General features: G+C 42.6%; 1 protein-coding gene and 1 long non-coding RNA gene across 8 annotated transcripts; one reads left to right on the forward strand and one right to left on the reverse strand.

Moving 5' to 3' along the window:
• The first annotated feature begins 9,309 nt into the window (after positions 1-9,309).
• Positions 9,310-109,639, forward strand: KCTD1 (potassium channel tetramerization domain containing 1). 7 transcript variants are annotated; one of them, XM_021551601.3, is made up of 5 exons: positions 9,310-9,354; positions 75,512-75,690; positions 102,343-102,487; positions 104,758-105,063; positions 107,884-109,639. In XM_021551601.3, exons 2-5 carry the CDS (start codon positions 75,527-75,529, stop codon positions 108,040-108,042), a joined length of 774 nt encoding a protein of 257 aa, XP_021407276.2. In that variant the 5' UTR covers positions 9,310-9,354; positions 75,512-75,526; the 3' UTR covers positions 108,043-109,639. The 7 variants fall into 7 exon arrangements, with proteins under 7 accessions (XP_021407276.2, XP_021407273.2, XP_021407271.2 ...); XM_021551598.2 differs by lacking the exon at positions 9,310-9,354 and adding an exon at positions 9,454-9,477; XM_021551596.3 differs by lacking the exon at positions 9,310-9,354 and adding an exon at positions 41,365-41,609.
• On the reverse strand, positions 37,666-43,112 carry LOC110482385 (uncharacterized). Its single transcript, XR_002467412.3, has 3 exons — positions 43,093-43,112; positions 39,754-39,808; positions 37,666-38,113 (listed from the first exon to the last, which is right to left on the reverse strand). It is a non-coding gene; the product is annotated as an uncharacterized LOC110482385 (long non-coding RNA).
• Positions 109,640-136,646: the final 27,007 nt, after the last annotated feature.

The following is a 136,646-nucleotide window of genomic DNA, read 5'->3' on the forward strand; positions in this document are numbered from 1 at the left end:
AATGAGAAGTACAAACCTGGGGTATTTAAATATATAGGAACTTTACTATTGACTCCAGTTTGACAAGGAGTACAGCTGACATGAAAATTATTTTTTCTCGGGAAATACAAGCCCCTGAAGTACCAAGTAACTGTCAAAAAAATCCAGAAGGGTGGTATATGGTACACATCTATTTGTATGTTCCTCATTCCCAGAAGTGCTGTGATTCCCAGCATTCATTACAAGGAAGTTTGCAACTTAAATCTTTCACTTAATAAAGTTTTGCAACTATGTTAGTTAAGAACACTAAAAGCACATACATAAAAATAAATCTCGCAGCTGTATAGCTTAGACCATAGAGGAAAGTTGTTGTATTAACTTTACTTGAGAAATAGATTGTGCCTTTGTGATCTTACAACATCATTTCTCCCTGAAATCCGGCAAGCACGTAAATTCCTTTCACAAACAGAAGTCATCCACACCAAAATACTATAGTTAAGATGATTTATTTGGATTGGATTTTCTTCAAACTTTTGACAAGATCCTTTACCAAAAAAATCATGTAAAAGCTACAAGTAGAAAAGTAGTGTTGTTCTCTGTTGTAAAAAGCAAACTGGGAGACAGGAACTCCTGAGTGCTCATTGTATTTTCTTTGATCTATATGCCCTGTTCATAATACCCCTGACACTTATTCCTTCTATAGCTTTGGGCAAGTCATATAATCTCTCTGCCTCCTTTTCCTATCTTGAGGGTTACTGCATGGATTAGTTAGTCAATGTTTGCAAAGCACCTGAAAGAGTATTCACTGGATTCTCTCAGGGAAGCAGGGACATTCAGCTTCTTGGGAAGTCATGACCAATAAACTCTAAGGCATGCTACAGAAAATGAAAGCCAGAAGAAAAATGAACCCTGTTTTGACACAGACTCCACCTATTTCGTTCAACTTATACCTGAAAAAGGCTGCACACACCAACTCCCTTTAATACAGCTGGACACACCTGTATTGCTCCTGTGTTGGCTGCACACACCAACTCCTTTTCCACAGCTATTAAAGAGCCCCAGGACCTGCCCAGGTCCTTCGGATTTTGGGTGTAGCTGCTGTGGAGAAAGAAGGACAATGAAGTGCTCCCAAAGGGGACACCAAAACCTCCCTCAAAGAGTGTTTGCACTAGCGAGCTGGCAGAGGAAAAGAAACAGTGAGTGAGTGACACTTGCTGGTACTCATTTTCTCATGCCATTGAAGAGGACTGTGAGAAGCCTGAGAGGAACTGAAAAACATTGGTGTATCCTCAGTCTGGGGATGACTGATGATCAAATGAAATTTATCTTGGATGACTATAAGGGAATAAACATTGGCAGGGTTTTCTCTGTGACCTCATAGCTTTTACTTTGATTTAAGTTTGGCTTTAATTTACTGCACAGTCACAGCCAGTACATTTTCATGTCTGTCTGTATGATAGAATAGAGAAATAACTGAGGATGACTCCTAGGCATCTGTGTGGGTTTCACTGACTACTGAGTTTAAAAGGCAAATTGAAAACAAAAGCTAAGAGAGAAATCAAAAGGACAATACTACAGCCAAGCCATTGATAAGTGGCAGCAAATCACCAGGCAAAGCCAAAGGAATATTTTCTCAGCATTTGTAATCCTTCCTGATCATTTTGGGATATGCTTTTCTCTGTTGGCTGATGTCATAAAAGAGAAGGCTGCTGCATTAGCAACATTTTCTCCTGCAGAAGAGAAGTTCAGAACACAGAGGGATAAGCCACCTTTGGCAGTGTAGGTGCATCTGCAGTAAGTTGTTTTTCACTTTGGAGTAGCTCTCAGTGCACACAGGTAGTGTAATTGCAGGCAGAGGAGAAGGCAATCAGCTGCCTTGGCGCAAGCCCTTCTTTCCTTGCACCAGCAACAATGCCAACTACATCAAGCCACTGACTCCTTGCCAGCACTGTTTGCTTTTATATCTGTCAGGGGAGTGTTCCTAGCATAGATGTCACCTTGGCAGCAATGCTTTCCTGCTGATGTGCTCTTACATTTGAGATGCCTCTTTTGTGCCACCTTCCTTGAATTGTCTCTGGATTTATATGTGGTGATTATCACGTCCTTTCCTTTTTAGGAGCTCCCCTTTCCTGTGTACTCTCCATGGTTCTGTTGCTCACCCAAAGGCTGAAGACTAGAAGAAATACCACAAAAAAACCCAGAGCAGTCCAGCAGGGACTTCTCTCAACATCTGTCTTCTGCTGGTCTGGATGGAGGAAGGTTGCCTGGAGGTATGTATGGCAGTATTGCCTTTGCATAGTACAACAATTTTCATTGACTGTGGCATGAGAGGAAGAGTTTTGCCAGATGGACATTTTTCCCTAGCAGACATTTTCAGCCTCTGCCTTAGGAAATGTGACTGTGTTTATTTTCACAGGCAGTCAACTAAAATCCTCTTTAACTTGTAGGTCTCTTCATGTCCCTCTAGCAGCTGTGATAGGACCAGCAGGGCATGGATTAAAATATTGATGAGCTTCCGGTAAAGCCACTGGTTTTGACCAAGAAATTAACAAACATGGATTGTGATGAGGCCACAAGGCTCATATCCCTGATGGCTATCATTACCCAAAAAAGTACTGCTGTCTATCACCACCTACTATATACATTTTTCTTATATAAAAATAGGCACTGAGACATTAATAAAACATGAAAATTACCTTTATAACTGCAGCTGGGATATACATGGAACCAAGAAAGAGACACACCATACCTTAACATCTAAGCAACTTCTCCCCTTTGCATAACTCATCCATCAAATATGGCCAGAGTAGCCTAGGTCCTGTAATTCCCTGCAAACCCAGAAAATTACAGTGATATAAAATCAGTATGTGAAAAACTGTTGCTTTTCAGGAAGTGGCTGGGAGAAAAATATTATTGATTTAAAAGTGGATTTCTCCAAATTATTTGAAACAAAAAAGTTCCACTTCTTTCCACAGATTCCTGTTTCTACAAAGAACAGATGCTAGCAACATCAGTTTTTCAAAGTTCATGTATAATGTTGAAGGCATAACATAATTTCTGCCACACATAAATATAATACAAATCATAACATGTTTTTGTTTTGGAAAGGGATTGTTTCAGACACTTGGTACTTCTTTAGCAGAAGGGTAGTGAGTATCTCCTTCAAATATCCTTTTGACACATACACTTACTCTACAATGATTCTAGAAAACTAGTCTGGTTCCAAAATCTGCAGGTCACTCCTAAGGAGAAGTATTTCTAAGTCTGAAGACTTGGAATACACTGTTCTTGAAGGGTGGATGAAGCAACAGCCCTGTTTATATTCTGTGATCTGCCCCTTTCTTTATCCAGATCCTTGAAAACCCCAGATCATAACACCCACTCCCAAACTTTGGGCTATTCAAAACACAGATACAAATCCAGGTTTCACCGCCTGAGTTTCTCTTGCAACTGTATTGTGTATCACTCTGAAATATTTCTTCAGTTCAGTAGGATGGTATCTTGGGTAGAAATTCATACTTCAAATAATGATCTCAATGTATTTCCATATTATGCTGAATCACACATTTTCTGAAGGAGAGTGTTTAGAAATATATCTCTTTGAAAGAGAATGCTGTAACACCAATGTCAATTTCCTTTCTGAAATCTCAAGGTACACTTGAGTAACACTTCTCAGAATGGTAGTTTTAATGTTAAAAATCCATGAGGGAAGGTTGTTGGTGTGTTTTATTATTTAACAACACCAAATACCTCTGCTCATTGTGTCTGTGTATATAGGTGTGCTCAGGGAATCATTTTTATAGGTAGGAATGCGGAGAGATTCTGACACCCAAAGGATGCACAAAGAGATACACTAACATAAATTCCTATGGTGCCCTGAAGGTACTTCCATTGTATTATAGGGCTTCTCATGAACAGTTCTGGCCCAGGCAATAGGACCACAAAGTAAAACTGAGTGTTTCTGGACTAGATAAACTGAGAATGAGGCAGATTATACTAACTGTAGAAACCACGTTTTCTGTTATAGGCTATTGAAATATGAAAAAGCAAAACAAGTTAATCAAATGCTTATTTTTCTCCTTACCAATTTCCCTTCTCCCCCAACATACACACACATACCCACAAAAGCACATTTTACCCACTTTTCCTCAGTGTAGTCTTTAATTAGAATGAGTTGAGCAGTAAAATTGGAACGATCTTAGAGCAATTTGTACAATCTCATGAGATACATTATCAGTTATGCCCTGAATTCTGCACAGTCTCTCTGAACAGTGAGACCATCTGAAGCTCCTTCCATATTCAACCCTGCTGTATCTCACATGATCCAGCCCAGAAAAGCTTACAGTAACTGTATGAGTGCATTAATCCTTTTGCAAAGTGTATTGACTAATGTGAAAAAAACATCTGGCTTGCAGTGAGGGGGTAGGGGTTTCTAATGTGCATTGGGAACATCCAGTCAAAGACAACAACAGGAGCAGAGGTGAACTCTGACTTGCCTCTGCCCTCACAAGTTCTTTAGAGTGGGTCCTTTCTCACCTATTTTGCAGCAGAGAAAGGTTTTCTGTACAGAAATGTCCGAAAGCAGGAAATAAAGCATGGTGCTATCCTCTTGTGCCCCCCAGAAAGCTTTTGCAATCACCAAGCAAGCAGAGGAGCTGCTTCTCAGGGGAAAGAACAACTGGGGAGGAAAAAGAAATGCAAAGAACAGGAGAGAAATGCAGAGAATTTCCCAAAGTTAATTGCATATGCACATAGGAAGCAATGACACCAGGGTTCACAATTTCAAAACTACGTGCTCAAAGGCAATACTCTAACCTTTTTAACCTATCCACAAGTGTCGTGATTTGCTAGAGGTTTAACATCTCTAGCCTCCATTGCTGCAGAGGGATTTAGAAGTGCTGAAGGCTTCCAAAAGACACTCACAAAAGCCCCCAAAACCTGAAGAGAGGCTTTCTGTGAAACTACTCTGTGATCCCTTGATTACCCATCCAGGCTGTAAGATTATCCATGGCTTCATAAAGGAGCAAGAAACTCCCAGGAGAGTTTTGTACACTCCTTCTGTAAAAAATTATGTTTCTGGAGAAGGGAGTTCACTCTGGTAGTTTTCATACCAATGATAAAATGACACAAATGAGCTTCATGTCCCATTCTAGTGATGCTATTTCACCTTAAAACAGCGACTCAGTAAGTCTGGTGTTACCCTCTGAAGCAGACAACTGAAGTACCTTGCAGTACAAGAGATTTTGGTGCTGGGATGCAGAGAGAGACATCACCCCCTCTTACAGTGACTGGCAGGCAGAACTGTCGTACCTGGTCATGACATGAAGCCAGAGCTAAGGGATCCACAAGGAAATCCACCACTCTTGTTTCTGTATGGATTTGCATTGCTTAACACAGGGACAACCACATAACCAGGAAGTGTAGTGGGATGTAGAAGTAGTTTTGTTCAACTTTGTCTGGTTTAAGCAGCAGCAAAAGGACTTAAGTGCAAGCAGTACAAAAGGACTATGTAGAAATATGGTAGAAGCACTTGCTGCTGCTCAAGTTCAGTTCCCTTCCTATAGAAGATCCAATACCCTGTTATTCTCACAAATGCAGAAGGGATGTTGTCGCTTAGGCTATTCACTGTTTGGTAGAGTTCACACTGTTCAATCCATTTCACAGCTAAATAACAAAATCTATTTCTTCAAACACTGCATCAAAATTTTTCTGGTAATAAAGAAAAAGATACATTATTTTTAACACTCCTTGGCAAAAACCAATCTGGAAAAACTGTGTTTATAAATCTCCCCCATTCAAATACAATGTAAAATCATTTCTGTTTTTCTCAAAGCAAGAGACACTAACAAAATATTTAGTGCAGGCAACTGTTGCTAGCTTTACATTTCCACACTAAGCTCCTCTTCTCAGTACTTTTGAAACAAGACTGCAACACACATGGAGTCCATGAACCGCAGGAAGGAGCTTTTAAGAAAAGGTCAAGCTGACAAGAGGGCCTTCCAGAGAAGAGCCAATGTACTGGTTTCCATACAAAATTATAGCTAAATCAGAAACAATGCCCTTTAGCAAGTGGACACATATGATCTGCAGCCGTTGGAAAACTTGCCTGTTCAAAAGCTGCTATTTTCCAAACTGTTAACATTGACAATGATACGGAAAAACTACTGTAGTTTTCCAGAGGCTAATTATGAACAGGTGATGATTTGAGGAAAAATTCAGAAGTCAAACATTGAGCTCAGTTTGAGCTCATTAAGGTTGCTATTCAGCATCAGTAAAATATTCATAATGCACAAACATGTTGTAGTTTTTATAAACCTGTTTAAAAAAAGATAACTCCAAGTAAAATGGAACAGAATTTGGTTTAATGTGATCTCCTTTGTATGCAAATTACCTCCCAGCAGTTAATAAGGTAAACACTGCTATCTTATTTAGATATATGTGGCAACCTGTATGGGTTATATTTACATCTTATGAACATTACCAATGTCAAAATACATCCCTAGATCAGAGTTTGGCCCCATCAGTTGTAAACTCAGGCCTGAGTTTAGACAGTGAAGGCTGAGGATGCTGCAAACTGTGAGAAGAAAGAATAACCAGAGCCAGGGTCTCTCTCCTCTTCTGGGGACTTACTATGGAAACGTTTAATTTGCATGTGAAAAGAGATGCAGATAGTACTTCAGTGATAGTACTTTAGTGAAGCAGTTAATGTCGACTTCTTTGAGTAAATCTCCATTTTATTCATGTGCCTTTATATTTTGTATCCCTGTGTAGAGGAAAGAACCAGGTTATAGTACCATCTTGATGTGATAGTGGACAAACTGAGGCAGCAATATCTACCCCAAAGGGCTTCCAGCTGCCCCTGTGGGCATTTACCCAATCCCACTTCAGCCCATGATTTTCTGTCTTGGAGAAGAAAGTTTTATTAAATGAGCCTCCTTAAGGTAAAAAATAATATGATTTTTTACTTCATGAGAAAATATACCTTTTCTTATCTAGTGCTGACATCATTTGATAAACTCCTTGCTGCAGGTAAAATAACTGTACAAGGATATTTTTCATATTTTTAAAGGATGCCATATTGGTATTTTTCTTCCCCTTTCACTATAATAACCATTTGCTAGCTTGAAATTAAAGTTTATTCCTTTACTGATGATTTCTCTCTGTATTATGCAGGTCGCTAATGAGTGCCAGGATGCTGGCATGGCTTTATTTATTTATTAGAAAGAGAAGAGCAGTGAAGCATTTAAAAGCCGCATACACAGGCTATAAAAATTATTTTATGTTGACACATTGTAAAACAGAAATAAAGTTAGGTCACGACACAGGTGTACTGGACTTTATGTAAGGTTTTATTTCATCCGGATGGAAAACTGAAATTTTTCTTTACTGTGAACTGACAAACCATGAGAACCTTTAAATTGTTGAACCAGCTTTAAGTACTTTAAAATCACTGTGCTCAAGCTGCATAACATTAGTAAGGGTTGCAATGATCCTGTTTCATACAAACCCAGTTGGGGAAGGCGCATATGGCTGAGGGGAGTTTTTCCTCTTGTGCGCTACTAGTTTTTGGAAGAATATTAAAAATAGAATTTGAAGATGAAGCCACGTTTCTCGGAGCACTTAAGTGTGTGATTACTCTAGCTTTTCCTTTTAATTTCTGTCAGCCATTCCTGGTTAATTAACCTATTTGTTCTTGTTACAACAGAATGACAAAGCATTCCCAAATGGTGCGAGATTCCTACATGAGAAGTCCTACCATGTTATTAGGTTTATCACTTAAAGAAAAGAGGAAAACCCAAAAGAATGTGTTAGGTTGGATGTGTTTTTAAGCAAGATAATTAGTCATTCCTTAGGCTGCAGCAGCAGCCGTAGGAAAAAAAGGCGGTTGTTATATTTTGCATTACTTTCTCTAAAATACTAAAAACATACCATAAAAAGCTAATTGCAGATATTCTCTGGACAATCTGGTTCTACTCAGGGGCTTTTCTGGGCAGTTTTGGCCTCATAGCCTGGTCTTTCTCCTAAGAAATGTCAGTAAAGTCCCTGAATTAATGGACTGTGAAGTGCTTAGAAACATACCGTTTCACAAAAGTATACAGCGAGGATGTGACACTAATGGGAGGTGACCCGTGGGTTTATGACAAAATAGTCCACTCTAACAGGAACAACAACAAATTAATACAGCTTCTGTGCACAGAAGCCTTGAACAAAGCAATACACAGTGGCGTGGGAGGCAAAGAAAGGTGGAATAAGGGAAAAGTGACCAAGAATAAGATTTGTAAATTATTTGTCTATTCACGGTTTTGTTATCTTCAGGAGAAGGCAGCTGCTAACTGCAGGGTAAAGAAAATTAAAAAGGCAAGGCTCCATTGTAATTGAGTAATTGGAGAAGGAAAGTTAGCAGCATTTGGAAAGATGTCACACGAACCTAAGTGGTAAATTCCGGGATTTGCTTACACGGATTTGTTTTATTTTAATTTTGCTGCTTAAAAAAAATAAATATAGATAGACACATATAGAAAAATCTTAAAAATGCAGTGCAACTCCTTCAATCTTTTTGCAATTCTGCATGGTTGAACATTTGAAATGAGTTTGTGTATCACCCTCAGGCATTGATTCAGACTTGACTGGGGCAAAGCAGACTCCATGTGCTTATTTTTATACACGTCATTTGGGAAGTTATATAGCCAAGGGAACAGAAAATGTGTTGCTCCACTGCCAAATTATCCCATATCCCTCGATCAAAACGGGAGGTGATCCTAATCAACAAGTTGTGCGACCTTAGTGAAATGGCAATGTCAGGTCAACTCTGGAAAGTGAAGAGACAGAGCTAAATACAAATAAAAAGAAAGAGAGCGACAGAAAGGAAGAAAGAAACAACCAACAATCCTTATAATTATCATCATCTGCTGCTTTTCCCTCTTCTGGCAAAGAAACACTCCATCCATTTGCAGAAATCGCCCGCGGAAACGTTACATCAAAACTAATCACAACGATTAAAATCAGCTTTTCTGTGCAAGAGGAGAGTAAAAAGCAAGTTGTAGGCTGGAATGAGACTGTTTTTTCCACCAAAAAAAATCCGAAAAAATACACACGCGATATATATATATCTCTTTCTATATGCACGTTTCGAAGGAGATCAATTTTATGCCCGTGTGATCAGTTAATTTAATTTAACTTTTATTTCGGAGATTGATTCAGACTGGAGGTAGAGACATGAGCTAATTGTATCCTGATCCTTGCCTTGAGGGGTTTCAAAGCCCTGGAGCAACTATTCTCTGTATTTTGCTCTGTCTACCTTAGCCAAGCTATTGCATTTCTCTCTGGTGTAGCGAGGAGAGCAGACCGCTGCCGGGAGAGAGAAATATCGGAAGTGTGAGTTGGGGGGAGAAAGGGGAGAAAGAAGGGGGGAAGGAAAAAAAAAAAAAAAAAAGGAAGGAAGGGGGAAAAAAAAAAAAAAAAAAAGAGAGGCAGACTTTGGCGGCTCCGATGTTCCAGGTAAGGGCTGCTCGGGATTGTTGTTGTTTCAGCGCAGGGTGCGGAGGGACTCGGGCGCCTCTCGCTTCCACGCATGTGCCGGGCGCTCGCACCCCGCGCGGGGACGCGGCGCGGCCGCCTCGCCCGCCGCGCTCCCCGCGCAACCCGCGCCCCCGCGCAGCGCCGCGGGGAGGCGGCGGGCAGCGCGGCGAGCGGGGAAGGAGGGAAGGAGGGAAGGAGGGAGGGGGCCGGGCGAGGGGCGCCTCCTTTCCCCGCCGCTGCGATGGGGGGATTCGGGCGGCGGTGTGTGCGGGGCGGGCGGGGGGGATGTGTTTAATTTAAACGTGTTTCCGCGCTGGGGCTGCGCGCCTGGCATTGTTCTCCGCCGGGCTGCAGGAGGGGGCCGCCATTGTGTGTGTGTCTGTGCGGGAGCGGAGGCACCTTCCCCCGTGCCCGCGCCCCCTCCGGAGCCCCCCGCGGCGCCCTTTGTTGCCGGGGCGGCGGAGGGAGGGAAGGGGGCCCCGCCTCCGCGCCAGGACCGCGGGTGCCCCCCGCGACCGGCAGCGCTGCCCCGTCCCCTGTGCCCGACGCCGGCCCGGATGAGGGAGCCGGGTCCGCCGGCCTTTTAAAAAAAAAAAAAAAAAAAAAAAAGAGAGAGAGAGAGAGAGAGAGAAAGAAGAAAGCGAGGCACCCGCCGCCTGTTTCCAATCAGCGCGGTACAAGTTTATGTGAGCGTGCCCCGCGGGCACCGAGCGTGCTCGGACTGTTCGGGAGAATTAAAGATGGGCGAAACGCTTCCCTCTCCTGGGCGGCGGGGGCTGCCGAGGAGCGCGGCTGCTCCCCGGCCGGCAGGGAAGGGAAGGGAAGGGAAGGGAAGGGAAGGGAAGGGAAGGGAAGGGAAGGGAAGGGAAGGGAAGGGAAGGGAAGGGAAGGGAAGGGGCCGCACCGCTCGGTGCCCGCAGGCAGCGCCCGGTGCCCGGGGGCGCGGTGCGGCTGCTGGCTCCCGTAATTGTTGTTCCCGGTCACGAGCCTGGAGGAAAGGCCGGGCCTGGAACGCAACTTTCCAGCTTCAGCTGCCCCCGAACTCCCGGGGGCAGCCGGGGGCCGTGCAAGGGGGCTGGGCGCTGCGGGCGTGGGGAGTGGGGAAACTCCGGGGTGACCGGGGAAGTTGGGTCCTTGCGCACGCCGAGTCCGGCGGGTTAAAAAAAAAAAAAAGAAATTAAAAAGAAAAAAAAATTTTAAAAAAAGGTGTCAGTTTAATAGTTGCGGGCGGGGCTCGGCAGCGCCCGCGGAAGGATGCAGGCCCCGCGGGTCGGAGGCACTTGGCGAAACTTCCCTTTGCCTATTCAAAATGACTGCGGTGATTTTGGTGTATTAATTGCGCCCGAAGCGCAACACAAAATGTTCTAGCACACGCTAGAGGTCCCTCTCAGAGCTGTCAGACGTTAGCGTGTTTTCAGGTTGGGTTGTTCTTCATTATTTATTTTTCCCCCGCTTTAACTGTTTGAACAAAACTGGCTGTCCCTTCAAATGCAAGCACAGCGAGCGTTGTTCAAATAAGGGCGAAGAAAGCTTTGCGACTTTATTGTTTGTGCCCTGGTTGTTTGGGCCTCAGTTCATAAACTGCGCTCTTGAAAAAATGTATGTAAACGGCATTAATTTCGTGCAGTGATTTATGAGTTTTGTTTGAAATAGCCTCACCGTTTGTTGTTGGGGCCAATTCCAACTTTTGTGCTCCGTTTTCTGTTTTCTCATGTGAATCCTGCCATGGAACTAAACAGCGTAAAACTTGAATAAGGATGCCAGGCAATGGCTTGTGGTTTTTAAAAGAGAAACATGCAAGCAAGCAAAAAGCCAAGTATTAAGATTATAAAGAGTCAATAAAGATGATTGAGGCGACTAAAAATCATTGATCCCAAGAAATTTCCATATCCAGACTGTGTTAGAGAACTAATTAGTCCCCCCAGTCTTCATGTATTACAACAATATTATCACCGTTTTACGGATGGAGAAACTGAGAAATAAAAAGAAGGTCACTGACTTGCCTGAAGCCATATAACAAATAAAAGATAGATCTGGAATCAGCTAGGACAGATTTAGATCTCTTGCTGATTTGCACTGCTGTAACCATTGATTTCAGTGGAGTTCTTCTGGATTTAAGTCAAGTTTGGACCTTATGTGTTCCCCTGTCCCTAAGAAACACTGACTTAATGCAAATTCCATTTTGACCATGAGAGAATTAGATGCAAGATTTTAGGGAGAGTATTTGGTGTACATCCACTCTTTGAAAGACAAATTACTGTGAAACTTTAGACTCAGCTGGCTTTTGAGTATTCTTATTTTTTCCCCCGTTACAATGTCATTTGTCACCTCAGCATAGTTCCCTAGTTGGGTTTTGATATTGCAGGTTTTTTAATGAATGATTTTCTCATGTCCAGTGCAGATTTTTTTACTGGATTCTGAAAAACATTTCTTAGATATCTTAGAATAGATATCTCAGAATGAAAGCTTCAGTTTTATGTTGGAACACCCTAAGATTTTGTGTGAGGAAAACTTCCATTCATTGCAGATTTCACTCAGGCAGAAATGAAAAATTGCATGAACACTGTATGTGAAAACAGCCAGGCTTTCCCCTGCATAGTGGAAAGGCTGCATGTAGACTTGCACACATAGGCTCTTTATTGGATTATGGTAAGTTTATGTATGGAGAAAATGCGATGTGAAGGGAAATATTCACTGATCATAACAAATGTTTGTACATTATTCAAAGTGGGGTCTCTCACAATTAACAAAATACCAAATCTGCCAGTCACAGTCAGATAGCATTTCACATGAGCTTAACTGGGAAGGAATAATAATTTCTGCTTTCTGTGTTCCAACTACTTTAGAAATATTTTCAGGATACCATAAAGCAGACACAGATGTACAGATTGCGGTTGTGGTGCTTTACTCTTCATTTATTAATGTATGCTGGTATATACAAACTTTCTCCACTAAAGCACAATATAAAGTTCCTGCTTTCATGTCATCAGATGAATTTAGGAAGATGCTGGTACTTCAGGGAGCTGACATTCCCTCAGTGTTGCTGACATCGCTGCAGTGAGGGTCTGACCTGACATCTTCATGTGTGTGGAAGCAGGCATAGATTTTGGATGTAATTAAGGCTATCCCACCCCATCCCCCTGCTCCAGTTTGAGCTTATATGTCTGAAATAGACAGCATTGAGTTGGGAATTAGCTCCACAGAGTGCATATGGTTTGTTTAAGAACTTGTACTGGCTCCCTGACTGGGCAGAGTTTTAAATGCCAGAGCTTCAGCCTCCTTTCTCATGTTCTGTGCAGTAAACTACTGTGCCTCGCTTGCAGTGCATGTTCAACTCTTCTACCAGAGGAAAAATAATGTTGATCAGAAACAAGTTTTAGCGGGGATGCCTGCTGTTACTTATTTTGGATCCTTTTACACTGTTGCAGTGGAGCCAAGTTGGATCTCCTTCCAGGAAATGAATTTAGTTAGTTGTTGGGTTTTTTTCTGACAGAAACATAATTCTTACTCTAAATGGAATCTTTTCTGTTGGTCTGTGTTGCATTTATGTTTTCTTTTTACAGCCAGGATAAAATTAATCTCTGGTATAGTGCCATTAACTTCTGTGTTGTTTCACAAAGCATTAATTTGTTTTTCTGTGTTAAAATACAGATTTCTGTTTTCCCACTTTCCACAGAACACATTTTTTTAAGAAAGAAGTTTAATTTTAGGAGACAAATATAAAATGTACATCTTCATTTTTATTTTGCCCACCTTTAATACTTGTGCTTGCAGAGATCTTTTTCTACTTCTATGGTAAATTAGGTTGAGTATGTATGTTTGGAGAATGTCTAGGCAGGAGAAGGGAGTAGCTACTATCTTCCTGGCTGATAATACCTTAAAAAAAATCTAGAAGTGAAAGCCATTAGCACATTCCATACTGATGATGAATGCTGTAGCTCTAATAATCTTGGGTTTTCTAATGTGCATTTTAATAATGCTCTTAATGCAGAAATCAAATGAACAGCATCCCATCTCCAAATGAGCCGAAGCTGATGCTGTAGAAAGTTCAGTTGTAATCCCGTGTTTATGAAGTGAATGGCTCACCTGATAACCTCTTGCTGATAGCTCCTCATCTGGCTGCCTTCCCCCACTGGCGGTGGAAGCCACGGTTTGATGTGGTTGGCAGGTTTGTGCAGACGCGGCTTTGCAGGTGTTTTGTACGCAGCCGAAGACTCCGGGTGAGGGATACAAAGTTTAGGAGTGCTTGCTGGGGCAAAAAATAACTCATCCTGACAAGTTATTTAGTGGCTTTTACTCGACTGGTCTTCTTTGCCCAGTGCACTCATGGATAAATAACAGCTTTTTAAAAAACCCAAAACTGAAAAAAATGCTTCTGAACAACAGGGTTCCTAAAAAATGATAGGAAAAGGAGCTCTGTCTCACACAGGTTAATGGCTCTTTCTGCTTTACATCCATGGTTGTTCCCCCTCAGCCAGCATTTATGACTCAGTTCTGCCTCAAACCTCAGGTTCAGGATAGGCATCTATGGGTTTGCCCTTATTTTCCCTGGCATAGTTCAGGACGATTTGCAGGACAGAGCCACAGGCATGTGCACCCCACTTCTGACTCTGTGATTGTGGTTGCCTCTAACAGGCTGGTGTGAGAACAAAACTGCTGTACTAGGCTTTGTCAGACCTCACCTGTCAGCTTTCAGTTCTCACAGGTGATCTCTGAAGCCACATCAAGATTGGATCAGGCAGAAGTCATGGGAGGTTGTCTAAGGCAAAATATCTCCAGACATGAGGAAATGTTAGTATTTCTACATAAGTCGCGGGTGAAACTTAATCTACAGCACAGTGTGCATCTCCAAGCGTTCGTCTTTGAGGAAGGTGAGCTTAAGCTGGAACCACAGCTAGAAGGCTGACTGGGGAATGGACAGTCTGGCTTTTGAAAGGAGATTAGAAGAGGCTTGAATGTCCTTTTTAGCAATGTGTAGTCTGCAAAGTGATATGAAAATTCTCTATCAAGTCACACAGGCAGTGAATCCCAGAGAGGAGAGAAGTAGCTATTCAAGTTAAATTACAATAAACATGGATATAAATTGGGCCTGTTTAGGCAATAGTTTCCCAGAACATTTTCAGATGCATTATCTAGAAGATACAGCATTTAAAGTGAGACCTTAAATTTGGTAATACTCTGTTTTGTGCATGCCTTTAAAACCTGGGCTACTTGGAGAATATTTCCAAAAAGGTACCTCTGTGACCTTAGTGTGACCAATAGGCTATGATTAACTAAGTTTGTTTCATCAACATTTCTGTCAGTGGATAAAATAAAGAATATACACATTTATATATATGTGTGTGTTTATATGTAGATATGTGTGTCAACAATCAATTTCCATACCCAAAAACCACTATTTATTTTTAATGTTCCTTAGATAGAAATTTGAAAAACGCCAACTGATGGAATCAGTTTTTAAAACACAGAATTTTTCACTGAAAAAAATATCTATTTTTATATTCAGTGGAAATTTTGCACAAGTTTTGTCAATGGGAGGAATTTCTGATTTGCTCTTCACATAGGATCCTTAGTTTATTTTCCAGCTGCAAAACTATTTCTCTTTCTACAGTTCTTAATTTTTTTCCAAGTTAGGCATTTAATGCTTACAATTTTCCTATGATTTATTTAGTGGCATTCACTTTATTTTCAACACATTCTATAAGGAGAGGGAGATTCAGCAAAGAAACATGAACAAAGAACCCTTTTTTCTTTTCCTCACTTCCTTACAAACTTAACTTAAACACCCTCTCGATCATCCAGTCACCCAGTCAACTTTCAGCGCGCTAATTTGCTTCCATGCCCAGTCTGTAAATCCTGGTGGGGCAGGACCATCTCCCCTCCTGCAGCAGAGCGCTGCAGGTTTTCAACAATTAATAACATCTCCTGCCATCAGTATTGCCAGGAGAGCAGGGAGAAGAGAGGGGAGGAGCGGCAGGCGTTGAGTGGAACTCCGAATAATTGTTGGAAACCAAAGGATCCAGAGGCTGCCGAAGCAGCTGAACGTTTTCTTCCTAAGAGCACTTTGCCTTAAAACAGCTTTATTTCCCTCCGCGAAGTGCACTTGGCGGCGGCATTAGGTGGAAGAGACGCGTCGCGCAGCTTCCAAAGGGAGTACAGGTCCATCAGCACGATCGCAGAGCTGTCAAGGGAAGGAGGGAGCAGCGCCCTGTTCACCAGGACCCAGGGAACGGAATGGGATGAAATGGGGGTCTCTACCTAAAATACCGATGCGAGTCTCCCCGGGATGTTTTCTAAACAAGGCAAGACTCACCTAGAGGTTTAGTTAAGTTGCCCTGAGAGGTTGATGGGCCATCCGTTTTGCAGTGTTGAATAATTCACAGATCGTTATCATTTCTGTAGCCCATTATGTACCCATTACACCGAATCTTTTCCAAACACTAAAGAGAGATAATCCATGCGCTAAGGACCACTCACACAAGGTAAACAGACATTCCCGGCTTGCCAGTAACAGGCAGGTTTGACACCATTCATCTACAGCAGCAGCCTGTTCTGCTCTAAGTGGGATGGCAGCAAAGGGGTTTTGCAGGCTTAACATCTGTACAGGAGAGGGCCTATAGTGATGTCAGGGCAGCTGTCCCAGCTGATGGCTGTAGGTGAAGGCATGGAGACCATCACAGGAGAAAATGAGAAAAGGGCTGACTAAATGCGCAGAGTACAATTTACACCCTGGTTACAAAGGGGACTCACAGATGCAAGGAAGTTAGGGAGAGCCTTGAAGACTGGCGAAAGTCCAACGGAGGAATTCAGAGTCAAAAGAGAGAGCTGGGGCAGGTAGAACTCCAGCCTGTGTTGACAAAAAAAAAAGGCCAGTGGGTTTATTCTAGGCATTCAAGAGAATGCCAAGAGAATTCACCTGGTCACTGACGAGATCCAGGTGAAATCTCACATGGATCTGCAGCTTGGTTCTGGAGAAGGGGGAAAGAAGCAGTAGAGTTCAAGGATGGCTGCAGATGTGAGCTGAGAGACAAAATGAGAGAGTGCAACCTTCCATATCCTCCAGCTGTTCCTTACAGTAGCCTCTGTGGTACAAAAATAGCTTGGAATTCCTGGAGGCAAAATGAAGACGTGATTTTTGCTATTAGCAGAAAACTGAATTTCTAAGGCTGGCAATGCTTTTTCAAGGAAGAGACTTCCTGAGAACCCAGTAGACAGGAGTGTTCCTGTTTGGGAAGAATTCTGGTCAGCAATAAAACTGTTAGCTCTTTCTCAGGGAGAGAGGTGGATCTTTCAGGGAAAACTGTGGCTTTGAAGAAGCATTTTCTTTAACTCAAAAATTGGCATTTATTATTGGCTGCATACAGTCTTTCCTTTTTTCCTAGTCTTCCTCAAGTATTTGCATCAATGTCCTGCAACTGAGAGTTCCACAGGTTGCTGAGACATAAACTGTAGAGCGATATCCTTATTCATTTATAAGCTAATGGCTTTTTTAATTCCATTAGGTGCTCTCTTGTTTTATGAAGGGCATCTGATTTCTCCTTCACACCATTCATTATTTTATATACCTCAATTCCATCATCTTTTACTGTTTTCCTTTCTAAATGAAATAGTTCTGGTTTTAATCTTTTTGTTTAGAAATACCCCCACACATCTCTAATCTTTTTTGTTGCCTTTGGCTACCTAGTGTAGCTATCTATCACTCCCATCTTGCTTCTCACTGGATCTTTTAAAGCTAGTTCCAAAGTCATCAGTGTGAAAGAGACTGAAGGATGGTATTGTGGTCAAAGTATATTACCGAGACTCAAAAGTTCTTCTTCCAGATCTCCTGCCCTATGACCTTAAACTAATCACTTGGCTTCGGAATTTCAGTTTCCCTTTTAGTTCCAGAGAATACAATGGGGAAGTCTCAAGCAAAATATTTTAAGTGTTTCTCCATGTCTATATGGAAATTATTCTAGATGCTTAGCCATATTAAATAGAGTGGTTTTGATTGTTTTTCCACAAAGCAGCTGCATGTGTATTGAAATTTGTAACTTCTCCCTAACTTTGTATGGTGCTTGACTGTTTCCTATTTGTTACACTCCTCTGATATTAGGTCCAAACATATTCAATTAAGCAATTTCTTTTTTGTTATTTTATAGTGAGCTTCATATGGAAAGTATGAGTTGCTAGCGATTTGGACCAACAGACATATGACTTCCATATATCCTTGGGGATTTAGAAAGTCAGCACAGTCCTGATGAAAGTAAAAAAACAGGATCAAATTCTGACTTTTTACATGTAGGACATAGCCTGTTCCTGGGAGACACAAGGTACCCCTAACTCCCACTCATACTTCCCACATGTGGGATCTAGACCAAGGTATTGCTGGCTTGCCTCCAGTCTACACAAACTAATTATCCACAACCTGTCAAGGCTCTTACAAGGAGCATAAGACTCACCCATCTGGTTCCCTCCTCTGACGTTTACAGCAGGGCCTGGCTGTTGCATATTTTTAGCACCTCTATCACTCTCCGAAAGCCCACGTCAGGTCTGGGGCACCTTATTGCCTGGGTGTGTAATTTGGTGCCTGATTTCTGGCACACAGGAGCCAGGAGCACTGTGGATGAGTGTACATTGCTGTCACAGCCCAAACTCCATTGAATTTCCCAGGCACACACCTTCCCAAGTGTCATCGCTCGCTGCAAAAAGGTCATGTGTCAGGCAGTGGGAGGAGAGATCTATGAGTTGTCTGAACTAGAGAACCTTTATTTTAAAATCTTCTTGTGCCACAAAAGATGCTGGAAAAACACGCTTTGATAGGATGCTATTCCAGCAGAATTACAAAAGCAACTTGCTTAGGTATTTGTAGCATAAAGCTAAGGAAAACTACTTTGTTATTTACACTGCATTTTTGGCTGCTTGTTTTCCCCCTATCCCATAGCTCTTTTTTTTTTTTTTTTTTTTTTGCCTTGATATCTCTCTTTCCCTTTCTAAACAGCTCCTGCTTTCATGACCCCCCAGACACCACTGTCTGATCCTTCCGCTGGAGCTCAAGCCTCTGTACATATTCCTGTGCAAGCCCCAGGAAATTTGGTGTTCTTGTGGCCTCTGTGAAAAGAGGCCAACCTTGGAAGACTCCTGATAACCCCATTCAGGTCAATAGGCTTGTTTGTGTGATTAAGGATAAGACATAAGGATGCTCAGGGGTGTTGAGACATCAAGAATATTTGCAGCTTTAAAAAAGTAAAAGGGTAGTTTGGATTTTAGTGGGGTTTGGAGTGCTTTGTTTCCCTTATGCCTTATAGCTGGCATTTTGTCATAGCCTTCTGCTCACTAGCATTCCCAGGACACATGAACATGCTGAAAAAAAAAAAAAACTTCCGTGAGAAGTCAGTGAGCTTCATTAAATTTTCAAAGTTTAGAGCTGTGATCCTCTTTGCCCCTCTCTATGGGTGGCTGGCCCTGCCAGATTCTGATTGCTTATGTGAACATTTGATAAATCTCACTGTGGACTACATTTGCTCTTTCACCCAAACAGTCATCACACACATTTTCCTAACACTTTAAAATTATGCCTGCCAAACATTTTCTGATGTTAAGTTAAAAGCCATCTATTACTGAAGTGATTTTTCAGCCCTTGTGGGCATGTTTTTCTTTCTTTTCTTTTTTCTTGTGTAGTTCAGATAGTTTCAAGCTCTTTTAAACAGGCTGCCAAGGGTCAGTTTCAAAAAAAAAATTCTTATTTCATTTTCTCCTAAAAAGTATGGTGGTGCTATTCTTTTCTTCTATGCAACTCATTTCAAAGCTGAATTCCATTGAATGTAATGTTGTGTTACTGCCATGGTCACAGAGAACTTAACATAAAGCTGGAGATTGCTGCTTTATTCTCTGTAAAGGTGTCAGTCTTGCACTTACATCAGGAAGGAGACTTTTCCCATTGACTTCAGCCAAATAAGCCCCATCCCACCATGCTGAAGTCAATGACACTTTTTCCAAAGTCGATGTCACTCTCTCTGAAGTGGCCTCCACTGTGTGCAGTGACATTAATGCCCTGCTCTGCTCCTGAGACATCCAAACTGGTGATGTGGCTCGAAGGGTGCACAGCTCCCACTGGCTGCCATGCTCACCCGCAGTGATGGGAACTGGGATGGACCTGGATCCAGCTCATCCAGACTTGGAGCACTCCCAGGTTCCTCAGTCTAAGCTGGACCTGTGCAGATTTCATTGCATCTTTACAGTCCTGTGATCTGGTGTCATTCACAGCCAGGCTCTATGTGCAAACCATTTGTTCACATGCAGAGCTTTGCCTGACCTTCCCTAATTTTTACTTCCTGTACAGATCATATTCCTCCTGTCAGTGTGGGAGTAGAAAGCAAGATGTCACTTCTTTCCTCCCTTTCCTCCCCTTCTCAGTGCTCTGGGCATTTTCCTTTAAATGCCTCTATTATTCCTCTGGGTTCCAGAGCTGTGCATGGTTTTTGAAACTGATTAAAGCAGTTTGTCCTACCATGGCAGAGAGATGCTAAAACAAAGCATGTGTGTCTCTTGGTCTTAAACCAGGATTTTTCTTACTCTTTTCCCCCAGTTGCTTGTTTAGCAATCATGGTTAAAGAGGATCATAGTGTAAAAAACCCAGAGCAACTCTTACCTTTCCAGAGACCACCAGCCTGATGACACAACCAGCTTTTTTTCCAATAGCCTGCTAGTGTCCTTGAACTCACTAAAGCCTGCTCTAGCATAAAATGGTCTGACCTGAATTTATCATTTCCCTTCAAAGCGCCTTGGCAGGACCTTTATTGGAAATCGTATTTGTTGCTTGTTTGTGTCACAACTGCACTTCATGCAGTTTCTGGAAGTGTAGAGACTTGGGTCTGGGCCAGTCCTAAATACAGAAGCTAATACACAATTACGCCCCCACTCTGGTGAAACACAAGAAATACAAAACATTGTATAAAGCCTCCTGGGGTGCAGATAGAAGCCTAATAACAATATCACACCTAAACTGCACTGTAATTAAAATATAATCCTTTAAATTTCTTGCATTTGGATAGAAGTGCAGAGAAGAGTCAGAAGTGGAGGCATTGCAATCTTTACCCTCAACATGGAACTACTTAAGCTTACCATAATTGCATCACAGAAGGTATGCATACCCTGAAACCAAAAAGGAAGCAGGAAGGATAGAAAAAACAAACACAGCATGATGAACCAAACAGGTAACCTTCAGGAAAAGGAAATCTAGCCCTGGCTAACCCAAAAGACAGGAACGTAAACTGGCAAGGGAAAATGAAACACGGGGAAACAGGAGTACTGAGAGAATATTTCAAATGCAAAGAGACACATTTCTACAAACAAACCAGAAATTAAAATATCTAAAACAGAATTAGTGAATTTGCTGGATTAAAGGGGCAGCTAAAAATGACAAGATACAATTATAGGCACTACATGATATCCTCCCATCAGTCTTTACCATTTAAAAATGCAGTCAGTCTCTAGATAGCCTATTTAATTACTGTAGATGGGTGCCTGTCAAACACTGAGGTATCAGAAAAGAAACTGCAGGATTGACATGCTAAAGTAACAAACCTCCCAGAGCAGATGGCATCAATCAAGACTGATAGCTGTTAACAAAATCATGTAAGTTTCCCTTAAAAATAGGCTATTCTGCTATACCAAAGCAATGGAATATTGCATGTATTTTACTTTAAAATCAAGATCATCTCAACCAAATGGAAAAGGAAGAAATGTTGAAATATAAGTTGGCAAACGAAAAATCTGCTTAATGCTAAGCATGGCTGATCCAGTAATAGTGAAACACACCTTTTATAATTTCCTAAAAAAATCTTGAAGATCTTAGTGATTATGCAGAACCATTAAATATAAAGTTTTAAGGAAATTTCAGAAAGTCTTTGATAGTTTATCCCAGAAGATGTTGCTAAGAAAATCTAATTCATGAAGTGAGATGTGAAATTCTGCCCTAGATCTGTTTTACAAAACAAAGGAAGTGTTGCAGGAATGAAAAATGAAGGGTTAGCAAGGAAGGCAGTAGAATACTTTGATGAATTATCAGGGACATATAAACATAACAACATTGGGAAAATTATCTGGCCCCTTGGTCATCCAGGGTAAGATGACTCTGAAAAAATATGGGGACTCAAATAAACTGAGTTGAGGAGGAAAGTGACATTAATTTTATTGCTTTGCCAACATCGAAAGCACCAAATACAAGAGGAAATATTTTGTGTTCTCTGAAAACACTCTCAGGTTATGAAAAAACCTCTTAAACCCTCATATTTTCTTTGTTATGTTAGATCAGAGCAGGAGTGGAAGGGGCAGACTGGTGCTCAGTCACCTGAAGGCAGAACTGGAGAGGCTCCAGGCAGCACCAGAACCTGGAGAGCAGTGAGAGGGACTCCCTTAATGCAGCCAGGCTCTGGACCCAAAATGCACCAAAAGAACTGGTTTATTAAGAGAGGAGATAGAGCATATCATAAAAGTAAATTATACAGTAAATGCAGTTGGGAAAATTAATTCAATCTTTAATTTTGCTCTGCCACAAATTTTTTGTGTAGCAGTGTTAGTTTGTTAAAAAAAGCCCAGTGTTATTCCTGGAAGACTCAACTTTTCTAAATTCTTGGCTAGAACTGGCTGCAGCATCACTCCTGCCTATTTCCATGTTTATTTTCTTGCCTTTGCGTACTGAACCAGTCAGGGCAATGGTCTCACAAAGATCAGAAATGCAAAAGGAAACATAAAGCCAGAAAGTCTAAAGCTGATAAGAGGAATTATATTTTGATACTAAATGGAAACTCCCTGGTGCAGGATGGACAAGATGACCTTTAATGGTCCATTCCAACTCAAACTATTCTATGATTTGAAGATTCGGCAACTGATAGCAAATATCATTCAGCTCAGCATGGATTGGCACAGTGAGGTTCACCTGGGGTTGGTCCTTAGGAGAGAGATAGAAGAGAAGACTGTACAAAAATGGGACTTAGTGCCTTACAACAAAGCTGTGTTCCATTTTTTTCCTGTAAAAATTACTAAATTTTGTAATCCTAAGGTTCCTTTCACTTCTCTTGTGCATTTTTCTTCCCTTACTCCTGCAGTGATCATGTTCCGCTGCCAAAAGTGTTCCATTTGTTATGAGTTATTTGAAATTTTGTCAGTCCTGGAGTGGGAAAGAAAGAAATGGAGAGATGCTTGAATAAAGAGAAATCCTCATTTATAGAAATGAATAGGACATGATTAAAGAAGTGAATAAGTTCCTTTCATCTCACACCAAATACAGTATTTGTGGGATGTCAGGATTATGAATTTCTTGAGAATGACTGAAGTTCAAAATACTCCTATCTGTAATTTTGCAGCTAGTGGCACTTCAGGGTCCAGGAGTCACCAGAGGAAATTAGAGAGAAGGAAATAATTTGGAGAAGAAACTTATGACTCAAATCACAGTAGAGAAATGGAATTTAGTTCCAACATACAGTACATGCTTCAGTCTGCAAGCTAAGAAATAATCATATGAAAGCTCTCTGCCTAACCTGATCTACAAATAAAATCCATTTAATTCCTCCACCTTTCCCTGGCAAAGAGTAACATTACAGGTGAAATGGTAGATACCTTCAGGGTGATACTACAAACACTGATTTTTTTTATTATCTAAAACAAATCAAACAAACAAACAAACAAAGACTTGCATTTTGTTCCTCTTAATCAGTGTCCCCAGTGAATGCTTCTCATGTTCTCTGAGTATTTTAGAAGAAATTACATTTGAAAGCCCAGGATTTTACTTTTGTTTTTTATGACAGGACTGATAATCTTAGGTGCAAAAGAGGCTCCTAGGCTATCACCTCTTGCTGTGTGTGCAGGAGAAGGGGAAGGAGGAAAGTGAAAAGCCACATTGCACAGCTTTCTGTTCACAAGCACAGACTGTGTCATCTCCACAGCTCGGTGCACATCTTTATGTATATTCTGGGATTAATGAATATGGCATTCATATCTGCCAGTCACAAAATAGCAATTTGCAAGCTGCTCCGAGCATCCCTGCCTGTGCCAGGGTTTCATGGAGGTGGTCAGAGCCTCACAGGATTAGACACGCTGGACAAAAATTACTATATTTAGCTATGCATAGGGAATTCCCCTGATTCCTTGGTTATCTAGTACATTTGCAACTAGATGTTCTATTGAAGGCATTTTCAAGTGTTATTGATAACTTCTTCAATCCATAAACTGATCACAGAGCAGGGTAAAACTCACTGCTAATTGAAAGCACAACTACATCCCAGTAGACTGGCAAACAGAACAGCAGGAGTCACTGTCCTAAGGCAAAGAAATGTATACCAAGGTCTGTCCAGAAGTTGAAAAAGAGCAGGTAGGACATTCCTTAGTCACTCACAGGGAAGGACATGGTTGCTCGGTGCACCAGGCATTTTGTGAATGGTGGGAAGATTATGAGCAGACAGTTAAACAAGGAGATGTATTTTTGTGCTCTGTTCTGCGTGAAATGAGAGAAACAAGTTCCCAAAAGACACAGAGAGTCAGCCATAGAAGTTGTGGATTTGTTTTCACTGTGCTCAGATCCTTTCTTTTGCTATGAGCAGATGACAGCAAAGTCATTGTAAAAATGATGATTATTTGAATAGAAAAACCACAAATTAATATAATGGTAGTAATTATATTGGCCACCTATACTGTTGCATTTTTTTATCAGCAGATTTCAAAGTCTATAAAAAAGAGGTGTTTTACTTTGGATGCATTTTCCAGAGAGGGAAACTGCTGCACAAAAAAAAATGGAGTGACCTATCCAAATTCAGCCAGGAGGCAATTGGCTGAGTCAGGAGTAGAAACCAGAGTGCCAGCCGAATGGGGAAGGCATTCTAAAACAAATAGAACCAAGCAGAAATGGGAACAATGTCCCCACATTTCAGCAGTGAGAAGTGCCAGCTACATTATTCACCATTTCTTTAAAATATTAGCACACACCTTTTTTTTTTCTTTTGTTTCTTTCTTTCTTTTTTTTTTTTTTTCTTTTAAGATGAGTTTTTAATTAATTACTGAACTGCCTCTGCCATTCCTCTACAGAATGAAAACAAGCATTTAAGCAAGTCTCTCCTGTCAGCCCCACCCAACACCTACTCAGTTACAACAGATGGATGAGTGCCACAGACCAGATGTCAAAATGATCCCAAATTTGATGCTGCATGAGAAACTGTAGCATGCTGCAGAAGAGAACCGCTCCCACAGTAATATTCTTGAAATGCCAGGTTGCACTGATCCCTGTTAGAGGTGATGTGCACAGAACCCAGACAGCAAAGGCTGTAGTTGCTGCCACAGCCTCCTGAAGTCTTTTCATCTCTTTTAGTAGCCTTGCCTAAATTTTGTTGTCTTTTAAAAAGTGGGAAGGTTTGTTGGAAAAGGATATAGAATTACCTGGCTAGAGTCCAAGAGGGATGAGATGAGTGTCTCTTCTCCTTGGAACAGCTTTGGTTGCACCTGCTTTTGTAGTGTCTAGTAAACAGGGCTGCTTATGATGCTCCTTTCTGCCCTTTGACATCAGCCTTGCAGGACAGGTGATCTCTGAGACACTTAAAGTCTTCTCCTTGAAAATTAAGAGATTCAGGTGTGGTGTGGACAGGGATGTGTATATGTGAAGAAGGTATGAAGCTTTGACATTTACATAGGTGCTAGCTTCATTCAAATGTTGTATCCATTGACTGCTTTAAGCCTGAAGCAGTGTAGCCTGCTGGGAAAACCTGGGAGCCTTGAGGTTGGATGGATGGCCCAGAGTTACTGGGCGTAGCAAGGAAATTGGTCACCGTCTGTGTCTGTAGCATGGCATGATGGCCTGGGCCAGGAGAGCTCCCCTGGAACTGTGGAGCATCTGTAGCTGTTACAGAAGAGTTCAGATGAACTCCAGACATGCCTTTGCAAGCCTAGTTTGGCTACTCCCAGAGCAACAACCCTTGCAAACAAAAACTTGTACAGTGGGACTGGCACACTCATCCCAGAGCTCTGCCATAGTCTCAGCAGTTCAGACAGGAAATGTGTACAAAACAGCTGTCTTACAAGAAAAGGTCTGTCAAAACTGAAGTTTTTTGCTGACATTTTTCAGTTTTGATTAAATCATGAAGGGCAAAGCATTCCTGGTTAAACTGGGTGGACAAATGATTTAAAAGTACCAAAAGTCTGCTGATTTGAGCAGCTATATAGGAGAGCCTAGACACCTGGAACCTGTATGAGACAGAGGTCCACCCTTCAGACCTGAGAATGGTTTTCCTTTTGTCCTAATGGGGATTTTAAACCTCAAAATTGCTATATATATTGCGAGATATATATATATTGCGAGATATATACTTATTTTTGTTACACTGTCCCTATGCTGAAAAAAGTATTTTGGATACAGGAAAGGGAGTCCAGGGAGATCATGTATGACACTGTTTTACTAATTTTAATTTTCAACCTCTGAATGTCTCTCTTTTTCAGAGTATTTAGCATTTTACAGCATTCTGCCCTAGTTGCATGTAATGAGCACTTAGCTTTTTCACAAATGAGATTTCAAGTCATTACAGTCAGACTACCACAGCAAAAAAATAAGGGGCTTTTCGTGCCCACTTTGTTTGGTTTAAGTTACTAGTCCAGTATCCTAACACAGAAACTTTGCAGCAGAGCCAGGGATATAATCAAAGGATGTATCTTCAGCTCCAGGCAAATCTGAGACAAACTGTCGGACTGCAGATGCCTATTCAATGAGTCGCATCCATCCTGGGCACTGAATGAGGCAAAGGCCCTGTAGAAAAAGGAGGATGTGATTAGATCATTAAGTGCAAAAGAAAATGTGGCAGTAGGAGAAGCAACATAGCTATGTTTGGTTTAAGCTAATTAGTGGAGAAATAGATTTATTTTAGCTGTGGCTGTATGGAAGGCTCTAGTGTTGGGTAACTTGTATTAATGTCACACCTCTAGTTTGCTAAGCAAACTTACCATATTCTCTTTGGTGTCCACAAATTCTCAGCAGCATAAGAGAGCCAGGATCCCTTTTCAGATCAAAGCTTAATCATGTTTCTGCTGCCTTATCCATTCTCTTTATTTTCAGCACATGCGTGGGATCACACAAGGCAGGCATGGCCTGAAATATCAAGGCACTACATGCAAAATGGTGGCTGATTCTTGTCAGCAGAGTCAGGAATTCAACACGTTTTTAATATTCTGTAAGATCTTTGTTTTCCAGCTCTAAAGAATAGAATCTATTCCAAAATCCCTACAGTGTCTCTGTGTATCCCTACGTTTTTGAGAAACCCTGATATTATGTCCGTAAGGCACAAGGAGGTAACCCATGTTAATCATTAACCGACTCCAGAACAATAACATGTGAGTGCAAGTTCTTTGTGGATATTGGACCTCATTACTGTGTTCCTATTGGAGCAGTGACCTCACCATTTTGGCTTGTGTTGCATCAACACCATCTAACACTGTAGCAATGGAGGTACCAGAGGGCTATATACATGGTTATTGAATTCTGTGTGCTTTAGTAGAGGTTTTTTATGTCACATAATTTTGTAAGACAAAATTTTGCAGCTCTGATTCCCAAGATGGAAAGCAGCTTCTGTGATCTAACCAAGATCAAGGAGGTGATGCCCACTTGTATCTTCACATCAATGCAACTGTACTAACAGTGATGAGATTCTTTAGTACAATTGTTGGTCAAAATAAAATGAAAAGTTCCCCATTAATCAGTCATGTTATTAAAATTGTCAACAGACAGGTCCTGATATAGTAAAAGAAGCCTAGTAACGGAGGGCAGGACGGGACATGGGAGACCTAGAGTTTTCTAGTTGAATATTTTGTACTAGTTGGTTAGCAGATCACAAACTTATTGGAATAAAAATTTTCTTTGTGACAATTATGTTTGATAAAGTGTTGGAGAGAACAAAGAGTAGTAAAGAAGAGCACCAAGCAACACATCAACTCTGTAGGTAATGATGATACACATTGAAAGAGGAGTCAGAGAAGAAGGGATGGTCTGAAAAAGAAAGGAGGAAGAAAAGACAATGAAAATGTGAGGTGTAAGAGAGCAATTGAGAGAGTTACTTGACAGCTGAAAAGTGCCAAATATGTGTCTGGACTGCTCTGAGTTCCCAGTGAAGCCCCCAAGTAAGAGTGCAAATCAGAGTTTGAAATGAATGCACCATGAATGCACTTCCCACCCCATAGTCTGTTGCCACAGCCAGTTATCTACCCTTCATCATCCAACATCCCTTCAGGAACCCTCACAAAAGGCAAAGGGAAGGAGCATCTGAGGCCATGGTTTCTGTGGCTCAGAAGACTGATTTCTTTTCATTTAAGGATTAATGTTTTCACAGTTCTAAGGATGACTGCTCAAATGTTCTTAATCATGTGTGTGCTTGCCTGATGGGAAATGTGCAAAAACATTTGGGGACTGTGGCATTGGTACATGGCGAATGGCCATTAACAGAACAAACTCTGCCTCTGGCAAATTATCTTTGCCCAGAATTCTAGAGGGGTTTTTGTATTGGTGGTGGGGGTGGTAGTAGGTTTATTTTAAAGTGAATATATGTGATGAAATAAAGGAAATTGAGGTTATAATTGCAAAAGTTTTGTGATTATAGAGTCCTTCTTCCCTGATGTGTGCACTTATTTTTCAGTTCTGCTTTCCCGCTTCTGTTTGCCTAGGCATTGGCCTGCATCCTTTCATGTGTATTGCCTCTAATGTCTGACTCATTATGGCAACAAAAATGTTGATGCCAGACCCAGAAGCAGTACTTAAAAACCTGCTATTCTCTCTCCTTCAAGCTCAAAGCTAACCTAGTTTGTGGCAAATGAATGAAATGCGATCATTTGGCACCTTGTCCATGCATCAGTTTGGAAACATAGGACCTTTCTCTTCTGCCTTGTGTCTTTTTCTATTTGACCAGACTGCTATAAAGACCAGTAACTCTAGGCTGTGGAGTTGAATGATTGGAAAATAAATAACTGGTTTAGTGCATTCTCTCTTGTGTTGCCAAGCCTCTCCTCTCACCTCCTGGTATGTTTCCCATTGTCTCACATACAGTATTAAAGAGATTCCTGGATTTAAAAGGGGAAAACCAATCACCATTTATGTTTGGGATGAAGGCTACTTAGCCTTTATGTTTGAGGTGGAGGATAAATGGATAAGGCAGTAAGAGAAGGGAAAGGTAGAACAGGACTTAAAAATTATTGTAGTCTGAAAACTCAAACCCAGAAGTTAAGTGACTACTCCCAGTCACACTGTTTAAAAAATAATCCAGGTTTCATCTCTTTCTTCACGCTTTGTTTTGGAGCATCATGTTGTCATGAATACTAGAGATTAGCAATACTAGAGATTACCCAAACACCAGCAAGGACACGTGGCTGAAAGCAGAGAGATTCCCCCACATATGGCTAGGGACACCAGTCCTGGCAGGACTGCAGTGCTTGGTGCCACCTTGAGTAAAGCATCACAATTTTTGGGCACCATGTGCCAAGATGAGGAGCTGGAACCTCCTGAGGAGGCAGGCAGGGTTATAGAAAAATTAAGAAACTTGGAGAAAGAGGGGTAAAATAATTCTGTCTTTCCCACAGATATTACTGCTGTTTGTTCAGCTGTTTGTGTGGGCTCATAGGAGCAAGAGAGCAGCCAGGGATTCTCCCAGAGAAGTGTGGGAAGTCATCTATCATGAGATGTAATCACAGTGTAATCACTCAGAGAGGAAAGGGTTTTTCTTTTCTCCTGCTTTGAAGCTGACAGCTGTGCAGTGGGGCTTTTTCCTCCTGTTTTCCACAGGATTGCAAAAGAGAAGAGATAAATCAGAAGGAGGAGATTGTATGTTCAATGTAGCTTCACATACCAGTTCAGTGTATTTTCTGCACCACTTTTCCCTGTCTTTCATCTTTCCAATCTCTCCTAGCAGAAACATAGCAGACAGTTAAGGCAGATGTGTAATCTGTAATTCTGCTCATTCCCAAAGGAAGAACAGGTGGTGAAGGAAAGGGTATGGAAGAAAGTATGACATGATTTGGAGAGAGCAGAGGATGAATGAGGAGGGGAACCACTGCCCAAGCTGGGACTGATGTGTTGCATTTCAGTTCAGTTACCTGGGTATGGTGCACAAGGAAGAAGGGGAAAACTGAGGAGAATAAGAAAGAAGAGTCCCAGGTCAAGGATAATTATCAGCCAGATTTACCAGCTCAAGACTGCACTGTTGACAGTGGCATCAAAATTAAATTACTACTTTCTTTCAACTGGAGTGAAAAAAAAAAATAAACTATTACATTTTGTACCCCTTTGAGAGTTGTAAAAATGGCAAATGATAGAACCCTTGGTGTACCTTAAAACACAATTTTTTGTTCATTTTCAGCCACCTTTGGGGCAAAGTGGTCCTGTCTGATGAAAGTAACTGCAAGATATGTGCTGCTTGGCACCACTGTTTGGAGTCTTAACAGGTATCCCAGGAGAAACCCTCTCTTGCCTCTGCAGGCACAGAAAATTTACTTAGGCTTCAACTGTGACTGCAGGAGTTTGTCTTCAGAGAAGGTTGCTAGAGGTTTTGAACAGAGCTGACCTAAGGTTCTAGCAACATAGAAGCTGCTGAGGGCAGATTGCCTTGAGGAACAAATCAGCTCTGGTCCCAAGTCTACATCATCTGTGTCAGAGCCCTAGAAAATGAGACTTGCTCCTGCTGCTGCCTTCACCAAGGCAGAGTCACTGCTGGGAGGGAAAAGAGGCAAATCTTGCCTCCTGTCAGCAGCAGGATGAAGGAAATATGTTTCTGCAGCATCCTTTTATGTCTCTGTTACATGTGTCCCCTCCCTTTTCTGTGTCAAATATGTTCTTGCCCTGAACCTTGTCCACTACTGCCCTTCACTAGGACAAGAGTTCAAATTTAGTTGTGTTGCTGAGAATAATTCACCTGTTTGTTTTGGATATAGAGCTCACGAATATGCCTGCATGTGCCAAAGGAACATAAATGGATTAGGGCTACAGGAATGCTCCTACAGTGACTCTTTCTATTCACTAGGTCTGCTGATGGGAAGAGCTGCAGGTAACCAGACGACATCTTCCTCTCTTAAATCTTCTTCTCAGCAAAATTTAGGAGACTTGTAGACAGTTTGGCAATAGGATGACTTTAGAGCTATTAAGGTTTGGCTAACTGCCAACAAACTTTAGGCACACAGGGATTGTTAGAGAAAAGTACAACCTAACTGGCAGTAATTTCAGAACTATTTAATGTTCTTTTGTAGTACAACTCCAGCCCCCCACCTTTTCCTGTTCACTGTTGTTCCATCTTGGTTAACCCAGCTCAGGTTATATCTCAAATCTGGGATATACTTGGGCTGGGTATATGATAACCCAGTATCAAATCTCTGATACAGCAGTAGTAGTGGTTCAAAAGGAGCAAGACAGGATGCTAGTAGAGGAAAGAGACATGTGTTTGGTCTGGATTTCTGTGGGGTTTGGTTGGGATTTTTCTTGGCAGGGGGAGGTCTTTACTCAAGAGGAATGTCCATGGTGAAATTTTACTTCTCTGTGATATGACTTTTAAGTTATAATGGGTCAGACTGGTTGTCATGAATCCAAGAAGAGTTCCCCTCAAGACTACTAATTTTGCTAATGTGGTGGTAGATTTTCTAGAGTTCTTGCTCTCTGTTAGAAAATCTTCATGACCCTGAGCTCTGTATCAACATTAAGGTCTCATATATATCATTAGGGCACAGCAGCAGTCTTGGCATCCTTGCAGTTTACTGAGAATGCCCTTTAAAAATGTAATAGTTAGTTGAATGATGGTTGATTTCACAGAGCAAGGGGACTTCCTATTTCTTCCATGAGGAAACCAAGCCAAATATGTGATTCAGATTATTCTACTGGAAAGTTTTTAGCTCTTGTGCCCAGATTACTAATATTTTCCCCCAAGGTGTATGCATTTTGCAGCGAGCACAAACAGAGTGGCATGGATCACCAGAAGCTCTCAGATGACTGCAAACAGCTGAGACAGAATTCTCTTTTCCCCAGTCTATTTGCTAAGCCTTATTCTGTTGGCAGATTCAACAGAGTCGACCCAGGCAGTGTCAGCCCAGAACAGAAGGATGTTCTTCATGACTGCATGCAAAGAGACAGGTGCAACCAGTGGTCTTAGATTCTCTTTGTTTGCTTTTGGAGTGTTTCTTGAAGTACTTTGCAGGATTAGGTAATAGGTGCTTTATAGCAATAGGTAATTTTCACATGATAAAATTTGGTCTTCATTATCCAGCCAAGTGCCTTCAAAATGGTAATGCCAATACAATAAAATCCCTGCCCATTTCTGCATACTGTTCTGTGATTTGGCAACATTTTACATACACTTGAAAGATACACTCTTTTAGCACTGTGTAAAACAGTTGTGTCATCAAAGCCAGAAGTTTTATTAACTGTTTCTGATTGTTTCCTTATTTATATTAGTCGGTTTTCAGCTGAAGTGGTTTTTTTTTGCTTTGGTTTATTTTTGTATTCCAATTGAAGTTGTAGAACATTTCACAACATTTCCTGTTTGTTTCATGTCCTTTCTGCAAAGCAGAAGAAATTGAGACAAATTATTCTCTCTCTGAGGTTAAAATGAAGGATAGATTTTTCATACAGGCAAGTGATAGCTTGCCTGCTGCCTATTAAAATAATAATTTATGCATAGAACTTTGAGAAACTACTACTGTAGGGCCAATATTTGCCACCTTTCATTAAAAATGTATTATTACTGCTGTATTGTATGGAGGAGTCTTGTCTAATACAAATAGCACAGTACTTATGTTCAAATTATGCTGGAAAATGTTGCTTTATTTCTCTGAAGCTTTTAAATAATGAAAACTTTTCTTATTTCAAAATTGTTCTGTTGATCAGCAGACAAAACTCTATAAACTTTCAGATATTACTCCACTAATTTAACCAAAAGTACTGAAAAAGTAATGGACTTATGTATATTTGTTGTTTTATCAACAGTCACCCAGCTCTAGAGAAAGCTTAAGAGATGGTGCAGTCCTCCAGAGAGCATGAACAAAATCAGAATTCAGCACCCTATACCTCAGGTGGGCTTTTGAGCAGCACAGAGAAGGGAGGTAGTGGCATTCATCCATGGTACTAGGGAGAAGCTTCGTGAAAGCTCAGAGTTCATGGACAGAAAGTATAAATAAATGAAGATCTGGCAAAATTCCCCAACGTGGAGGCAGTTTGTAGCTTCTCTGTGTGTCTGGTACTACTGCAGACAGCTGGAGTTCTCAACAAGACTTCCTAGAATAGTACCAGGCTTCTTGGACTTCATGGAGCTTAAGAGCCAGGCAGACAGGTACCCCTGCAAGGGTCAAACTCATTCTGTTGAGCAGCCAAAAGGCCTCTGGGTTTCTATCCTCCATACAACAAAATTTCAGCAACCCCAGTAAGTGAAAATAATTATAAAAGTCCAGGGTGGACAGGCTGGCCCATGAACATCCCACCACCACATGCTTCTGGCATGATATAGCTTCAGAATCATTTTCCTGTATGAGTTTGGATGTGATCAAAGCCAGGAAGCAAAGCAGGCAGGTTCAAACAGATTTCCTGTCTGTGGATGCTAATTAGTACTGCTGACCTCAGTAGGACATCAGGATTTTTCTATTTTTTTTTTTTTTTCTAGTTTCTAGTCTAATTTTTCAGCTGATGTGGGGTTCTCTCTACCCATCCTTAATCAGCCTAGGTGGTGAAACTTGTGGCCAAACTGGAATTCAGTAGACAAAATCCTATTTGGAATCTGACAAACTCATTTGAAGCAATGGGTTAACAAAATTAATCTACAACTTCCTTTGAAATACAGTGCCTGCCCCCCAAATATTAAAAATTGTTCCAGATCCATTTAGCTTTACAAACAAAGCTCCTATAATTCTGCCTCTACACTTTAGATATGACTGACATTCCTAAGTACTTAAACTCCACTACTTTCGGATTGAATAAAACTACTTCTTAGAGAATATTATTAAATATTTTAGTGTAAGCCAAGCCCCATATATCTTGCTGGACAAAATAAAAGCTTGAAAATTTGGGAACTCCAGTAAAAATAGAGGAACTAAGATGATTAAATGCTCTGTCTGGAGTTGTTCAGAGCAATTCAAGGGTAACAGCTGAAAATACAGTGAAATGGTAAGAGATTTTGGTAAAGTATCCAGAAAGTCACATCTAGCTGGTCTTAAGGAAAAGAAAAATGTGGTACAGAAAATGTAAACCATAGAAAGAATGTATTTCCCTTCCCTCTACTACAGTGTGCCAGAAAGACGGAAGGTCAGCTGTTCAGAAGAACACTGTGTTCACTAACTCTAATTTAATTATCTACATAAGCAGCCATGTTTGCAAATGGCTAAGGACCAAGCAGCTCCCATGGAAACTGTATCAGGTGCAAGCCTGTTTAAAAGTACAGCTGGCTTAAATAGCTATACAACCATTTTTGAGTGCAGAGACCTTCTGATAATCAGAACAAAAAAGTTCTTGGTTCTGAGAACTCAAAGAAATCTGGGTATGAATTTCTTGAAATAGTTCTTTGTGATTCTCTGACTCTTCTAAACATATTGCCAAAGAGGTAGCAAAAATGGCTTGTGTGTAGGATTTGGATGGTGATTTTTTGATTAAGAAATTGTGTGAGGCAAAGAAGTCAGTAATTTAGAGACTTTTCCAGAAAACCAATTCAAGTTATCAGCTCAGTTCTCAGAGGCAATTTTATCTGGGAAGTCCCAGGAGTTCCAACCACTAGCGTTCAGATTAAAATCTTAATCATATCTTAAAATTACAGGGATTTCTTCTTCCTAAAATTGCAAAACTGTGGTTCGCCTCCTGATTTCCAACTATTTACGGAGAAGTAATTCAAGCTTTCAAAGTTGTCTGCCAAAGAATAATTTTAAACCTCTCAGTTCCAGCATATGGAGGAGGAAACTCCAACCAAGTATCGTGAGGCTCTGAGATTTGGCAACATCAAGATGCTACTGTTGAGGCCAAATACATAGGAATGGCCTTGAAAGAAAGATGCTATTATCTCTGACCAGCTCTTCAAACTCTCCATCTTCCAAGAAACTCTCAATTGGAATAGGATGCTGGGCTGTTTGCAAAGAGATTAAATTGTTCACAGCTGCTTGGGAATTAACAAACTTCCTCCTCTTTACGGTAGAACACAGCGTATTTCTGAGCCAGGTGGAGGATACAGTGTGAGGTTCTTGTAGGACCTGGAGTTGGCACAAAGAACAACATTTTCAAGTCTGCACATATATCTGAGTTACCAGGGCTCAATAATAATTTTCTGGCAGATTAGTCCTGCCCTACAGCAGGTTTCTATGATCACTAAAGCCAGAATGAAAGCAATGGGTCTGGATTTCACACTTTATATCCTTCTACACTGAAGCTTTGATTTAAAACACTGTTTTATTTTTTTTTCTTTTGACACTGATCTGCAAGAACAAGTGTGACAATTCACAGGTAAACATCAGAGTAAACTGAAGGAACAGGTTCATAACAGACCAAGTGACACACTCATAACTTGAAGAAAATTACTCAGAATAACTTGATAAACCTTTGCCAAGATTGATAAGGGAGAGTTCAAGCACTGCAAATTGCAAATGTGACCTTGTTTTGTCCAAGGCAAATGAAGAGCTTGTAATTTTTCTCTTGCTTATTTTAACAATGCTTGTTTCTACTAAAAGCATGGTCTTTACTAGCAAATAACCACCTGCTTGTTGTTGTATAATTCATGAATGTGCAAAGTCTTGGCTCTATGATTTTTTAGATTATTTTAATTTATTTAGTGATACTTTTGTTCTGTAAAAAGAAATTGAGTTTTAGCCTTGATCTTCAAATAAGAAAACTTTGATTCAAGCCCAGCTTAAACTTTCATAGATAGAAAAAGCAAGGCTATTCAAAGCACAGTACAATTCAGGGCTGGACAAAAAAGCTTTGCAGTTAAGCATTCTCAACAGTTACAGAAGTGGTTTGTTGGGGTGTTTTAAATGCCAAACTCTTACAAAATACTGATGCTTACCAGATGCTAGAAGGTATTTTTCATCTGTTTTATTACCTGATGATGGAAAAGGAGAGGTGCATCCAATATAGCCTTTTTCACTAAACTCTATAAATTTTCTTTTTGTTTTCTCTGAATCATTTCAGGCTTTCCACTTTTCCAGGCTTTACTCTCTATAACTTAAAATGCAGCAAAATGCAGGTGCAAACTGCAAAGAGACCTGAAAGGTCCTCTATGGCCTCTGGCTTTAAACCTCAAATAAAAGTCCTGACAGTATCCTGAGGCTTTTCCCCCAGTTTCATTTGAAGACAGATACAGTAAAGACATTTAGTTCATGAGAGTGGTTTTGCATAAAGGACTTCCTTATTTTTTAATATTCTGCCATATTTTCTAGCATTTTTTTTCTCGGTATGAATTAAACCACGCTGATAAAGGAGGTGATGGGGTCTGGCAGTAAACATTACAATGCTTTTTTTTATCCCAGCATTCTCCTTTCATGTGACCTATGAATTTATTCCCTTCTACTTGAATGCTGCTTTACAAGTTTGTGTAACTTAAAATTCAACAGCAACAGAAAGGTGGGTCTGGGTGACGGCCTAGAGAAGGTCTCTGACACTGTTTAACAGTGTGTTTACACCCTCTGTGGGCTTCCTTTGAACTCACACAATTCTAAAGTTGCTTAAATTGGGTTTGTGTCAACCCAGCTGAGATAACTCAATTGAGAAGAGAAAATCCAAGAAGACAGACCATTGGTACTGGGGTTTTTGCTACATAAATACCTGAAAGGGAATTTCCAAATTCATGATGACACAGACATAATACTGCTGGAAAAGGGGAATAATCAGTTTAATTCAGTCACTAAATCAAAACAGAAGTATATTGACAGTGAATTCATGGTATAAAGAGGCTTTAAAGCCACCAGTCAATGGTCAAAAGATTCTCTTTTCCATGCTGGGCTGCAGGCCAGCTGTCCTGTCCCTTGAGGACCCCATGCTCTGAGAAAAGCCTGGTATGGGTAAGTTGCATGGGGTGTTAAGCTCTACCTCTGGCTCTGTGCGGGAATCAGTGTTCAGCACACCTCATGGCAACACAGAAACTTTGGGTCATGCAATGGGGATGGTAAAAGGAACCAAGATAAAATCCATATGCTACAGAAACAAGTTGGAAAGTGCACTTCTTCAGAGTCTCATGTTATTACATTCTTGTTTGGATTCAGGCTTTGTTTTTGGTGGTTTGTTGGTTTTTTGGGTTTTTTTGGGTTTGTTTTGTTTTGTTTTGTTTTGTTTTGTTTTTTGTTTGGTTTTTTTCCCCCCTTTTTTCTTAAAGGAATATTTTAGTAGTTTTCTTAGCCAGACCTTGTTATCATATAAACCATTGTCCCTTCCTGCATTTCTAGACTTCATCCAGCCCAGTGTGACTTCCAGCCGGAACTCATGGTTCAAAATAAACTTTTACTTGAGGATTATGATCACAAAATAGGATTTCAAGAACTCCATATCCAATAGAGCATAAAGTTATGCTCTATTACATAGTGCTTAAAACACTGTATGAAGTAAAAACTTGTACTTAGATCTACAATGCCCGCAAGCTTTCTGGTTTCAAAGGGATCTTTCTCTTTGGAACTCCCTTTCTTGAGTTACTGGCTTGATCCCTCTAAATTTCCCTCACCTGCACGTAGAATGTATGGACTCAGTTGAGAAGGAATAAAAACTAACCAATTATCAGCCTGGATAGAAAGAGCTCTTTCTGCCTCCATGGAGAGCAAACTTTGTGCCACTAACACACCAGGTTGCTTGGTGTCAGTAATTCATAGAAATGATCAGACAACCACGAGAGCAACTTTAACCAGCTACCACTGTGCCACAATTTGTTTCAAGCGCCCTCAACACCAGAGAAGCAAAGACAAACACAAACTGAAATACAGCTAAATAAAAGCATTAATATATCTCCTGGCAACTTACCTCCAGCACATTTTAAGAGACCCTTAAAACCTTTATGCAGCACAATGCAATTTATTACTTGCCTCTCTCCAAGCTGTCTGACAACATGGCTCTTCCATATTTTTGGAAGCAAAAGTGCTCCAGCTGCTTGACACTGAAAATAAAGGTGATTTGCAAATCTTGCCTTTTAGTTTGCCGAGCGCTGAATGTGTGCATTCGTACAAAGATAATGGCTTGGGTTTTCTCTGGTTTATTTTGAAAACAAAGCAATTGGGAAACAAATTGTGGCCTCAGTAGCAGAAATATTGCTTTTGTAAAAGGATTAAAAAAAAAAAAGCAAGCAGTGAGAGGGTAATGGCAAATACCTGCAGGGGGGGAAAAATAAAATAGGAGCATACTGGGGAAATAGGCTTTCAATTGGCATCGGGGAGCTTCAAAAGGGGGCTGGCTTGATGCTGCCTTCACCTTTCACAAGGTTTGGTTGGTAGCTGGTGCTTTGATATGCACAACTACTACTAGCATTTCATAATATGACAATCTAAGAGGTGAAATAGCTTTTGTATTTTAAAATCCATTAAGAACAGCTGTAACTTAGTGCTGATGGATACATCCTCACTTTACTAAATCAATGTCTCCTTTGTTGAGTTATATGAAGCTGTTTCATTGCCACGCAGATGGGAAATGCTAAAAAAAAAAAAAAGAAAAAAGAAAAAATTAAAATAAAGGAGATATAAAATCTGTTATAGCACACTACATGTTAGCATTAGCTATCCCTAGTATGAAGAAGTAATGAAACAACTAGAAATATCATATACAAAAATAAAAGAGTAAAAGAAAAACAGAATTAGCATTTGAAGTGACAGTTCTGAAATGCTAAAAAAGCTTATCTCAAAACTGCATGTTTCTGGGTGGGAGAAGGATTTCTAGGACATGCTTTTTCCCTAAGTGAATTTTCCAAGAGTCCCAAGTGTTATTTGCCTTCTAGTTCTGTAGTGTCAATATGGATTTCTCATACCAATTTCCACATAGCCTGCCCCTACAGTGAAAACATCTTGTGTTTAGAAAACATATTACAACATTTAAAGAAAATGTTTCTTGTATTTAAACTAACAGTAAAAGTGTATGTGGAGAAAAAGCTATTTTCCTTTAAAAATGCCTGGTGGCCAGCATTAGGGTTAACCCACAAGTTTGTTTTAAGGAGTGTTTTTAAAATAAACTTTTTCTAGATGCCTAGACAGGATCCTAAGAAGCAAACAGATGCATTGTTTTTTCTTTGCTTGTTGGCTTTTGGGGTATTCCAGTTTAGTTCCTCGTAAAGCCTCATGATGAAACACCTACCAAGACTCACCAAAGCACAAAGGTTTAGGTGGCTGCAATGAAATAACCACTTATAGAGGCTACAGAAGAAGTAGATTTTGTTAGTCTGAAGGAGAATTGGGCTGTGGAGAGCTTCAGCACAATAGCCAATTGTCAAAGAACACAGCTCTAGCAAGCTCTCTGCTTGCCAGGAGCACGGCCAGGGGCAAGAGCAGCTTAAAAAAGAAGTGAAGAAAGACCTGAAACTATTTGCTAATGTGGTAACAAGCACTACCTTTATTATAAACCAACTGACTCATGGAGGAGGTTGTTCTGGTTTTTAAACGGGCATGCTCATTCTGAGGTATATGAACTGATCTGCAAGTACTCCTAAGGATAATCCTTAGTGAGGCCAGTCCATTATTAGTGTTCTGTGGGTATCACATCTTCTTTACTGACAGCAGTAATAAAATGTATTCTCCAAGTGTGGACAGGACCTATTTGATAATCAGCCTCGAACCTTGAGTCCTAGAGGAGAATGTAGAATGCTGTCTCTGCCAGCACAGAGCTCTCAGCAGGATAAACCTCTGATTAGTGACGTGGAGGGTGGAGTGGATGTAAGTTTAATGTTATATGCCAGCTCACATTAGACAACCTTGTGCAACTCAGTCAGTTTTGGAATGCAGTTTGATTACCTTATCTAACTGGAGAGCTTGAACACTAGGATTTAAACTTCTGGAATACAACTGACTAGGCTAAATGCTATTTTTAGGAACGTAGACAGATAGGTAAGTTAACATATATGTATCTGATTAACTTACCTATATGCATATAGATTATACAGGTATATAACTTACACGTGTCTTCCCAGTTATGGGCACCTGCAGCACTCTGAAGACCTCTCTTGCTACTCTCTAAATCCCCCCTGGCTGCTGAGGTGCTTCCAGTTGATGTGTGTAATACGGAAGCTCTGTATACATTTTTCCCCTCCAACCTCACTGCAAGTTCTTTATGTCCTTTATATTTACTATTCGTATACTGGGCTGCATATTCATCTGCAAGTCTGTCAACATAGTTCACCTCCTGTAATCAGAAAATGGTGATTAAATGAACATCCAAGTACAGAAGCTGTCAACCTGGTGTTCATCTTTTTTAAAGCTAAAAAATATTAAATTACCTTTTGCACTCATATGGCTCTGAAAAGGTCTCAGAAAAAAAGTGGCTTCCACGATCGTAAGACAGAATCAAAGGTCAATGCCGATCATGTAATTTTTAGCATTTACAGGAACAATGAAGAAAAATAATCTGCATTTTAAAAGTTTATGCTGCAAGCTCTGCAGTTCTCTGTGTTCTAGAGTGGGTTGTAATAGCTCCTAAAAGGAGCTTGTCTGGGGCATTTAGCTTTTAAACACAACAAGGTATTGTTTCTTTTAGCTATCTGTTTCAGCATTTGGTCCATCTCGTGGGACAGTCTTTGAGACTTTGTTTCAGGATTAGGTTACAGATAAAGTATGACAAGGAAAAAAAACAAACAAAACCTTATTTATATCCTCTTATGTGCAAAGGGAAAAAAAATGCAGAATTTTATATATGTGCCATCGACCTAAGAGGGAACATAATCCGCTCTCAAACTACAGAGTGAGCACAACTTCTGTAGCGCGTGCAACAACTTTGACCTCCGCGTAATTACTCCAGGCTTACATCAATATAACAGTGCCGGGTTTCTCTTCAATTATTTCCCGGGAGTGGCAGGCTCTCTTCCCGCAGTGCTTATTTATTTCGAATTGGCCTAATTTGCTCAACAATTTGCACATCCCTTCTTTGGCATCCCACGTTTCCCCGGACGGCGGGGTCTGGGGCTGTCCGGGTCGCCCCGTCCGTGGCCGTCGGTCTCTGCCCCGGAGGAGCGGCCACGGAGCTCGGCACCGCCCAGCGCCCGCGGGCACCGAGCCCCCCCAAAGCGAGCCACCGCGGCTGGGGCCCGGCGCTGAGCAATTCGTACGGATGAGTAAGCAGCAAATGTGGTAACTCAGGCCAACAGCTCTGCAATTAGGGCTACAATTTCAGGTGTAGCCAACAGTCGCAATGAATATTTATTTCATCGTACCGAATAAAAGAAATGGCTCGGCTAAATAGCACGGGGAGCTCTGTGGGGTAGTTTGGTTTGGAGAGTGGGGGTGCTCCCAGCGGGGATCCACCTCGTCCGCTCCCGTCCCGAGTGGGACAGGCTCACTCTCCCCGCGGTGCGCGGCCGTGGGCTTATGCCTTCGTTCCTGCCCGAGCCCAGCCCGGCCAAGGACCCTTCCCGGGAAGGAAGGGTAAGGCAGGCAGCGTGCAGCCAGCCGCCTTCCCGGGGCAGAGCCGGGCGGGGGACGGAGCGCCCCGCGGGCGCGCACGGGGCGGGGGGCGCGGGCCGGCGGGGGCAGGGCAGAGCCGGGGCTCCGTGCCCCCCGCCCGCGCCGCGCCGCTCCGGGGCTCCCCTCTGCCGAAACACCCGCAAAGTGGCCGTGGTGGGTCCGGCGGCTCCGCACCCCGGCGCGGTTGCGGGAGTCCCCTCGGGTTTTGCTCCGTCGCGGAAGAGGGTAGCAGAGGAAGAACGCGGGCGCGATGGGAGGCAGCGGCGGCACGGGGGGGCCGAGGCCCCTCCGGCTGCCCTAAGGTCTGCAGCCCCAGCGAGCGAGAGGGCGGCCCGGAGCGCCCGTCAGCCCCCGAGTCTTATTGCTCCCTCTCCGCAGCCAACCTCGCCGGGGCTCCCGCAAGCCAAGCGAGCGCCGCGGCTACCAACTGGCTGTTCCCGGGCGGACTCCGAGCCGCACGGATGCAATGCCCCGAGCGTCCGTCTCATCCCGAGCCCCTCGACCGAAATCCGGGCGCCCGACTAAAGGTGCGAGGTCGGCGGCAGGCGATGTCGCGGCAGCACGGCAGGCGGGGAACGGGGCCGGGTCCTCCGCCCGCTTCCCGGCAGCATCCTGTCGAGGTCTGAGCCGTGCTGCGGACAAGCACAGCCCGAGTCTTTTGTGTGTGGGGGGGGTTGGGGTTTGGTTTGTGTTTTTGTTTGGTTTTTCTTTTCTTCGCTTTGCGGGTTTTTCTTTTTTTTCTTTTTTTTTTTTTTTTCCTTTTGGTCTGTATTTAAGTTACTGTGGAATGAGGAGGTGCGAGGCGTCGTAGCAGCTCGGTGGCGGTCCGTTCCTAACGAAAGAGCCGCTCCACGGGCGGAATGCTTTCTTTTTCGGGGATGGGGAGGTGGGACGGACGCCGCGGGTGGCGGGGGAGCCTCCGGGCCGGGGCGCACCTGCCCGGCGGATCCCCCCGCGCCCGGCGCCCATCAGCGCTGCTCGACGGGACGGACCCGAGGTGAGCGGCGGGCGCGGTAAGTACCGCTCCCTTCCCCGCGGTACCCCTCAGCGCGACTCAGCCTCCTCCCCATCCATCCCAACCTCTCCCGCCCCTTCCCCGCCGCCGCCAGTGGGAGCGCGGCCCCTTTAAGAGCCCGGCTTTGCCTCCCGGTAGCTGAAGGTCATTAAAACACAAAAGCGCTCCAGCGCTGCGGTCCAATATAGCGCATGCGCCCTGCCCGAGGACTGGCAGGGAGACGGCAATATGGCGAGAATGCCTGGCAGCGGCGGCGGCGGCGGCGAGTGGAGCGGCGGCGGCGGAGGGGGCGGCGGACGCGGCGGAGGCGGCGGGAACAATGCGGGGGACCGGCCGTCCGGGCGCGGCGTCGCCCCCCGCCCGCACCGCTACTGCAGCGCCGGCGAGGAGGAGGAGGGCGAGGAGGAGGATGAGATCCAGGAGGTGCAGATAACGGGGGACGAGGAGGAGGAGGACGGAGCCGATGGGGGGCTGCTGCTGGACGAGGAGGAGGAGGAAGAGGAGATGGGTCTGGAGTGGGACGGCGAGGAGGAGACGGAGCCGCTGCCGCCCGCCCCGGGCCGTACGCCGGGCGGCGGCAGCAGCGGCGTCGGGGCTGCCCCGGGGGGCGCCGCGGCGGCTGCCCCGGGGGGCGGCGGCGGCCCCGGGGGGGCGGCGGAGGACGCGGAGCTGGAGGCGGCCCTGCTGCTGCAGCGGCCGGAGCGGGCGCGGCTGAGCGAGAACACGCGGCTGGCCACCCGCTACGCCGTGCGCATCTTCCGCGAGTACCTGAGCGAGAAGGCGCAGAGCCCTGACTTCGAGACCATGGACAAGGGGGCGCTCTGCCGGGTCCTGCGCTCCTTCTACGCCGAGGCGCGCTCCAAGAGCGGGCAGCTCTACTCCAAGTCCTCCCTCATCAGCATCCGCAGCTCCCTCAACCGCTACCTCAACGAGCCGCCCTACTGCCGCACCCTGGACCTCACCAAGGACCCAGAGCTCCGCGCCGCCAACCTCACCCTGGCCGCTGTCATCCGCAAGCTGGAGGAGCAGGGCGCCGGGCCGGTGGTGCAGAAGCAGGCCATCACCCGCGCCGACCTCCGCAAGCTCTACACGTGCAGCGTGTTCAGCACCCAGAGTCCCTTCGGGCTCCTCAACAAGGTCTGGTTTGAGACCTGCATGTACTTCTGCACCCGGGGCCGGGAGAACCAGCGGGAGCTGGAGGAGGACTCATTTGGGCTGGCCGTGGATGAGGACGGACGCAAGTTCGTCTACTTCAAGGCGCTGGGGCCCTACCACAAGTCGCGCTCGTCCTCCTGGAGCAAGAAGCGGGCAGAGAGCAGCGACGAGGAGAACCTGCCTCGTATGTATGAGACTGGCACAGAGTTCTGCCCCTATGCCAGCTTTGTCAAGTACCTCTCCAAGCGCAACCCCCTCTGCAAGGCCTTCTTCCAGCGCCCGCGGGACCACTGCAGCGAGGGTGACATCACCTGGTACGAGAACAAGGCCATCGGGAAGAACCTCCTGGGTACCCGCATGCAGATGCTCTCCAAGGCGGCCAAGCTCTCCAAGACCTACACCAACCACTGCATTGGTGCCGTCTCCATTGCCACCCTCAACAGTATCGCTGGCATTGGCACCAAGCTGGGAGGACTGCAGCCACCCCACCACCACCACCCCCCTCCCCACCACCACCACCTCCTCCACCACCCCGCTGGCGGGGGCCTCTACACCCCTGCTGCCCTCAATGGTGGACCTCGGCTGCGGCCACCCGCTGCCAACCCCTACGTGCTGCCCAAAGACGGCGACGCTGCGCCGGTGAAAGCGGAGGCGGCCGCAGTGGCGCCGGCCAAGCGGGCGCTCTACGAGGCAGTGTTCCCGGCAGGGGCTGCGGCCGGCGGCGATGCATGTGGGCCCTCTGCCTCCCCAAAAAGACTCTGCCGCCGCCCCGCTGAGCCCCTGGATGCCGCTGCGCCCGCCGTGGTGGTGGTCTCAGTGAAACATGACCCCTTGCCTCACCTCCTCCCCGAAGCAAATGGGCACAGAAGCACCACTTCACCCACAGTAGTTTCACCTGCTATTGTTTCCCCCACACAGGTAACCGGAAAAAGAAAAAGGAAAAAAAAAAGTGGCAACCCCTCACCCTGCCCCACATAGTCTGCACTGGCCCCCTCCTTTCTTCCCCCGAGGCTGGGCACTGAGGCACACTGCCAGCATTGGGGTGGCTCTTGGGTCACGCTCACTCTTCAGGCACCCAAAGAGCCCAAATGCGAGTTATCCAACTTATTTGTCCCACCAGTCTCTTCATGCCCCGCCACTGGTCCAGTGGCCACTCTGTGTGCCTGGGTGTTGGACTTGAATGGTGCTTGGGTGATGCCATGCTCCCCCTCAGCGGCAGCACTGACAGCTCAGCCCTATGGGCTCCTCTTTTCCTCTTTTTTATTTTTCCCCCCCTCTTTTATTTCTCTTTGTGCGGGAGACGTGACTTAGGAAAGTCGGGCCAGAATAGTAGATAGGGGCATCAGGTATCATTAGTGTGTGTGGTGTTCTTGATGTGCTAATGAACTATTTGAATAACCTCAAATGCAAGAAACAGCCGGGAGAATACTCAATTACACACTAGTAATGAGGGTGTAATTTTAAACTTCAGAAGTTAACAAGAGGGTTAATATGGCAATTGCATTCATCTTGTATTTGTTTATTTAAAATAGCTCTGTTTCCTGGCACTGATCCTTTTTTTTTTTTTTTTAAGGCAAATTGGCTTTAGTTGCATTAGTTACCATAGTGGCGAAATATACAGTAAGAGCACAATTAAACGGGTTTAGGTGCATCTTAGCTGTGGAATGAGCCCAAATTCATTAGATGTGTTTCGTTAAGGTAAAACGGTGTTGTCGAAAACGCTGTTGAGCTGTGCCTTAATGCGTGCCTTGCAGAGCCCCCTCTGCTGTATGCCAGCACGTGCTGGTGCCTGCTCCCCATCCCCTCCAAAAGTACTTTCCTCTCGGGTGTTTGAGCGCCGGAGCTAAATTACTTCAATTAAAGACTCGCTGCACCTCTGCAATTGGCTTGAAGTTTGGAAGCCATTCTAACTAAATCTGTAAAGCATATGCAGTTACGTTGTGCCCCATAAAATACCGCGTTTCAGGCAAGAACTTCACTGATGGCTGCCCTACATGATTACAAAACCCCTCTGACATTCTCGTGTCAAGTAATAACAGGGATCGCAGCCGTCAGCCAGGGAGCGCGGCGCTGGGCAAGCACAGGTATATGACATGCCTGAGCTGTTTCCCGAGTGGAAATACCAGTTCTGGACAGACTGACCCTTTCAAAGAGTTTGCCAACTAATCAGCTAGCCTGAAGGCTAATTGGGGTGGGGAGGGGGAGGGCAGGGCTCCCAGTGAATGCCTGCATAAGCATCTATGTTTAAGATACCTGTGACCTCTCCTTTCTTTCAGCGAGGCTTTTTTTGGACCACTTCAGTGGAGTACTGTAGCTTGATCCCCTGCTGTGTGTATCTGGTGTCTCTGAATGGCTTAGAGGCTTGATTATGTGCAGATAATGTTTTTGTTCTAGCTCATTATTTCAGGTAAAAGCTAATGCTCCTTGCCGTATTTAACCCCAGATTCCTCTTCCCCTTGATCTTTAATGATCTTGAAAGTAATTTTGAAACTTTGGGCACAGTTCAGCTTTTTAGGAGGAGCACTGCACATTCGTCTGGGAAGGGGAAGAGGGAACTGGGCAGAGCAGTCAGTGGTCAGGGAGTGTGTGTATCTTTAACCTGTTAAATGAGGTGTCTTGGTACTTTCAGTTGTCAGACTAAAGAACTCTATCTCTACCCTTGCCCACAAATCCCTTCACACTTGCATAAAGCTTAGGCGAGGAGAAATCCAGCTGCCGTAGTGTTTGCTGCAAAGCTGAGCTTCCTACGGGAAGCATTTGGAGCTGTAATTCTCATTAACTGAGAGAGAAAGGCTGTGGGGAGAAAGGGAGAAATAGCTAAAATAGATACACAGGCATCTGCTGTCTTCATAAGTGTATCAAGAAAGAAAATGAGCAGTCACCAAGGGTACTAGAACTAGACAATGTGAGTTTTTTCAGTAATTATATGGAAATGTCCATTCATAATTTCATGAGTTAAACAAGATGCCCACTCGCTTTTGTAGCTGAATCTTGCCTTTGCTACAAACCTCATTCATTTAAATCTTTAATAGGAAAAAAAAAAGTGTATTTTTTTTTTTAAATTTTATTTTCCATTTTCATCACCAATTTTTCTTGTGTCAGTTTTAACTTATGCAGTTCTGAGATGTGACAAAATGAAAAAATACTGGCTGTGGAATGGATTTCTTTGGGAGACTGTTAATGCTAAACTTTTTCTCTCTTGCTACCCTTTATGATACTTACACTAATCGAGGTCCAGGGCATTTCCTGGGGAAATTAATGACTGGCTGAGGTTAATGGCCCAAGGTATTGCCTCAAGCCATTGGCTCTCCCATCCTGGTCATTAATCCCCAGGAAATGCCCTGGCCCTCAATCGTTATTGCTTAATTATAAACAAAGAGTTTCTAAGCCTTTTTACTGAATATATCTCATCAAGTACCATGACAATAAATTCCACTGTTGACAAATACTACTGATTCCTTGAAAACATGAAGGTCATAAGTTTGTGGTTTATTGCTTGTCTTTGTAATTAGTCTTCCAGGGGACAGATTGTACAGAATTCATGGATTTGTGCAATACTCTGGTGAAAAAGTGGTGGCATAATGTATGGGTTTCTTAGCATTTATTCTTTATACTGTGAGTTTTGGTTTTCTTTTTTTTAATAGCATTTACCAAAGTGTGGAAAATGAAAGTACTAAATGAGGTGTCTTCAATTTGCCTTGACTATCTGAGCAGGAATGTTAATTTTATGTTTTTGTGTTGTAGCTCCCATTTTTCATTTAACCCCGAATTGTCTTTTCAACACTGAGTTTGTAGGAGCCTCCTCCAGAGCTCAGGAAACGTACATTAAATGTTCATCTTGATCCAACTATTGCTTTAGGTTTTAGCTTTAAGAGCAGCATTTATAGTGTATTTTAAGCATACAGCATTGCCATCATGGCATAACTTTCTTTTCAGTCCTTATTTGCTCTGAAGTGTAGTAATTTTCCTGCCACTGACAGCAGTACTTCGGTTCAAGTTGATGACAGAGAGATGTAATTTGGCTGTTGTTCATCTCCCATGTTGCTGAAAGATGAACAATAGCTAAAGCTTGAACTTTTGATGTCACAATGTGGTGGTAGCTTTTGGGTTTTATAGATCTGGTTTGTGCTGAACTTCCTACGGTAGAAATACCCAAAAATAGGTGTAAGAAAATAGTTTGGCTTCTGCCATGGGGGAGGAGAGTTGCCTGTCACTTGCAAATGCTTTGGTTACGTTTGTTTTGTAACTTGATTGTGTTTCTCTGGACTGTTTGTGAAGAATTTATTAGCTGTTAAGATACCTACCAAAGGCTTGATTAGATTAAAAACCTGAGCGATATGCATTCATCAAAGCTGTTTTGGGCTATCTTGAAATGCCTTTTTTTTGTTGTTTGTTTTTCTTCTGCTTTAAATTCAGAGTTGCCCTTTTTAATGTCTTTTGATGTGGCACATGACTTTTCATTGCCTTACATTCTCTTTAAAGGGCTTACTTTGACCCAAATGAGAAATCTAGTTCTGGCTGCAGGTTTTGCAAAAGAAGACACAACAATAGCACATGAGTAATATGAGTAAGCAGTAGGCACAACCAGGAGCAAATCAAATGGAGCTAACAAGTCTAACCCTTTTTAGTCTTGGATTTTAGAGGACGTGGATAAGAATCTGATCTGGGAACATCCTGCACATTCCTTAAATGGCCACAAAAAAGACTTGTGTTTTGTACAGGTATATCTAGTACTCTGACCAGAATCATTTGCTTTCCCAGTATGCAGGGCAGGAGAACTCATCAGGTAGCTTCAAGGAGGGATGCTTAGGATAGTGGTGTAAAGATGCTAGGCTTTATTTCTACCAGGGTCATAGATGCAGCAATATCCTTGACTTAAGGGCTTGAAGTACAGTGGCTATTAAGGCTGATGACTGCTAAATACCTTGTTAGTTCTTGTGACAGTACTACTATTGATCAGGTTTCAGAGGTTAGTGCTGGCTGCCCTACTGTGCAGTTAGTGCTCTTCTCTTTGATTACTGGATTATCCCATGTTGCAAGAAAATCCACAATTTGCTAGGTGTCTTTTTTTAAGAGAAACACTGAGGTTAAAATCATAGAAGGTAGGGGTTAAAGAAAGTTTAATCTATGGTATAAGAAACGGTATCTATCTTTGAGGGTAGTTTGTTGCTTTGTTACTTACAGGTTCTATAATGAGGAAGATATTTTATTTTCTACTAAGTTACAGGTGTGGAAAGTAGATAATCATCAAAATTGCTCTGAAATCCATGGAGGGCAGGGGGATAAGGTAGTAGTGGTGTCAAGTATGGTCCCCAAAGCTTTCTTATCAATTTCCATAATGAAATGCAGGAATCCTGGCTTTTGCTCTTTTGGGTGGAAGTCAGTGTTGTTTGTAACTGAGTGCTTCTAAATATTGTTTGAAATAGGGTTTTTCTTTTTAAGAAAGTAGAATATCCCAGGCTATATTCCTTATAATGAACTTGGAGCTTGGTAGGCATGTGAGTGTTTTCCAAGATGAGTACAAGACAAGCAAAACAGTGATTAGGCATAGTAATGTTACATACAGCTTTGGGGGTACATGCACTGAACGGAATGAAGGGAACTGGTTTTTCTTTGTTTGGCTAAGGTTGGTCCATGTTGAATCAGCTGTTTGGGAGTTGATTTAAGGTGACTTGGGAGAGTATTTCAGAGCAGATCCAAGAATGGTGTTTTGATACATGCATTTAGAATGGTGGCTGTGGAGCTAAAGGTCCAATACTGTCTTTGTAGGTCCTCTTGGTTGCATTAGCATTATATGTTGGAGGTATTAAATTGTGCAACTATTTCAGCTGGTGATTTCTACTATCACTTAATTTTTCAAAATATTTTTCCTTTTTAGAAGTTAGACTAATTTTATTTAGTTGCATCACATGAGCTGGTCAGAGGACTTGCTTCAGTGATGGCAGGAATGCAAGAGGTGACCAGTTCTTTATAGCTCAAATGAGTATGACTTTTGTAATACAATCGGGAGGAAGAAAATAACATCCCTGAAGGTGCTGCTGTATTTTGACACTCTTTTACATCCTGTAGAATCTGAAATTACTATGTTGGTACTCTGCACATCAAAGATAAAATGCACAAGCTTAAAGGCAGCAGAGAGCTGATTTTTTTTTTAATAAAAAGTATTCTGTGATTATCCTGTAAAAGATTTCCTTTGCCCACTGCTCTGTTTCTACAGAGCAAGAGATCAGAAACTGCTCAGTCTAATTGGTGAGTCTGTGTGACAGGGAGCTGCCTTATTTCATGTATGGTGTAGAAATAAATGAGTGCTTAAACCCTTTGAAACACATCACTGCTGCAAAAGCCATAGGCTGTAATTAAATTGAATGTGGGGTTGTATTGTCTTGTGCCCTTGGCTATAAACTTGATAACAGGCCATGGTACCCCCACTATTGTGTTCGAAGCTGGAACCTAATTAGAGATGTTGTAGATTTTCAGTCACTTTCTAAACCCTTCTGTTCATCTTTTTCCCTGTGTCCTTTCTTATTATTTTGCTTTTCTGTTTCAGAAGCAACAAATGTACCCTTCTTTTCAGAAGAAAATTGTTAAGGGCATGTAGCCAAATATGTATGTGAAGATAATTTTTTTATCATATTTTGGATTCAAGGGACAAGTGTTGGTAACTGCATTTTATCTGATGTGGAGGAGATTTATTAGTGTTGAGACAGTAAAAATATATAATCATGTTTCCAGGGAATGCTTTCAGATTCTTCTGGGCATTCGAATAGGGAATAAGGAAAGGATTGGAACTTCTTGTAATACCTTGATCTGAAAGTAACATTGGAAGATGTACAATTGAATTTTGTTCTGGTTGTTTTTTGGGGATTATCAGCAAGGAAAAATAGCTTTTCTGGGATTTAAAAAATGTACATGCTTTGCATTCAGCCAGTTTTAGTTGATGTGAAAACCTTCAAACTTGCTAAGGACTTAATCCCCAATGAGAACAAGAATCTCTGATATGTTCTTAATATAACTTCTAGTTTCAAAAATAATCAAAATTGTAGTGCATAAATATATTATAAACATTTCCAATAAATTCGTAGTTAATTGATAAGCTTACCTATTGTATGCACCAGTACACTTCTGTACTAGGACAGATCATTTTAATGAAATGGAAATTGAATGACATTTTAAAGCCCCATTCACTTTACCAATGTATGGATTTCTTTTTTTTTTTTCACTGTATGTTTAGGACACATTTGCTTCGTATAGCATAGTTGAGCTAGCACCTCCTTGGGACTTCTGACTTACTTCAAATCCTAGCCTGAGTGTACTGATGTGGTTTGCAGTGTTCTTGGTACTTAAAATAGGTCATGTAGTCTGGATATAATGCATTAGTGTGTGACTTCTGGAAAGAGGTGATCACGTCTCTTCAAACAGTGTCACCAGCTGTAGGAAACCAATCCTTCCTCAAGGTAGCATAGGACATGAGGGCTGAGTGGAGCATTTTGGTAGTGAGGGTAGCTCATGGTGGAAGGGAGGTTGTTTGGTAGGTGCTGTTCAGGTAACGCAGGCTGGAGCACTTGTCTGCGTAAAGGCAAGAGAGCGGAAAGCTCTTTACAGGAGGCAAGGTGTGAAGCTGAATTTTGGTATTCCTTTTTCTGTATCCTTATCCAAAAAGTCTTGTGGAGTTGCTGGGGTGATTTCTGAGCTGAGCTTAACTCTACCACAGTGCTTCCACTTATCACTCTCCTCCTCTAAGTGCCTAGGGACCAGGTCTGATGATGCTGTTGTTTATTTCAGTTTGGTTTTTGATATCAGGAGTGAAAGGAAGAGGAGCCTATGTAGTTGGCTCTTCTGCTTGGTAGCTCTAATAAAGGAGCCACAGCTCTCAGGCTCCCCTGCAAATTGGCACCTGTGTGTACTCTCTTAGTACTTCTGTGTCAGCCTGTCAGAAATGTAATGCATAAATGCACAGCTTCCCTAAAACACCTTCTTTTAAGCCTTTTGTGTGTGTGTGTGTCCGCTTATGTTTATTCAAAATTAGAGATTGCTAGAAAAATTTCGAGAGTGATTTCTCAACACCCTTCAGCTAAATCCTGAGCTCTTACTCACCACATCAATATTTTTAGCTGCTTCTTTTGCTGCTGTTGATTTTTCTCTGTAGGTTCTAGTAGGCTTCAAAAGTGGAAGAGGGAGGTTGTTCTGCAGTAAGGGCAGCATCCTGTGTCTGATGCCTTGGCTTTGAGTCATTCAAGTCCAGTGTAGTCATACTGAGCTCTTACTCTGGTGCAGGGTGACCAGATGGGGAGCTTGTCCTCACCTTCCTGGTGAGAGCTGTTGTGTCACGGGAGAGGTGTCTGCAGTGCACACCAAGGGACAGCATTGAACCTCTTGGGCTCAGTAGCACCAGTGGTTAATTATTGAGCATTCTCTGGTTGAAAGCTGCCCTGGAGAAGTAGCAGCAGAAGCGTGTGGTGTGTCTGGCCAATGTGGGGGGTGGGAGGATGGGTGTGTGTGTTTAGCATGAAAGAGAAGGGGAAATCCACTCATGTTGCCTTCCTCGCTTCCATGTCTATTTGGGATGGCTTGAGACTCTTTTTGACCTTTTCTCTGAAAAGTGGGGAAGAGGAGAAGCAAGGGAGATGAAGTCGACTTAAATAGCTTCCTTCCTTCCTTCCTTCCTTCCTTCCTTCCTTCCTTCCTTCCTTCCTTCCTTCTTTCGGGCTGGTTGTTTCACCTGTGACATGCCTGATAAATTCCTTCCCTTGTATTGAAATCACCCCATTCAGAAGAATTCAAGTCATCTGAAGTGCTGTAATTAACCCGTCTAGTTTTGATGCCAAATTGGGAGGACCTAGCTGAGAGTTGGGTTGACAAGTTGGAAAGTGTAAACGGGAGCACAGATGTCCTAACAGAATCCTATGGCTGTAGTACAAACTGTTGGAAATTCAGATAAAGAGGGAGTCTGATTCAACTGATTGCCTTTTTCAGAGTTTTCCTGTGTTTCTAATTATTTTATAACTAGCAGCACTGGCTAGTTATAAAAAAAGCTTTTGTGCTATTCCTCCTTATCTCAGATATGACAGCAGTACTGGCTGTTTGTGCTGATGCTTTTTGTAGGCTTTTATCAAGTTGATCAGTACTGGTTTACAGCTTGGGTTTAGAAAATGCCATGTCTTTCTTGTCACAATACAGTAGTTTCTGGAAGCTCTTCCTAGACTGTTGCAAGACCAGGATCACATTTTTCTCAAGTTTTTAAAATACTTTTTGAGGCATAGGGGAAATAATCAGATGCTCTAAGCTTGCATGGTTTGACTAATCAACAGTTTAGAATGACCTGTTGAGCTTTTTGGTTAATTTTCTCTTGTCTCTTGGTTTAGTTATGCTGAAGTATATATCTTGTTGATTATCTCTTGGAAAATACAGTTTCTTGGGAAAAAACAAACAAACAGTCGCTTTCTCTGAAAACACACACTGGTCTGTGACTGACAGACTTGGGAGTGGCAAAGTAATTGTTCCTTGAGGAAGAGCAGATAAGGCAAAGCTATGTGGTTCATGAAACCATCTGAGGAAAACTTAAGTTCTCTAGAACTGACTGAATCTGGTAAGAATATGACTTTTTTTTTTTCCCCAACACAAACAGTTGAAACAGTTATATTCCTTAGCAGGGATGGGAATGCAAAATTCCTCAGCCTTTGAATCTGCTTTTTTCCCCCCTCAAGTACCATTTGAAAATAAAATAGGCAGAATGGACTAACGTGGTTTCAGTGTAAGCCTCAAACTGCTGAAAAATCAGCTTTCTGAAGCTGCTGCAAATCCAAAACAGTATGTGTAACACAGTTACAGTTTGATTTTTGAAAAGCAGAAATTACTTTAATGTCCTTTCAGAACTTTGTAGCTTTGCCTTCCTTTTGGTGTATTTGACACACTTTCAAAGTAACCTTATTACTGGTTTTATCTCTTAGAAGTCTTTGTAAGTTACCTTTTTTGGGAGACTTTTAGCGTGTTACTTTTGAGATGCACTTGAATACAATTTATTTTTGTTTCCACTGAAAGTACTCTAGGTACAAGCTGTTCTGTTCAGGTTTCGGCATTGGGAAAGTATCAAAAGTAAGGAAGTAAAAAAAAAAGCCAAAAAAAACTAGGTGTATTCTAACTAGGAAGTACAGATGTGTCAAAATGGACATGCAGAATGTACAGTGACTCAATACTAAATATAGTATTAGTTGAGTTGCTAATGCATTGTATTGATGTATGGAAGTAGCACTACACTACTGTGTAACTGGCAAAATTATCCCCACGGTACAGAGGAGGATAATTCAAGACTTCAGAGTTTATTGTGGTAATTAATTAAGAAAATATCTCTCCTTCTTGTGCTGAAGCAGAATTTTAACCACTCAGTTTTTCTCAGTCTCAGTATATTTGCTTCCAAACTGCCAGTGGATATAATCAGGATCATGAATATAATAGTGGGTTAGATTTGAAATACAGGATGGTGGTATGGTAGTAACTGTGATTGTAATGTAAAATATTCAGAAGCTTGTGTATGTTGTTTTAATTGTTGAGAATACAAAGGTCAAATCTCTATCTTTCCAGGAAAAAAATATAATAGATGAGTTTTTTTTTTTTTGTTTTTTGTTTTTTGTTTTTTTTATATAGAAGGCTCATGTCCAAATTTTTGCTAAAACAGCAAAACCCACACCTCCTCCTCCTGCTTGGTAACTCAGCTGACTATTTTAACTTATTAAGGCGGTTTTATTTCTATAAACTGCTGCACTGATTTGACTGGACACTTCTTTTGCTACAGGGTTATGATCTTACAAGTTTAGTTGCTGTGAAATGCTCTGGTGTCGTGGTGTTGTGGCATTGTTCTGTGTAGATTACCAGCAGCAGAGCTGCCAGAGCTGGCCAGCCACCCTAACCCCCTGGCACAGGGGATGGCAGTGCCCTGTCCCTGTCCCTCCTGCAGGGAGCTGCTTCAGGCTCCAGCCACTGGAGCACTGGCCATGCAGCTCAGGGTTCTGTGGGTCTTCTCAGGCCCTCCTCCCAAAAAGGGAACTAATGCTAGAAGGAAAAATGAAAATGTCTTCCCCCTCACCCCAATCTTCATGAAATCAAAAAGCTCCAAAAAAGGCCCACCCTGAAAAGCTTTAGTTGTCTTTAATGATAGTGGTCTGAAATAGCTGTTACTTTATCTGAAGGGACTAGATTTTTAGGAGGGGAAAGGAGCAGATGTGAGCTTTCCAACCTATCTGGAGGCCAGAAAGGGTTAAATAACTGAGCTAGCAGGATTTTGAAGGTAGAGCATGATTACTTTGTGAGAAGAAAGAGATGGAAGTAATAAGTTGAAATGGAAAATAAGAAGGAGAGGAAAAGCAGGGTGAGAATACCTTACCAACTATCTTGTTGCAGCATATCAGTTGGGGAACTAGATTAACTTCTGTATGCCAGTGTGCTTCTGCTGGATTAGTTGAATGGATTCAAGGAGAAAAAAAATAATGTCTCTGTTTGGAGAGGAGCTGAAATTGGAGAAAGAAATTAGGGGGGAGGGGGAAACATCCTTCTTTCTTAATGCTTAATAACAAGTGTAGTAGGTGCACTGAAAATCTGATCAAGGAAAAGATAGACCCAGAGGGGTGGAAAAGAAGAATTATGCATATTTTTCTTTAAAGTACAAAATCTAGAGGAAAATATAAAAGAATAGTTAAGGGGCAGAGAATGAAGTCTGGGTTTTCTTCAACTTTAGAGTGAGTTAAAAAAAACAGTGAGTGGGACTTAAGTGCATTGTATTATTGCCTCTTAGGTGAACTAAAATCTAAAGGGGTTTTTTTCCTTAACCTTCTAAAAAGTAAAATTTAAAACAATGGTTTCCTGTAGATTTTTTTGTTGGAGTCAGTATTGGTTCTTGGGTATGTGTTCTGAAAGAAATCTGCTGTCAGCACGGTGGTAAAATGGCCTGTAAGCATTGTGTTTGGTTTTATGCCTAATGGACAGTAAAGTAGTTTTTTCAAGCTACTTGAAGTACTCCTTGTAAACTAAAGTGTCCAGATCAATTTCTCATTCGCATCTTATTAAAGCTCACTGAGGAAGTCAGGAAAACATGTTTTTGATCAGAGTGCTGTAGAAGCTAGTCATATACTCTCTTAATCCTTAAGCTACTTCATAAAATTCCTGAGAAGAACTCCAGTGGGTTCCTGCTTTCAAAGACAGCTTCATTCCACTTGGATGCCAAACAGGGAGTGCAGCTCCACTCTTTGGTGGGAGGGCACGATGGAATGTATGGGGTCAAGGGGAGACAGTTGGAGTGTCTTTTTTTTTCCCATGTTTATCTGACTCACAGTTTCCTAGTGGAATACTAGGATTGTTGAATTATTTGCGTGAATAGCTGTCTGCATCCAAAATGACTTGTGCACGCTAGTCTATTCTGTGTATGTTAATGCCTGAATTTCTCTTGTGTAGTCAGTTCATATTACATGACAACCTTAAATGCCTCGGCAGTGTGCTTGATCAAAACACTTTTTGGTTTGTTTTTTTTCCCCCTAAGGAAACACATGGTGTCATAGCTCTGAGAAGTCAGGAATTTCTTGTTGGTAGGTAGATTGCTGGGTGCTAGCTTCCAGCAACCCATTCTTGAGAAGTTAAGCTGCTACCATACTGTACTCTGCTTTTTTTCATAAATATATTTTGAACTTTTATGATCTCTTCTGTCAATTTTTTGCCTATGCATCTGCATGAGTAGGAGGCTTAAATCAATATTTACAGAGTCTGCTTTCATGCTTTATATATGTAGCTATATCAAGATCAATGGTTGTGCATTTTATAAGAAACTTATTCAAGGGGAAGTGTTCATCTGATCAGCAATATTTGCTTTTTTAATGATAGGGGGATGCTTTGAGCACAGTTGTATAAGGAATGTGCTTTGGAGAAACTGTCAAATATGCTGGCCATTTTGTGACTTGAAAATTGTGTTTAACTGTGGAGAAAAGTGGCCACCACAAGCTTTGAGCTTCCCTGGAGCAGCAAGTGTGCTGCCTGCATGCCAATGGGACAGTGCCATGAAATTAAGTTGTGTTTCGAGACACAGGAGATGACAGTGTTGGAGATGCTGTACCAGCTAATGGAAGGCTGTAAGCAGGATACAAGATACATAAGATGTTATTCTGGCTGCACTAGTGAAAGAGTCAAAAAAAAAAAAAAAAAAAAAAAAAAAAAGGGGAAAAAGGTCCCCATCTGTAAAAATGGAAGGCATGTTAGCTGTTCCTAAAGCGTGTTTTTTGGTGACTTGTGAGAAAATTAGGAATCTCAGTCTGGGTCTTAGTAGGGAAGTCTCCTTGCAGTGGAAGCTACTGAACTCATGCTGGTTGTCCCTGCTGTTGGCAGCCTGGGTGGTGAAGAGTTGCTCTTGCCCCAGAGGTGAGCTCCTGACCAGCTCACCAAGACATGGTGACAGCCACAAGAGAAAGCTTGCTCTGCCAGTGGTGCACTTGCTGCCTGGATGGGCTGCTAGGCTGTTGATGTGATATTACCTCAAAACAGTAGACTCCTGTACCAATTTCAGTGGAAAAACAAGACTAATGGCCAAATTTCTATACTCTGTGTCTTTCACTAATTGTGAAAAATAGCAGTTTGCTTCTCCATCCTCCTGGCTTCACCATCTTTTTCATATAACTCACTGACTTTTACTTATGGCTTCTTGTCTCTAATTTCTTAATGAAGCAGACAATTATATTTTATTTTATCCTGTGTGATCTGCTTTTCATCATTTATTCTTGTTTCCCTCCACTCTGTTTCCACTCCAGGCAAAAATTATTTCCAGTGAAGAAGGGCTGGATGTGTGTCATTCCAGCGCTATTGTAAGTGACCCTACAGATTTGCTTGCATATCCCATTTTCTCACCTAGATGCATGCGAGGAAGGTCATATGGGGCCTGTCCCCATACCCCATCCCCACATCAGTGGCCGGGAGCAGATGTCTGTAGAAGAGAACACAAATAGATAGGTGATGCTTTTCATGTGGGTGTTATAAAGATGTTTGCCACTTCTCCTTCTGAGGTGTGACATGTCAGAAGCAAATTAATCATTAAAAAGCAGATATTAACAGAGTCACTTTGGGCTTGTGGGATGTATGGACCCCTTTACATTTTCCTCTCAAACTGTTTTGATGGGAACGTTGATTACAGACAAGGTAAACTTGTTTGTACTTCATTCATTAATAACTAACTATAAACTGCCCTGCCTCCCCTCCCCACAGGCAAGGCACTTGAGGAGATGCCAGGCAATTAAAGTACTTAAGACAGTAATTACAGTCAAATATACAACAAAAATAAAATCACTGCACATGATTTTTTTTATGCTTGGTTTTGTTCTATGCTTTTATTAAACCACAATTCCTGCCTCGCGATTGAACAGGAATCTCTCAACTGGTAATACCAAAGTGTTTGACAAGCTTTCTTTGGTTCATCTGGGTATTTAGCAAACTCTTTGATCATCTTCCTACTGAATTCATCACAGCTCAGATTCCTGCTTTTTAGATGTATCTTACTATATAAAGCTGGTGTACCTCTGAGCCTTAGCACCCATCAGTAGGGAGGTGATACCAATGCTATCTTGAAACTCTTCCTTTCTTACTTTTCTTGCTGGTTTTCTTACTGTACACGTAAGCATCTAGTTGTAGTCATGCTTGGGAGGGGAAGGCTGAATTAGGCTGAGGTTTTCAGTTGACTTCAGATATTTGAATTGAACATAATGCATTTTAAACTCCAGAAATAAGTGTCCATAGGTTTGATTTGTGAACCTATTTACTGACTTAGCATCCTGCAGTAGAAAGTTGTGTGTATGTCAGCTCAGTATTTTTAAGTGAAATTCTAAGGGACCTCAATATTCCAGATAAAGTACACTTTAAAAAGACAGAAACTTAGCTGTAATGAGATCCAGCTGGTGTGCATAAACCTTTCACATTGTGTTACATAGTTAAGTTGGTAAGTAATGTATGGGGAAAAGTTCTGGTGGCTTATTCTTTGTACTAGAGTTTTACGAGGCTGTATAAATGCTGTAAGTATTTAATGGGGGAATTGCAGGATTAAAAGCAAACAGCTGATGATGTATGGTACAGAAGTGTCATAGAGCAAATGTGTGGTAGTATTCTTTCAGTAAATATTAAATAATGGAAACTTGACAGTGTTAACTTATGTTAAAATAGCTCTCATAAGAACAATTTCTAATTGATTTGTTTGATTAATGTGACTATTGCAGATGTAGGTACTTTTATGCTGGATGGCATCAGAGTGTAGATTCTCTCTGAGTAATGTTTTGACTGGTCTTTTTATTCAGTAAAATCTACATTGCTGTGGTATTCAAAGCAGAGGACAGGCTCATGGGCTCCTTACCATAACTTAACAACCTGTTCTCCTTTTAACAAACTGTAATTACAGAAACATAAACTACATCTTCATTTACTTCAATGGTAAGAGCATGGGAGAAGAATTCTCCCATGGGGAGAATGGGAAGGCATTCTTTTGTGCCACCATCAATTTACTTGCCTACCCTGCAGTTATTTCATAAACATCCTAGAAAGCTCCTGAAATACCGAATGTGGAATGTGCCAAAAGTGGTTAAAATGCAAAACTTTGTCCTCTGACAGACAAGCCCTGGCAAATCTTAGCTTGATGTTTCTGCCCTCGGCTGCCCTCCTCCTTTGTGGAAGGCTTTTGCTCCCTTGTGGAGTCAGCAAAAGGAGCCATGTGCCTGCACTTCAGCAGCTACAACAAACCTCGGTCAAGGGATTAGTATTTTTTGGGTGCTGTCACTGTCACTGGTAAATTGAGTTGCCACATTTATTCTGTGAACTGGAACAGAGGAGGCAGGGGCATGTAGTCTGTTTTGCCAGCTCTGCTATGGGGTTGGTAGCCCTGGGGAGAGGAGTGCTTAAAAAAGAGTTGTCCAAAATTGCACAGCTATTTGCTGCATGATGATGTCTGAGCCCTCAGCTATCCTCATTTAAAGGGAATGGTCAGGGAGGTATCATAACATATTTGAAGCTTAGGTAGCTGCTCTTATGAAGAGTAGAATTTACAATAATGGCCACTTTTAATAATGAACTGATCTATTTGAGATGGCTCAATGTCCACTAAACAGTTAAAATGACAACCTAATTTTAAGATGCTGTTACCAATATAGGTATATTGACCTCAAGCTCTTCAGAGGGATATTGTGAAGTGATTTTTCCATACCAAAGGTATGTTATGCTTAGGCACCCTTCTACAAAAGGGAAGCTGAATTTCAAACTAGAAATAAATCTTCACTTTCTTAAGATTTATTCAATGAAAGGTGAAAGGAACATTCAGAACATGAGTGAATAATAAAAATCTTCTGGTTATGTGGGTTTGTATGTTCTTGTAAATCAGTCAGCAAGTTCCCAGTCATGACAACCACGTACCACACTCTGGCATTGCAGCCACCACAAAACTCAAGAGAGGGATGTAATCAACCCCTAATAAAAGTGGTGAACCAAACAAACAGCATTAAAAAAACCAAGGTGCTGTCTTTCTCATTTCTGACTTAATTTTTTGTAGGCTGTCAGTATGCTGACAGACTCTTTAAACCTTCCCCCCTTTCCTCTGTGGGTCTCCACCTTGCCTCTTTCTGCTTGGTAAAAAAGCAAGCAAAAATTGCATATGGGACTTTGTGCAGGGAAAATGGGCTGAAGATCTTTAGTAGCTTATACATAAGGACTTTACATGGCTCAATGTTTGGTGATCCTTGTATTTAAGTAAATGCTCATGTAAAATATGGAAAAGAAATAGGTTAAAAGTCAAAGCAGTGATAATGAGTGCTCCTCTGTTTTTCTCACTGCTCTGGGGGCTGAAGTGTCACTGCTCCTAATGAAGCCAGCATGAGGAGTTGGGCTGTCCTGCTGGGCATCAGCCCTGACTCAGGATTTCCAGCAAGGGTGAGCTCTGGGCATGGGCACCATGTCACCCGTGGTTAAAAAATGGGTGGGTTAAAAAATGAGAATAAAAGAAGCATTGCTGCTCAACAGCCCTGGATCACTTGGCAGGGCTGTGCTTCTTGCCGGCTTCTCCCTGTGTGCAGGACCTGTGAACAGCCAGCTGAGCTGCCGAAGCACTGGGAGCAGTGGCTGAAGGTGCTGCTAGGGATGACTGCATACCCAGCACCTTGTGTGCTTCTCCTGTGTGAACTGGCCTCACTGGACGAGACATGATCTTGCTTCAACTTTGGAATGGCTGATCCCAGTGCTCTGCCAGCCTCTAGTCAAAAGCTGGCCTGAACTCTTTGGCTTGAGATCTGGTGGGATCACAGTGCAGTGGGAATAAGAGGCGCTTTGTTCTCCATCGTAGATACACTGTGATTAAACTTGGTAGTCATGAGGCCAGATTTACTGCTGTGCTCTCCCTGATCTCCATTGCATAACAGCACAAACACCCAGAGAGAGCGAGCAAATTTGATCCGTGTTTCCTAAGGATTGTGAAATTCTCCTTCTGTACAAATGTGCTGGCTGAATTTAAAGCGTGATTTATAAAAAGAGCCTTTCGTCTTAGAGTAAATGTGATTGCCCTTTCTGTAGGGCTGCAAGATAAATGTTCTTAGTCTTCAAGGGAACTTTTTTTGGCATGCTATCTTTAACATGGTTTTGGCTCATCTTCCCTGCTGCACACTTTACTAACTTAAAGCTATTTAACTGAGATGCAAAAGAAAAATATTGTTTCTTCAGCATTTGTACTTGATGATGGTATACAAGAAACTCAGAGTAAGGCAGGCATTTGTTTTGGACTGTTCAGAGGCTTTTAAAAATCCTCCAAAGTCTGCTGTGGTTCTTAATTTTGGGCCAGTTTCCTCTGATTGCCATTGCAAGTAGACTTTCTCTTGCTAATCTCTTGCCTGAAATACTCTTTGTTCATAAAAGCAAGTCTCTTTCTGTTGTAATCAGGGCTAGGAATTCAGCTGCAGGGTCACTCTTTGTGCTGTAGAGTTCACTGACCATGTTTTGCTTCTGGCAGTCCTAGCTTTGGCCCCTTTACACAGATCAATGCCAGGCTAACCCCATTTATTGCTACTACTGAATCAAAACTCTGCTTCTCCTATTTAATTTAGCTCAAAATAGATGTAATGCAAACAAGCGTCAGCTTGGAAAAAGGGGGAGAAGAAAAAACCATACTCAGATGTTTTTTTTTAATTATATCTACACTAAATGGTGCCAGCCTACAAGTGGGAAGAATTATTTGGCATTGCATCATTAGAAGCTTTCTAAAAATCAATCATCATCATTGATTCTAATTTGCATATGAGTATTAGAGTTTGTCTGCTTATCTTCCATTCCTTTGTTGTGTTTAAAACCATTTATAATGTAACTACTACTGCTTAAGCTCACCCATGCATTCACATTTCTCCTGGTTTCTTAGTCCTAGATGAACCTCCTGGCTTGCTTCACTGTGCCCTCACAAGGTGAATCTCCATCCTTACTACTGGAATCTACAGTGTCAGCATCATAGAAACTTCCAGACTTGCTTCTGGTCAAGTGAGGCTGCTGTTGGCAGGAGTGTGTTATTCTTGGTGAAGCTACTTGATGCTGAGCACTTTCTAAGACTCATCACTGTGAGATGGGTTAAGAGGTTTTGTTGAAGCAAGGGTGTGGCAGACAAGACACCTGTGGCTACCAAACCCTACGAGTCTGATATAATTTTTTTTCTGTGTCTGAGGCACACCTCAGTGTGAGAAAGTGTTGAGCACCTCAGGACTTAGTTGAATTTTAGAGGACAAGACCTTCATGGCATGGTTTAGCACCCAGCCATCTTTCCTGGCCAGGGCTGGAGTTAGGAATTCCACTTGCCACACCTCATTCCATGCTGCTTTTCAAATATGTGGAATAAGGCACACACAAACCCTCACCCCTTGTTGATTTCTGTGCTGAAGTTCTGTTCGTTGTGCAAGGCAGTGTGGGTGGAAATCATGAGGTTTGTTTTTCCTGCTGAAAAACAAAATCTAACCGTTCATCCTTCCACTCTAGCCCCTTTCCCCACAGATAAACCTTTCCCCATGCTATTTCCTTTTGGTTCTTCAAGTCTAAGATGGTGTTCATGAGAAACCAAGTGACTAGTTCACTGTGTTTGTAATGGGATGGAAGATGGCTGAGACAATCTACAACTTTAGGATTGTTACTGATTATGCTCTAGTGGGTGATCACTGCAAGACTCCTGAAAAAAACTGTTTGTTTCAAATATTCCTTTATTTCTGACATTACAAATCTTCTGTTCTTGAAGCCAGGCTTCTTAAATATTTTTTATGGAGAAGAGACCTATGAACTGAAATGTTTGACATTTGGAGGGAGTTTGCTTTAGTTTTGTTTTTTTTCTCCCCACTCTTAGCAATTTAATGCCTTCTCCTTCTTCTGTCTGCTCTTTCCTTTTCCTTGCAGGGGTTTATTGTTTATTGTAATTTGGTGTCTCTGTTGCACTCTATCCTTGCCCTTTTCAGGAACGTTAGTGCTTCAGCCTCTGCTTTTCTCCTTTCCACACCAGGGAGAAAGCTGATGGTTTCCTCCACTGCTCCTGAGTGGAGGCAAGCATGAAGTGAGACCTAAGCTGTAAGGCCTTCTTGATGTTTCCCTCAAATTTACCTGGTCCAGACAAAATCCTTTGTAGTTATCTCCCATACTTTATCTGAGATTGGTTTTTTAAAGACTCTGGAAGTGTTGCCATATACAATTGTCCCTGTACCTGTCAACCTTTCCTCTTGTGAATGTTTCTTCCATTTTTCAGGTCCCTATTGGAATGTGGTAGGTTTCTTGCATATGGTTTTAAAAAATTATTTCATCATAGTTGGCTTTCTGTACCTGACATCTTTCATACTTTTGATACTCGAAACTGTTCTTTTAATGATTTTTTTTAAATCTTTTTTGTCCCCAACCTTGTAGTCTTTCTCCTTCTTTGAAGTTGTTTTTTCTGTATTGCAGAAGATAGGTTCAAAACTCTGTTTGGGCCTAGAAAGGCCCCTGAGCAGCATGGTCTTACTGGTTATTACCACTCAAGATATTCAGTGAGTCTCTTTCCTCTAGCTTTGTTTAAATGAAGTCTTCCCCTGCTTCCTTACAAACCCAACAAAAGGTTTCTTCAAGTATTATTCGGAATGAGGGTAAGTTCATCTAAAGCTTACTGCCTCAACAGCAGTTTAAGTGAGCTGAGCTGAGCTGAGCCTTCTGGCCGCTGCCAGCTTCTCCGAGAGCCCTATTACAGGGCAGCCTGACAAAAGAGACATTTATTTCATAGCCAAATGCCTGTTGCCCCTTGGTGGCTGGTCCAGCTGTGGTCCAGCTAGAGAAAGTGAGATAGGAATTTCTCTTTGATGGCTTTTACTGCTTCTTTAAACATTTTCGGGTCCTTTTGTTGCCCAACCACTGGTGCTTTGTGTTTTAGTAATGACCAGAAAAGTATTACCACAGACTTAGAAGCAGGCTATGCCATCCAAAGGAGTGCATATTGTATAATGTATATTATAATGTATGTATGTATAATGTAGATTTCATCCACTCTTCTGAATTTGTATGCATGGTCTGACTTGGTGTTGGATCAAGTAAAAGACTTTTAATATAAAATTAAGAGTTTGCTGAGCTATTTAGCAGAGACTGTCCACAACTAAATAGTGGATTGGTGCTTCATGAGGTTGGCAGAGGCAATGATGGCTGCTGTTAGCATATAGCACAGTGTTGTATAGATTCAGGGTTAATCACTCCTGTGGGTAAAAAATGCTAAAATTTTGGCAGCTAACAAAGCTGCCAAATGGCTTTTTTTATCATATAAGCTACAAGGACTACTTGGGGAAATCCCTACAGGTCTGAAAACAATAACCAGAATTGTATTTCTTAGCCATGGATCTTAGAATATCTTTTACATATAATGGAATCAAATGAACCAAATCTAAACTATGCTTTGTTCATGTGCCATATGGTCATTGTCTTGCCAAGCTCTCTTTTTGCCTGCCAGAGCAGACTCCTGTGTTCTCCTTTCCTTGAATCCTGCCCTTCACACTAACAAACCAGAATTGCTGCTTGACCCGCATAGGGAATGGTGGGCATCTGACTTTGTCCGTTCCTCCCTGAATACACTTCCAGCATTTTAGAAAACTCCAAACACATGGAAAGAGGCAAAGTGAAATAAAAGACCTTCATGTGATACTGCATTGAAGGAGCCTTTTTAATTTACTCACAGTTGTATTTAGCTTAGTTTGGGACTTCAGCATCTTCCTGCCAGCTACCCAAAAACATACCTGCTTCTCTAAGGGATGTAAAATCCAAAGGTGGGCAGATTTTGGAGTGGGATGGGGGTAGGGAAGTGTCTGGGTCACCGATGGATTTGAGTGCAGTTTTCATGAGCCACATGCATAGCCCATTCCCAGAGCTCTGGGGAGAGATTCCCATTGCTGTGTGCTGCTTCATGCAAATTTTTAGCAGGGGGCTGTTTCCTGTCCCCATACAGGGACATCTTTGTGGTGTTATGCTGCCTGTCCCAAGGTATTAAGTAACCCACAGGTATTTTGAAATAGTTAATCATAGTACGATTTCTCTCGCGATAATGTTTGGCTTTTTTCATTCCCCTGCTTGTTATGAAATCTGTAGGCTGATAATTTTAATGGGAGTTACAAGAGGAGAGGAAAAATTCCCAGCTAGCCCTGGAAATGCATGGGAGAGGCGGAACCATGCTCCCTATTGCAGTCCATCTTGACAAGAACTTCCAAAAAGCCTCAGTAAGTGCAACTCTTACCCTTTCCTTGCACTCCTCTCCCTCTTGGTAGTCTCTGTCCTTCTAGTGGGGTTTTGATAAATTATCATTTTGGTGAGACTGGGACATTGCTTTGCTAAGTTCAACTTCAGAGACTTGTTGGAAGGGGAATAGATGAGAAAGAAAGAAAGAAAACTGAGTGACACAGGGGTCCTGCAGGTCAGGGTTTTTTGTTTGGTGTTTCATTGATCCTAGAGTTAGGAATGTATAATTTAATATTACAATTTCACGCCTTCTTTCTAATTCTCTACAAGACTGAGCTGTGACTTTCGAAATTGTGGTTCTGTTTACATCTTTATCATGAATTAGATATTTACAAATGTGTGGCTTCAAAGCACTTTCATGCCTTTTTCCTGCAGTCAGGTTATAGATGAAGCTGTCTGTTTTACTGGCTACTGCCTTAATTACCAAATGGACTCAATGTCTTCAAAATTGCAATTCCAGCTGGAAATATTTTATTACTGGCTGCTTCAAGAAACATCTGGTGAGTGCTTAGAGCTCTTGTGTCTTACAACATATCAAAGAAGTGGTTTTATCAGATACTTCTGTTTTGTCCCTTACCTTTTTCCTCTTCATATGGCCAGGATACCTAATAAAGACTTTCTTGTATTTTTCTTAAGCATCGTAAAGGTGATTCTAGATACAAAATTCTTCAGATAGTCCACAAGTGGGGGTGTTTTATTGTTTTCATGTTCAGTCTGAAGTAGATATCTTCTCTAGATGGGTCAGTGTTATTTCTTTCCCCTCCTAGGCAGATTAATAAGCCAAATTTAAAAGTGCAAAGGAAAGCAGGCAGCTGGCTGATTCAAAGGGAGAGGCTATGTTTTTCATCACCACCCTTTCAAAGCCTCTCTGAATCAAAAGAACCATTGGATTGCGAAGGCAAGACCTATGCCACACCAGAAGCTCCCAGTTCAGCAATTTTCCCAGGGTAAAATTATAACTCGTGTTTCCTCAGCACAGGCTGTAACTGGCAGCGTTCCTTCTACTTCTAAGGGTGAAATTGCTGGGGGGAGAACAGACATCTAATGTGCCTCTGGAAGTTTTACAATGGGTGTTAGCCTCCCTTTGTGGAAAGGTAGATGTTCTTCTGGAGCATACCCAAGGGCAGGTGCTATTCAAACTGGAGTGTAAACTGACTTCAAATAATGCAGTACAGGCTTTCTGTTCAGTTTGTGAGTCAAATCTAAGGAAGATAAACCCATTTCTCAAATTCTGACAATTCATGACAATCTTCCAGTTATCCCACTGAAGTCTACACTTTTATGAGTCTTTGAAATCTTCAGATACAACTGCAATTCAGTACATTAATCTTTATTCATGTACCGCTGATAGGATCTTACCTTGCAAACAAAACAGATTTTAACAATGTTTGTTTTTTAGTGTTACTTCTCACCAGAAGATTATTGGACAGATTACAAGTTTGGTCCAAGAAGAACGTAACCACTTGGTTTCTTTCCCACTCAAATCTTGACACCATTTGTAAGGATTTGTTTGACTTTGCATTCAAATCTACCAGCATAGTTCTGGCAGAGAGAAATCCTTTCCTTCTAAACTCAGGAGGGAGTGTTTGTTGTTGTTTTTTCCTTATCCATATATGAAGACTTGCAAAATATGTGTAGAGTGCCTGCTAGAAGTGGATAAAAGGCAACAGCACTTGAGTGAAAAGTCTGACTAAAAATTACATTTTTAATAAATCTCAATCTACAAGTAATCTGCTTGTGAACAGTTGAAAGATAGATTCCAGTGTTCAGAGTTCTCCTGTTCCTTCCCATAGCTGTTCCTGGCCAAACCCCATGTATGTGTGGTGAAGATGGCTGTCACATTCCTGCCTTCACTGGTGCAGGAGATGAGCTGGCAGATGCTGCATCCCTCACAGAGGCAGTGGGAGCTGATGACTTCTCTGTGCTGGGCTATTCGCTGGGACTGGGGAGAGCTGACTGAGTGGCTGCCTCTTTCAGGGAGGAGGTGTAGACTCTGAATGGAGCCCCAGAGCATTTAGATATGCTATCTGCAAAGTAGCTGGCATGCCAAACCTCTTGCAGCAGGGATGAAGTGGTCCAAGATAGTTGGATCTATGCTTCTCACTGGAATGAGTGAAGCCTTGTATGGTGGGGAAGTAATCTGTCATCTCTGCCCTTTGCAAAAGGTGAAACTCCCTTTGTGTGTGCTTGCTTTCCTATAAAGTACAAGTAAATTCACATTTTCTCTGCTACCTGAGGTTTGATAGAGGTACAAGAAGAAAAGCAACCTATTTTCCAGGTTTAAAGGAAAGTAAATGAAACTGTCCTCAGGGCAGCAGAAGCAAAGACTTTAGTATCAAGCTGTAGTGTTGTGGGCAGGGCTGCCAGGCTGCTGAAGGCTCTTCAGACCTGGAAGCCTTTCCCAGGGACTACTCAGCTTTTAATAGTGTGTCCTTTTTTTTTTTTTTTTTTTTTTTTAATTTTTTTAAAGTGTCCACAATGACTGCAGTCATTCTGTGTTCAGATGAGGGAGCACTTTGTGCTTACTGGCTTGTTTCTGCAGTATCTGATGGGATACTTGTCTTCTCTTGCAAGTGAGAATAAAGAAGAATACTTTTAACTGGTTATGTCCAGCTCAGGCTGGGGAGTTACACTTTAATTTGGTCACTCCTAACTTGGTTTCATTGCTGATTTGAGTAGATGCTGGTGCAGAACAGACAAGCCCTTGGTGGAGCAAGTGGCCTGAAATGCCAGCTGTGCAGTCTGCCTATCTGGGTATCATAGGATACCCTTAGCAGTGTCATGGCAAGTCTGTTACCTTTGGTCCCATGTCCTCCTGCATCTAAACACTGTGTCCTCCAGCATGGTTAGGGGATGTTTTTGCCTGCTGCATCCTGGGGTGAACACCCTGTCATTACAGTGTCAGGTGGGCAGTGGTGTGCTGTGCACTAACTGGGAGCAGCTTTCAAATCCGGTTTTGCTTGTAAATGAAATGGACGCTTTTGCTGAGTGAGAATTGAATCGGCACCTCTAAAGGCTGTAGAAGTTCTCCTTCCATCGTGAAAGACAATGTGTTTGTGTTTGGGTGTAGTGAATCTGGGCTGGACCTCCAAGTTTCATTTGTTTGTGTTTTTTTTAATAATACAGTAGGTTGGATGTATTCCAAAGATCCTGCTTGTGTTAGGGGCTTCAGTCCTTCAGTCAGATTCTGTGCTGGCCATGTTTGCCACTTGCTTGACCCAAGCACAGCAAGTGTGCACATCATCCACCCCCAGCAGAAGGGTTGTGCCTGACCCAAGGAAGAAATGGGGAGGCAGTGCAGGAGAAAAGGGATGTAATAAATTACAACATTTGGGCTGACCTCAGCACTACTCACCCAGACAAGCAAGGGGCTGAGTTAATCTTCTGTGAAGAGTGCACTCTTATAAATTATTTTGAGGGAGGCATTAAACTTTTGTCTGCAGTTTTGAGTCTTAGGGAGGTTTTCAGATAACTTTATAAGCACTTAAGAAGATACATCCTGTCTCTGTAAACTTCGCCAGGATTTTGGACTCGCCTTTACTGCTGTACTGGTGTGAGCACAGGCCCTCATTTGACCTCTGCCATTTTCCATGAATTATTTTTCTTCACTTGAAGATTTTTCTTAAGGGCTCAATGACAAGTTTCTGATGAAAGTGTGGTTAGAGCTGTTCTGCTCAAGCTAGTTGTGTGCTATAGACTTGGCTCCTGGGCTCTGGAATTATCAAGGTTCCTCCAAGCTCTTGTCCAAGGGTGGTTTTTAGCTGTCCTGCATCTCCAGGTAGACAACTTTCTACATTCAGCACAAATACCTCTCTTCCTTCAGCCCCTTGCCTTGCATTTGGTTCTCTGCACCTGTGTCATTTATTCTAGGTCCTGGTGAGCTCTGAAATCCCAGCAAGGCTCATTTTACCAAGAGAATGCCACCACATCTCTCCAGTGCTTGCAGCACTTAGCGTGCGTACATGCTCTGCTGTGCCAGCATCTCAAGGAGGAGAAGGCTGAAAGCAGCCAGAATCTGGGATGTGCTGCAAGGGACCCTTGTCTTGAGGGGCCAGATCAGCGCTCCACTCCAGGGCCGGTGACTCTGGGACAAGGAGAATGTACCAGTTAAAATTGTCCCCTCAGGTAAGTGCTCCAGTCACCACTGCTGCACCACTCTGGTGTGACCAGAGGTGCTTTATCTCCTGTTAGGCTTGATCTGCATTTGGACTATTTCAGGATACAGAGAGGACAGCCCAATGCTGTTCCTGACACCTTCAGGAAAGAGTTTCAGCTAAGGTTTTTGTTTCATGATGAACTATACTCGACACTCTGGCTATGAGGGACCCTTCTGTGTATCTCTGTCCCCTCTCTCAGGTGGCCTTGTGACACCCACCTTTCTAAAACGCATTGCTGCATGTATTTCTGCAAATAATACTGAGTGCCCCAAGCATGGCACTTGTGGTGTGAGGAGTGAGCAGCTGCTTGGCATAGTAGATCTTCTGCAGTTCGGTGGCTCAGCATATCCAAAAAACCTTCCTGCTTCTCAAGCTCCCCATTGTGTTTGACAGTCTTGCATATGATAATTTGACCTTCTGTTGTATATTGACAGATATTCAGGGTTTAAAGTGAAGCTTTAGAGATTTAGAATAATAAATCTAGTACTACTACTGAGTCTCAGAGGACCTGGTGTCTTAGCTTACTGTGGCATTGAATTGCAGCTGATTGTGTTTTGGGTCTGTTTTTCATGTGATGCTCAAACACAATTGTTCTGGAGTTCTGCCTTATAAACGTAATTCCTAATGTTCAGAGTCAGCAATCCTAAACCTTGCAGCTATGAGAGAAAGGGCAGTTGTATTATATTGATGAAAGGCAAAACATGACAGTGCAACTGGCATATTTTTGCTGGGAAAACAATGGGCTATTTTTTTGTTTTGCAGACCCAGTGGCAGCAGTAAAGCCTATCCATGTCCTCAGGGAGCTACCGACCATTGGTGTCAGGGTGAAGAAGCAGAAGAAAAGGATGGATGTGCTTACATGCAAAGACTTTTTGACAAAGTTTTGAGCAATTTCTTTGTGCTTCTGGGCTCTTCAGAATGAAGGTGAAGAGAAAGCACCATGATGGCATGCACACCTTGAGATCAAAATGCAGTTTGCATGCTCTGTGTGGTGCACATGGTCATCTTTGACCACCTTACAGGGCTCTGTCTGAGGGGCCAGCACAGTTTGGTGTCATCTGTGGATGCTGAGTACCAGAGCTACAGCTAGAGAATGGTGCAAGGACATCACTAGCCCATAGAGGTACCCAGAGGGGCATTTTCCCCTTTCAGCAGGATAAGCTGCTGAGTTTCTTGGACACGTAGCTTTGTATCTCTGCCTGCTTGCTACACCTTCCAGATGTGATGTTTGTACTATACTGATATTGTTTATGTTGAATAAATGCTTTCTCCAGCCTCTTTGTTGTGGCAACTCTTTTTGCTGAATTCAAAAAAGTGGGGGGGTACTTGTCTAAGCATTGTGGTGAGACCTGATCATGATTATTTTTTTTAATCTTTAATGAAATGTTTGTTTTGAAAAAGTGCATCTTCAAAATGGGGACAATTGTGGAGGAGCAAATCCAAGAGCAGTCCTAATGTTCCTGGTTTGGATGAGGTTCTTGAGCTGCACTTTCCCCCATCCCACAAGCACCCCGGAGCATCAGCCTGCTGTTTATTTTAGTGCAGGCAGACAGATGTCCCTGACACTTGAGTGACTTCTGCGCTGTACTGGAGAAGGGATTTGATGCTAACTTCTGAAGTTTGTTTGCTTTTAGATTCATTCCCCATACAGTGGGATATGTGTGTTCAGACTCTTGTGCTGGAGGTGGCTGATGTGGATGTGTTAACTGCTGTTTCCAGTTGTTCCTGAGCACCAAGCTTTTGTGAGGAGAAACATCTGTCTCATGTCTCTCTGTTGTGAAAAAAAGATAATGAACACAGACTGATTCGATACTTTAGAATAAACTATTGCATGATTATTTGTTCTAATGTCTAGAACATATAAGACAAGCTTGCCCTCACCTCACCCAAAAAATCCAAGGGTGTTAGAAATGTGTAACTGAGTTTCTCAGCAGTAATAATTGCTGGGGCTTTGACAGGGAATATATATGCTACTGAGTAGCATCTGCACTTCTGGTTGAGCTGCGCTGGCTTACAGGGAAGACATTGGCTAAAATAATTCCAGCCAGCAGTGTCTTGACCTGCAAACTAAAATGATCCTCACAGTCCAGTGAGTCAAGCTGACAGTTTGTACTTGAATGCCAGTCCTTCTGTGCCTAAGCTTGGCTTGTCTTGTAGTGGCATGGTTTTTGTCAAGGTTTCTGTCTTAAGAAGGGAACCAGGATGACTTTACTCAAGACCACAGAGTGTAAATAACACTTAGGACACCTGTGCTAATATTTTGAGAGGAGGATTAAGCCTTCCATCTCTGTGATTTTTGTATACTTAGCACATTGTAATGACTCATGTTCTTCAGATACCTCCTATTCCTTCCACTTGCTACCAGAACACTGACATGGTTCCTATTTTATTGTTGTTTGGTAATCAGTTGCACGAGTGCACATCTCAGCCCGGCAGCTACTGTGTTTTTTTTTAAACCTAGTTATAAAGGCTTATTCTTTAGCAATGTTTTTGAGTGGAGTTGAGGAGAAGATGGTATAGAAGAAAAGGCAGGGACAGGAGAAGGGATTTGTAAGCTCTTCTCCATGATACTTGGCCCCTAGGTAGGAAGGCTTCTTAAATTATATGGATTTTTGTGAATCCCAGGAGGAGCAGTTAAGGCAGGGCTGCTTTTGCTTTTTTTGAGCCTACAGGAGGGCTTGCCTAGAGCAGAAAATGTGAAGCAGGTTCAGATATACTGTAAAAACTTGTGCCTATGAGCTGCTTGTTGTGGAAAGACTCCTTCAAATATCAACAAGGAAGTGGAGGAGCCCCAAACTACTCTAAGAGCAGTGCTTTTGTGTGCTAATTCAAAACGGAAAAGTTTTAGACGACCTAATTGCCTTTAGCCCGCCTAGCACATAGATTTTGGCACTTTTGATAACATAATTTCAGTCATACACTCATTCTGAGTGAAAGCAGCAACTAATTTTTATGAAAAGTTGTTGGAGGCAGGAGGGAATCATCTGGATATTAATAATGATTAATGCTTTACAGGGTATTTGAAGTATTTTAGTTCATGGAACTGTTATAAAACTGTATTTTCTGTTCTTATTTTTGGGGGTTTTTTAGGTCAATAGTAAAATGTTTGAGGAGGAAAGCTATGAGGGGTCAGACTGTTGACAGGTCAGGAGGGTGACTGCCCATCCAGCCAGTGCAAGTGGTGGGCATGCTCTGTGCCCCACTCATGAGCAAAGCTGATGCAGTTCCCAAGGCAGACACAACCTCTATGATCTCCTGTGGGAATAACTATGGCTGAGCTCTGAACCATCCTGTGTTCATGTCTCACCTGCCTGATACCAAGAAAGGCTTCTGAAGAGCTTTTTGATTAGTTTTGTTGTCATCTGTTCCAGATAGCTTGCTGGAGCCAGTTGAGTTTAGTTTCTTTCTCTCCACCTGTAATTCTTGCTAAGGAATTGTGTTTGTAATCACATTAGGTGGTGGAAGCTTAGCTCACCAGCAGTGCCTTGTTTTAATTACTTTTTACCAAAGCTTGTTCACTTCCATGTTTGCAATAATCCAATGCAACCCATGTATTTCTTCAGAGACTGTTTGCCCTGGTGTTATCCTTTCCATGGCTGAACAATACAGTGATTTAACTAATGCAGTTATATAACTCTGATCTGTTAAATGCTGTACCCAGTGAATGGTGATCTTCTGTACTCTGACAGTGCAATTGAGTTGTGCCACATTAAAAAAAAAAGGGGGGGATTTTTTAACAACCTGCTCCTCTGAATCACATTTTTGCTTTACTTTCGCTGAGGCAACTGCAATAGAAATACAATTTTCTAATTTCAAAGTGCCTCCAAAATGCTACTGAACTGTTTTTATGCAGGGAAATGTGCTATGTGGGCTGAGCAAGATTAGCATTATTGTGCTTAATATCAGCCACTGAGAAGAAGGACTTTGTTTCATGAGACACATAAACACAGGTAACTTGAAGAGGAAATCTTGAAAAAGAGGAGGGTGAAATAAAAGAGTAAAAGGTTTTACTATAAAGCATTTTTATTTCTTGGGAGTTTTAGTAGGTAAACTGTGTAAATGGCAGCTTGGTTATGAATTGGGTTTGGAAACTGGTTCCCTTTTCTTATGCTTTGTGGGTTCTTTTGCCTTTTAAAATGCCCACGGTCCTCCAACCTATCTCCCATCCTGGCAGTGATGTTTATACCACACATTCTTCTACTGTTTTGTGCAGCCAGTACTATCACAGCTATGCTGAATGAGGTTCCTGCCTAACTACAATATTAACCCTGCAAATCTGTTCATTTTCTCTGGAGCAGCCCCAGGCAGGGCATACAGGAGAATGTGTCCAATTGAAAAACTGTGACAGACTCGGTGGTGCTGCACTGTGCTAAATTGCAAGAGAGCTATGTTTTTTCTGCCAGAGAGGATCCTATGAAGGGACATGCTGGTGTCCGTCTTGTACAAGTTACAGAATATATTTTTCATTTTGGTCTCAACTTTCATTGATAATTTTATCTTTATTTTTGCCAAATTGTCTGCTTTTGAGCACTGAAATGTGTTCATCAGACCTGCTGCTTTCCTCCTGCTAATCGTCCAACCCCTGCTCCCCCCACACATAGGTTTTATCAGACCTTGACTTCTTACTTTCACCTTTGTAGTTGTTGTTTTAAATTTTTTCTTCATTATTTTGCTAAATACCGCTCTGCAGATCAGTAACATCTTGGGTGGTGGTTGTACCACATAGCATTTATAGCAGACATTAGTTTTGCATAGCGTGTGTACCTTATTTTGTCTGGACTTGTCTTCTTTGCGCTGCAGGCACCTCCTCCAGCAATTGTAGTGATTAAGCCTGGTATTTCTGCAGATTTATATTAACTTCTGCTTATAAAGAAAGAGAAGAAACCCAGCCTTTCCCTCCCCACCCAACCCCCCCCCCCCAACATCTAAACTAGACGTTTTTCTTCATTCCCTTAGTTTTTATCAGAATTAGACCGAAGCTTGCTTTTGCGTATGAAGGAAAATTTGTTAAGTACCTTGTGGTTTATAGATGTCTTTTGTTACATATTACTCTGATTTATTGTGCAACGTTGGCCTGTAAATCATTTCAGCCAGACGATTACCTGGCTCACGTTGCCTTTATGATTTGAGTCCTATAACAGCCATGAAAAATGAAGGAACGCTGGTTTTGGCGGCGGCGGACTTTGCTGGTCCGAGCTCCCCGTAACTCCCTGTGCTGGCCGCGCTCCGCTTTGCTGAGGTTTGCTGCCTGGCTCCCAGGAGATGTTTACAAGGAATCCATTACTTTGTGCAGCTGAAAGACGGTGTTGAAAGAACAAAGGGAGTTTTGTGATGAAGCGTATCTGACTTCTCGCTGCTTTGCTTACCTTTTAAATGTAAAACTCGGTCATTTGCAAGGGCTTTTAGTTCTCAGGGCATCCCTATAAGATTCCACCCTGCGTGGAGCTGTCCTTCAGTCGAAAGCGGGGCTGTCCCAAAACCGCTCTTGAACGCATTTCTATTTTAATCCCCAACTTTGCCTGCCGCCTGCCTTCCTGGCTCCGGCTCAGCGCCTTGCCCTGCCCTGCCCTGCCCCACCCGCGGCGCGCAGGCGGCCGCTGCTCGCTGCGCTGCGCGGCGCTCCCGCCGCCGCCGAGAGCCGCTCCCGTCCGCGGAGCGTCGGCTCCGCTCCGCGCCCGCCGGCCCCGGGGAGCCGCTCGGACCTGCAGCCTATGCGGGGGCAGCTGGCGCCATACGTATAACTTTTAAATGGAAAATGTCTTTCTCAAAGGCTGTCGATGTCCAGTGGTCTGCAGCCCATGAGCAGTTGACCAGTCCAGGTGTTTCTGCTTCTGTTCCTGTGCTATGTGAATTGGGAGTTCAAGAGAAGAGTGTGCAGGATGGAGGAGTTGAGGGTTTGTATTCCTGTTCTGGTGGTACGGCAGTGACGGAGGGCTTGGGAAGGAACAGAAACTCTACCTGGGGTCGTCTCAGTTAGGGGAAATATTGTTCTCAGTCTTTTTGTCTGTATCGATTTCTGTCAGTGCTTTCATCAGCTCTTAAAAATGAGAATGATCCTTTTTGTTGGTATGGATTTTCTGTCGTGAATAGTGTTCAGGAAAAACTTGGTTTTGAACGTGATTTCTTCTTTGTGGATTTTATCAGTGCGTTTTGCCCCACTTATTTAAAATGTAGCCATTTCAAACTCTCAGAGCTGGATTCGTTTGAAAAACTGCCAAATATTTGTCTGTGCTTTACTAAGATAAAAGTTATAGTCTGAGGCTATGAGACAGTCCTATTGAGTCAAGACTGGGGTTTTCTGTAAGATTTTTAAGGAGATCATTAACGCAGGTCTATCTTTTCACAGGACAGTCGGCCCAATATGTCAAGACCTCTGATCACTAGATCCCCTGCATCTCCATTGAACAATCAAGGCATCCCCACTCCAGCACAGCTCACAAAGTCCAACGCACCAGTTCACATTGATGTGGGTGGGCACATGTATACCAGCAGCTTGGCCACGCTTACAAAATATCCCGATTCCAGGTAACTTTAAAAAGCTTCTTCTGCATGTCTTTGGCAAACTCCTTTTTCTTCCTTTTCGTGCTTGGACGTCCTGGGGCTGTCTCAGAATGATGAATTTAGCTCCTTTTGTTTCAAAATTAAATTAGCTTTCTTTGTTAGTAGGCAGTTAGAGACTTACTTTTCTTTCCCTGCTCCACTGTGTTTCTGACAAATGGCGCTTCTGCAAATCCTGATGTGTGTGTACTAAAAAAAAGCTGAGAGAAAAGAGCACATACTTTCTACTACCTAGGATTCTGGGTTTATGCCAAAGCACCATGCTGTGGTTTGTTACATTCAAAAACTAGTGATACTGCATTTAATCCCAAAGGTGGGGGTGTTGGAGTATTTGTTTTGTTTCTTTTGGAACAGTAACTGCTCTCCTGTGCTGTCAACACACCATCTCACATGTGTCACTTGAGGCAAAGTTGAATGAAATAAACTACAGGACAGTATTAACTGAATACTTTTTATAGAATCTTAGAACTTTTAAAATAATTAGGCTGTTAACTCTCATGTACCTTTTGAATGAGGTATTTGTGACTCTGGTAGCTCACTGGTATTAAGCAGTCAGAGAACTGCTGCATGTGTGAGCCAACGTGCCTGTAGAGTAGCTAAAACAAGAGTGCATCTAAGAAATCTAGAGTGCATATAGCAGTGTGTGTGGTCATTACCTGGTGGTGCTGGCAGACAGGCAGTGTAGTGGTACTGTAACTCTGAGAGTTGGTTATGAGACAGCAGGAAACCATTGTGTCCACAGTACCAATCTATACCTTGCCCTTCACCACCCAATCCTGCTCTAGAGGGCAGGCAGCGTGCCCATTGTGTTCTCTCCGGTCTGAGGGGGGAGATTTTCAGTTTCTTGGTCTCACAGCTCTAACCTGCCTTTTCAAAGGGCACAAAGCCCACTTGATGGGATGTGACTTCATTCAAAGCCTGGGTTTCACTCGATGCTGCTGCCTCTGCGCCATCAGCTGATAGTGTTAGGTGGGCTGAGGCAGTGCTCCCGACAGGGCTGCAGGAAGAGAGCCGTACACACAGCGAGGCACATGGCCTTTCTTGTCACAGCCTCCTCAAGGAAGGCCCGGCAGAGGGGAGCAAAAGAAGCCATGCAAAGCCTGGGTCTGCCAGGAGAGATTCAAGTAACGTCTGGGAAAACTTGAACTGTTCTTCGAGAACCAAATCTGTTCTTCTGGGTTTTTTTTTAGAAGCCTTTTGTGTTCAGCTCCTAGTAGTTGTGATTGCTTTGTGGGTTTTTTGGTAGTTGGAGCAGTAATGGTGTCTGACACTGTTGTATATGCAGAATAAGAGGTTGATGTTTCTGTTTTCATGTCAAATTCACAGAGAGAGTATATTACTACAAGTGAAGAAACACTAAAATGTCATTCAAAAATGTGTCTGGTGGCAGTGGAATTTAAGCTTAATGTATTCAATGCTCAATTGAGCCATTGTAGCACTTGAAAGTGAAAGCTATGCCTGTAGTATCAAAGCCAGTTTAATAAATTAAACATTTTAAAAGCTCTTCAAACATAATTTAAAGAAAACCCAAATTCTGAGTTATAGTCATTCTGTTTCAAGTCGTTCTGACGTGTTTGTGTTTCAGTTCTGACAGTGTCTTTTGAACCTCTTGATGAGTGAATATTTCCAGTGTAGCTGTTAGAACCTGGAATTCCCAGCCACTTCCAGAACTTGAGAGATTTTTTTTAACATTAGCAGCTTCAAAAGAGAGTAATTATTATACTAGTTTGAATGTCAAGACAATGGCATGAAGCATTATGCCGGTAATCATGATATAGTTGTTTGGGTTTTGTCTGAGATTTTGCCATGAGGCTTTTTTCCAGTGAAGGGTTGGGATGTATATATGTGTGTATATGTATCTGTACATATTTATATAGAGTGAGTGCTAGGTAAAAATTATCCAGTAATATCTGGACAAATTGTTTCTTGAAGCCTGACCTGGTCAGTTTCATACCTGGCTAGACTATAACTTCATTACTCAACTTTAGCACAAGGTTTTTGTCAACATTGCTTATATGTTTCTTTTCCTGCCAATATCATATGTGTGAATGATATCAAAACTAAGGAAGGTCTCATAGATATTTTTGGGCCAGTTGAAACCTCCTGATTCTTACTGTTATATGAAAAATTGTCTATGAAAAATAAGGTCTTGATTATCTTGCCTGAAAGAGCACTGCTCCAGGGATGAGTCAAGGCATCGGTTGCAGGCTCCAGCATGTAACAGGTTGAGACATGAAAGTCATTAGGTTTCTGACTCGTATTACATGTATTCTAAGGGCCAGAAGCCTAAAATGAACCTTTCATCTGTGGGCCAGGTACCAGAGTCATCTTTCTTTGTGAGATTGAAAGGGTGATACTCAAACCAGTAGCTCTGGAGTCACTCTGACTTGCTGGTGTGAGGGAGACCTATTCTGATAGCGCAGTCTCTGCTTCGGAGCAAGTGTACTCTTCCTTCTCCTTTTGGAGTCAATAGCACCCCATCTTGTACCTCGCTGTTTTCTTCTTCCTGGACAGCAGAGTAGGAATTGGAAAGAGTACTTTAAAAAATAGTTCCTTAAATGATATCAGGTAAAGACTTGTAGCTTGAAGGGATCATTTTCCATAATTCTTCTGTTAGGTTCCCCAACCTGGTTTGTGCCTTGACATGTAAAATGCCTACTGACAGATACCTACCTATTCATTCCTCCAAAGAAACCTTGGTGTGACTGTAAAAGTATCTTGCTACTGTTGCTGGATCCCTGCCCTTTGCTTTGGAAAGACAATTGTGCGTTTCTCTCAAATGCTCTTGTGCTTGAAGAAGCCAAAGAATGAGAACCGATCTGTGTTTTGGGCAAAAGCTGACTTGGTGAAGCAATCCGACAGACAAGCAGCTTATCTAATAGATGGTTTGAATTGAGTAATCCTAGAATTATAAATTCTGAAGCTAAAATAATGCTTTAAAAAGCCCTCAAATTTGATTTAAAAATCTAGTATCATATAATTTCAAAGAGCCCAGTTGTAATCCAGACTAGGGAGGACCTATTGTTTCCACAAGGAAAATCCCCTATGAATACTTTAGCTCATCAACAGGCTTCAGGTTCTCCCAAGAAACCAGTAAGACCATGCCTCAAACCATGCCTCTCATGAAGCTCAATAATACAATTTGCCAGACTTAGGCTTCAGGAAGAAGCCTAAGTTTGAATCAGCCTGTTTACGAAGAAGACCCAATATGAGATCTCTCTGCTGAAATAAATAGCAATTTTCTATTAAAGTCTGAGGAGGGAGCAGGTGTCCTTCAATGTAGCTCTCTCCACTGAGGCTGTAGACCTTGGTGCATTCAGCCCTGCACAGATTGTACAACCTTTGGTTTAAGACTTTGGTGTACAAAATCTTTTTTAATTGCTTGGTTTTTGAAAATAAAGATTTTTTTTTTTAATAGTTTTTTTCCCACTGCTCAGGAAAAAAAAAAATCCAGGAAAGGAGGATCCAAGATGAGGGTCTGCTAAAGGAGCCTTTCTCCCCTAAGAGCTCAGGCACATTAATGCAGTGCCATTGTTCCTGGTGGTCACCAAAAAGTTTGAGGAGAACAGGTTGAGGTGTTAGGATTTACTATTGTGAGGAGAGGAAGCACTTGTTGGTTAGCTCTGATACTTCAACCCAAGCAGCCTACTTTCCTTCCAGTGCATTGCCATCTTGTAGCAGGATTGATTGGGAGTTGGCATTCCTATATCTATCAGCCTTAATGCTGTCTGCATGGCATCTACCAAAAGTTATTGTCTACCAGGCTAAGACAACCTCAACTGAATATCGGAGCTGAATGAGAAGATGTAGAACTTTGATCATACAAGCATCAGCTGTCTGATATCTCTGATATCAGCGATATCAGCAGTGTTGTCTATCTCGTATGTTCAAAGCATTTGAACTTTTAATTAGTTCTGTCCAAGTCATCTGGTACAAATATTTGCATAACACCATGACATTGGATTGCCACATCCTATATTCCCACCACAGAATGGGAAAAAAATCACTTAAAACCTTGTATATAACTTTGTAGAACTTTTTGGAGTGTCTGTCTTGCTACATCTCCCATCTTGAGTTACTCCCTGCATATGAAGATGGATTCTTCTTATACAGTATTTCACAATCCTTCCATATTTCTGCCCAGGGCTATTTCAGGTTTTCATATGAACCAATCCATTCGTGTCCCAGTTTTCTTACCCAATCCTCACTCACAGCCCTCAGGGAAATTAAATTTCACACACTTGGATCCAGTTAGGACACTGACTTTTTTTTTTTTTTTTTTAATTGGTAAGGGTTTATTTTGCATCAAGAGCACAGAATTACTTAGGAGAATGCCCAGACTGTCCTTGGCCTTTTTTGACAGTTTGGAAGAAAGACTTATCCTTCACAAGTTTTGTAGGTAGACTTCCAAGGACATGCTGTGAATCAGGCAGAAATGCTTGCCTGTATCAGAGCTCTGGCGGTTTCTGTTATCAGTCCCCAGGTCTAAAACAAACTTACACGGCCCTTTGTTCAAGCTCCTGCAAATTGAAGCACCATGCTGGAGACTTCTGTCTTGGTAGGAGACCTGCTGAGGTGAGGGTGGTCTGCACTTGGCATAGGCCTCCCTCTGTAACACCTTCATGAAAGCAACCCTGTCACAATTTTCCTGCTCACCTTGGAAAGCACCTCTCAGACTACTCTAAGTTATGCTAAACTTGAAGAAATACAACATTTTCTAACTAATAAGCATTTGGTGATTTGGGTTTTTTAAGGAAATATTGAGAGAGTGGGTGTTACTGCATCTTTCTTTCCACTCTCCTTATTTAGATTTATCTTCCTGAGAGGTCCATCTCTATCTGTATCTTTTCTAGAACAACAACATCAATGGCAAGCTTCTGTGAAAGTTTTCAGTATTTCTGTAACCAGCTTTATCTGCTCTATTAGCATGAATGGTCCAGGTCCAGGACTATTAGCATGAATGGTTCAGCTTTTTAACTTTTTGTAACATTCCTGGCAGGAGGGAAATAGGCAGAAGAAGTTGGCAGAGGGTCTGTTCAATCTTTGTTATCTATCCTGTCTTAGTCATCTCGTTATTCACCTTTTATATTTCATCATTTGATTGCTGCATGGTCTTGTGGCAAGGAAAAGTGAGGGCTTGAGATAGGGAAATACATTGACTCTCACTGACCTGTTCTGTGACCCAGGATAACTGATTTAACTTTGAGCTTCACTTGCTTCCTACCAAGGTTAACAAAAAAATAGATAACTGATTTAACTTTGAGCTTCACTTGCTTCCTACCAAGGTTAACAAAAAACCAATTTGTAGAGTACTTTGGGATGATGATTGAAAGTGTAAAAGATTACTATCTCTAAGCATAAATATTTATAGATCCTGTAACTGAGATAGAGGTTGATGGTGTTGGTATCATCAGTAGCATGTATTAATAAAAAAATTAACTGTTGGTTCATGAGGACCAGACTCAACAGAGTCAGGCAGTGCAGTTGTGTTGGTTAGAGTGACCACATATACAGATTTGGAAAGAAAATGGAAACAGAACTGTGAATGATACTATACTTTATGCCTACCTAAAGAAATTCAGAGAACTTACACAACTGATATTTTAAAGAGATCTCTCTTTAACACACATCTGTCAATAAAGAGCTCTAAGGGGTATTTTCTGGTCCTGGCTGAACCAAGATTAATTGTAGCTCTAGGTATGTATATTGAATTTAGGGTATATATTGACCTCGTTTTGCCTCAATTAATGATCACCACAGGTCAGTCATCACTGTTGCCTCAGTAGAAGTAAATATTTTTCAAATTGTAGTCCTGTAATATGTTTAACTTGCAAGGTCAGCAAGTTGCTGCTGTTGCTTGTGGCAGGTGACTGGTGAAAGAAATAGCACCATCAGATTAGCAGGTTCTCACATCATGTGGTCAGGAACTGGTGGTGAGTCATCACTGAAAGGGGCCACAAAACTGATGTCTGTTTTCCTGTTCGAAATGCCAGTAAAAGTGGGCTTATGTGTATTTACTTGGAGGGAAAAAAGCAGTGTCCTTTATTTGTTCAGTGCTTTTGCACTCAAATCTGTAAAATGACAGTAAAATCAAGATAGTGGATTGTTGGAGAGCTCTTTGCACATATGCAGAGCCAGGGAAAGTAGATGTGCAGAGTTGATGCTACAGGGGTTCATTACATGCTTGTTCTGGCTGCCTGTCTATGACAGTGTGTAAGGAAGTATGTTCAGAGGAATAAATGTCTACATTCAGGAATCTTAGATAGCTAAAGACTTCAGCTCCTTATTTCTGAGGCTAGTAATCCTCAGAAGTAACAATCATTTTTTTTTCTTGAGGGGAAAGAAGAAAATCCATAGCCATGTAATCAGTGTAGAGATTCCTTTGCCAGTTGGCTTGTGTGGGTTTGTAGGGGTTGGATCAGCCTGTAAGTCCAGCAGAAGGGAGGTTGTCAATAACTAGTTTAAGGGTCTGTGCTTTGAGAAATCATTTGACTGCAACGGCTGCTTGGAATCCTTGGATGGAAAATTGTGGATGGGAACCTTACAACTTTTGTATTTTTCTGCCCAATAGCATGGTATCATAAGCTAGACCGAAGGCACCCAAGCAGTATTTCTCACTCTGCCTGGCCTGGGAAGATAAAACAATATTCTGAGTCTCTAGGTCTCACTGACCTAATAGGAAAAAATCCCATTAGAAACTGAGGTGGCACTGAAGTATTCTGCTTATTGGTCACTTCTGATAGGGCCCAGGTTTGAATCATAGTCATGAGGTTCAGTGGTTTGTTTTGCCTTTTGCTGTACTTACAGAGGTTCCTGATGGCAAAGAGTGTGTTAGCACAAGGTTCTCATTCTGCTCCCACATAAACTGTTTGTACTTCATGGGTCATTCATAAATTGCAATGTAGTTGCTAAGCAAATTGGCATCTAGTACATACATAATTGCAGAAGCAAATATATTTGGCTTCCAGTTTTGCCGTCAACACCCGGCCACCTCTTGGGTGTGTTTGAAGCTTTAGGATATAGATTCCAACTTCTGGCTTACTTCTTTCTGGTGATGATCAACCTTCTGGCTGGGTTTCATGTATGCAAGTATGCTTGCCATTTGGGGATGTATTTGCAGAGGTTGCATAGGAAATGGTGAAAACTGCTCAGGACTCAATGGTTATTTGCAGTCATTTTGATGCAAGTAAGGCACAAATGCTGTGCTGGCCAAAGGAATATCACAAGTTCCTGTTATGTGAACTTTTCCTCTAACTTAACCAGTCTGCAGTTTATTCAAATATCATAACCAGACAAGTGTCATCTGGCAAGATTTATTCTCCTTTTGTCTTTTGTTCTCAACCTTTTTTTTGCCTTTGTCTACACCTTCCAAGATGTTGATGTCTCTGACTCTTGCCTTTCAGTATCTTTTTTCCTGTCCCTGTTCTGCTCTGAGCATTGACCCTACTTCTGTCAACTAAAGTCCCTCGTTGCTTTGTCTTCATTTCTTTTTCATGCACACTTTTCTGTCTCTGTTGGAAGGAGTCAGAGCTCACATAGGTCACAACTGATCTTCACCTGACCAGATCAAAGCACTTTGTCTGCTTTCTTGTCCTTTTCCTCTCACACATGTATGGTCTTCTGGCTTGTGTTAATAGTGAGCTATCTTAGAGTAGGTAAGCAGCCAGCATATGTTAAGGATATCTCAGATACTGTTTTTGCTCTTAGTGACGTCAGTTCAGGGATGTCTCTGAGACTCATTCACATTGATTTCTTTCACTGAGTCTTTAAATTGGTAATCAAATAAATTTTTTCTAGCCCTGATGTGTATATTAGCTTGGGTCTGAAGGACTCTTCCAGCACAGTTGCAGCTGTCTGCAGCAAATGTGGGCACTTTTCCAGGCACTTTCAAGTCACTTTCTGCCTGCTTCTGAGAACCAACGGGCTTCTGCAACTGTTTGAAAGCATTTAAGCTGAGCATGTAGCTGCTACTTGTGGATTGCTTTGCAGGGACGTGCCTTTAGGAAAGCAGTGGGCTCACAGTCACTTTCCTATCCAGTCTTTCCACTGTGCAGCACTGTGTGTGTAGACACTTGGGTAGCTCAGGTGCTCAAAGCAATATAGCACGATGCTCCACCTGGACTCGTTTTTCCTGCTTCCAGCAAACTCAGCAGTGCCATGTCTGGTACCCAAGCTAATTACTGAAGACCTATCTTTGCAATTTCTTCATGCTGCATTTTGCAGAACAGGCATTCGGTGATGGAGAGCAACACTGGCAATTCAGTTTCTGTGAATCAAAACCTTTCTGTTTGCAAAGGATTAAAAGAGGTAAAGGGGGAGAGTGACAGGAAGATGAAAGGGTTTTGTTCAGAAGATAAGATAGTTGCAAAAAGCAATGTCAAATGCAATGGGGTATGTTTCCGCAGTTCAGCAATTTAGAAAGATAAATTCTATCTCCTAGACTGCAATGGGGTTTTCTTGATAAAATGTGAGAAGCCTGTCGATCAAATGGTAGACATAATTGTTCTTTAACTGACCTATTAACATCCCATTACTTTTAATTAAAAATTGTGTTTTAAGTTATTGTTCAGGCCATATTTAAACGATAAAAACTCTTTCCACATGAGGCGTGTTGCAGGTGAAAGGCTGTCACAAGCTGTGTGACACATGTAAAACAGGAGTGATTGAAGTCCCAGTGCAGCAACATGTGGCTTGCCTTTGGCTCCCTGCTGACACAGAGGGAGATGGAGGGATAAGCAGTATCTCACAGAACCACACCCAAAACCTTTGCATTCCTTGCCTAAGAAATTGCTTGTAGTTGCTTATTGTGGCATAGAAAGTTAAAATATACAGCATTTGCCATAAGTGTGTCACTTAAGAGCAAGTGATGGATTATGTCCTTCCACACCCCAAAAGTTGTTCTTTGTTCTGTAATTTAAAAATAAATGTTGCAATGTTGAATTGGAAATATTGTGTGCCGTACAATAAATTTGTTTTGTTAGGTTGCCTGGGTGTAATTGCAACAATGTCACTGCATTAAACGCGTGTCATGGGGCAATGGTTTCCTGCCCCTACACCATGCCAAACACTGCTTTGCTTAGCAGCTCTAATGCTGTCTATCTGCGTCAGCCCCTGTGATTATTTTGGTTCTGTGAAACTTTTTTTCCTATTTTGTTCCATGCATGCTCTAAATTATAGCTCTGTTCGAGTGCTAACCACAAATCCCAAACAGTGGGAAGCTCTGCCATGCTGGAGTGGCTCAGCTGGGAGATGGTTTTTGGTTTGCCTGAACTTGTTGGTGATCCGAGGGGAAGAAGGCGCTCCAAACCGTGACGGTCTGCTGGGCCCCTTCTACCCATTTGAAAATTGATCCCTCTTAAACAGTTTAGAGGACCCTCGGGGTTTTGCAGCTTACATAAAAAATGAAAGCCCTTCCTGTCTTAGAGCAGTGCAAGCAGTCAATACAAAAGAGAAAAATGATCTTTTAAGTGTATCCCATTGAATCCATTATCTCGAGGGCCTGTGCTTGATGCTTCATCAAAACATCATCATCTTGGTGATACATGGGGGAGAGGGTGAGGGGGCATTCGGGGGATTTCAGAGAAAATGCTGCAGTACTCTCAGTGCCACAGGACAGGCTAAATATGATACAAGCCAGAAAATGAGAGCTGCAGAAAAACTGATATGTTCCTCCTTATAACATATTGAATTTTGCATATTTGAAACAAGCAAATCTTTCAGGAAAAGTTTTGAGCGTTTCTTTTGTGGTATAAAGTCCTGTTGAGCAGCTTGTACAGTAATTTCTTTGCTCTCAATAATAATGTAAATTTGCAGGTTGGTTTTTTTTTTTCCTTATAATGATAAAGAAAATAAAGGAGCAAATAAAAATCAGTGTTTGTACCATCAGTACATTCTACCCTTGTTGTGGGAAGTAGAGATAGGGTTGAACTGCTTTATCATTAACTGAATTGGTGTTGAATTTCTTGTTCTTGTGAGCAAGAGTCAGGATTCTTAGTTTTTAAATGCTAAAGTTTTAAAAATCTTTTGCATGCCTGTACTAATGATTCATATGTTTTTCGTAGACTAGCATGAAAGGAAAATCATTGATTTCTGTTGTTCTGAGTTTGAAGGATTTATAGCAGCACAGTGGAGTTTTTTACCAGATTACAGGGGTAGAAGCTGATCTTTTTCTGTCAGTGTTTCCTTATTGGAAATAGTAAGAATATTGCTCTTTTGTTAGATTATAAGCTGTAAAACAGAAGAACTGGAATTTGTTTTCAATAACCAGTAGCATCAGTAATTCAGAAATACTATTGAAAAAAGGTGTATTTTTGGAAGACGGAACAATGAAGAAGCACTATTTCTGAATGTAACTGAGCTGTCAAACACACATCCTTTGGGGTGTCCTCCATTTCCTTTGGTGAAAGCCTAGCTTAAATAAACTAAGCAGTAGGCAGTAGGTGTGTGCCTTTGCACAACATACACCCAGGTGCTTTGTTGGCCAGGGTGATCCCAAAGGCAGAGCGCTGTCAACATTCCTAATTGGTTATTACCCAATAACACACACCCTCCAGTGTCTTGGGACTACAAAACACTTTTTACCTAGCCTTCCTACATGAATAATGAAGCACTTCAAATATTCATCCAATTATAGTCAGCCTCTCTCTTGGCTAAGGATTGCCAAATGCAATTGGACATACTTCTGACATAGAATTTCAGGCTATATCTGTGTTGGAAGGGTTTAGTCATAATTCTTGACTTCTGGGGAGAGATTAGATATCACCATGATGGTAATTTCTCCAGCCTCAAAAGCTATTGTTTATTCACTTTTGCTATGAAATTCTAGTTTACTAGCAGTATAATGTGGGAGTTTTAGGAATATTTTTTTGATTTTATGCTTGGAGTTTGTCACATGAAACTGCTTATGTTTGTTTGAAACAATGAGATGTTTTGCTTTTTCTCCAAGTGCTGTGGCTACAGCTGCACAGGACTGAAGTTGCCATAAAGCATGTGAAAAGCAGTTAATGTTTACTTTCAAACATGTAAGCTATATTTATATTCATCTTATATTTTTTCTGAATATTTTGCTGCTCAGCATGATTGACTCCTGATGTGCCAGTGGCTGACTTTTAAATACATTTTTCTCGTGCCTTGCCTTACTAACATTTTCAAAAACAATGTCCTTATTCTTTGCAGAATATTAAGGTTTAATTTTTCTTTACTGGCTTCTCCTGTGTATGAGCTCCCCTGAGTGATAATCTTCCCTCTGGCCTTTCAAAACCTGATGAGGGTGGTGTTCTGCTCATGGCAGCTTCCAGCTCTGCTGCAGTAATGCCACAGGGAACCACTCTGGCTCCATTGTGCTGCCATAGAGAAAAGCCCAATGTCCATCGTTGGAGATGCAAAGGAGATGCATGAGTAGGGAAGTGGTGGCAAATGTTATTCTAGGGAGATAAACAGTGACAGAACAGTGGCAGCTAGGATACCTGCCTGCTTCTTTTCCCTTTGGAAGACCTTTTTGGAAAGGGAAGGGAGAAAAAGTGCTGCTTTTCTGTAGCTAAAGTGTATTTGGAGGCTCCACTTTTCATCAAGCATTCTCATTTTCCCAGTTTCTAATATTGCAGTCTCATAAAGCAGGGCCTTGGGCCATGCCTCTCATACTGGCCTTCCCTTGCTTAGTAGCTAACCTCGATAAACTCATCAGCAGAGCTACAATTGCACTTTCCCATTTCCACTTTGGATTAATGGTGTAGCTCTCTGAAACTGAATGGATGCTGCTCTCCAGACCACAGAGGTCTGATTCTAGGTGAGCATTTAATTCCCCTCTTGGGAAGTAGAAATAAAAGCCCTAATCAGGTATGTTTCATGCTTCTCTCTTGGGTAGGCTCAATAAAATGAAGGATGAAAAAGATGCTATTGGAAGTCACTGCTGTCTGCTATCATTACAAGGTGTAAAGCACTGGTTTGAAAATAGAAACAGCTGGTATGGGTGCAACTTTCAATTGTGGTTAGAGTCCACGTGGGTCAGTTTATTATTTCCTATTAAAATGCAAAGTAGTTCAATCAGAGGCATAAGCCCTTCTTCCTTTTGTTTATTAATGAAATCCTGGAAACATGATAAACATGAATGGCCCCGGGAGCGGTGAAGAACATGTAACAGGTTTGGTACCGTGTAAAAACATAAGGCTGGCAGTACAGTTCCTATTCAGAGAAGAAAAATGAGTCATGTTGCTCTGCAAACCTGAACCTGAGACTGCAGAAACTCTGCTGGGCTGTGCCAGGCTGTTTCACATTGGGACAACTCATCTGCAGCTCTTCTGGGAGTATTTATTCCAATACCCCTTTCTGTTGCTGTGAAGGACCACAGAAAGGGCTCTGTCCCATGACCTTGCATGCCAAAATATTTTTATTTGCAGTGTGCTTCCACTGGGAAAGGTGGTGAAAGTTATCAGTTGGAAATTGCAGAGGCTGTAGACAGAACAAAATAAATGGGGTGAGGTCCCAAAAAACCAGTCAGTGAAATATAGTCCTGATAAAGGTCAAGTTTGTTGTAGCACGTTGCTGACTAAATGCACATCCATCATAACAGAGTTTATTTTCCTCACTGATGTCCTAATATTATTCTGCCGTAGTAACAAAATATTGGCAATGGTAGGGCAGGTAGTGTGGAGGGAGTTGATGCCCCTCCTCCGAAGTGCTTCAGCCAGCAAGAATGTGTTGCTGTCAGCTTTCCCTGCTTCAGAGTTAAGGTGAAGCTCCTTCTTTGTCACGTCTGAGTGTCTATTTCTAATAAATAATAAGTCAGTGATGTGCTCCCAAAATCAGACGTGGAATTTAATTTTGCCTGTGTTCACAGACCCTGAGGAACAAACATGCTTTGTCTAACTTCAATCCTGCAAAGTAGCCTGAGCTGCTGTCCACAGTCATATGCTGACTGTTTCTGTGCCCCTCAGTATTTGTTTAGCAGAGGATTTTCCTCGAAGATCAACCAACCCTTGGAGCACAGTGGAAGAAATATCCCTGCCTTTTGTCATCTGTTGTGAGGCTCAGTTCTTCGTAAACACTTCCCAGAGATCCCTGCAAAGCTGTTGCTGCCTTTGTGTTACCAGTGTGAATATGGCAGACTCATTCTTTACTGCAGTGTAAATCCCTGGGGCAGATCTCTGCCAGAGGTCTTCTAACATCGAAGCACATGGATAGTGGTTGGTGGCAATTAGAGGCAGTAAAGATGGATTATGTGCCTGCACCCACAGTGGCTATAGCTCTGGGTGGGCTGCAGGATTCAGGGGTGGAGTGGGCACAGCTGCTGAGCAGTAGGGCTTGGGGAAAGCATCTGTTCTGAGGGGCAGCTGCAAGTAAATGAGACCTATGGTCTGGCCACTCTTGGTGACTGCACTGCTGCAGTATCAGTGGGGATATGACAGAGCCCAGTCTGACCTCGGGTGCTTTCTCCCTCCTGTTAAAACCCATCATGGTGCTCAGCAGCAGGTTCTGCCTTCTGCTGGACAGCTGGGCAGCCCAGGTCCATTTCACCTCCTGTCACTACTTGTGGGTAGTCATCTTGTGGCATACACCGAGGGAAGCAAAGCTGTGCAAAAGTGAGGGGCCAAGAACTGGACTATCAGCTTCCATACAGGACTGTGAGGTTAAACCAAATAAATACAGACTCTTGTGCATAGGGTGGTTAGCAATATTTAATTTGATGGTCTGACTTCCTAGTCAAAGTTGGTCATTTTAACACATTATCTTTCTCCAGATTTGTTCCTTTCATGGTGCTAATTGGCTTCTGCCAGCCATGACAGGAGGAGGTTTTTAGGAAGGTAATGGAAAATTATCAAAATCAAGCTATAGCCCCAAACTGTTTGTTGCAAAACCAGTGGCTTTTGGAGAGATGGGGCTTTGATGAAACAGTGCAGCTCTTGATTACCCTAAACTATTTTCAGTCTTCTGCAACTTTCGATAACACGGTTCCGTAGATCTCCTGTAAAGATAGCAGAAAACAATTTATATCTATGCCTTGGGGTGAGGAAAGAAAAAAAATATCAGAAATCTACCAAGACACCTGGATTTTTGCGAAATTAAAATTTTATTACATTCACATATGGAGCAAAAAGCATTGGTATTAGCTAAGTACACAAGTGAAGGGAATAATGCAAGGTGGTTGTAATGTGTTTGATTTTCAAAAGAGGGGAGGAGGACTTTCTGGAACAGTTTTCTGTCCCCGAAAATGCCTGTATCAGAACTTGCATTGTTCTAAAAAACTGTAGGTTTGAAATTCAGTATTTTTCTCAGTAAATTCTCAGCTGTTTTTCCTTCTTGTTGTTAAGGAAATCCTTGTCTTTTGGTGTCCGTACCCCTGTTGGTTCTTGATCAGTTTTTTTTTTTCAGTATTAGTGCAAACTGCAACTTAATTTATTTATATAAGGGCTGTGTGGTGTTACCAGCATCTGGGGAAAAGGGCAGATGCAATGTGGAGACACCCTTAGGAAATGGTGCTTTTTTTGCTTCTATTGTTCTGAGCATAGTTATATTTTGCTCTTTTTAGAGAAAAGCTTCACAGTTAAGTGAATGAAATTATGAAAACCTACAAACTCAAGCAGTAGTCTGCTTCATCAGCAGTGTATTTCTACTAGTTTAAAAGCAGTGCTCAGCTTAATAGGCATCTGCTTGCTTATTAGCATCCTGGAACCACCCCAGGAAGATTTTCACTGTTGGGCTGTGCTGGTTTCCACCAGGAGGATCACAACGGATGTAGGACATATATCCTCACTGCTGGAAATCCTCCAGACTGATAGAGTTAAGCTTGTTTGAGTGTTTCTCCACAGATATTTCCCACCTGCATTCAACATTTATTAGTTGCTATGTGACAGAGCTGTCGCAATCCTTGGGGTGCACCATCACTGCTGCGGTGGTGCACAAGGTGTGCGTGGAATGAGAGCCAGCCCCGAGTGGGTGGGCTGCCCTCCACGGGAGTCTGTGTCTGTCCAGGGGCTGTAGCTTGATTCTAGACTCAGCTCACCTCAATACCCTGCTAAAATACTGGAGGCTGACTGCCTGCATTTAGGAAGTGGGGTTCCTCACACACTTTGCAGTGCAATATGACTTTGAATGTCACTCTTCTGTATTCCTGTAGTCAAGCTGGCTCAGGAAGAAGTTAGGACCAGTCAGCTCCTTTGTGTGAGATTAACCTGAGCTGCCGGGTAAAAGAGCTCTTAAATTAAAAAAGTTCTACAAATTCCTATACAAACTTCTGCTCTGAATTTAATAGAGCCTGATGTCACCCTGTTCTTTTAAAAGTTTTCTATGCCTTCTGATATTGACATATTTCTACTAGAGTTTCTCATGCACTGCTCATGTAAATAATTGTTTTGCATTCTTCTTTGTAGGAGGAGAGAATTAATGGAATGTTAGTTTGACCAGTGTGGTTGGAGAGGTAGCAATTTCATCATTCAATCCACTATCACTTTTAGAATTATATATATTGTGAAGAAATAAAATTTCCTTCTCGTGTTCTTTAGCATCTTAGATTGAGCGTGTGAGTTACTTTGTGTCATAGTGCGACAGCCTGACTTTTTAAAAATTGAAATGAGTGTCTAGGAAGAATGTTAGATTTTGTTTAATATATGAATTTGGTACAGTTAGTTTCTGGTCATTTTTGTGAGTGGGATGCAGTCACCATGACATGGAAAGCTAATGCCTGTGCACAGTTTCTGCTTGGACTCTGTGGCTGCTCAAGCAGGGCACAAGCCTGCAGTAGTGTCCCTGTGCCATCACCCAGCACTTTGGGATGCCCTAGAGTATCTCAAGTGGTAACAGGCAGCTGAATCACATCCTGGATGTTGTTTATTAAAGGAACCATGTTGTAACATTTACTTTTGTCATGTGGTATTTTTTCAGATTTTGCTTTCTACAGTTACAGCATCTGTTTTCAAATCTGTGGATTAATTATTCCTTGCACCACTAGTTTATGGGGCTGTATTGCTTCTCTGCTGTGTCTCACTTCTCTTCCTTTCTCCTCTCTCTACCTCCTCCACAGGACTGCATCTGACCTGCTGTTGGGTTTGGTATGGCTGCAGGGATGATTACACCATGGCAGCATCTAATTTAATAAACAATAAAGCCACTGTTTTGTATATGTAAAGTTTGTCAATGGAAATAATGTTATCTGTGTGTTTTTTTATCACCCTACCACCACCAAAATGTTCATGTGTGGCTTTGGCACTTCCAACGTGTGCAATAAGCATTATTTGTTGCTCAGAGCCACTGTCTAAGATGTTTCAGGTGGACTTTCCTGTCCTCTTAACTGATTAGCAGGCAGGTTCTGTATGAACTGATTTGGTTAATGGTGTGATTTTTCTAGTTACTGGAGTGCACTTCAGCCTCTATCATGGAAGCAATTAAACATGTAAATGTATGGGAATGAGTTATACAGGTATAAACACGTTTCTGTATGTAGACACTTGTGTGTGTCCACACTAGGAATCACACAATGTGATTGTACTGTATGTGAGTTAATCAAGAGAAGAGCAGCGTACAGTCCTGTGTTTCTCATATTAAATTCTGTGCTCATAACACCCACCTCTTCCTTGCCTCTGTTGTGTATGCTTTTATGCTATGGATTGTCCTTCTAGAAGAATTTGTAATCTGGGGTGTTAGTCTGAAAGTATTGCTTTCAGTCGAGGTAGAGGAATCTCTGAGCAGGTGGCCTAAGTAAGTAAGGGGAAATACTAATATTTGAAGTATAATACATGTGCAATTGGGTAGCTGGCCTTGCAGCTTCTCTCATTGCAATTAAAGTAAGCTTTATAGGAGAAGAACATTATTTGGGCAGCCAGGGTGACCTTTGTAGTTTTCACAGTACACGTGTAATAATACTATGTCCAATACATTGCCTGCCTCTGTGCAGAGAGATGTGTTGCTTATTTACTACACATGTCATCAGCATCTCCTGTTCCTCCTCAGTTCAGCATGTGTCCCTTGGGCTGTATTTTCTGCATATTATTTGAGTCCTGTTCTGAAAAGTCATTCTTGCATGCTTTCTTCACAACGTTCCTTAGTCTGGTACCTTCTTGCTTCACTCAAAGGGGCTAAAAAATTAAGGCAGGTGTGCATAGTGGTAGCATCACAGAGGAAATCTGGCACATGCTTGGACAAGAGTCCATTTTTCCAGGTCAGCCCTCATCTACCTTACCCATTTTCCTTTCCTGCAGTCCATTCCACATCCATTATATCTCCAGCAGATGAAGCAGGGGTCCCGTGGGCAACAGCCTGCTAGACTGTACATACCTGGTTTATACCTGGCTTGGGTGCCACGTTCAGGGTGCTGTGAGAAAAGAGTTGATCATTAAAATCTAAAGTCTAAAATCTTTCACAAAAAGGGAGGTTTGCAAATGTGACTTGCAGGAGCATCTCTAATATCTGACATATCTTAACTTGTGAATCTTGTTTTGACTACCTTAATAGTGTTCTTTGTACAAGTATTTTTTTCTCATTTGTCTATTTGTGTAGGGATTTTAAAAAGCAGAGTGAACATCTTTTCCACCTTCCCTGGCAAATTTGTCTTCTGATAATCCAAGCCCTAGTTCAGCAGGAGGGTTGGGACCTGATAATCTGTTTTATAGGCTTCTGCTGCACAAGCTAACAGCAGCAAATCGTTGTCCTCTGCGTGAACCGCACTTAAGAAGGATGCTACAAAGTTTGTGTGTTACTTATATGGGTATTTATTGAAAGCAGAAGAGTGAGGATGTTTGGGAATACTTCATTCCTTCATTCTGGGCTCTGGAGGGTGGTGTTTTCTGGGGACACAGGCACAGACATAGTTGAGACACAAGACATCTAAAAGTTTTAGAAGCACTTTGTCTCTCTGAATTTTATTCATTAATGGGAAGCTTTTACTTAGGCTTTAATGCAGTAGTGGCCTCTTTCTCTCTCTCAGGAAGCAGTTCCTGTAGAATTCCCCACAGAGCACAGAGAGGTTAATTGTGCAGTCTCCTGCTTTTATGGGCTGCAATGAAGAAGGAGCTTGTGCAATTCTTGCAAAGGGAAAGGCAAGTGTGTTCTTGTCCTGTCTATGGAAACGTGTTGTCCTTTCTCTTAGAGAAGGCTGCAGTTAACAAAACAACATAGATGTGATTTCTGGCTAAATAGACAAAGTTGTGAATATCTTGGAAAGCTTAATTCATTATGATTTCCTTGCCATGTTTGTAATTTAAACGGAAAGAGGTTCCAGGCATGTGACAGTGATGCCAGGTTCTCAAAGTAACATCCTGGAAAGGGGCAGAATTAGCAACACCTTACAGATTTTACAAAGCATATACATGCTGTAGTGGGGTCTCTACTGGTTTTGGATCCAGAACTTGTTTTGCCACTACTTTTCTAAGGCACTTCATGGAGAAACTTGGAGTATTTCCTTATTTCCAGTGATTCTTATGTGGAATTTTGATGCTGAGTCTTCTCAAGGATACGTAGGAAATACTGAGAGCTAACAGTGGTTTGAATGAAATTCATGAAAGCTGAGGGGCAAACTTGATGTACAAAGGAACACATCAAAGAATTTCCCCTATTCTGAGAAGATTTTTTTGTTGGTTGTTTGGTTTTTCTTGATCATGAGTTTTGAAAGGGAAATGGCTCTGGTAGTTTTTTCCAAACTGCTTTAACGGTGTCCTCTCTTTGTGGAATCTGCATGAACAGGTTTATCAACAGGGATTTGAGGATGGGTATTGTTAACAATCTTTTTATTAAAAAAAAAAAAAGTTGACAGTCTCAAAGGAGGCTGAGTTGAAACTGATTTATTTTTGCTTTTTACTTAAATGTGATCCTAAGACACAAGTTCCACTTTTTTACTTTGCTGCCTGTGAAGGAGTTCAGTGTTCTGAATATATAGATTATCATGGCCTTTGGGATGTTGTGCATCCACCGGTTTACCTACTTTCTGGCTTTTGGTATTGAATGATAAACACTCCTGTTCTGCTCCTATCCTCCATTATCTGTACTCACAGCCAACCTGACCATCTTAAACATGATTAAAATATAATTCAGAAGTTATTAGCTAATTATGACGCAAAGTACTTAATTTGCCATTGCACCCTAATAACTTAAAGGTACTCCTGATAGCTCAGTAATAACCATATCATAAGCAAAAGGACACGGTTGCTACTAACTTAATAGGCAGCTTCCCTCAAGATAAAACAAATAACATACCTCAATGAAATCGGATTCAAGCTTAGTAAAATCATCTTGGCAAGCAAAGAGAGTATTTGTTAATTTTTCTGTGAAATGTTATCATTGCCAAGAAAACTTGGTTACAAAAAACAGAGATGGCAAAAGTATTTGCATGAATAATTGATTTAACATTTCATTGGTTTAAGTGATTTTAGGAAAAGTGGTTTTGATATGCTCTGGAAAACTAGAAAGTTTTTACGGACTTATTTGCAAGATTCCAAATACTGTAGGACATGTGGGGTTTAAAGGCTTGTAGATTGTTCTTCGGTATATCCAGTGCGTGCACAAACCTGAAAAGAAAGAAGAGTAGTGATGGCATTTTAAAAGGCTAAAATCCTGACGGTCAAGCTGTGTCTATGGTCCCTGGGTGTGCAGGGAAGGCCATGTGTGTAGGTCCTTTCTGCCTGATGTCCTCACAAATACCTTGAGAGATTTGTCCCCTGTGATGAGAGGGATGATGGCAAATATCTGCAGCCTCCAGCCCTGCTCTGAGTCTCCAGGATTTGGCAGGTGGGTCACTCAGGATGCTGGCTGGTGCCAGAGGTGTCTGAAAGTTCTAGAGGAAGAAAGGGGCTGTGGCATCAGTCCGTAGACAGTGGTTTGGCTGAAGAAACACCTATTTGGGGATTGCAATTCTTCAGTTTTCTGAAGACATATCTGTATGGTAGCAAAAGGACTTGAAGGTGTGGTTGGTATCTGAAGACAAGCAAAACTGTGAGGATCAAGGATGTATTCAGTCCAAGGATATTCTGAATTGGAATGAATTCACAAGGACCATCGACTCCAGCTCTTAAGCGAATGGCCCATACATGTCTTGGGAAATGTCAGTGACTTCAGTGTCTGTCAGATGGAGGAACCTCACTTTCTGGGAAATGATGGGGTTTGTGGAGTAAAGATCCTGGTCTGGGGTGGGAGAACAACTGGTGAGCAGAGGATAGACCCCTCTCAGCCATATCTGAAGCCTGTAATGCAACCTAAAGATCCAGGAGGCTTGGCTGACATGGTATTGAAATTGCTTTTAAAACACCTGCCCAGCCTTGTGTGAAAAAATGCGGCTTAGGGTTTCAGCCTGTTCCTCTTATCAGTCTGCATCTCCCTGGTACACCAGAGCAGAGAGAAGGAATATGGTAAACAGAAACTCCGTGGCCCGTATACGGTCTGGGGTGGTGCTTTCCTGGCCTCACCCTTGTTGCCATCTTGCAAAGCGGGAGATGGTTTCCATCTGCCTGCATATACTGTTCTCTGGTCATGAGTCAACAGCTCTCAACATCCCATCCCAATGATTTATTCCTTTCTGTTCTAAAATGTCAGCATTTCTATGAGTGCCAGCTGTGTCTGGGTACATGATGGTCCTGAGTTTGGGAATGAGGGTTTGAACATCCTGGGAGAAGGCTGTGGCAGAGACTACATTTTTGAACTGGCTTCTGTTGAACATGCAGGCACCCTACACCTACCAGGGTGACTGTCAACCAATATGTCCTGTACACCAGGGGAGTTGCTGTATTAGCTCTATTTCATGGTGTAACAATTAGTTCTGGTGTGAAACTCCTAGGTAGCTAGGTCACCTCTTTAGCAGGGAAAATACAGCTTTTATTTTATTTTGGAAAAAGTTCCTTTTTAAGCAAACAGAGGTTAGGGATCTTCTACTGACTTGTGGAGCCTTGGCCATCCATATTTTAATTTCCCCCTGTGTTTGCTGTGACCCATGTGTCCACGTTTGTTCCGCTGTCATTTCGATACATGTCTCTCATTCTCTATGCTCATCTGTGGCGTAGAAAGATGTAGTTTGCTCTCGTGTCAGTAGCATTCCTGCAACATGACTACACCATGTTGTGCAATTCATACTTTTCCAGTTAAAGTGTCAGTTTGTCCATCTGGATTAGATCCAGCGGCTATTAGTTCATTTTGTAATATGTCTGATTGGCTTTTGTCTCTGCTCCTGATGCTGCCTCTGATCAGGCAGGTTGTAGCAAATCCCATGTTTCTCTCTTTTTTCTCAGTTTGATTTGTTTGGTTTTGTTTTTTTTTTTTTTTTTGTCTCTAGCGTGTTCCTTGATGATACCATGTCACTCATGGTTTCAGATCCTTCCCATCTGCTCCTTGCATGCTTTGCTCTGCCTTTAAGATTATTCACCACTTTTTGTCTATCTCACTTCTTTCTAAATGCCTTATGAGCCCTCTGAGCTTGCCCCTACCTTTTCTTTTACTGTCATGCTGAAGTAACAATCTTAAGATGTTTGAAATCTTCTCCATGTAAATTATTCAGTTCCTTAATCTTTAGCAAATATTTTTACAAAGGTTTGACATCCTTTTACTCAGTATTTGGCATTTATCTGTTCTTTAAAGTGCCATGTAACTTTTTTTTTTTAATCTCTTAAGAACTGGTGTTTAAATACCTCTTCCTGTGCATTCTTATTCTCTGTAATTTTGGCTCCTATATAAATACTTTTTCTATAGAAAGTTTAATGAGCTTTTAGGTTTTAATACATTTTTCCCCTGTTGCCTTTTCTTTATAATTATTTGTATTCATGCATCTTCTCATAACGTAGGAATTGTATATGCCAAGAAATTCCTGAGACTCATGGACATGAACCTTAAATTGAATGTAAGAAGAAAAAGATAAGAACAAATTATAATAGCACTGAGAGCAAGAGATTACAACAGGGTATTTGCTTGAAATGCAGTTTTCATAATATATGTTCCTGAAAATTGCAAATGTATTCTGTTATGTTTATAAGCCAACTCTTGTTATGCAGAATTATAAAGGTTGCTATATATTCAGTCTCTATGGATCCAAATTATGTGATTTACTCAAGAAAGAAAAGCAGGTTGATACTGTCAAAGTGGTTCTCTGAAAAGAAAGAATAAAAACCTTATCATTCTCCACTTGAGTAGGATAGCATTTCTCACTGGCGTGGACACCACTTCAACTGTACTAGCTGCTAGGGGACGGTGCAAAATTATGTAATTTAGACATATGAGGAAGTAAAATTAAATAGCCATGAGATGAGCATACCATTAAACAGATCTAATTTATAATGGACTCTTATGCAAATTGCCTTTGAGCACTCAGTAAAAGAAAATGAAAAGAAATTAATAAGGACAGCTTAGACTAAAAAGTTGCAGAGGAAAAAAAAAGTAAAAGCCTGTTACAGCTCACTCTCCACACACTCCAGAGTGTTAAATAAGCATTCCCATTAGCCACATAAATATAATGCTGTGATAATAAAACTTGCACTTAACTTTTAAGGACCAAACTCCTAATCACTTTTCTGCAATGGCTCCAACCAGATGAGTAAAATTTCAAATTAAATCCATTTACTTTATCATGTGATTCATTACTGGAGGGAGAGAGATGTGTTTTCATGAGTATTTTGCTCTTTGCTAGCTGCTGAATATCCACCCTCGGTGAGATCCAGACAGTTACTTGCCTTGCCATTAGTATGGGATTGCAGGTTCCAGGGCATCACTGATGCTCCTCCTGCTGCACAGCTCCCTCTGATGGGTTAAGAAAAGGACTTCTCACCAGTTTTCCTCCCTTTTTGTTGTTCTGTGAAAGACATGGGGAGCACAGAACTCTGGTAGATCAGAACTGTTGAAAGTAGGTTATTGCAAAAGATTTTCAGTTAGTTCGGGGTCTATACTGAATATATCACGTTATAAGAAACCTGTATTTTCTCAGAGAAGAAATGTTTATTTCTATCTTAGTTTGAAAGTGATGTAATACTCTTCATGTTTGCAAACATCAAGTCTTGCAGCTATTCCATGTTCCCTGGATTGTTTTGATTACAGAAATGAATAATTTTAGCTCTGTCCAGTGAAGCCATTAAAACAATCTGTACAGCTCTGTCATTTTTTCTTGGCATTAAGAGAGTTTTGCAATAGTTGACTTGTTTAATTACTACTGGCCATCCTGTTCCCAATTATTGCTGTTTTCCCACATTTCCAGCAGAGGCAGAATATACTGACGTGAAATCTTTTCTCTTAAATATATTGTTATTATATATTTAAATATATATACAACGAGACAGCAAGGCTATAAAAGCACTATGTATACAGCTTTGCTGCAGACAGCATATTTTTATACTTGACAAGCAGGACTTTTTTCTGAAGAATTTGAGAAATCCTGCAAGCAATGTCATCTTCCTGTGCTAGCTTTTTGGTATAGAAATGCTGTTACGGAGTGCTGATCTGTGGGAAGAAAGATCCATTCCTGTGGTATTTTATGGAATTAAAGCAATGATCTTTTCCATTCCCTATTGTTTTTTCTCCAGTAAACAAGGGCTTGTAGCTATACCTAGCTTGTGTCCTTTAAGTAAAACCAAATTCTCTGATGGAAACAGGGTTTTCCACTGGTTATATTTTCAACTCTTGAAGGATTCAATTTCTGTCAGTGGAATATGATACTTAAAGCCACAGACATTAATTATTACCCATTGGAGGTCGCACTTTCAACCCATGGGACGTTAATTTTCCTGATATATGGAAAATTTCAGCCTGTTATTTTTAATTAAATATTTCAGAAGCACATTTTCTTGTAAATGGACTAGAGTTTCTTATGCTTTACCCTTGATATTTGGCTAATTCTGCATGTAATTATCATCTTATTTTACAAGCCTCCTTCAAAGTGCTCTCCTGTCTCAAAACTCCATTCAGCTGTTAAATATTTGGCATTTAAAAAAGAAAGGTGTCTTTGCCAATCATCAGCCAACATTGTCAAGAAGGAGATAGGGAAAAACATCTTTCAGGTTTTCTTGTGAAGTGAAATTATAATGACTTACCAGTCCCTTCTTGTGCTAGCAAACTGGTGTCTCTTAAGCATGTATAATCCCAGTGTGTGACCAAGCAGGAGTGGCAGCAAAGCTATGGGTGGCAGGGAGGATGGTTATCAAATTGTATTGTACAGGGGAGGTGACAAGTGAGGCATGAAAGAGTGCTTCCACTGTGTCCCTGGGAACACAAGAGTTCCTGCTGAGGATGCTGGAAGCTGAGGATGCTGGTTGTTCCCCAGATCCTGGCATAGCCCAGTCTCCTCTCCTGATGCGTGCAGCAAATGCAGATTAGGAGCAGGACCAGGTCACCAGGTTTGGATCCCACAGTACCTCAGATTTTTCCCTGAAGGCCATTTGGAGGAAGCTGGAATCTACATTTTTCCATTTGAAAAGGAAAAAAGTTTTAATTTTCTTTACAGAAGTGTCTCTGCTGAGGGTCTACCCTTCCAATGCTAACATGTGAAAGTGTATTGCAGAGTGACCCTGGGAGGGAAGTCAGGAAGGAATTGGGACTTTGCAGTTCCTAGGATTTTGCTGCTGCTGCTGCTGCTGCAGAGCAGCAGAGCACTAAGGCAGTGCTTTCTGTTAACACTTCCAGTCCATTCCCAAAGCCATTCAGGTCCCAGGTAGCACTCCCAGTGGCTTGGCACTCTCCTCAGCATTTTGGTTTTGTCTGAAGGCTCCATGCTCTGATACTATCTTGCTCTTCTCTAAACAATTAATAAAATGGAGACAAAAAGCCTAGAGGTTTAAAATATGTAATTATAGAAGTAATTTAGAACTAGGAAAATGCTGCAGAAACCAATTACAATTATACATTTCAGTAATGACTGACTTGGCCAAATACATGTTTTGTGTGTGAATTCCGTGATAAATTTGAAGATGACATGCTTGAGTATAAGGGAAAATTAATTCCAAATGCTGAGTATTTCCATATTAGACATAAAATGTGGTTCATATACCACGTGAACAGGAGCCTGTGTTATATGGCCTGTCACAGCTTAAATTTTGAGCAGCAGGGCAGGCAGTAACAAGTCTTTGAGGAAGAAAGCTCAAACAGTTCAAGGGATGGCTTTGAAAAAAAAGTGCTCTGTACCTGCTCATGATGCAAAATATATTTAATTCCTTATATGTTACAGATTTCATGCAACTTGAATTGATTCATGTATTTATTACAGAATTGTAAATGGCCAGCTGGGGTTAATAGACTTATTTCTTTTCTGGTCTCCTCCCAGCTGGTGAGAAACTATAGATGAAATTTGTATTCTGTTCACAACTTACATATATACCTGCTCCAGGCACAGACATCATTCCAAACTCAATTTGGGTTGCCTGTGCCATTTTCAAAGGGAGGATATTTGGCTGTTGATGCAACACAGTGTATGGGCACCTGGAGCCCTGCCCCTCTGCAGTTCCCTCTGCAGAGACCCTGCTGCAAGCCCTGCTGCCTCCTCCTCTTTGGGAGCCACTTCTGTCTTTTGCCTCTTGAACGCCTTCTGGACGTTCTGCTGGCCAGTGGATGGGGCATCTCTCAGCTTGGAGGGCTGATCATCTCTTGAGTATTTGGTGGCATTTTTTTTTTTATTGCTGGTGGTGGGGGTTCATTGTTTATTCACTGTTATTCACTGTGCAACTGTTTGTTGTCAAAAAGTACTTCCATGTTGCACATAGAGACATCTGAACAGGCACACAAAATCAGACCTGCCAGTCACTCCGGCTCATTTCATTGGGAAACCACGAGTGATTCAGGAGTGTTTTGCAAATGCCCAAGTGCAGTAACAGAACATTTATTTGGTGTTACTCTGAAGGTTTTGTTTGGTTTTTTCAGCTCTTCCAATTGCTCTAACTAAAGCTGGTTTGGGAGACCCACATGCAGAAATGTATGTGTACCCAGCAAAACCTGTTGCCAAGTGGAGGCTCTCTAGGTGACTGTGGCTCTGGTGGTCAGTAAATGGTCTAAAAGCTGACACATTTTTCTGTATTATTTGAGTGTTTTGATTGATACCTGCCACAAGCACTTACCTGTTACATTAAAGAATTACCTAGCATTGAAATGTTATCAACTCTGTACCCTCATCTTTATATTACCACAATGTGCTGCCCCTCACCTTAGCTGTGCCTGCCCTAATGTTGGTTGCTATAAATGGTATCCAAAAAGTGACCTGGGTTTAACAAACAAGTGAAAACCAAGCAAAGATCCAAACCAAACTATTCCCCAAGTACAGTTTCCAAACTAAATCAACTTCCCTATGCAGTGCTCTCTAAAGCAGAATGAGTCAGTCCAGGGCATTGGAGCATCTAGAGGGGATGGGCTGTGCTGAAGGGAACTATCAAGAGGCATCCAAAATAATTGAGGGATTGTCATCTTATGAGGTACAGACTGGGGCAGTGACATGGTGGGGGAGGCCGCTGGCCTGGCTTCTTCCCTTCAACCTCCCCAGCTGTGCTGCTTGGAACTCAATGAGGCCATGCTGGAAAATATGTGGCTTACACACTGTTTTGAAGCTAGCACTTTTCTAATGAAAGAAAGCCACAGAGCAGCTTCAGTGAAGTTTGCATGGGAGGGTTTTGTAGTGCTGGGCTGTTTCAGCAGCTCTTGAGCTGAGCTTAGTCTGACTGTGCTGCTTGTCTCTTGTTTCCTCTCCAGAATTGGTCGGCTTTTCGATGGCACGGAGCCCATTGTCCTCGACAGTCTCAAGCAGCATTATTTCATCGACAGAGATGGGCAGATGTTCAGATATATCTTGAATTTCTTAAGGACATCAAAACTCCTCATTCCTGATGATTTCAAGGTGAGATTTCAAGGAACTTGGGTGTTTTGCATGTACCTCGGTAAAGCAAGTATCTGATGTGTAGTCAAAACAGAGCCCTGGATAGGGAAGGTGGACTTGCAGGGTATGGTGTTTGATTTCAGGTACATGGCAAAAGTAAGAATGGGGTTGCTAAAGTGGTGTCTTCCTTTCCTAGAGTGGCACCAATATTAAATTTCGTCCTCCTGGCTATAGTAGTAATAAAGCAACTTTGCCAGATTTGACCTAGGGAAATTAAATGTTGTACCATACTCGTGGAAACAGAAGCAATGTTACAATCTGCAACTGACTGCTCACAAGCTTTGCTGATTACTTGTCCTCTTATCCATTTTTATGCTTCCCCAGTGATTGCGGCAGCTTCGGTTTCCGCTCCCACACTGAAATTCAGAAAATGGTGTGTGAATCACAATATTGACAAAATAAACTGCACACATGGTAATATTTGGGCATTAAGTCATAGAATCTTTTCTCCCTCAGACTCTTGAATGCATACTGCAAGTTTAATTTTGGATTTTTAGAGAAGTCAGGAATGAATAGTTCTGTTTATTATTTAAACTTTAATAAACAGCCTCCTTTTTTTTTTTTTAGTTTTTAGTAATAAAATTAATTAATGGAAGTTCAATATCAGACAAAGCCTACAGAGGCAGAGCTTCAGAATTAATGTGATGTTTATCTGCTAGTAGGTATGAGGGTGAATATATGGTGTCGTCAATCAGAACAGATCCTTACCTTCATGATCACACATCAGTGCACATGGTTCACTGCAGGAAATGCAGCAATTGTGATTGAACAGGAGAGGTGATGTGTGGTGAGGCAGGGATGGAGCAGTTCACACTGGTATGCAGTCCTTTTCCCCTTGCAGCTGAGACAGTTTTTCAGGCATTTGGGCATAACAGGTGTGAGGCTGAGTTCAAGAGCTGTATTTCAGCAACCTTTAAATCATCTGCTGTAGACACATCCTTGCTGCTCCCATAGTGACAAGGGCAGGTCTCCCTGAATAATGTGGGAGTTTGTAGCAAACAGATAAGCATAATTTCCTTCTTTTTGAAGCCTCAGCATGGCTTTGTGCTGCTCTCGGCACTTCTGCAGGTAATCAGAAATACAGAAAAAGGAAAAGCCACCTTTCATGCAATATTAAGAAATTACATGTGTAGAGCTTTTTAAGCACATAAATATACTGTAGCTATGTTGAAATTAAAAATGTAATTCCTGGCAAGTTCATCCAACTGTGATGTTCAAAGGGGTGTCCTCCCCAGTTATGCTTTAAGGTGCACAAAAAAAACAGTGATTAAGATGAATAGTGTTTTTTGTTTCCTAGAAATACATAGGTTACATTACTTCTTTGTTACACAATAAATGTAAGCAGTGTTTTTACTATGATTTAGGTGTCCTCGCCAAGTATTTGGTTTCTAGTTCAAATTCAGGACCATATTAACTGTTAGCAGGCTTCTCTTGTTGTCATTCTGTTTATCTCTCATCCCTAATTCTCATGTATCTCTTTCCTCTGTATAAATATTTTCCAAATGGTATTATGCTCTTATACCTAGAAAAACAAGATTTAAAAAAAAAAAATTATTTTTAAATTTAAAAAATGGCAGTAGGCAGACTCCACATCATCAGTTCTAAATTACTTCTGCAGTGGCTATGCCTAGAAATGCATTCCCTCTGCTCTGGCATTTGAGATGATATAGTAAACAATACTAGTGGCAAAATAGGGAAGTATTAAAAAATACTTAATTTTTAAAATGCACTAATATGTGCAAACATTATGCAAATATCTGAATCATTTTACACTAACAAACATTGCAGGCTTCCTCATTTACATTCTTATACCTGTTATAATGCCTGCTAGTATTGCTGTAAGACACAATGGATCCTAGTGATGAATTTGCTAAATCCTGATTGAATTCTGTTCCATCTGTTCAATCAATGAGATCATTATTATATGACATCACTGTGGGGATGAAATATGGGGAAAAGTGGGATTTTTTTTTTTTTTTTTGCAAAAGGGAGTTAAGCAAGCATAAGCTTTCCCTACTCTCTCAAGTGCTGTATACTGATTGTGTTTCAAGTGGCTGATGGTTGTTTTTTGCTTGCACTGGTACTTCGTTACACCTTCCTACGCAGTAATTAGGTGCTCTGTCCAAAGGGTTCCAGACCTAGAGCAGCGTTGGTCTGAATATCTGTATGACTTAAGCACCACATTAGCAATGCCTCTCTTAATTGTGCACAGTAATGTGTGTGTCTTTCAGGACTACAGCTTGTTATATGAAGAAGCAAAGTATTTCCAACTTCAGCCCATGCTAGGAGAGATGGAACGGTGGAAACAGGACCGGGAGAGTGGCCGCTTCTCAAAGTCTTGCGAGTGCCTGGTGGTGCGCGTTGCCCCAGATCTCGGCGAGAGGATTACACTGAGCGGAGATAAGTCATTGATAGAGGAGGTGTTCCCGGAGATCGGGGATGTGATGTGTAATTCTGTCAACGCCGGCTGGAACCACGACTCTACACACGTCATCCGATTCCCGCTGAACGGATACTGCCACCTCAACTCAGTTCAGGTAGGAAGTCACACGTGCATTTTTTGAAAGGGAGCTGCTGGCCAGGTACCAGTGGGCTGACCCTATTCCATGTCCCTGTAGCAATATTCCATGTTTTGTTGAGCAAATCAGTTGGAGGCTTTAAGCCTTTTTTCTGTGTGTCATGTTGTCTTTCTCCATTTATTTCATGCATCACCAAAACTCTTTGCAAACAAACTGCAGTAGTGTTAGAATTTTCTGTGGTCAAAGGGAAAACACTTAACTTTCACTTCCAGTGTTTTTTCCTGATTTTTTTATAGCATAGTAGAGGCCTGTTGTGATTGATAGGACAAGGGATAAAGATTTAAACAAAAATAAGGTAGATTTTTACTAGATAAAAGGAGGAAATTTTTTCAGTGAGGATAATGAAACACTGAAACAGGTTGCCCAGAGAGGTGGTGGATGCCCCATCCATGGAGATATTCAAGGGTCAGGCTGCACATGGTTCTGAACAGTCTGATTTAGTTAAAGATGTCCCTGCTCACTGCAGATTAGTTGAACTAGATGATCTCTAAAGGTTCCTTTCAACCCAGAGTATTCTGTGATGCAGCGTAGCAATGTCTAAAATCAGTAGATGTTATGAAATGGGTAAGAAAAAATCTGGGAGACAAATGCAGGTAATTCCTGGAATAATTATAATCAACTTCATTGTTACTGGATTTGTCTTTTGTTGGTTAAAAGCAACCAACCTCAGACACCTGCCTGCCCCTAGTTAGCACATCTTGCATAGCCAGCACTTCCCATATGAAATCATCAATGGCACAATCGATGCTGTTTGGTTTAAATGCACCTCCTAAATGCTGCAGGCTCATGGGTGAATTCTTTTACAGAACAGGCTTGCAAGCTGGGCTTGGCTTCTTTTCCTCTGCCAGGTCCCACAATCCAGGTAGAGAATCACAGAGTCATCAAGGTTGGAAAAAATCTCCAAGATCAACCAAGTTCAGCCTTTGATCAAACACCACCATGTCAACTAAACCACAGCACTAAGTGCCACATCCAGTCATTTCTTGAGCATTTCCAGGGATGGTGACTCCACCACTGCCCTGGGTAGTCCATTCCAATGCTGAACTATTCTCATAGTGAGGAAATTCTGATGTCCAGCCCAACCAGTGAATATGCCCTGGTGCATCTTGAGGCCATTTCCTCTTGACCTGTTGTTTCCTGGTAGAAGAGCCTGACACCTGCCTTGCAATAGCCTCCTTTCAGGAAGTTTTAGAAGATCACCCCTGAGCTTTTTTTTCTCCAGATGAAGCAAGCTGAGCACTGGGGCACACTCTGAAGGCTGGCCAGGCACTGCACTTGTGCTAGCACTTAACACAAGGGTCTAGATAGACCTATCTAACCTATGTTATGCTTGGACAGCTTCCTCTTACTGCCTTTGACTGTCATGTTGAAACATCAAAATTTTTTTGTCACAGAGATTAATGCAAATTTAGGACAGCCTTAGATGTCAGATTACAATTGAAAAGGGGTTTCAAGGATGGCTATCATATATCATATGATAGCTATCAAGGCAGTTGTATCCTTCAGCACTTTGTCACTTTACTCTGATGCTTACATTTTTGGTGCCTAAATAAGAATTACAAAGCATTTTTACTGATGTGAAAAACCTGAGAGGTAATGATCCCACATTGATAGCAGGAGGATGTAAACATCTCCCAGTACTAATGAAAATGGGAGACAGGACAAGGAATACCAATAGGCCTGAAGAATGAGGTACAGATCAAATGGATTGTCCAGGCCTGTATTAGTGTCCAGAGTTGCTTCCACCATGTTTTTTATCCAAATCCAAGTTCTCCTGTTCTTTTTATTAGTGGCTTGCACTGACACATTTGGGTAGGGGCAGGGGATTTTGGTATATATTGTTAAAAGCTGCAGACCACGTGTTTTGATCACTGTTTCAAAGTCTCTTTTCCTATCCCTTCCTTTTTCATGTGACTGCTGGGCAATTAGCCATGCTCAAGTACTTTGGAAAGACATTTGCCAACCTGAAGCATTTTATGTAAAGACATGGCATGTCTTCTTTGAAGCATTTTTAAACCTCAGCTTGCTTCTTCCCCTGACCTAGTCCTTTGCAGTCTTCTGCCATTCCGCTTGCCAGTGTTGTCCCAGCACACATGCAAGCCAATTGATGAAACACATGCAAGACAACTGATGAAACAGCTGGGAAAGCCATGGGAGGCACCTGATTCCAGCACCACCCTTGTGAGGTCTGGTCTTGCTGAATAGAGGGTCCAACATCCTTTGGGGTCCAGAAGCATCAGCCCCTTCCTTGGGTTTGGTGGCTGTCAGGCTGACCCTGGTAAATCCCAGGAAGTCTCCTCCACAGGTGAGGCAAAGTCCAGAACAGGTGAAGATGATGGATGATAAAAGCAACAAAGAGTTGGTTTTTAAGTCTCTAGTAAATATTGTGGTAGGTTTTCTGAAATTATGACTTTTGTTATCTACACTGTCACCATTTCATTGTGGTGTTTGCTCAGCATTTGCTGTGCAGTCATGTATTTGCCCTTTTGTATTGTAAATTCTGTGAAGTAGAGAATGTGTTTTTCTAGTCATGTTCCTGTGGCCAGAAGAGTGGATTGGTTGGCAGTACTAAAAAAATAAAATAAATGTTTCTTCATTTTTTTCTTTTTCACTGCTCAGTGGCCATAGTCAGCAGAAATCAATCCAGTACAGTTAAGCTATGTAGCCACTTTTTTTCCCCCTAGCTGAATCCATTTGAAAACAGCAGTTATTATCATTGGACAGCAAATAGTCTGTTAATTTACTTATACATTGGCATTTGTTTTCTCTTTTTTGCAGGTACTTGAGAGGTTACAGCAAAGAGGATTTGAGATTGTTGGCTCATGTGGAGGTGGAGTGGACTCTTCCCAATTCAGTGAATACGTACTGAGACGAGAACTCAGAAGGACATCTCGTGCACCCTCTGTCATTCGAATAAAGCAAGAGCCTCTGGACTAAAATGGACATGTTTCTTTATGCAAAAAAAAAAAAAAAAAAAAAAAGGAAAAACAAAAAGGGGGACATTTCATGTGCAGTTTGGACTCCAAACAAGGCCTGGAACTAAAATTTAATAAAAGACACATTTATATCAAATATAGAGACCACACCTGAATTCATATGGGAACACTTGGAATAGTAGTGATAATAATAATAATAACCTCAAGGTATAAGAGAAAACACACACACACATTAAAAAATATGTATGTATATGTATGTCTGTACATATATATATGTATGTATATGTCAAAGGGTAGGAAATGCAATGACAAAATGTGGTAGATGAGGTTGGTGCTGTGATGGCCATTAAGTGTCCTAGGCCCTTCCCAGGCCCACTTAACGGTGAACAAGCCATTGCTGGGGGGGATTCATGGACTGTTCTTCACCCATTTTCATTACCAAACAGCCATCCACTTTTTAATGTGTACACACCTTGACTCAACTTTATTTGCATATGGAGGTTTATGTCTGTCTTTTTTAGAGGTGGATGGGCAGGTGTTCAGGAGACAACCATCCATTGCATTGGAAAGCTGAAATTTTAAATGTAGTTTGTACAGAAGTCGCACACTTTTTGTCAGCCCTCACAGATGTGAAAGGTTAACTTTTCTTTTGAATGAGTTTTTTTGTTGTTTTGTTTTGTGTTTTTCAAAGGGGGCCAGAATAATTAATATTTGGTAGAGATGCTCTGGTTTGAATCTGCTGCTTTCCTACAATTTTTTCAAATTTTATAATGTATTAAATACAATAAACTCCTGTTTAAAATAACAAGGGTCTGGTTTAAGCCAACAGAAGCAGAGAGGTGGGATGGCACTGGACTCCAGCATGTAGAGAGGTAAGGCAGTGGGCAGGTGGAGCTGCCTGCACAGGATGGAGTGAGTTTAAGGCAGCAGAGGCTGTTGAGGGACCTTGTGGTGTGGTGCACATGGCTGCTGTTCCTTCAGCACTGCCCCAGTTGGAAGAGAAACTGTTGGTCAGACATGAAAATAACACCAGCTCAACCCAGGGAAATCCATCCAAAAATGACACTTGGTTCTGTAGCCTTCAGTGTCACAGTGAATCCTTGCATCATTCCCTCTTGATCAAGGAGCTGGCAGCTTGGACTCTCCAAGCCCTTGCCTTACTGAATGTTAGTTAGCTTGTTTGGCTTTCAGGTTCCTCATTTCCCTCATTTTAAGCCGTTGTTCTGTCTAGAGAGTGACATGGTCAGCCCCTTGGGTTAGCATCGGCTGCGTGTCCCTTGGTAGCAGGCAGTAATTCCACATTCTGTGTTACACGTCCTGCAAGCTGCTCTCTTGCAGAGTCTCACTGAAGCCACCTCTGCAGGCAGGGGCTCCAGGCCTGTGACACTTTGCACAGGCACCACATCCCCATGCCACTGCACGGACCACTCATGGGTTGATGCACCGGCAGCCACCACCTTTCCTCCAAAGTCTCTTTTTGTGCACTGTTACCAAATATGACTGTGTGTTCATCCTAGTATGGAAATTTCTATCAACACAATGGTGCTGGCATTTCATTCATTTTGGTGGCATTTTGCTATTTATTTAAGAAAAGAAAAAAAAAATTAAAAAAAGAAGCTGTTAGATACATGTATCAAGGTTTCCAACATAGTCTAACTAAAAAAAGAACAAGTTAAATTTTATCTGGTTTTTATTAAAATGTGTCTGAGAACATCTTTAAATAACTGGCAGCACATATCAATGGTTTGGAATTACTGAAATGTGAAAGTGGGTGAGGGAGGGGCCTCTAAAAATTAAGATTCATTAGTGGGTTATTAGATCTTCAATGTGATGCTGATCTGTCTATTCACAGTACTGAAACAGCTGCCTCATTGAAAATTCTTGTTTTCAATTAGCAGCAAGAAGCCCTCTTACAAAATAAACAAATGCTTGCTCTTACTGCCCACAATTTGGTTGTTAGTCTGCATAGAAGCTGGAAAGCTAAAACCCAGGGAAATAAATATTTTTAACAGATCTTCAAACCGTTGGAAGTGATGAAATTTGTGATGTCCAAAAAGATGCCGTTCCCCATGGGTTTGAGAGTCCATGGGTGCCAGCGCGAGGTGATGTGATTCTTCAGAGACTGTTGTGCAGGCTGGAGCTGGGGGGTGTGCAGCTCTTTCCCTGCTCCTTGGCAAGCAGGCACTGCAAGCCTGCCTGGCCAGGAGCATCAGCAAGCCCAAAGGTGTCCTCCCCGTGCAGGCAGGGGGGCTGCACTGCCTGCAGCCTCTGCCCAGGCAGGGACTGGAAGGCAAGGAGCTTTCCTCTGCTGCTCTCCAATATGTGGCTCCCAAAGCCAGCAGGTTGTGCTCTGCTGGTGGTTTTGCTTGCTCAGCGTGTACCTGTCCAAGTCAATGACATTAAAGATCCCACTGTGCTCCTTCCAAATCCTCTGCTTGGCTGGGCACTCTCTCACCAAGCCTGCTTTTGTTGTTGATGGAGTAAAAAATCCCTCTGACACCCTGAATGTAAATTTCTCTGCACTTACAATGTGGTCATGGAGTAAGAGGTCATGAATATTCAAAGTAACGGCTGATGAAAAATGTATACAGGAATAAACTGGCTGTAGATTTTTAGAGAGCAAATGAGATTAGTCCAATTGCTTGCAATAGAGGTTTATAACCATATGTTTTTTAAATGTTCTTTAGAAAAACTGATCAACAAATGGGCAATTTCTCTGGGAATGTGGGAGGGGTGGGGGAACCAGGAAGGACCAGATTACTGTCAGCTTGTCTCTGGAGGTTAGTAATTTTGACATCTAAATTTATCTAATTTTTTATTATAAAGCATTGACTCCATTTTATACCATCAGTGTATTTAATAACAAGAGGCAGAACTGCAGTGAGCGGTAGCTGCCAACATTGTACTTCAGCAAGTTGGTTAAGCAGCTGCCAGGAGAACTCCTGCAGACATGCAGAGATTGCAGATGGCACCAACTCCCCTTCCCACAGTGAGACACAGGCACAGGAATTTGGTTCTCACTTTTTCTTTGGGCAGTGTGAATGCTGGATTTCTGCAACAGCCATCGACCCAGGGTTTAGTTCTTCCCCTTAATGTACCAAACAGCTGCACAATGTAAGTATGGATCCTGGCACGCTTGGATGAACCTTAAAACTGAGTGTCCCATTGAATTGAAGACTGAGCTAATTTACTCTGTGCTGGAGATAGTGAAGTCCTACTTTGTCACTGGGTTGATCTCTCTTTCTAGAAGCAGCACTGGTAAATAGGTGCTGCTAGTTTTTTCTGTCTTCAGGTATGTACTATGAATTTTCCCTCTCTGTTGCCCCATGTCTACAGAAGGAAGCTGATCATCTCAGTGCTTGACTGGCACAAGCAAGTCAAGTTGACGCATTGTTTTATGATACCCACTAAAATGCATCACAAAAACCAATGGGGAAAACTTAGTAAACTCTGAAAACATGAAAGTTGAACCACCCATTCAATTATTTTCCTTTATGCTGAACAGGCACTGAATTCAATTTGAAGTCAAACATTTTGTTCATAAGCATAATTTTTTGCAGCAAGCTTTAAAAATTGATTTCTATACTAATTACAGGGTTTTTACTGACATCCAAATGACTTGTCAGGTGGATTTTTCTTTAATGTTTCCATTGCATGAGTTGGGGAGGAGGGAGGGGGAGAAGGGCTGGATTTTGGGGGTTGAGAAAAGCATTTTTATTGACCGATGGTCAGTTTTTCAGAGAAATAAAAACATTTATTTCCATCTGTCATTTCTTCACTGCAGAATTCTATATTATGAATTATTTCTATGGACAACTGGTATTTGTATGCTGGCATTCAAGCTGCCTGAGGTTTATTTACAGTGGAAGTGAAACCAAGATATCCTTAGGGCCTGTAGACCAGTTGCTTTTTCTCAGATTTCAGTTTGAATGGTTTATTTTTTCTTGAGGGTCTGGAGGGATCGCCACCACCAAAAATCAATATGTTGCACCAGGTCCCAGTGTTGGCTTTGGCTGCTGCCCCATTGATCTGTTTTTTTGAAGACCCCAAAACTGACTTAGCATATGGGATCATCTATTTGAGGCTGAACTGCTAAAATCATAAACCTAACTCCTCTCAAAAATAAAAAATGCAGGCACATATTACACAAGTTCATCCTCTTGTAAGCTGAGCTAGCTCTGCTAGCTGGTAACCTGGATGTTAACATTGATGCTGTGGGGAAACCCTAGTGCTAGCCTGCTGAAGCATCTTCTATTTGCACAAGTAAGAGCTCCAGAAATGGAAATGTTCTCTGACAAATAGAGAAAAGCTCACTTCTCCTTGAATCTGTTTTGGGTTTTTTGTTTTGCTTTGTTTTGGGGTTTTTTTTTGTTGTTTTTGGGGGTACTGTTTTCTTGTTTGCTTTGAGTTTTTGTTTTGGTTTTGGTTTGGGTTTTGTTTGCTTGTTTGTTTCATATTTTTTACTAGAGACTTAATAGGAGTCCCGTGCCCCTAAAACAACAGGGGTGTAATATTTTTCAGGTGATGTTGGAGATTATGGGCCAGATCCCATCTTCTGCCCTTCATACTCATGGTGAGCCTGCCTCACATCCCAGTCAGAAGCTCAAGGAGTTCAGTGTGGTCATGAGCTGTCAGTGTCATTGCATCCACAGCAATAGTATGTCATTTCTGTTGCTTCTAAAAATACAGTATTTTCCACTGCAGGTCAGAGGAAGTATGGGTTGCTGAGACTCTTCTCTCAACCTCATTAAAGCCCCATATACATGAGTTCTCTCTGGAGAGGCTGTTGCTAGTATGAGCAGGCTGATTTGTGCTTCTTGGGGAGCACAGAGTGCTGGTGCTGTAGCCCAGCCCATTGATCCCTGTCCTGTGGTCCTCAGAGCACAGCTCTGGCTTGCTGGTCTGAGGAGAGATGGAGAGAGGGACATTTGTCTCTGTGCTCTGGAGTTTGGACTGATAAATGATCTCATCTACAACCCTAAATGGTCTTGTGGCTTCTACTATGTAGCTTGTCAGTGTTGTTATTAATTTTCCTGAGGAAAATGTGAAACATGGGATGGCTGGACTTGCCTTCTTACCATTAGGGTGCAGATTAAAAGACAGGGTGACACTGACTTAAAGCAAAAACTGCATGTGCTGAAGTCCCCTAAACTCATGTACTGCATTCATTCTGACTTCAGATCAAACCAGAGGGCTCAGTGAGGCTCACCAGTGGATGTTTGATACTCCATTTGATTAACAGCCTTGAAATTTCAAAAACAAAAGGCGAAACATGCAGAGCATGGATGCTTGTTCTGAAGATCTGGAGCCATAATTCCACTAATCCTTGCTGCTTCTGAATAAATATTTCAGTTCTGGGTGGCTTACATTAAAACCAAACGCAGCTGTGCATTTCTTTCCCTTGCTTTCTCCAGTTCAGGAGGCTTATTTTTCTTCTGCTAGGGGCTATGCCTGGGCAGCTCAAGAGTAATAACTTTGGCCCTAATGCAGTGCTTGGTCTCTTCAAAGCATTGTACAGACCTTCAAATAAGCATCTCTCTACTTCTAAGGGAAGAAGGCAGCAATAAACTCACCTTGCAGCTGGGAAGGCTGAAGAAGTTTGACTATCACTCACTTAGGTCTCAAACATCTGGAGTTCCACTTTTCCACAAGCCCTCTTGCAGTATAGAAAGAGGTGGAAATCAAGGAGGAACTGTGACACATTTATTTTTTTTAAGCTGAGAATTAGAAGCCATTCAAGCACATAGAAGGCATTGCTGGGTTGTCTGAATGAGCTTAAAATGTTAGCATTACAACCATGTTAGGCTTGATGCACCTTCTGAGTTATTTTTCTTATTCCTTCCAAAGTGAGAGAAAAATAATTTAATTACATAAAACTTCCTTTACCTTACATGTTTTAAGTGAAGTCTACTGATGGTCCACTTAATTTCCTTTCTATTCCTCAGCTCTTCAGTAGGGACTATCATTTTCTGTTTATGTTTATGTTCCTTAGCACACAACTCAGACATTAAAATGGGAGAAGGAACCAGTGCAGTTTGTGAAAGAGCTTTGTTTGTTCATACAGTGGTCACAACAAAATCCTGCTGCATGCCAGGATGGCAGGAATGTTTTTCAGGTGTGGTTGCTAAGATGGGGCAAGGCACAGCTGGCTCCCAGCTTCAAATGCTCCACAATAAAAATTACAACAGTGGGAAACTAGGGCTCAAACCCTCACGGATTATCTTCCTCCTTAAGCATCTGCTCATCTTTCTCACAGTTGCAGCCTTTAGATGAGTAAAAGCTTTGCTATCATCTCTGCTGTAACCAGTGCAGCTATTCCAGAAGAAAGCTGCTTGGCTCAGGGACAGCTGTTCTGCAGAAAAATTCTCTTCTGATGCATTATTGATAGATGTAAGTTAAAGCCATAAAGCTTGCAGCTTTATCGGGCAATATCTACTAAATCCTGGAAGCATGTAAGATAACCTAAATGTAATCTACTGCATACCAGCTTCTTCAGTGATGGATAGCACAACAAAAGCAGGACTAATGAAAAATTAATGAAAACAGTTACTTCCATAAGAAAAATGATCTGTTTTCTCCCACCTTTGTATTGATTTTAACTGGCCCTGTAATTGGAAGTGTATAATTTTTTCCTCAGGTAAAGAGGATTGAGGGTGAGGGAGAGCGAGTGTATAATTCCATTCATGTTTGTGACATACTTTCAGGCTACAAAAACAAAGCATTTTCCTTAGGATGTTGAAGCCGCCTGTGAACACCGACTTCAAGCATATTTTCTCAGCTCAGGCAAACTGCCATGCTGGTTTGCCTGAAACCAGATATTGCATGAGCAGAGTACTTGGCATACTTTGAAGGCTAGCAAGGAAGTACAAAGAAACAATGTTTAAGGAAAACCAAATACAGCGCATGTAACTTGGTGGGTTTAACATGTTTCATGCATTTAAGTTAATTCCTGATTTATCTGCTCCTTGGTCAAAGGGAAAAGTCATCCATTGCTCTTTGGAGAAAGAAGGAATGTCAGGCTCTGAGGAAGGACCTTCTCTGTAAGACCAAACCAATTTTACCATGATGTTCATGTGCCAGCTTGGCAGAGAATTCACAGCCACAGTGAGTCTCAGACTCTTCTCACTAACACACTGAAACACATCTGTCTTTTTCTCTAAATTTAATAGAGCATTTCTGTCTTTTTCACCATCTCACAGCAGAATTCAGTCTGATCTGCAGCTGCTGTAAACTCTATTTTAAATTATTCCTAAGTCTTTACCTGCTTAATGTTAATATATCCACTGAGCCTGAAGGGCAATGCTGAGATAATAAATCAATCAGAACAGCATATAGTTTGTTTTGCTAGGGTAAAAAAGTGCACATTTTTAAAGTGTTTAGGAAATGCAGCTTTCCTGTTCCCTGTTGTATATGCTATGGGTCTTTTTCTAATCTCTTCTATCAAAGACATGATATGGGCCTGTAGTGTGGTGAGGACCAGGGTGTTCCTACACATTTGTGATACATGTTACTCTTTATCTTTGGGGTTTTTTTATATTTGGTTTTTTGGTGGTGTTTTTTTTTTTTTTTGCCTTTTTGGGGGTTTTTTGGTTTGTTTTTTTTTTGTTTTGTTTTGTTTTGTTTTGGTTTGGTTTGGTTTTTGGGTTTTTTTGTTTGTTTGTTTGGTTGGGTTTTTTTTGGGTTTTTTTTTAGCTAATATGCCTTCATATTAAAAGTACATTTTTTTCAACTTGAGAGATTTAGACACGTCTTTGGTTTTTGCTTTTGTTCCTTGCTTTTTTATTGGCTTGATAACAGCTGCAATACAAGATAAACCACCCCTTTCAGTGCATGTCTTAAAAAATTAGGGCATTTACTTGTGTTCAGTGTTTGGATTGGCTTTATTTTTGTCTCAGCAGCCTGCTCTGGTCCAGCCTCAGCTGATGCTCCACACAGCAGATGTGGTGACTGCTTGGCACCAGTGAGCACAGAGCCTTTGTGATGGGGTCCTCCCCAGCCCATGGGGCCTCGCTGCGTGAGAGCTGCAAGAGCAGCACCAGTGATGAGAAACCACCCAAAGAGTGTTGCAGCTGTAACTGTGCAGCAGCAAGAGGGGATACAGCCCAGGGCAGTGCCTGTACTCGCTGCTGGGGCTGGGAGAGGTGCTGCTGGCAGCGAGGAGTTCTGCGTGCCCAGCTCCCTGTTCCACCTTCAGGCAAATCCTCTGAGTGCCCTGGAGATCAAAAGGCATCTGGACACAGTCCTGGGCAAGGGACTCAAGGTGGCCCTGCTTGTGCCAGGTGGGAGTGAACAGGATGATCTCTAGAGGCGCCTTCCAACCTCAGCCATTCTATGTTTTCTGTCATTTCCAAGAAGACTGGACTGAGATGTGAAAGGTTCCTCGGGGAGTGTGAAATGTGGCCCTACCTCTTTAAATGGTGCCATTGTCATATTTTCTGGAGTTTTAATTCTGTTCTCTCTTTATTTTCAATCAAGAGGATCTTTTACGTTTTTTTCAGTAGGGAGCAGAATGGGGATTCTGTCCTAATGGGACTTGAAAGCCATTGGGTGCAAGTGCTGGGCTTAATGTAATAAACTATATTTAATGTATTACCCACAGAAATTCTGTGAACAGTGAAGTTGTATCTCATAATTACATGTCACTGTTGCTGAAGAGCAAACAAAAAACTCGAAGAAAGGCAGATGCAGAGCTCCTTTATATCTTCCTAGTGGGGTCCTGATTTGGGAAGGCATTTCAAGGGGCCCTTAGCTTTTGGTACAGTAGAAGTTCTGTCTTTATTTCATGGGAACTTGCAGAACTGAAATTATGTTTGTATTTCCATAGCTCACCAAATGAAGACACAGAGGGGCAAGAACACACCAGAGAAAGCTTCCCCCGAGTTCTCTCTTCCTAATTTTTTTGCTTGTTTTACTTATTGTTGGGCTAAATATTGATTTTTCAGCTCTGAAAAATTGAAGACATAGCATCTTCTTCTGCCATGTTCTCAATATGCTTAAAATGAAAAAAGCACTCCATGACCACATTTTTCCCCTACAAAAATGTGAGCAATTAGCACAGCAGGTTCTCAGCTCAATATGTATAATTTATTGTAAAATGTATATAATTAGTCTGGCAGACAGCAAAAGCACCAATACAAACAGAAACCTTTTTATGAATCCATATGTAATACTGGATGTTGATGGATTATTACTACCGCAAGATGTCATGTTAAATAACTGATGCAGATGTACAGTAGCAAATAGTTTGCCAATTTCATTAAAAAAAGAAACAAATGGAAAAACAAAAATTCTTCACATCCTCATTATTTATTGAAGTTGGGGGTTTTTTATACACTCACTGCTGGAGCATCTGGGTGTATTAAACAGCTGAATTCAATATCACATTAAGCTAAATTGCCCACAATGGACAGCTGCCTCATTTCACTCTTCTTAGAAGTCCAAAATGTGTTTTCTGAACCTGAGGCATTTGTCTTCTTGCCGAAGTGGTGTGCTGGTTAGTATTTCACCAAAGGGAGAAGCAGTGGGGGACATGTCCTTCTGCTGCTAAGACCCTGGCCAAAACATTCTCAGTGCAGGAGAGAGGACAGAGATAGGAGGAGAGGAGAAAACAGTGCTCTTTGTCAGTGTGGATCTGGTTTAAAACCTGGTAGACAGGGAGCATCACATGCTGTCACTATGGGGCTGGATCTGAGGGAAGAGCGATCCTCCTGGACAAGCTCAGAAATCTCCTAAGCCCTCTGGCCCCCAAATATGTATGTGCCATGTAGGGGTGTAGAGCAGCACAGGCTGCAGATCTTTGGCTTCCTGCTCAGGTAGGTCTTGGGTAGCTCCACAGTGCTGGACCATGGGCTGGGAGCAGCAGGGTGGTGCAAAGAGGGATGTGGGGGGGCAGAGGTTTGTGTCTGGCAGAGGGATGTGCTGGAGGAGCCACCTGGGTTTGCCTTGCTCACTGCTTGGACTACATGTGTGACCTAGGCTTCTCAGTCCTGCCAGAAACCCTGAAGGCCCTCAGGAAAAAGCAGGAGCTCCTGCAGCACCTGTCCACACTTGATCTCTGGGGCATGTCCAGTAGGGTGGGCCAAACAAGGGGCCCCCTCCATTCCTTCCCTGCTCCATTTTCCCCTATGTTTTTTTCCATAGAGACCACAAAGAGCTCAGACAGTTTCCAGCCCCTCTGGAGGTGTTCACATTCCTCCAGGTGTTTCCTCCTGTCATCTATGAGGCTCAGACCCACATGTCAAAGCCCCCATGTCGGTGCCTGTAACTGTGTCTTCCTCCTACATCTTCTTCAGCCTCTCTCACATCCCCAAGTGGATTTTCCAATTCATTTCCCACCTTTTAAATCTTCCTCCTCCCTTAGCCCAATTTTCATCATCTCTTTCCAGTTGTCTGTTTTCTTTCTTCTCCTATAATCCTGTACATTTGGATAATTTTCATTTGGACTGTTTAACATAACCACTGGATTTGTGTTTTAGCCTTGTTTAGCAGGTTGGAGGCTCTTTTTTCTATCTTATGTTCTGCATTTTCTTCTCCCTCTTAATATGTCAGCATTAACAGACTGGGATCCAGCTTCACTTCAGTGGGAAGTTTCCCCAGTGATTTCCATAGGAGAAGAGGGAGAACATTCAAAATATGAGAGGCTAAACCCAAGTGTCTGGGTTTTGTCTATTGCTAGATTTTCCAAGCGTCTCCATGCTTCCAGCATCTCCTAGCTCCAAAGTGACCTATAAGTAGAAAGAACAGTATTTCTGAAAAGCAAGACACAATTCCTTAAGTTACAGAGATGGAGGCAGCATCCTTCCTGGTTTGAGCCAATGTGTCAGAGCAGGAACCTTATCCCCAGCATGTCCCTGCTAGGCATGGTGCCCAGGCGTTCTGCCACATTTATACATATCAGTAGTATATTTGAAAGGAAGAAAGGAGAAAACCTTTTTTGCCTTCCAACTTCTTTCCAGGGGAAGCTTGTAGAGGTTCATATGTTCCAAACAAGCCAGAAATCTCCATCCAATCCCCCAGATTACCCAGTCACACGTTACCTGGCTGTGGTGCTGCCCCACAGTAGTGCTGTCAGCACACGTGTCCTGCAGACATGCTGTGGCCATCTCTAAATGACAGCTGTGGTGGGTGAAATCACTCATCCACACAGATAATCCAACAAAACCACCAGTAATGTACATTCAGTCATATGCTAGAAAATATAGTTTTGCTGGCAGGATTTATTCCGTGACCCTGCTCTCTTCAAGTGAGCAAAGCAGTCAGAGATGTGAGGGATGCCCACAGGAAGCCTGTCCAACCTCTGCATAGCTAGGATGTCTGTGCTGCCAAAGCACTGCTAATACAGCCCTAGGAATAGGCAGCCCTTTTGTTTTCAGCCTTGGTGTGTAGAAAGATTTCCTCATTGTGCTCTGATCACATTCAGGTGGGTTTTATTCTGCAGTTGCAAAATATGTCAGAAAAAGAATCCAAACTGACTTCAGGAGTGAAATAAAAGTGGAAGGACTTGAGTGAAGGTTTTGAGTGAGGCTCCTTTATCAAATGGTGTCTGTTCCATCTCCTTCTGTTCAGGAACAGCCCCACTAGAAAAAGCCCCCCTTTCCACCTTATCCTTTCTGCAGCTCTCACTGCACTGCTCTTTGTTCGTGAAGTTACTGGCACCGTGTCTCCCGATGCAATCTAGAGGCTCCCACTGTTTATTTCAATATAAATATTTTTTTTGTTGAGAAACAAAAGGGACTGGAAAAAGGGAGGTTATGGGAATATTCAGGACGAGATAAGGAATCTGAGGCAGAAAAGAACACACCAATTACCTCAGCTCACATGCTCATCTGCCAGATGAAACCAGTTTTACCGGCTGTTGCCCAAAGGCAAAACACCACAGGGCTTCTGATGTCATGTTGGCCTTTGGTTATGAGCCCAGGTAAATGGGTACCTGGCAGAGAGAGAAGGGTTGTGCTGCTTAATGCCAGCTTCATCTATTTATGTTCCTCTAGCATCAATTAAAAATATCTGTCTCATTCTGCCTGCCTGCTACTGTGGTATTTGTTTTCTTTCCATAGCACTGCAGATTGCCTTGCCTTACAGTTTACAACAGTGAGAGCTGGCACTTGCCTCTGGCAGGGCAGAGGATGAGAAACTATTTCACTTTTCCTCCACTCTGTCTTCGTGTGGAGCCACAAAGGTGTTTGATGGGCTGGTTGTTGTGAAGGGGTGATGTACAAGGCCAGGGCTGTTGTTAATTTGCAGTGCCTCAATAGCATTAGCTTTTTCCTTAGGATTTAAATTGAATTGGTGGCATTGCTGGGACAATATAGTGGTGTAGACCTGAAGTGTGTTCTGTGTACTCATCTGTCTTTTTTTTTTTTATTATATTAACCTTCTTTTTCTTCCTCTTTTTTTTTTTTTTTTTTTGCCTGTTTTATATCACCAAGACCCAGTGAAGCAGATTTTATGTTGCAATAATTCTGCATGTTTTGGTTATAAATATCCCAAAGCAAAGTTAAGGGTTTTTTTCATATAACTATCAAAGCAAATGCCTGCTTCAGTCCAAATTGAAAGGGACGTTTTACACATAAAAGTTCATCAGTGGGTGGTAAACAGCTTCTGTCCTAATACATATATCAAATATTCTGCTGCAGCACAGACCAACACATTTGGTGAAACTGTTAGTATCTGACCTACACACAACAGTTCCCTGTGCTGTCCCTGGAACTTAACCAGGGTCTAAGTATCCAAGAAATCCCAGGAAAATCAAGTCTTTTTATATTGCTACTTTGCCCGTAGCAATATAAAACATGCTTCCAGTCTCCAATTTCTCCTTGCATCCCTAGCTGTCTCTTTGAGAGCAAATAATACCACAAAGTAATTTAAAAACAGAGGAGGTAAAAATCAGTAACTTCAGCAACAGTTGCACAGACAGCTTCCTCCATCACAATCTCTCATCTAGATTTTCCAAGCAGACTTGCAATTTCAGTGGTTGCTTTGGCAGGTGCCCAGCATGATACACCTGAAAGCAGCCAGGCTGTCTGAGAGGAAATGTGCAATGATTTTGAAAAATCTGAGTTCTTCAAGAGTTCTCAAGTTGATCACCAAATACTACTAAATATTTCTAATTTTTTTTCTTCCTCAGAGTTGCACACCCTCAGTATGGCAAATGCTTCATGACTTGAAGCCAGCACAACAGCACTGGTATCACTGGCTTGCAACAACATCTATTTGAAGAGATGTTTTAAAGCAGTCTGCAGTGCTGGAAGGTGGCTTTTTCTGTACTGCTTCTAGCTAGGATGTGCTGATACGAGCACTCGGCAGCATAATTTATTTATTAGGACTTCATACAATTTTTTTCCCCATTGACACAGGATTAAAATTAAACATTCCTAACTGCACAAGATGAAAGTATAGCTTAGCTCATTCAGGTACATCTGCACCAGACGTGTGTAAGCAATTGCTCTCCACTAGCTTGATCATGCTTTCGTGTACAGGTAAAACTCCCCCAAGACAACTCACCTGAGTTGGATGCTCAGCTGAACTCTGACTGTCCCCAGAGGTGGCAGTGATTGGAATAGACCAGAGCAAACCTTTACAGACTTTGATTCTCCAAAGACTCCATCAACAGCTGCCATTGATACTAAGGGGGGCTGTCATTAGAGCTGAGATCCTTGGGAATGCACTGATTTCTCAGCCCCATTATTTCACCTGCTGAGCACAGTGCTGCACCCGCATGCAGTGAAGCTCAATAAGTCACCTCTACGAGCTGCTGGAGAGGAGATGCATTCCCAAGCCATGCAGCTGCCTGGCTGCTAAGCACTGGAGGCACAAGACAGCCACCATCAGCATGGCCTGTGGTCACTTGGGCTGACTCCACTTCACTTTAAGACTTTGCTCATACCAGTTACCAAGTCTGAGGCTAAGTGAAGTGGTGGTACCGTGATGCTGCCTCTCCCAGAGAGAGTCCAGGCAGACAGAAAATCATCTAGCTTAGTGTCTTGCTGCTCGTGCACAGCAACATCTCACAGGGTGGCACTGTGCGGAGCCAAAATCCTAAGAGCAGCCCTTGAGACCCCCAGGACCCAGGAGAGGGAAAGGAAACGCATCCCCCGCCAAAGATCCATTGTCAGGGAGGCAGCACTAGCTGCTGTGGGTACTAAGAGAAGATCAGATGCCTGCAAAAACCCAGATGGCAGGGAAGGCATCAGATGCAGAATAAAAGGTCTCTCTGCACCCAGTCACTTCTATGGGGACCTGGTTGACCCAGCCCTAACAAACCCTGCTGGGCCAGACTCTGGTCCTGCAAGCAGGTTGCATTCTGCCTCTCAGTCAATAAAGTTTCTCCTGCTACATCAAGCACTTCTATCCCAGTGTCTGGGCTGACACGCATGAGTTTGAGGTTCCAACATGACAGATAGGGAAAAAAGAACTCCAGAAGATACCACCAGCTTTTCAGGGAAGGAGTTTGCCTGCACATCTTGGGGTCTTTGCTGCCCTTGCACCTGGGGGAAGAGTGGTGGGAAGCGGTCACCCATCCTAGCCATAGGGCATGTGGCCTGCTGGCCCTTTGCTGGTGGATGTGGTAAAGGGAGGTCCAAGTCAGGCAGCTGATTTGGTAGTCTGTGGCATAGTAGGAGCATACATGATGCAGACTTGCTTGAATTGAGTGGACTCTGTAAAGGCCTTGTCAGGGATGCAAAGGGTTTTTCAGGAGAAAAGTGTTGCTTATGAGGGTCGCTAAGCTTTTCAAAGCCTGGAAGGGAGCACAGTGCTCTGAAAGGAGTGGGATGGACTGTGGTGGACTACTATGCCAGAGCAAACATGGGCTTCCAGGGAAAACAACCCCTAGTGTTATCTAAAAGCTGAATGTTTCCCTGGGAAAGATGATGAAGGAGAGATAAAATATACCTGGAACATCATTGCTGGAAATATCATTGAATGCAGAACTTGTTGCCTTTTACATCACCTACTTTGAAACACAACCTCATCCTGCAATGTTTGCTCTGTTCTTCAGACTCCTCCTTTTGTGATAAGCAACATGTGTATTACTTTGTCCATTGCTCCCTATGCATACATTCTGTAGTGGCATATGATGTGGTGATGACAGTGAAACTACCTGTTGATTGCCCAAGGTTTGAAAAGGTGGACTGGAATGGAAACTATTGTCACAAATACCTTCACACATGGGTTGGTTGGTTGGTTGCTTGCTTGCTTGGTGACTAGAGACTATGAAGGGATGAGCCTGGGCAGTTTTGCTGCAAACACTGTGGTCCAAAGTTGTGCTGTAAATGTTGGGGGTGTCCTCATTCATGGAGATTAAAGCACTTGATAGGAGAAGCCACCATGTTTCTAATGCTTGCAGAAGCATAAAGTATATGAAAGTACTTCCAGTGCTTCCATCTCCCCAGAAGTAGACAGAAATTAAAATGTACTCTAAGTTTGCACACACAGAATCATTAACTTTGTGTAGTTAGGGACTAGAGAGAGGGAGGGAAGGGGGATTTTTGGTAGGATTTTTTTTTGCCCTGGGCAAAATTTTCAACATTAACTAATTAATGTTTATAAAGCACTTTGCATATATAGTGCCTTTCATCAGGGGATCTCCAAGTATTAGATTATATTATCTTGAAGGCCCCAGGCCTGTGCATACTAGCCCTATAAAGTATTAGCCTTATAAACTTTAGTAATTCACTTCAGGCTTTTTCCTGGGTGCTTTTTTGGGTTATTTTTTGGTTGGTTTTTATTCAGTTGGGTTTTTAATCTTTCCTCTTCTGAAAATGTGCCGAGTATTTTGGCTGTGTATGTCAAAAGGTAGTAAAAAGTGTGTTGTCAGCCAGAATGACCATATGAAAACTTGGGGCTCCATAACGAACTTCTCAAATTCTCTAATTCCCAGAGTTGGGGAGTAGCAACTGTGCCAAACTAAAATAAACCCCACTCATCAAGTAGGGTTGAGGGGGAAGTATCATCACTGGTGAGGGAAGCAGCTCTGACATTTGCTCTGGACATTTGCTCTGTGGGAATAGGGAGAAAAGGGGAAGAAAGGGATACCCCTGATTTCCAGCAGCATCAGGAGAAAAACCCCTTGCTCCAGCTTGTGTGCAAGATGGTGGCTCTTCTGTATTGCATTAAGTTTCTGTTACTGGTGCCTGGAGGCTGGGAAAGCAAAGATGGGCTGAAATGGCCCATGTGGAGTGTGTTCACTGCTGCCCTCCTCCTGGGTAGAGACAGGAGGCAGGGTACCCCAAAGCCACGCCAACAGTAGTGAATCTCCCATGTTCTAAATCTGAAAAGCCTGCTTGGGTGTGGGCTGAGTGGATGACTCAAACAATTACTTAACAATAGCTACTTGCGTGAGCTGACAGGGATGAAGCCAGGTTCACATTGGAAAAAATGTGTGGGCATCTTGGCTTTAGCGAAACACGCAGGGAGCAGACTTGCTGCTGCTTGCAGGATCTACCAAGAGAGAAAGCAAGGCCTTGGGGAGCAGAAACTTGACAGGGACAAGGCAAAGGATGTCTTTGCCCTTACTTGCACATCTTACAGGTGGAATTCCCCCAGCTGAATTTAGCTGGATAAGGGCTGCTACTCTGAGGGAAAGGCTGAGCAGCAAATCCAGTCTTTTGAAGAGTCAGCAGTATTCAGAACTCCAGAATGGAGCCATCACTTGTGAGGCCATCTTGACCACACTGATGTGCTCTTTCATGAGTGAAAGTTCACAGCAAGCATGGGAAATCCCTCCCTGTTCAAAGGAGAGGAGAATTCAGCAGAGTGATGGAAAATGTAGCTACAAGCAGACAGGTACTTCGTCACAGAAACAACCTGATAGCTCCTCAGAGCCTGCACACAGAAGAACTTTATGGGGAGCTTGGAACAGGCAAAAGTGCTCACTTGCTGCTTCTGGACTGACATTCCCAATCTCAAAATATCCACTCTGCATGTGACTCCCAAGAGGGAGACAGCTGGGAGAAGTGTACAAGGGGGTTGCGGGGAATGGCTCTCCAGGTAGCTTGTGGGCAGAATCCAAACATGGAAAGCCATATCAGGAAACCTAGCAAACAGGAATCACTCACCAGACTTGCAATGTGGATAAGAGCTTGGTACGCTAAGCTTTGCACCCTGTGCACTCCTGGTCCCAAGGAAGAGTGGGAACTCCACAAAGATCTGGTGGGTGATCACTGTGTGGACTTAGAGCAGCATTCAGATGGAGATCCAGCTGTAGCAGAGCTTCTGCTGGAAGGGAACAGAAGCTCCTTGTCGTGTCCAATTCCTTTATCCCTGGAGCCAGTGCTGTGGGAGAGTAGGAGTCTTGTGTTGGCAGATGTCCTAGGAAGCATGGCCCACATAGGTTGCTCTGTTGATGTGAAGAAGAGAGGGTTGTGAGGGTCAGCTGTACATTGAGAGTGAAAGAGAGCAAATTTTTCCTGCCTGGAGACACCATAATGCAGAGAGCTGGCCTGGGAGCAGCCGAAGGTCCCACCACCTTGCTTCAACCAACAGCGTGGGTTGATGTCATCTATGTGATTGCAGTGAGCATTGAGAGGGACTTCTGCTCTTTTTGTCTCCCCTTCCAGCAGCCATGGCTATAGAGAGACTGGGGGAAGAGAAATCAAAGACACAACTACACTGTGATATGGCTGGTTCTGTTCTCCTGGGCTCCAATGGCGCTCTTCTCCTGGCATTGCTGTGTATGCTGGACACATTCTGCTCTTCCAGTTTCCCCAGCACTTTATGCACTGTGTTTGACCCCTGCTGGCAAGTGTTTATTTATATTGGCAAATGAGTCCATCTATCAAATAAAGGGCCTCTAGTGAGGCAAGCAGGCATAGTTACAAAGGGTTGCTGCCACAAGCTGTCCATGTACATGTTAATCTTCTGTACTCTTTGATGCAGATGCTTCACTCATGGGTCAGGCTAATATGTCTGGTCCTTCAGGCCAGGATACTCCCACACTTGATATGCAGCAGGAGGAAGTGCTTGGTGCTCTTGGCATTACCTTCAACCTAGGGCAAGCAGGGATTAATCCACACTCATCAACAGGGAGCAAGACATTTTTCCCTTTCACTGAACTCAGGAAGGAGATATTGCTGCACCAGGCCCTGGGGAGCCAGGAGCCGGACATGAGGACTCACAGGTAATCACAGATGTGCTGTGAGTCATTCCTGCCCTGGAAACCAACCAGCTTCTGCACATCAGCTACCAATGCAAGAGCTGCAGCTCCTGTTAGATATGAGTGGTTTCGCTGCCTGCTAGTTGCTCTCCACCTGGTTGGAAGTCACTGGTACTCCACTTTCACAGGTGGGTGGTACAAGTGCTTTAGAGCAAAATATGATGCTTGGCTTTGAAGGAGAAATGCTGTGAGGTTTACTCACTGCACAGCTCCACCCCTCACCAAAGCAGGTGCACTGCCAACTGCAGTCTTCAGCCTCAGCAAATCTGGGAGAACTGAGGCTCTTTGGTTACTCTTCCCATTTGCATGCAATTCCCTCAAACTCCTGAATCCTGTCCCTGCGACAGGTGATTTGCCTAGCCAACAGGAGCTCAGGAAGAGCCATGCAGCCTGGGATTTCCCCATGTTTCACACCAATGAGTCCTGACTGGTACAAGCTGAGATGTAAGAGCAACAAGGAGGCAACACAGAAGGATGAGAGTGGCTTCTGCTGGAACAGAAGAGATGTTGGTCCAGCACAGAGAAGCAACACAACCATGCTGGGCTTGGGTAGACCATCTCATGGTGCTGTGTAGCCAATCCCCTAGGGAGTCCTCTCCCGTGCAGGTCATGTTGCTCCTTCAGTGGGAACAGCTGTAGCTGAGCAGTTGCAGCATGACCAAAGAGCTTGCAAGGACCAACATTGTGGCGCTGACAGTAACTGAAGGACTCCAGAGGGAAACAAGAAAGGACTTGCAGCAAAGCTGACTCTGCAAGGCTGAGTTGGGCAACTGTAGTTTAGATCAGTTATAGATCTAGAGGCCCTCAAGTGAGGCAGGAGACAAAGTAAGCTTCCCTCTCCTGCCAGCACATCCATATTTGGAGGTGTGGGTGACGGCTGCTCCCTGCCTGGGGGTTCAGGCACCAACAAATTGGTCCACTTGGTCTAGTACAGAGGAAGTTTGCCACAGCAGTCTTCACAGGTTTTTGGGGGTTTTGGATAACTTTGTGGGAGGAAGTATTAATTTGTACCCCCAGATAAAAAAGTCTCAGCTTTGTCTTAAAGCAAGCTCCTGCACAGTATGGAAAAACAATTTATGTCCCTCCAGAACAGGTGTTGCAGGCAACTCTCCCTACCTCAGGCAGTGCTGAGCTGGTTTTATGGCCCTGGCTAAGTACATCTTTGGACTATTCAAAGCGGCATCTCTCTCCTATTAAAGTCTGAGGTCTAAATAAAGACGCCTCTTCCCCACCACCTCTCCACAGGGAGGAGAATAACCATGGTACACGCAGCTGTCGCTCCCCGCTGTTGCAAGGGGGGCACTGGGGCTTGGCTGTGCTTCCAGGCATCAGGGATACGAGGGAGCAGCAGCAATGCCCCACACTGGAGAGAGAGCACTGCAACGAGGCAGGCTTGGGGGATTTGGAGGGCATGACAACCATCTGAGGCTCCAGCAAAGGGAGAATGGATTTACAAGCATGTGTAAGCCTCAACTGTAGCCCACCAACACTCTCTCCCCGAGGGAGGGCATACAGCTTCCCCTAGAGCACTGAAAACATGGAGGGAAATACCCTTCAGGAACTGCCCAGATTTCATACTTGGAATTCAGACCACCAGTCTTGTGATTCCTGGAGATCTGATTCATACTTTTTGAACATGTGGGTTTGGCAATCCTGCACTTACACTTACAGCCATTTCCCAACCCCTTATTTTCCCCAGAGGTGTTCTTACTTTTCCCTTTTTTTACTCTTGTACACATGAAATAAACTGCTTGGGGGTTAGGGGGTTGTTACTGATAGCAAAACTCATCTATTAAATTCACAGTGAGTTTCTCACTAAATAACACCAAAAAAAATCCCCCACAATTTTACAGTCTAAACCAAACACAGCAGGTTGGAGCGACTCCTCACAGCTTTTGCTTTGCCTTGGGGCAGGATATACTGAGCAGGGGTTTTCTCCCCAAGGAGGAGAAGGAAAATGCTGCCTCCCCCACTGCAGCCATGCTAGGGGTGGCAAACAAGCCCTGAACCATTGTGATGGATGTGACCTATCTGTCCCCACATGCTTTTGTGGGAAAGGTGAGCTCCTGTCCCCCCCAGCTGCTCTGGGGAGGGAGGTCTGGGTACATGCAAGCACATAAGCTCCTAGGAGAGCATGTAAGGGCCTTTCCTGGGGTCATGAAAATAGGATGGTTTTGTTCTGGGAGATTTAATGTGAGATTTTTGGGTCCACATTAATTTGGATCAGAAAAAATTCCATTTTTTCCTCCCATATATTTCTTTCGTGCAGTCATAGAAAGGACTGTATCTTTATCACTGTAGATATCAACCAGAGGCATAAGTAATACCATAGCTCAAAGAAACAGTATTAATTATCCAAGCCCTGTGCTGAGCACCATTTGTATTCCCTCAGACAGCCTGCTGTTGGCACAGTGGAAGGTAAAACTATGAACCTATGGAGTGGAGACTGTTTCCCATTTTCTCTGAGAGCTCCCTGCCCACTTGAAGACAAAGCAGAATCAGGAAGCAAAGGGATAAGGGAGAGGGTTTGCAAAATGCCATCCTCAAATGCTCTGAGGTGTTACAAGATGTGACCTTCCAGTCAGTTTAGGATTCACAGCTAATTTCAGGAAAAAGCTTTGTTGTGGTAAATCTTAGGAAGGTATAATACAGTGCTGTCCTTGGTCTACATTTCCTCAAGCAATGGGCCATGGACATCCACAGATGGTGGCACATTGGGAAAGGGAACTACCAAAAAATAGATGCAGGGAAATCCCCAGTGCAGGGTTTCAGCTGCTGAGAAGTGAGTGCTTCCGTCTCATGGCATTCTCTGTGATGCTGCAGAAGCAAGTTTTTATTGGCATCACAGCAAAGCCCAACTTGAACGAGACATCTGAAACAGCTGAATAGCCTAAAAGCACTGCAGCTGCCTGGGACAGCTTGCCTTCGTTCTGCAGGAGGTGCACACAAAAATCTAGGGAAGAAAACTGCTCCACCCTGGCAGTCCTTCCCTGGGGAAGAGGGAACCTACTTCTCTGACACCTTGGAAAAGCAGAAATGACAGCAGAGACTTCTGCAGCCAGCACTCCTCAAGGCTCTCCAGAAATTACATTCAAGGTTTGGAAGCTCTCAAGATCGCAAATACCACAGGACTGACACTGCCTACTCATTAACAAAGATAATGGCAGAGAAGGTAACTGAGCCCTATTTTAGCCCTGTTCAATTTGATTTACTGTCTCAATATGCACACAGGGACCCCCAAGTGCTTCCAATTCCTTCCTGGACAACAGGTTTGCGATAAAGCTTTTTGAGCTCTCAGCTCAGACAAGGGGCAGCTGAGGACTTGCTTGTGCAGGAGACATCTCCTATGGAAGGCAATCAAAGCAGCAAACCTGAAGAAGGCTGAGAAGCGATGGCAGTCATCCAAGGGAAACAAGTTATATGAGGGATGGGGAGGAGAATCAGAGCAGCCATGGAAGCTGAAGAGGAAGGCAGGCATTTAGGCAGAGCAGAAACACCCAACAGCTGTAAAAGATGAAGGTGGAAGCACCTGGTCTGGTTGTTGCTGGTCCATGAGCATTTCACTCGGGTTTCGCCTAAGCACAGAAGTTCAAGTCAGATTGGAGGGTGCCTGGATGCAGCAGACAGTCCCTCCCAGTACAGAATTCACAGAATCATCATAGCAGAATAGAGGGGCTGAATCACCTTTCCTGATCCTCTGACCATGCTGCTTTTGATGCAGCCCAGGACACAGTTGGTTTTCCAGGCTGCAAGTACATGTTGCCTGCTCATGTCCAGCCTGTCATCCACCAGAACCACCAACTCCTTCTCATCGGTGATGCTCTCAGTGACTTCTTCCCCAATCTGTACTCATGGCTGGAGTTACCCTGACCCCAGGTGCAGCTTTGCACTTGGTCTTGTTAAATCTCATGAGGCTTCTATGAGCCTACTTCTTGAGCTTGTCCAGGTCCCTGTGGATAGCATCCTTCAAGTGTGTCAACTGCATCACTCAGCTTGGTGTAATCTGCAAACTTGCTGAAGGTTCACTCAAACCTTCTATCTATGTCATTAATGAAGATACTAAATAACACCAGTCCCAATATGGACCCCTGTGGGACATCACTTGTCATTGATGTCCTTCAGGGTGCTGAGCCATTGACCACTATCCTCCAAATATGATCATCCAACCAATTTTTTATCCATCTAAGAGTTCATCCACCAAATTGGATGGACTGTTCTCTCTCTAGAGAGCAGGATGTTGTAGGACATTGTGTCAAAGGCTTTACAGACACTCAGGTGACATCTGTGGCCTTTCCCTTGTCCACTCCATCACAGAAGGCCACTGGGTTGGTTAGGCAGGACTTGCCCTTGGGTCAGGCAGGACTTGCCCTGTGCTGGCTGTCCTGAATCGTGTCCCTGTCCTTCATGTGCCTTAGCACAGTTTCTGGCAGGAACTGTCCGTGATCTTCCCACACATGAAGCTGACGCTGACAGGTCCATAGTTCCCAAGGTCCCCCATTCTACTCTTTCCAAAGATGAGTACCATGTTTCCCTTTTTCCAGTCACCTGGATCTTCAGTTGAGTGGCATGACTTTTCAAATATCATGGAGAGTGGCTTCACAACTACATCAGCCAATTCCCTCAGGATTCTGGGAGACTTATGCACACTCAGGCTCCTCAAGTGGTCATGCTTACACAGTGGAAAACGCTTTGCTCCCGAAGTCCCTAACCTTCTCAGCGAGAGATGTGCCTCAGGAGGCTGGAGCCAGGCGGCACCAAGGAGCCCGGGGACCCCCGGTTCGGTTCGGGCTCACACGCCCCCGGCCGGGCTCCCCCCGCCCGCCGGCCGAGCGCCGCGGGCACCGAGGGCAGCGCCTGCCCCGGGGCCGGGCCGGGCAGCACGGCGGCCCCGGGGCAGCAGGGCGGTGCTGGCTCCTCGGCCCGGGGCCAAGCAGGAGCTTTCTCAAGGCTGCCTCCGCCAGCGCAGCCTCTCCGCCCTTCCCGGGGCTGGGTCGCGGCGCAGGAGCTGCCGGAGGGTCAACGCCAGCTCCCACCATCCATCGCCCCTGTGCCAGCCACCCTGCCCGGCCCTGGGCTGATTCGGCTGCTCCCATGTGTCACCTAGTCAGGAATCTTAAACCTCTTCTCGATCCCTTCTTTAAATCGTCCGTGTGTTTCTGGGGAAGAGGAAAGAATCCCCAAAAGAGGCAGCACGCTACCCGTTCCACTCTGCGAGGGCTGGGTGGCACCTCCCGGGCTTTCTTCCTTGGGGAATGCTGCACCTGGGGTCAGCTCGGCTTCCCCGTTCCCAGACGTGGCTCAGAACTGCTGAAAGTTGAGCCTGTTAAGGAGAAAAAGCCTGAAAAGGCAGAAGTCTAGCTCAGAAGGTGGAGGAGCCTCACCCAGGTACAGGGGAGGTCTGGAAGAGTCAGGTCTCTGAAAAAGTTTTCATCCCTACAAAGTTTTTACTTAATCAGGATTACGGAGAAGAAAAAAAAAAAAAAAAAAAAAAAGGAAAGGAAGAAAGGAAGAGAGAAAGAGAAAGAAAGAAGAATCTAAGAGAGAGAAAGGAAAGAAAGGAAGAAAAGGAAAAAGAAAAGAAAGAGAACAAAAGAAAGAAAGAGCTCCTGACTCATTCTCTTCCCAAGACTGCCCTAGCCCAGGGCATTTTCCCTGCCTTGGGAAGTGTTGCGAAATTTGAGCTTGCCCTGGAGGTATCTCACTAATAACTGGATATCCTGGTTTTGTGTAAGGACATAGGCAGGACCTTCCCACAGGTTCTTCTTTACGGCATGGGAAAAAAAAAACTCGAAACGCTGATTTCTGTTCCAGCATCCTCAGCAGACTGCTGTGAAGGGCTGATTGCACACTTGAGGGGATCTTTTTCTGGAGCCATCCTCCCCAGCTCTGGGGCACCAACAGCTTCTAAGAAGTGTGGAATTTCAAAGGCAAAAACAAGCTTACTTTTAATATTTGCCCTCTGTACTTGACATTTGGGTCACTTTCAGGTTTTTTTTTCCCTGTAATAAAGAAGGCTAAAGCTTTCAAATTAGAAGCAAAGACTGAGAGCTGTGTGAGATGAGGCCTCTTTGAGCTTGCAACACCTGCCAGCCCGTCTGCAAAGGGCTAAGGAATGGGCTGGTGAAAGGCAGGGTGCAGAAAATTACAGACCTGGCCCTGACAAGAGGTAGCACAAGCCTGATTACCACCTCAGCTTGATGCAAGGCGGATGCTCACACAGGCTATAAGCCTCCAGCCGTGGTTTATTCACATCAGTAGAGGAAAACTGCTTCAGCTACGAGATGCTGAGTAGCCCACACTGTATTTACACATCTCTTGGTATGTCAAATGTAGCTATACATCTCCTTACTCCAGCCTCTTCTTTCAGCGTTGGGCCACCAACTCCCATAGACAGCATGTGGCCCATAGCCCACAGTAGCTGTTCTGTGCTGGTGATAGCACGTGCTACTGCTTCAAAGAGACATGAGGTGATAACAGAAGTGTTTTCCAAATTGTAAGAGACATGGAGTTAAAAATGAAAATTGCATTGAGCAGGAAGCAACAATATAAAGATTTCTTCCTCAGTAAGTCTGCTTTGTTAAATATACAGTCTGTGTACATGTATTCACCTACTTTGTTTCGAGAAGGTCCTTTTATGTCTTTTGTCTAAAAGAAAGGGTCTGCCAGATGCACATAAGTGTATCACTGAAGCTCCTGAAGAGAGGAGCAAGCTCTGTTTTCTGTTCTTTGTATGCATTCTCCTTTTCCTACCCTTCCTTCCTGAGACTTCCCGCTGATCAGCTCTTCAAGGGAGTCTTTATTCTCTGCCCAATTTTGCACAAAGGTATCAAAGGATTTTAACACATTAAAACTTGAAACCTCTTAAAGAAAGAAGATAATTTATCTCCTTCCTGCCTCTCTCCTTGTTGCTGGAGTTTCACACCTGGGAGCTGTTATAACTCAGTCTTTACATAGAGTATTTCTTTTTAAAAGTTACTCAGCCATCCTTATACACACAGAGTACATGTATATTCACACATAATTGAAAAAATACTTCCATCCTCCCTTCCAGCTTCTAAGAACAGAAATAAGAAACACCTTAAAATAACTGTAAATAATAATGCTGTCATGCTAAACACTTCAAAGTGGAAGAGCAAATATCTCAAGAAGCTTGGGGAACTACACATAATTATGAATTAGCTCTCAAAAACAGATACAGATGATCTGTCAGATAATTTCTCATTTCAAATAGATTTAAAAATACTGTTCCCTGTGATCTGGTAGAGACAGTAACTGCTTACTGATAAGCAGTTATCAAACAAAGCCTGTGGAGTGGGAGCGTGGCATGCCAAGCTGCTAAGAGGCACTTTATGCCTTAGCAGTACCTATGCAGAAGACCCCCACCTTTGGTCCCTCCCACCAGGATGCAGGGGAAGTAGCCTTCCAGTGACATTGCAAACAGGCAGAACTCTGGTGAAACACATACTGGTCACGCTCTGGGGCCTCAGTGGCATCCTGACACTCCTCAGTGTCCACTTGAATCACACAAAACAGGCTCTGTACCCTTTGCTAGTTCTGAGACACAAAGGTGGACAACGAGACACATGGAAGAGCTGTGGGACTATGAGATGGGACTGGGGAAGAGAATGGATGACCATCTCTGACAGGGTGTCCAGCAGGAACTTTGGATGGCTGCCAGGGAAACATCCCTTGGGAGATGGCAGGTACCTGCTGCTGTAAGGACCTTGTAGAAAACCTCTGACTGAAGTAGGACTTAATGGTGGAAGTCTTGGCCACAATGAAACACCAACTTCCTGCAAGGAGCTTCCCAGCACATAAAGCAGCAGCCACCATCTCCTTCCACTCCAGAATAACCATTAAAGTCCAGGATAAAAATCCTCCTTTTCCTCCCTTCTTCACAGCAAAAAACTTTCCAAACCAGGCTCCCGAGAAGGGGAACTGGGAAGCAGGGGCTCATGAGCAAAGTTATCAGCTTACATGACAGAACAGCTACAGAGAGCAGGCGATGAGTGACCATCTCATGCCTTCAAGAGAGGAAAGAAGAGGATATAGGCTATATAGACAAAGTTTATTCCTTCAATGTTACAAAGCCAGATGGGGTGCTTGTCTACATTACTGAAGGCCTGCACCAATTGAAACAGTGGCATTGTGGCCTGCAGACAAGCAGCCTTTGCATCCATTAAGGGAAGGACAAGCCACTGACACGTTGTAATGAGCCCAAAACCCAAAGTGTCAAAACAGACAGGTCTGGTGTGCTGTGGTCTTCAGTCTGGGTGCTCAGCTTTGCACCCCTCAAAGGAGTAAAGCCTTCACTACAGATTGAAGTTATTTCCAGAGCTACAGCCACAGGACCTGGGATAACAATGGCATCCAGCCTTCACAACATGGGCAGACGTCACGTGCTACATGCACAGGGAAGAGTGTGGAGCACTTGGCCTCTGAAACCCAGCAGCCCTCATTTGAAAAGCTGCTGGGAACACGCCTGTTTCACCAAGTCCAATCACTTGGACTGTCTGCCCCTTCAGGACATCCTCACTTGCTTTAGTCTTTCTCTCTTCACCCCAGTGATTACAAATGAAGAGGAAAGCAAAGAACAGAGCAAAGAAATGAACCTGGAGAACAGCTGACAGCACTTTTGCTCAGCACAGTGTACTCACATGGCAGGACACAGGTGCCTACAAAGAGAGGGGGCCTAGAACAACTTGATGCAAACAGTAGCCTTAAGCTACTCGTGTCAAAGTGTCCAAGAGAGTGCAATGGCTTTGAGGAATCATCCAGCAATGTCTCATGATCCCCTGCTACCTTCCTCATTAAACCTCGAACAATGCTGCAGGGTGTGTTAGTGCACTCCAGCTAGGCTTTCCCATGGGGAGAAGGGAAAAGCTGGAGTCAAAGACAGTGCAAAGGGCTAGATTCAGTGCTAAGACTTCCAAATGGCAATAAAAGGAAAAAGCAGCAGTTGGAGGAGAAACAGTACTGGCCCCCTTTTGTCAGCAAGTAATACACGAAATCTGGCATAGAATGCTGCTGAGATAGTAGTAAAGAGCAAGCAACAACAGCTTTCCCCCCACAGGTGTATACCCATTTGTCTGAAGGTTGAGCACTTCAGTGGCAGGGATAGTTGCTCAGTGCAGCAGAAACAGCCACTAGGCTGGCAGGCCAGCTGGAAAGCAGGAAGTGCCTGGAGCAAGCTTTAGAGCCCTCCCAGCACCAGTGGCACAGACCGTTCCCCTAGGTCCCCCAGCTTGAACACGAGCACACAGAGAACTAAAGGGCAAGGGAGTATGATAGCAGGTTTTGTCCTCATAATCTTATGACTGGGATTTCAGTATTCCCATAAAGGGCAGGAAGAGTGGGGAAAAACAGGGAAGTGAACCCCTGGTGATATCTCCTTTAATTCCTGATGTGGCTGAGTAAAGCCCAGGTACTTCCTAAATGCCACTTTAGAGGACACTTTTCTCAGAAGCAAAGCTGAGCTCAAATGGGAGGCAGGATGAACTCTTGGCAAGGAGACAAATATTTTCAGTTTTTGCACCAAAGACAAAGCTGTCCCTGTCTGAAATTAGGCCCAAAGACTTGCTCAAAAACCTTTTCGAAACATCTGCTACTCCTTACAGTGTAACATTTTTGAATTTGAGAGATCTTTTGGGAGTGGGATGGGTGTGGACATGACACATGGGGGAAGAAGGAGCACACAGGGAGTCTACTGGTGAGAGACAACTTGCTCTGGCAGCAATAAAAGCGTGTGATCTGCATCATAGGCAGGCCATAAAAACACCTAAATAATCCATAATCCTTTAGATATATCTATTTATCAATTATTTTCTCCAACATATTTCACTTCAGTATTGCACTACTTTCAAGAGAAAGAGGCAGGCCAATTTGCAGATGCTCTTGGTGGTTCTCCAGCCTGCACTTAATTAATTGTGAGTTGCTTTAAAAATAATTTAGGACAGTGCTTCCACAGCACATTGCTGAAGTCTGACACAGTTCATGCTTTTGCTTCCCAGAACATGTGCAAAGCTCTCACCGCTGCCCAGCTGTTAACAAAAACCCCCACAACCCAGTCTCCATGCTGAGAGCAGGAAATCAGACATGAGACATTGCCTTTTCTGCCCACCCCACCCATGTCCAGCAATCTTTTTCTCTGTCACCTATTCCTGTTTAAAACCCCTTCAAACAGGGATGTTCATAGTTAATATGTCACGTGAGGAAACCGTGCCAGCTCCTGCGATGGGCAGACAGCTGGGACTCGCTCTCCAAGTCACACCATCAGTCATGGTGCTGACAGCTTCAGATGCTGAACTTCTCACATCAGGAAACACAGTCACCAATTTATTATTTTTAATAAAATAATTGCTTTAATGCAGTATTTAAAATAATTTTTAACATCTGATCAATAACAGTACACAAGTATGGAAAATGCTGCACTTTACATAAAAAGTAAAGCT

The sequence above is a fragment of the Lonchura striata genome, chromosome 1 (assembly GCF_046129695.1).
Source record: "Lonchura striata isolate bLonStr1 chromosome 1, bLonStr1.mat, whole genome shotgun sequence".
Lineage (NCBI taxonomy): Eukaryota > Metazoa > Chordata > Aves > Passeriformes > Estrildidae > Lonchura > Lonchura striata.

Excerpts from the sequence above, each read along its gene's own strand:
- KCTD1 (XM_021551595.2), top strand. The coding sequence starts at position 42,326 with ATGGCGAGAATGCCTGGCAGCGGCGGCGGCGGCGGCGAGTGGAGCGGC. Across the intron at positions 75,691-102,342 it reads ACAAAATATCCCGATTCCAG|AATTGGTCGGCTTTTCGATG; the intron begins GTAACTTTAAAA and ends TTTCCTCTCCAG. Across the intron at positions 105,064-107,883 it reads GCCACCTCAACTCAGTTCAG|GTACTTGAGAGGTTACAGCA; the intron begins GTAGGAAGTCAC and ends TCTTTTTTGCAG.